The following is a 142832-nucleotide window of genomic DNA, read 5'->3' as shown; positions in this document are numbered from 1 at the left end:
GGGGGGGGGGGGGGGGGTCAGGGTTAGGGTTTATGTGTCTTGATTTTAAACAGAGAGGGACTGGGGACTAGATGATGCTGATAAAAGCATAACTCACTTGTCTCCCCCATTTCCCTTTCTGTGGCATGTAGGAGGGAAAAGCACTTAGAGCAGACGTGTGATAAACAATACAAAAGTTTTCAAACCCTAACAGAAGCCATCTGGTCGAGCTGCTGGTTACTGTGTCTTTGCTGCTCTAGGAGAGACTGGAGAGTTGTTCCATGAGAGTGGATTTGGTGGCTGTGTTCTGAAAGCGTCCTCCTGAGTGTTTCTGCTCGTTTCTGCACTGATGGTGTCTCAGTCGGCCAGTGAAGGAGCTGCTCAGCTCCTCTACAATCCAGTGCAGTGGGTCAGAGGTTATGTCCATGATGAATATGAGCTTGGCTAACATCCTCCTCTCATCCACCACCACACACAGTCAAGTGGGCCACCCAAGACAGAGTTGGGCCTCCTCACCAGCTTGTTCAGTCTCTTCTTGTCCCACTCTTTGCTGCCTGGGGCCCAGCAGACGACAGCGCAAGGGATGGCAAAGGCTACCACAGAGTCATAAAAAGTCCTGCGTAAAGGCCTTCACGCTCCAAAGGACCTCTCTTCAGAAGGTAGAGGAAACTCTGGCCCTTCTTGTACAGAGCGTTGTGTTATGGGACCAGTCCAGTTTATTATTGAAGTGAACACCCAGGTACTTAAAACTGTCAACTGTCTCAATGTCCTCCCCCTGGATGTTCACTGGTAAGTGAGGTGGTGTCCTTCTCCTGAAGTCAATGCTCAAGCACAGGTGGTTGCAGACTACCACCTCTGAGTCATAGCTGTGTGGCCTCACATGCTGCTCAGTGAGGTAATCAATGGTCCAGGCTCCACTCCCGTGTCCTCCAGCTTCCCCCGCAGCAGCACTGGTCTGATGGTGTTGAAAGCACTGGAGAAGTCAAAGAACATAACTCTCACAGCGCTCCCGGCAGTCTCTAGCAGGCACTCACCCACCTAGTTGGGCCTATATGCAACCTGCAGCGGGTCCAAGGTGGGGCTCACCACAGTGCCAAAACTCCCTCGGGAGGTAGTGAGGCCGCATACCCGGGTACAGAGCTGCTCCTTCAAGTGGACATGCGTCCCGTTACACCACCTCTCATTCAAAAACACCACCAGCCCTCTTCCTTTCTTCTTACCGCTCTCCGCCACACTCCAGTCTGCACGCACAGGTTTGAACCTGTCCAGGGAAACCACTGAGTCCAGTGAATGTCCATTCAACCATGTCCTTGTAAAACACAAGAGGCTGCAATCCTGGTACATCCTCTTGTGTCAGTACGGCCACTTCCTCTGCCTTGTTGGAGATGGAGCAGACATTACTCATAATCACGGATGGCAGACATGGTCGGTATCCTCGCTTCTTACGGCCGCCTCTGTGTTGTGAAACACAGGGCCGAGCAGCCTGAGGAGATGGTCCCGTGCAGAGATGGTCCCGTTCGTAGACAATTGGGCCACGGTTAAATCCATATGGGCTCCCCAGTGCGAACTCAAAGAGTGCAGAAAACAGGAAAAAAACAAAAACAACAATAATAAAAGTTGGCTTCCCATGTGCACAACTGCACATTTTTTCATCCAAAAGAAAAATAGAGAAACACATCTATAAACACTTAAAAATAGGAAAAGTAGGAAAGGGGCAGGCAGAGCCGATATAACTTGCAGCTGTTCACACATCGCCATCTTGGAACCAAGGTTCCAAAAATTTACATTTATACTGTATGACTGTGGAGCTATACTTGAAGTATTACAGTTATGTAATTTCAGGCGGAAATTGCTTCTAAAACCCTTAGGGCTTAATAGCTTAAATATTAAATAATTTAAGCACATTATTGCACATCATTTATTTCGAAACACAAATAATAAGTGTCTGTTATACTTTCCTATTACACTATCAGGTGTTTTTGCAATGTTAAGAATTTCCCCACAGGTGCAACATTGATAATGATCTGTCCTGTGACCTCCAGACTGCCACACTAGTACAATCTTTTGTAAACGGTGTGTAAACTTCACAAATCAGTGTCTATTTGCTAATGACCTCACTACTGGAAAGAGAAATGGTCCTTTGATGATGACGTCAGCCAGTTGATGTGGTAAGAAGCTAAATGGTTTTAAAAAAAGAGGAGGCAGATTCAGTCAGTTCCAAGAACTCACTGTGTCATGAACTGTAGTTTATTCAGGTCACACCTGTTTTGAATGCGAGGGCGGTGAGTTAATTATTGATTTCCTGTAAATTGACGTTTGATTTGTTTGCATTTCAGCTGAATATTAATGAATATTGCAGTTTAAATGTTTTAAAACCTTTTCTACAGGGACTTTAGAATATTTTTCTCTTAACATTTTCTTGCAGTAAAGGAGCATCATGATGAACTCAACACAGGTTTCGTATTTTATCCTAGGAGCATATTTTGACACCAGGCCATTTAAATACCTATTTTTCATCATTGTCCTGTGTCTGTATGTTCTGATCGTTGGTTCTAATGTTCTGCTGATCGTGGTGATCTGTGTGAACAGGAGCTTACATGAACCTATGTACATGTTTCTGTGCAGCCTGTTTGTGAATGAACTGTATGGTAGCTTAGGCTTGTTTCCCTTCCTGCTGGTTCAGATCCTCTCAGATGTTCACACAGTTTCTGTCACGTTTTGTTTCACTCAGATTTACTGTCTTCATTCTTACCTTACTATAGAGTTTTACAACCTGACTGCCATGTCTTATGATAGATATGTGTCCATCTGCCATCCTCTGCAATATCACCAACTAATGACAGCTAAGATAACTGTGTATCTGATAGCAACATTGTGGGTATTTTCTTTTTTGGGGATTTGTGTCACAACATCTTTGAGTTTCTCTTTGCAGCTCTGCAGTAACTTCATTAATAAAGTGTACTGTAACAACTACTCTATAGTTAAACTTGCCTGTTCTGACACAACAGTCAATAACATCTATGGACTTGTTGCCTCTGCTCTCACCACCTTCCTCACAGTTGTTTTAATTATCTACACCTGCTTGAAGATCCTTAAGGAGTGCTACTCTGGATCCAAACAGACCCGACAGAAAGCAATCATTACCTGCACACCCCACCTGGCCTCTCTTCTCAACTACACATTTGGAGTTTGTTTTGAAATTGTGCAGAGCAGGTTAAATATGGACCATGTTCCAAATATGATGAGAATATTTTTATCAGTGTACTTTCTGACATGTCAGCCGCTCTTTAACCCTGTGATGTACGGATTGAACCTTTCCAAAATACGTCAAATCTGGAAAAGAACGTTTTCTATCCAGAGGAGATATTCTGATCAGTTTGTTCCTGTCGATTTAAATAAACAGCAAGTTTTATAACAAAAAGACCTCATGTGTTCATTTTTTCTTCAACAGCTGTATGTATTAAAGGATTAATTATGTTGACAGCCTTTTCTATGTTATGCCGAAAACTTGAAATAGTATTAATATTTGCAGTCTGTTCCATGTATCAATTATATCGATCATAAAATTGATTTTAATTCACAACTTTTAATATACACACAGCTCAAAAAAATAAAGGGAAAACTTAAACAACACAATAAAACTCCAAGTAAATCAAACTTCTGTGAAATCAAACTGTCCACTTAGGAAGCAACAATGATTGACAATTAATTTCACATCTTGTTGTTCAAATGAAAAAGACAACAGGATGAAATCTTTGGTGATTATCAAGACACTCAATAAAGGAGTGGTTCTGCAGGTGGGGACCACAGACCACTTCTCAGTACCGATGCTTTCTGGATGATGTTTTGGTCACTTTTGAATGTTGGTGGTGCTTTCACACTCGTGGTAGCATGAGACGGACTCTACAACCCACACAAGTGGCTCAGGTAGTGCAGCTCATCCAGGATGGCACATCAATGCCAGCTGTGGCAAGAAGGTTTGCTGTGTCTGTCAGCGTAGTGTCCAGAGCCTGGAGGCGCTACCAGGAGACAGGCCAGTACACCAGGAGACGTGGAGGAGGCCGTAGGAGGGCAACATCCCAGCAGCAGGACCACTACCTCCACCTTTGTACAAGGAGGAACAGGAGGAGCACTGCCAGAGCCCTGCAAAATGACCTCCAGTAGGCCACAAATGTGCATGTGTCTGCACAAACGGTTAGAAACCGACTCCATGAGGATGGTATGAGGACCTGACGTCCACAAATGGGGGTTGTGTTCACAGCCCAACACCGTGCAGGACGCTTGGCATTAGCCAGAGAACACCAGGATTGGTAAATTCACCACTGGTGCCCTGTGGTCTTCACAGATGAAAGCAGGTTCACACTGAGCACACGTGACAGACGTGATGGAGTCTGGAGACACCGTGGAGAGAGATCTGCTGCCTGCAACATCCTTCAGCATGACTGGTTTGGCAGTGGGTCAGTAATGGTGTGAGGTGGCATTTCTTTGGAGGGCTGCATGGTCCTCCATGTGCTCACCAGAGGTAACCTGACTGACATTAGGTACCGAGATGAGATCCTCAGACCCCTTGTGAGACCATATGCTGGTGCGGTTGGCCTTGGGTTCCTCCTAATGCAGGACAATGCTAGACCTCATGTGGCTGGAGTGTGTCAGCAGTTCCTGCAAGATGAAGACATTGAAGCTATGGACTGGCCCGCCTGTTCTCCAGACCTGAATCCGGTTGAGCACATCTGGAACATCATGTCTCCATCCATCCACCAACACAGACTGTCCAGGAGTTGAAGGATGCTTTAGTCCAGGTCTGGGAGGAGATTGTAGAATATAAACTATCTATGTGTGTAACCTGTGTGCAGATAGAGGAGAGGGGAGTTAAAACATAGGGAGTGAGAAGCATAGAAAGTGCAAAGTCATAAATTGGTGAATGACAAGGGAGTAAGGGATAGAGAGAGGTCTACGTCGTAAATGGATGGAGGACAGGGAAGGCCGGAGACAGAGGAGGATGAGTTTGCTAGAAGAGAATAACCAGAAGCACTCCTTATTTGGGCCTAAGGAAATGTTATGGTATATACATGAGTGACATGATATATGTATATGTTGAACACACCCTTAAGACTGAATAAAAAGAGCTGAAAACAGAGGATAGCAGAATTGGACTCGCAGGTTTTGACTGGAGCATCTTTCTCTCACTCTGCAGAGGTGAACATAAGTAGATTGTACTTTGTGTTTATTTCACTCTTTTGAAACCTGTACCCAAATCAACGGACCTGGGGAAGCAGAGACGGCTTCGACAAGATCCCTCAGGAGTCCATCCACCGTCTCATCAGGAGCATGTCCAGGCGTTGTAGGGAGGTCATACAGGAACATGGAGGTCACACACAATACTGAGCCTCATTTTGACTTGTTTTAAGGACATTACATCAAAGTTGGATCAGCTTCTAGTGTGTTTTTCCACTTTAATTTTGTGTGTGACTCCAAATCCAGGTTTTTAACAGAAACATGGTTACATGAATTTAATGAAGCTCCCATTCTGATAGAGGCGACGCCTCCGAACTACAATTTTCTTTGTGAGAGCAGACAGCAAAGAAAAGGTGGAGGGGCCACTTTGTTTAAAGATTTATTAGAGGGTAAAAAAGTATTTCTGGGCAAATTTGACTCTTTTGAATATTGGGCTCTCCAGGTAAAGAGTCCGGTCCGAACCATGTTCTTGAATAAACTACAAAAACGTAGAAGAAATCGTACAGCAACTAAGCTCTTCTTCCTGCTGTCTCGATCTTTTACCCACAGCTTTCCTTCAGAAAGCTTTGCCTGTAATAACATCTGATTTAACTCAAATAATAAACACGTCCCTTTTGTCAGGTGTTTTCCTCCAGGCCCTGAAAACAGCAATTATCAAACCTCTATTGAAAAAGAACAACTTGGACAAGCTGCTACTACAGAACTACAGGCCTATATCAAACCTTCTCTTCATCAGTAAGATTATTGAAAAAGCTGTGTTTCAACAGTTAAACAACTTCCTAACAACGACCAACCGCTTCAATGTCTTCCAGTCAGGTTTCCTGCTCACCACAGTACAGAGACTGCTCTTGTCAAGGTGTTCAATGACATCCGTATAAATGCAGACTGTGGAAGAACCATGGTGCTGGTATTATTGGACCTTAGTGCAGCATTCGACACTGTTAATCACTCCATTTTATTAGAGCGCCTGGAAAACTGGGTCGGCCTTTCTGGTACAGCACTCAACTGGCTTAAATCTTAGTTGAAGGACAGGGACTTTTTTGTGTCAGTAGGTAACTTTACATCAGAGAGCACAAAAATCACATGTGGCGTTCCCCAAGGATCCATCTTAGGGCCCCTCCTATTCAATATCAACATGCTCCCCCTAACTCAGATTTTTAATAAACAACAACGTAAGTTATCATAACTATGCAGACGACACACAGCTGTACACTCACCGTCCATTTTATTAGGTACACCTGTCCAGAAGATTGGAAAATGTGACCTGGTCTGATGAGTTTCAATTTCTGCTGTGACATGGTAGGGTCAGAATTTGTCGTCAACAACATGAAAGCATGGATCCATCCTGCCTTGTATCAACGGTTCAGGCTGGTGGTGTAATGGTGTGAGATATTCTTGGCACACTTTGGGACCCTAAGTACCAACTGAGCACCATGTCAACGCCACAGCCTACCTGAGTATTGTTGCTGACCATGTCCATCCCTTTATGACCACAGTGTACCCATCTTCTGATGGTTACTTCCAGCAGGATAACGCGCCATGTCATAAAGCACGAATCATCTCAGACTGGTTTCTTGAACATGAGTTCACTGGACTCAAATGGACTCCACAGTCACCAGATCTCAATCCAATAGAGCATCTTTGGGATGTGGTGGAACGGGAGATTCGCATCATGGATGAGCAGCCGACAAATCTGCAGCATCTGTGTGATGCTATCATGTCAATATGGACCAAACTCTATGAGGAATGTTTCCAGTATCTAGTTGAGTCTATGTCACGAAGGATTAAGGCAGTTCTGAAGGCAAAACGGGGTCTAACCCGGTACTAGCAAGGTGTACGTAATAAATTGGCCGGTGAGTGTACATTACCTAGATCCCAGCCCACAGGTCACAACCAACCCGTCTGCGTTTCTAACAGATTTTTCCCGCTCAGCGACGCACCCGCTGAGAAGCCAACTCTGGTAATTGGCAGCTCCACAGTCAGAAACGTGGCACTAGAGACACTAGCGACCATAGTCAAATGTCTGCCAGGGGCCAGAACGGGCGACATCAAATCATACCTGAAACTGCTGGCTAAGGATCAGCGTAAATACAGTAAGATTGTTATTCACGCTGGCGGTAATGACACCCGGTTACGCCAATCAGAGGTCACCAAAGTTAGTGTTGCTTCAGTGTGTGTTTGCCAAAACAATATCGGACTCCGTCATTTTCTCTGGTCCCCTCCCTGATCTGACCAGTGACGACATGTTTAGCCGCATGCTGTCATTCAACCGCTGGCTGTCTAGGTGGTGTCCAGAAAACGATGTGGGTTACATTGATAACTGGCGAACATTTTGGAGAAAACCTGGTCTGATCCGGAGAGACGGCATCCATCCCACTTTGGATGGAGCTGCTTTTCTTTCTAGGAATCTGGCCGAATTTATTAGTTCTCCAAACCTCTGACAACCCAGGGTTCAGACCAGGAAGCAGGGTCGTAGTTTAACACTCCTCTCTGCAGCTTCTGTACTGCTACCCAACCATTACCCTATTAAGACAGTGTCTCGCCCACGGCCAAAATTCAATAGATTAAAAAATAATCTAAAAGGAGGAAATCATGAAAATCTAATAAAAATAAACACAACTCAGACTAAAAAGAAAAATAAAACAATTAAATGTGGCTTACTGAACATAAGATCTCTCTCTTCAAAGACATTGTTAGTTAGTGACCTGATTTGTGACAATCAGATTGATTTATTTTGCCTCACAGAAACCTGGCTGCAGCAAGAGGATTATGTTACTATAAATGAGTCAACTCCTACTAATTATTTAAATTTACACATTCCTCGAAATACTCGGCGAGGAGGAGGAGTAGCAATTATCAATTATTATCATCATCACAGAAAAACAGTGGAGGGCAATAATTCTGTTTCTTCCCCTTCACAAATTGATTCTCTTGTTCATAGTGTTTCTTCGTCATTGTGTGATGCATTAGACAATGCAGCCCCCTTGAAAAAGAAGGTAATTATTCATAGGAGGCTAGTTCCCTGGTTTAATTCAGAGCTGCGTACTTTAAAGCACAATGTTAGAAAATCGGAGAGAAAATGGCGCTCTATTCCTACTTAATCTGGAAAAATAGCCTACTGTTGTATAAAAAGAAACTTCTGTTGGAATAATTGAATAAAGATTTGTCTTATATTTTCTCCTATTCTTTATTTTAACCATTTGATCTTATAATCATTCAAGATGTGTGTGAGTAAATGATCTGATGAGTTGTCTGCAGGCAAAGATCATAAATGGAGCTGAGCTTGCAGGAAAGGAAGCAGTCCAGTTGAGGAGGTCATAAAGATGAAGGCTGATTGCTCTGAACAAAAAGCAACTGATCCTAGACTGGAGGAGATTGTGGAAATGTGTTATTAATGGATAAAGTTGTTTATGACCTGTTTACGATGCAGCTGTTGTTTTCCATCATTTAGAGATTAATGTTTTTGTAAACTAGGGACCCCCAAAAGACAATAAAAAGAGGATTGCGGTTGAATTGTTTTCAGAGCGGTGGAGAGTTTGTAACTGAAAGCAACTCTGACCGTTTCTCCTCGCAAGCAAGTAAAATAACTAATGCTTTGTCTATTTCTTCTTTTTGTGTTGTTATAAGTATTGTTAGGTTGTTTAAACCTGACATTAATTTGGTCCTTTCGAGCCGGCTTCCAACTACGCCTGATGGTTCTAGCGGGTCGGTAGACTCCAGGAAAAGACCGTGCGCACGGCAGTTGTTATCAGACTCACATACCGTTTCCGGGACTGGATTTCGGCCCGCCTGCTGGGATCTGACGGCTGATGGAACTCTGAGAGAGAGAGGAGAGGACAAAGTGGTGAGTTGAATCTAGATTTGAAAAAAGTGTGACGAATGACTGGGGGTCATTGCGTGAAATAAGAAACAAACCCTGTAAACGTAGGCACTAACAGGTAACAGCAGTGCACCGGAGTCCTGCTCAAAGTATTGGGGAAAATACTGAAAATGTTGTGTTCCAGGACGGCGGAGTCCTTTGAGTGTTAAGAAGTATTTTAAACAACAGAAAATACTAAGAAAAATCTGCGTTTAAATGTGTGTATGTGAGAAATAAATGGAGGATTTAAACCACTAGGTTTTACCTCATACCAAAGCAGTAGGATTGTAAGTGACTAACTTTTGTGGAAGCAAAGGCAAGATTTCTCCACTCGAAAGAGTTGAAGTGAGAATTACCACAAAAGGAGATTTTTCTGTCACCCTACTGAGCAGAATAATCCAGTATTTAGAATACCCTAGGTATTTATATGCTGGACCAAATTTTAATAAAAGAAATGGGAAAAGGGTGATTTAAATACACTAAAATGAATAATAATGTAAAGATTGGAAATTTATAGAAGCACAGGATCAAATTAAAATATTAAAATGAAAATATTTAGATAAATGGACAACCACATATCATTATGATGGTCGTTTAAACTCTAAAAAATTAGTTAATCTATAGGATGCAATAATTAAAAGTACATTAAAAGTAAACGTGATTTAAGAAAAATGGACAAAGAGGGTATGATGATGTAGATTATTGGTTAAAAATAACTAAAAAGAGAGAGATGTGATGCAGGAGATAAGAATGGATGTTTTTGTGGAAAGCAGAAAAGGTCAGAGGGCTAAGAAGTAATTTTTGATGGATTTGTAAAGTAGAACAGCAGGACAGAAGAAAGTGAGTAAAAAGAGTAGGTGGAAAGTTTTTGTTTTGTACCAAAGATCTGATGAGGTTTGACAGGATTGGATGGACTAAAATGAGTCCCTTTGGTGAATAAATCCATCCCCACCATGGTTGTACCTCATCTATGTTTTATTTGTGTTTATTTTTTATTGTTTGAGACGCTGAAGGATGTTGATACAGTTTGTCACGGAGGTTCATGGCATGACACGGTTTTTCTCTGAGTAACCTTAGAAAATATTTGACTCTTTTTAACAGCAGAACAAACAGAATGAGGGGATTAATCTATAGGCTTACAGTTAGATACAGACGCAGAGCTGACTACGCAGAAATAGCCAGAATGAAACAAGAAGAGGAAGAACCTTTTGAAGAATATAGGCATTTTATAGGGTTCCTCACAGCAAATCTAGAAGACTATGTTAATCATGCCCTCCATGCAGAAAAAGTTATGAAGGATAAAATAAATAAATAAATAAATAGGCAACACCTTTTTTCAGCAAGAAGAAGAAGAAGAAAAACAGATTTATTATCAAAACAGCAGAGTAAGAGAAGGAGAAGAGCAGAGCAAACACCTCAGGGTGTTGGTGTTGTGGGAAAGAAGGACATCTGGCCAGAGACTGTCCTGATAAGAGAAAATAATGATTTAGCATGACTAGGACAGAAAACAAGTGAAATTGTTCCTAGTTCCTCAGATACCGATAAAAACAAAAAATCAAAAACACAGGGGCAGGATATTCTCTTAAGTTTCCAGGACCTTCTCTCCCTAGATAGCATTAACTAAAGTAACCCCTGCAAAAGTTATGGTAACTTATGTTTATACAGATAGGAAGAGTACGTCAGTTGCTGAAGTAGTGTTAGAGGAAGACACCAGGAAGCTCTGCAAAATGTGGACACCTCCACAAATATCTTTATTCAAGGATAAAGAACTCAAGTAGCATGATATGGGGAGAATAGTGCAGAGGGGAAAAGATGTCAGACTGGTTTGTAACAATAATGAATACAGAAACTAGTGCATCCACAGGATTAATTAGAAAATTATTATTCTGGACAGTGACAGTGCAGGAAGGGATACATTTGCATACAAAACAATAATGATAAATATTCCTTACTGAACAGTAGGAACAGTTTTTGAATGAAGTCCCTGATAAATTATGGTCAAAAGACTCTACTGATGTGGGTTTAGTAAAGGAGCATTACCTGTTCAAATCAGAGCAAAAACAGAATACAGGCCCAGAATAAATAATACCCTTTGAAATATGATGCTGAAGGAATAAAACCAGTAATAAAGGATTTAATAACTGCAGGGGTGATAATAAAATGTGAGGATTCACCAGGTAACACCCCCATTTTTCCAGTTAAAAAACAAGCTCCATCAACAGGAAAGAGAGTCAGTTCTGGTTTGCATTCACCTTTGAGGGACAAAGATATACTTATACCAGACTACCTCAAGCCTACTGTGAAAGTCCAACTATATACTTTCAGGAAATGAGTGCAAGTATGGCCAAGTTTGACCCTCCAGGAGGTAGTCAGGGTTTATTATATGTTGATGATGTGCTATTAGCCTCTCCTGATGAGGAGACTTGTAAAAATGATACAATAGCATTATTAAAACATTTAGCAGAAGAAGGACAAAGTTAGTAAAAAGAAACTTCAATTGTGTAAAAATGAGGTTAAATACTTAGGTCATAATTTTAGCGCAGGGGGACGCACAATTGTAGAAGAAAGAAAGACTGAAATATTACAAGTTCTAAAACCAGTAACAATAAAGCAAATAATGTCCTTCCTTAGACTAACTAATTATTGTAGAAACTGGGTGCCAAATTATGCAGAAATAGTAGCTCCATTAAACAAATTAATATATGAGGAAGAGCTGAAAATGACGTCTGAACTAAAATGGAGTGTAGAAGCTGAAGAAGCATTTATCAACATAAAACAAGTTCTAGTTTCCAGTACTGCTTTAGCATTACCAGACTATAGTAAACCATTTGTTCAGATGGTAGATTGTAAGGGACATTTTATGACTTCAGTTCTGGTTCAACAACATGGAGATAAAATGAAAATAATAGCCTATTTCTTTTCAAATTTAGACAGTGTTGCGTGTGTGCAACCATATTGTGTGAGAGCTGTAATTGCAGCCTAAAATGACAGTTGCAGTGCTGCAATAGTGTTGTTTCACCTTTTAACCTTAAGAGTTTCCCATGCAGTTTCAGCATTATTACTGCAGAATTAGTAGAAAAAGAAATAAATAAATTAGAAGTGATTTGCAGGATCACGAAATAGTTTATGTGAATGATTTCTCTAAAAAGATTAGAGGGAGAAAACACAAACAGGATATGCATTGGTGACAATGAATATAGTGTTAGAAAAGATGCAACAACAAAGCTCACTACAGGAGATAGCAATGTGGAAAAAACATGGAGCTGAATTAAAATATGAAATCTATATTTGACCAGATAATAAACCTGTCCTACCAAAGAACCTATAAATGGAAGCAATATTTGAGCCATCGTGTTTCATAATGTCTCAACAGGGAGGAATAGTAGGACAGATATATTAATATTATAAAACATATGGATTTAATTCTAAAATTCTTATTAAAAAAAGTTTTGTAAAACATGTTTAACATGTGTAAAACATTATCCACAAAGGAATTTAAGACAACAAAGGGGACAATTTTCAAAACTAAGATACCCTTTTCAAACAATTCATATGGATTTTATTGAGTTAAATCACAGTGAAGGGAAAACGTTCTGTTTAGTCATTATAGATGCATTTTCTAAATGGATAGAACTATTTCCAACTAAACATTACAACTACCTCAGGGTTAACACCCTATGAAATGTTATGTGGAAGACCATACAGATTACCACAGTTCAAAAATCAGTGGGAGTTAGATGAAGAAGCTAACCTAGTTGATTATATGAGGAGTATGTTAGAAACCAACAGAAATAAATTTAAACTAATGAGGAATGTTCTATTTCCCAGCAGGAAAACTAACTAGTGAAACCAGGAGACTGGGTGTTAATAAGGAATGTAAAGAAGAAACATTGGTATTTCACCTAAGTGAGAGGATCCATATTAGGTATTATTAACGACTGCAAGGGCAGTAAAATAACTGAGAGATCAACCTGGATTCACCTTACACATTGTAAAAAGATCATTTCGGTTGAAAGCTCCATCAGGGGAAGTGATTTATAGACTGATAATAGGGTGGACCCAGACATTTAGAGGCTGGAGAGACCCGAAAGTCAGTGAAGAAAATTAAGACACTGGAACCATTTAGAGGAGTGAAAATTTCAGCCAAAAATGACTTTTAGATGGATGAACAATGCTTTCCGATGCTGTGTGTTTATATTTTTCCTCATATTGATTTTCTTATTTTTCTGGTATTTCTGGAAACCAGTCAAGATAAAACAGAATGTAACAACATCTGTTATGAGTTATATGAAACAAGTAGCGTTAAATCAAGGTAGGTAAGATAACCTAACTATGTGTACTAAACAAACTTCTTATACTTATGGTATTCAAGTGTGCGTGAAATCTAAAACCATAGCTGTGGTGCTGATCCACTCAATAGCTTGATTAAATGAGGAAGGAAAGGACAGGATTATAGAAGTTATAAATGGTACTTAACTAATGACAGAAGAGACACCTCATGGTCCATGATGGTAGCTGATGAAGGAAACAATTGGACACCAGAGTGGGGCACCACTGATTATGTTAGTTATTAAAAGAAGTTGTTTAAGTTCCATAAAGCTGATAATGCAATCCAGGTAACAAAGCGAAGAGAGTGAAAATTATGTTAGAAATGTTAACCACAGATGACTGGTTCCAGGTTATTACTGGAGTATCAGGAACAAATAATAACTGGTTATTGATGGTAGAGCAAGCGGCTAACATGACTAAAAGAGATTGTGTTGTGTGTTTGGGTCCCAGGCCTTTATTATAAATAATTCAAGCTGTGATACCACAACTCTGTGTGATGGAAATAATGAATCAAACTAATCCTAATGAAATGTGTCAACACTGGGATTCTGTTTTTCCTGTAATTATAGCAGATAAGGATAAATCAGTTTTTCATAAACGAGTCACCACTGGAAACTACACATGTATAAATATGACAGAGAGAAGCAATAAACTGGGAAATCTCACTGCAGTATGGTGTATTACAATTGTAAAAGTAAATAAGTGTTTTAAACCAGTCTCTAGAGGAGACATTTGGTGGTGGTTGTTTGATTGATTACCTTCAAACGTAACAGAACTCTGTGCTCTAATTACTTTATTGTTACCAGTTTCAGTATATTCTATGTTAGTAGATGAAGTAACAGATGGACTATCTAGTGTTAAATCCACATGATTGGTGTGACAGAAAGTGCAGAGAAGCAGCTTGGCAGACTGAGGAAGACTCTACATACATAGATGCTATAGATGAAGATAAATTAACTGATCAAGTAGTTGCAGGATTTTAATCAAGTATCTGTTGGTGGTGTACGATGAACAAAAACGTAGACAGGATCAACTATATTCACTACAATGTACAAAAACTAGGAAATTGGACACAATGCGGGTTTGAAACTGTCCATGACTAATTGGCTTCAACTTCCCTGATAGCATTCCAGAATAAAATTGCTTTGGACATGTTGTTAGCTGAAAAAGGAGAAGTTTGTGCTATTTTTGGAGAAAAATGTTGCACATTCACACCTAACAACACTGCTGCTGGCTGATGGCAGCCAAATGAAAGCCATAGAAGGTGGTTTGAGATCTCTAAATGGCAAAATGAAAGAGCATTATGGAGTAGACGCCTCGATGTGGGACTCCTGGCTGGATATGTTTGGGAAGTATAACATTTTAGTATCATGAGTAATAATTTCCTTTGCAGTGTTTGCTTGAATTTTGACATTGTGTGGATATTGTTGTATTACCTGCCTTCGTTCTCTGTTTAACCATCTTCATCACCACAGCTATTTCTCCTATGGAAGACAGAGTTACCCAACTCTATCCGTTACTTAAACATCAGGATGATGAAGATGATGAGGATGCGACTGATCACTTTTCTGACCTGTACCCAGATCCATTTCTATATGATTCTGTGACTTAAATGTCAGTAAGTACCTCTTGTCTTTGTACTCATGAAGATAAACTTACAGTTAAAAATCTGAGAGAAGTGGCTGTTTAAGTGATATGAGAATATGAGCAGATATAAGACAAACAGGGAGGAAATGTTGGAATAATTGAATAAAGATTTGTCTTATTTCGTTCCTATTCTTTATTTTAACTATTTGATCTTATAATCATTCAAGATGTGTGTGAGTAAATGATCTGATGAGTTGTCTGCAGGCAAAGATCATAAATGGAGCTGAGCTTGCAGGAAAGGAAGCAGTCCAGTTGAGGAGGTCATAAAGATGAAGGCTGATTGCTCTGAACAAAAAGCAACTGATCCTAGACTGGAGGAGATTGTGGAAATGTGTTATTAATGGATAAAGTTGTTTATGACCTGTTTACGATGCAGCTGTTGTTTTCCATCCTTTAGAGATTAATGTTTTTGTAAACTAGGGACCCCCAGAAGACAATAAAAAGAGGATTGCGGTTTAATTGTTTTCAGAGCGGTGGAGAGTTTGTAACTGAAAGCAACTCTGACCGTTTCTCCTCGCAAGCAAGTAAAATAACTAATGCTTTGTCTATCTCTTCTTTTTGTGTTGTTATAAGTATTGTTAGGTTGTTTAAACCTGACAACTTCACCAAGCTAGAACAGGTTATTTCTCATCATTAATAGAAGAGAACAAGAATAATCCAAGGTTTCTCTTTAGTACAGTTGCTAAACTTACACAGAGTCATAGCTCTGTTGAGCCATCCATTCCCTTAGCTCTTAGCAGCCATGACTTTATGGGATTCTTCTTAAATAAAATTGATTCTATCAAAAAGAAAATCTTTGACATACTCCTGAAGATGATTACTTCATCCTCAGCAAGTGAGACAACATTGGAAATAACTTCAGAACCTGATCTGTGTTTGGACTGTTTTGATCCTGTGGAGCTTCCTGAGTTATCAGAAATATTAGCTTCATCTAAACCTTCAACTTGTATATTAGACCCAATCCCAACCAAATTATTTAAGGAAGTGTTCCCTCTGATTACCAGCCCCATTTTAGATATGATTAATCTATCTTAGTAAATGGATCAGAACCACAGGCTTTTAAGGTAGCTGTAATTAAACCTTTACTTAAGAAACCTTCGCTTGATCGAGATGATTTAATAAATTACAGACCTATATCCAATCTTCCATTCTTATCTAAAATTCTTGAGAAAATAGTTGCTAATCAAATGTGTGAACATTTATACAGCAATGACCTGTTTGAAGAGTTTCAGTCAGGTTTCAGAGCTCATCATAGCACTGAAACAGCTCTGCTGAAAGTCACTAATGATATTCTTATGGCCTCAGATAATGGACTTGTGTCTGTTCTGGTTCTGTTAGATCTCAGTGCTGCATTTGATCCAGTCGACCATAATATTCTCTTAGAAAGGCTGGAATATGCTGTAGGGATCAGGGGAACAGTGCTAGGCTGGTTTAAATCTTATCTGTCTGACAGATTCCAGTTTGTTCATGTAAATGATAAATCATCTTTAAACTCCAGGGTTAATTGTGGAGTACCACAGGGTTCAGTACTTGGGCCAATTCTCTTTACTATATATATGCTTCCAATAGGTCACATTATTAGGCAGAATAGGAGAAATTTTCACTGTTACGCTGATGATACTCAGCTTTACTTATCCTACCTGTCACCACCCCCGGAGGGAAGGGGACCACCTCCTGGGTCCGGGGACTGGTTGTCCCTATGGGGTATCAGCACTTGGACCTGGGAGTATAGAGTATGTATGGGGAGTGTGAGTGAGTGTACGACGTCCATTGTTGTTTGTCTTTGCGTTGGTGCGTGGGTGTGAGTGTCTTTTATGTGTACGCATGAGTGTGGGAATGTGTGATTGTGACTGTGCGTGCCTGTTTTTTGTGTCAGGTTGGGTCTTGGGCTGCTCCATGTCCTGGATCAGTTTAGGCCCCAATTGAATTTGAGGTCTATTCCCTCTCCGCCACACTACCTGCCAGTGGTTGGTATCTCTGCCTGCCGGTGTACTTGTGGTTCTCGGTATCCAGGGCTGGGTGCTTTGGTGTGTGCTGGCTCGCTCCCGGTGGCTTCTTGCCAGGGCCTGGACCCCTTGGCTGGAGCCTCCTCTTGGGGAGTGATATGTCTCAGGGTCTTGGGTCTCTGGGTCCATAGCTGGATCTGCTCAGGCATAGACGGCTGCTGGCGGGGCCTGTGGGCTCGTCGCTGCAGCTCCCTTGGGCTTCTGCACTGTGGCTGCTGGGTGGTTCCACTGGGATTCTCCTCTGCTCCTCTCTGGGGGGGGTTGCAGTAGTCCCGGCAGTGGTTCTCCTTGGGTTCCTGTGCTCTGGGGGGCCTTTGGATGTCTGTAGCTCGGATCTCCTCCGTATCTGTTCCGGGTCCAGGGGAGCAGGTCTGTAGCTCCTCACACTCACTGTTGCATATTTTTATGGAGAAATCTTGTATACACAAGCGTGCTCACACTCAGACCCACAGGTGTTTAGATTCAGGTGTTAACAGAAACACAAATGTTGTATATTGAGCTGCATTTACCACTAAACACTAAATACATCTTGCATTCATAAGTAGCTTTTTACATTTCGATAAAAAAGCTGGTAATACGAACGTTTCTGCAGGTGTAGAAGCAAGCAGGGTGTTATCTTTTATTCTCTTCATCCTTCTTTCTCTCCTCTATTCAATTCTCCTTCTCTCCCCTTTTCCTTTTTGCCCCCCTTTCTCTCTTTCGTGTTTCATTTTTTTTCCCTTTTCATTTCTGTCTCCGTAACAATTGAAATAATCCCAAAGCAGTTTCTAATAAAGTTTCTTTTTATAAATATCAAGCAGAGCTTTAAAGCCTTAGCTGTAATGCTCCACTTGTGAAAGTAAATCTGTTGAGCTTCTTCTTGGCACTCAGACAACAATACTGAGTGCTTCTCTGCAGGACAGGACACGGTAAAATGAAAAAAAAGATTCAAAACTGATTTGTTTAGAGTGGCCTTTGACTGAGCCATCTAAACATTATTAAAGTTTTCAGTCCCACTTTCCTTTCATTTTTTATGAATAATTTTATCATTATTTTTTCATTTTTTATCTTTTTAATTATCATCTTATCATTTGAATTATTCATTATTCTCTTTAATTGTTTTTGTTCATTAATTATTGAATTACCTTTATGCCACTGCAGTGTACTTTACCTAATAAGTCTCTTTTTCTTTGTTTCATGTACAGCACTTTGAATTGTCTTGCTACTGAAATGTACTATTTACTTTCAGGAAAGACGCATATTAGGACCAGGAACAGATGTTTAGATGTTGGTGGTGATGCAGAAAACCATCTGGATCCAGGATTTTTTTTTATCATTCCCAGACCATTCCCACATGGTTCCTTGATTTTCAAACTGGATTTTCATCCAGTTTTGAACTAGTTAGTGCCCCCTACAGGCCGTAAGTCAAACAACTAATTTAGTCAGATGTAAAACTGATTAAATGAACTTGCTCTTGTTGTGAAAATAGTACAAAAACAAAATTTACAAGAATAATTTGTTTTAGCTTATCCACATCATGCTGAAAAGTATGTACTTGTTACCTTAAATATGTCTTCTTAAAAACTATGAAGCCTCCACATCTGGTAGCAGATGCTTTTGCTGAATTTTGAGATCTGTTATTTTTTTAGACCGTTATGGTGTTTTGTCTTTTATGTTTTTATGGTAAGACTGTTTGGATTACTACACATCTCATGTGGTTTCCTACTGCTGCTTGTCTTCGCCAGGACAATCTTAAAAAAGAGATCTTTAATCCCATGGAGTCCTTTCCTGGTCAAATAAAACTTTACATAGAAGTTAGGGAGCTGAATAATTTCTCCAAATGTAAAAATACACCAGATGGTGCTTATTAAATGCTCAACGGTAATTTTGACAACACTTACTTTAATTCATCTGGTGCTCCCAAGTACCTGAATTTTGGCCCTCTTGGCTTGCCATACTTTCACCTGTCTTCACTGCTGCCTTAAATGACCAGGAATCAGTTGTTTAACAGCCATGAAAACCAAGAATGACCTGTCTGTCGTACCTAACATGGCTTCTGTGACAGCTTTCATTTAATAGTTCATATTGTAATGGAAATTCTTGTATTAAGTGCTCTAAGGTGTTCCAAAGTGTATGACCTTTAGGTTACCTCTTTGTATTTATAACATCTGTGTTAGAGGAGGAAGCTGTAAAAGCCATTATCAGACATTTAATGGTTAAAACTCATGCTTTAGGGTGATGCCTCAGGAAGAGCAGATGGTTGTTTCTAGGTAACTTTGTCACCTCTGAACCCGAGAAGGGTCTGGGGTCATAAAACACAGACTCTTTAAAGTTGAGATAAAACTATCATGTTCTGGTATAAATACTGTGTGTAAATGTTGATCGGGGCTCTGTTTCACTGACTAACCTCAGTGACAGAGTCTTCAAACACTGAATGACTTTGAATAAAACTTATAAAGACAAAGTCCAGATTTTCTCTTCTTGTGAGTCAACTTCTACCCACTTTGATAAGAAAATTCCACAACAATATTCTTCATCAGCCAAGAAATATTATAGCATTTGTTGGTTGTTGTGGTGTTCATAATGTGGAAAGGTATAAAAATTAGCTGTAGCAGAGTTCATGAAGATAAGAACAACCAAAAATCCCAAATACTAGTGCTACTTGTTCTTCAACTTGAGGTGTAGAGAAAGAAGAGAACCCTGCGAAAGGTTGGAGATCATCTAGAAGATGTTTGCTAACTCTACATGGTTAATGGCCACCAAGCTGATCACAGCAAAGTCCTGACAGACAGAGACAGCAGGACAGTGTGATGATGTGAAAGACAGCAAACTGCAGGAAGATGGGGCCTACGCCCATCATTACATAACACTGGAAAAAATAAGTAAAACCTGACTCCATCTTTGCTGCTTCCAGTAGGTTTATGAGCGAAGGTAGCTGCTCATCAGTGTGCTGCACTGGAGCATATATCCATCCATCGTCTAGGCAGAAACTCAGAGAAATCACCAAAAACCCCAGAGCACCATCTCCGACTCTATAGGCCTCAGTGGACAGGTTAAAGGTCATGACAGGACAACTAGAAAAACAGTGAACCTGTGATTGGGTTTGATGATTTGGGGCTTTTTTATTGCAGCCACAGAACCTGGGAATTCTGCATTGATTGGACCACGAACTCCTTTGTATACCAAAGGTTTTTAAAGTTAATGGTGACTCTATCTATCAGGCAGCAGAAGCCCGATCCAAACTGGGTCACATGTTGTGTTTCATGTGTTTAGTGACTGATCCCAGAACATCAGCACTGTGTTGGCTTTGCCTACTGAATCCTTTGTGTTTGTGGCTCATGCAGCCAGTGTTGATCATCTGAACATGCATTCTCTAAACAGCTGTTTGGGTTTTGCTGAAGAAAGGAAGTCCTCCAAGAACACTTTGACCTAAACTGACAGAAACAAGAAACATCAAAGGAATAATTTAAAAAGAAATGCTGCATTTAATTTGCATCAATATCCTATTTTTTGGGACTGGGCTTCATTTGCAAAGAAAAGTTTTACATCCATTAACAAAGTTTGTTGTAGAGTAACATCTCCTGAGTGTCCTTGTTTTCTGAAGTTTGCTGTTGCAGACGAGTCTGCAGGGACGTTGTTAACGTCCTCGGCCTTCGGGACAAATGGACATCTGCTCCGTATTATTGGTCTCTCTGCTTCAGCTGCTTCAGAGGGAATTACAGGAACTGTTGCCATTATGAAGACTCCTCAGGGACACGGTGTTGACATGCTGAGCTGATCTTGGACATCATGAGTTCATTAATGAGCTGGAATGATGCATCTAAACAACTCTGAGAAGTTTCTGTCTTCAATGCAGAAACAAAAATCATTTTGGCAAAAGTTTTTCCTTACAACCCTGAATCATATTGGTTTTTTTTACAGTCAGATCAAACATTTACACATAAAAGAGCTTCATTTACATTGTGGTTTAAATGATTAGCTATCAGCTACTGTGACTAATGTTTGTGACCTGATGATGAAAAGTTTATAACAGAAAATCATTTCTGATTCCAGAGAAATTAAATGCTGTATTGTTAGAAAGTCAGTAATCTGCAGCAAACTCTCAGAGGTCATGAATATCCCGTCTCCAGAGACATAAGAACTGGATCTTCAAGAGTTTCTTGACAGGGGCGCCCTGGTTCTGGTACCGCTTGGTAGGTAATTTGTCCATCATGGAATGACACATGGAAACAGTCTGGGTTGTCTACAGCAGGGTGTAGGCACTGCTAGCCAACTGGAGCGAGTTCCTTTGGGGAGCATTTAAGTAGATGGGGGTCGTTCCATGAAGACCTTGGAGGCTAACATCAGTGGCTTGAAGTTGTTGGCTAAAGGTAGCCAGTGGAGCTCAGCAAAGAGGGGTGACGGTTCTGGACCATCTGCAGATGTTTCACAGCACAGGCTGGGAGACCAGTTAGGAGGACGTTGCAGTAGTCAAGGTGGGAGATGACCAGAGGCTGCATCAAGATCTGGGTGGCATGTTGGCTTAGCTACAACCTGATCTTATGATCTTGGGGTTTAGTTTTTTTCTTTGGGTTGGATTTTATACGTTTATACGTCTTCCCACCCCGTTTTAAGCATGACATTGAATCTTTGGTGCTTAGACATGTTGTTCCCACATTGGGATTCAGTTTGGATGCTGATAGTGTGGTGTATGGTCTGGTTGGCCGGAAAGATAAAGTGTCTCTACCAAAACTTTAATCTTTCCAAGGAAGGAAGGTTAATAAAGCCGTTTGTGTAAATCTCAGAGATCTTTGGATCAAATCATCAAATCCAGCAAAACAGAGCATGCATTCCTTTGGTGAAAGCTCCAGATGGAGCCTAGAACTTTGGGCCCATAAGGATACCTCTTGAAATTCCCCAACCTGTTTTCAGGATCATATCACTGAATCCTGCCTGACCTCAGTATACAGATGAATTCATGGTCCACTCCCTGACTGCAAGATGCCTAAGTCCTGTGTCTGCAAAATAGCCCAAATCATCTTCCATCCACCACCGTGCATCACCACTCCCCACCGTGGTTGACAGTATTAAGCGTTTGTGCTGATCTGCTGTGTTTGGGTTCCTCCAAGCATGGTTCTGTGCATCATGATCACACATCTCTACTTTGGCTTCTTCTGTTCAGTGAACATAGTTCCACAAGTCTTGATGTTTATTCAGATGCAGCTTTGCAAACCTGAGCCCTGCTGTCATATTGCTTATAGTTGCAAACAGCCTGGTTGAGTGTTTTTCTAACTGTCATATCATGACCTTTAACCTGCTAACTGAGACTTGTAGAGTGTGAGATGGAGCTCCCGGGTTAATTTAGGATATCTTAGAGCATTGTACTTTCTGACAATAAGGTAAAGTTTGGAACTCCTGTAGTATATTGGACTTCAGATAGGTTGGAAATGACCTGATAACCCTTAAAGATTGATGGGTAGCAAATGTTGCTTCTTTTAGGTCATTGCTGATGTCTTTCCGTTTTGGCATTGTGTTAACAGACTTCTGCATGCTCCAGAGCAGCAAACTGATGGAATTCTTACTTTTTTAAAGATGCTCAGACTGATGATTAGTTGATCATTATATCTGCTCATTATCCTTGACTCATCAAAGCTTTGAGGAATTGGTTTGAAATGATTTCTTCATTTACTGTAAAGGTCCTTTCTTTGATGGATTTACTGCCATCTTGTGTTGAGTTCAGGTAGTGCAGTTTTGTCCCACACAGAAGTCAACTAAAAGGAAGTTAATTAACTTTTTTTACTGTGAGGACTGTTTTTTTTCCTGTAGAGGGAACACCTGTATAGTAAGCTGCTGTTACATTTAATCAACAACCACACCTATCTGTAATCCCTACTTTAGATAGCAATACGACAATTTCTTCTTATATATAAATAATATTCTTACTAGTCCATCTATCCATCCATCCTCGGTCTGTGTGGGTTCTTGTAGAGCTTTCAAGTAAAATCTTCTGAACCATCACTGTGAGGACACATATGAAAGGTCAAGGTTCTCTGCTAAGTTTCTGATTTAATGAAAACTGAAGTTCTGGTCGGTTCAGAAGCACACAGATTTAAAACTCATCAGGGAAAGGGAAGCTGATGTGATGATGTCACAAACACGCAGTTGGCACCGGATGTTCACCTGTTTTGTTTTTTTTGTTTACACAGCATCAAGATGAGCTGCAATATGCTTCTGTGACCAGCAGGTGGAAATGTTTACCTTTACAAGATAAAATTCCAGGCATGAGGGTGACTTTACGCCCCTTGGTGGAAGAGAGCTGTCATTGCAGCTCCCTGCATGTCTATCTGAACGAGTTCATCCCACTTAAACATAGAAGAGTTGTTTATCTTACTGAACTATGATCTATAAACTGATGACCAATAATAAAGGATTCATCTGTGAGCTCTGAGAAGGATCAACAAACCAATGAGCTGCTGAGAAAGACTGAAACTGTTTATTTGCTTGTTTTCTTCCTTGTATTTATGGATTTTTGCAAACAGTGAAAACAGCAGATAAAGACACCGCCTGACTGGTTATTTTTCCTAAAACCCTTTTGAAGACACATGAAATAAATCATATTACATCCATCCGCCCAAGTTCAATGGCTCTCTTCTGATGGTGATATCGGGCCTAAGCAAGGTCGAGCCTGGTTGGGATTTTGAGGAAGTCATTGTTCTAAAATAATTTTATTCACTGTTGGGCTTGATGAAGTCTGCTTTCAGGTTTTCCGCATCTCCTTGTTTGTTAGATTTTTTTTTCACAAATTCAGTTTTTGATCAAAAATTATTTTAAAGAAATCTTAGGACAAATATTTAGGTCATAAATATAATTGGACAAAACCCACCTCAATTCACCTCTTTATTGAAGTTTTACTTTTATTTAAAATTAGTCTGCTCTTCTCATGGTTCCAAATTATGGCAAGCTGTTTTAACATTTAATAGCCAGGGAGGATCTTTTAACGTCTAAACTCATTGACTAACAATCACCGTCAACAAAATAATGGATGGATGGATGGATGGATGGATGGATGGATGGATGGATGGATGGATGGATGGAATTATAGATGGATGGATGGATGGATGGATGGATGGATGGATGGATGGATGGATGGATGGATGGATGGATGGATGGATGGATGGAATTATAGATGGATGGATGGATGGATGGATGGATGGATGGATGGATGGATGGATGGATGGATGGATGGATGGAATTATAGATGGATGGATGGATGGATGGATGGATGGATGGATGGATGGATGGATGGATGGATGGATGGAGTTTTGTTTCCACCGAGACTCAGTTTAGGTTTATGTGGAGATCTTATGTTCTCCCTATGAAACTGAAGAGAACAAATCAGGAAACACACTTTCAGACTGTTTACTGTAAATTCTGATCAGGATACATTCAGATTTCAACCCAAACCAGTGAAAAGGTGTTGATGTTCAGCAAAGCTTCACACCGATCAGAACATAAAGCATGAAGAGCAGAGCTTCACGATGAAGACTGAGAAGTAAACACTGAAGCCAGGACTCAGGACGTGAGACACCTTCATTTCTGAGACAGTCTTGGTTAGTCCCCACATCTCCATTCACAAATTTATCAATAATTCACTAACATCACAGAGACGTTCTTGTGGTCCTAAAAATGTCTGGATCAGAGTCTCATTTCAGAAACCCACTCAGAGAGGCTTTTATTCTGATAAGATCAGAATGTTGCACAATAAATCCTTCAGAAACCAGGAGACCAGCTCCGGTCCCTGCAAGACCTGAATCCAACCAGACGTCAGACAGACAATGTCTCCTCATCAGAGTCCAAATACAGACAGACTCTTCAGGTCCCCCTCCTGGTTCTGGTCTATCTCTCAGAGCTGATCTTGTACCGCAGGACAAAGTAGGCTATGATCCTCAGAGAGAAGAAGAAGATGGCGAGGACGATAAAGTCCAGGTAGAGTTTGGCATCCAGCATGTCGAGCTCCTTCAGGATGGCCTCGGACGTCTGAAAGTGACACGTGTCGTCTTCATCACAGTGTAGATCCTCTCGATCCAGACCATAGATGGACAAGATGGCACCCTCGAAACCATACCTAAAACACAGCCGAGGCAGCCAATGTCAGTCAGTCAGACAACAGCGCCCCCTGCTGCAAAAACAGCTACTCATCAACTTCATGATCCTGCAACTGCTTCAGCTGACATGAACTATCACCAGCTGTTCTAACCGATACAATATATTCAGTATATTTACACAACCATACTTTTAGGTTTCTGTCAAGCAACACCCCCACCTGACGTAGGAGATGTAAGACATCCACTGCAGGTACCAGGGGATGGTGTCAAAGCTGACGAAGAACCCTGAGAACAACAGGACCGGGATCGCCGTGACCGGACCAACAAATGTGGCCACCTGCAAGAAGCAAATACACCTGAGTAAGGTTTCCGTGGAAACACACTCGACAATACACAGGTGAGGACAGTGAACCGACCTGCAGCGAGGTGGAGGCAGCTCCGATCAGCAAACCCAGACTCTGAGCCACCAAAGACGTAAGGACTCCTAGGGACAGGAAGAGGAAGAAACGGCCGGCGTCCGGAGGCTGAGCCGTCATCCAGTAAACAATGCTGCAGTACACCACCGGGAAGACCATCTGAAATAAAGACCACCACCACAGTTTCTTCATCTGTCCATCAACTGATCTTTTACCTGACATTTCAGAATTTATCAGCACAGGTCGTACTACCCTGATGGGACTGGAAGGATAAAATTGTCTTATGTTGTGTTTTCAGGCTGTAGCTGTGCTGAAGACGTTTTCTTGATAAACATATTCTGCCTGTGGAACAAAGAAAACTGCAGCTGCTGCTGTGTGTCTAGACCTTACCTGGAAGGGGAGGTCAGCCATGGTCTTAGCCAGGTAGTATGCCTTCAGACTGTACCAGTAGTTCAGGTGTTCCCTCAGGAAAACTCCCAACTCCAGAGGAACTGAGCACAGACACATGGGAGGACAAAGACACTCTGCTACTACAGCTACCGAGGAACCAGAGGTTCCCTGGTCCAGATGATTATGTTTCTGAGAATGACCTGAGGACTCACATGTTAGCACTGTGGGCATGAGGGCAGCGAACATGAGGAACAGCATGGAGAAGAAGAGGAAGCCCGAGTTACTCAGAACCTTCTTGGCCTCATTCCCGATGCCCAAGTACAGTAGGCCGATCAGAACTCCGATCCCGATGTGAGAGGAGATCCTGAGGTGGGTCAGCACCTGCTCAGCCCATCGTAGCGTTACACAGATACAGGAGAAAAAATTTGGTAAATGTTCATTAGCTTGATACTAAAAATCCTCATCTGACTTCCTGTAAACCAGCTGCTGGTAAATAAAGTTTTATTGAATACAGATTCTTTCAAACGTCTAGTAAAATGTCAGATATTTGGGTAGAAAGAAATCGGAAAAAATATTTTCAACTTTTTTTCACACATATTGTTATCCTGCTTAACTGACTAATACTTTGTTGAAGCTCCTCTTGATTCAGTTTCAACAATCAGTCTTCTTGATTTCACACCTACTATCAGTTCTAATGAACCGGATCAACCTGAACAGAACTTCGGCTCTCCTGGTAGGACTTTATTTGCTCATATGCATCCTTGAGCTAAAGGATGTCATAGTTTGCAATGAGGTTAAACTGGATCAGAGGGGGATTGATACCTCATTTTACAAAGGTATCAGTCAGGACAAAGAAACAAACAAAATCCACAGCATTATTTATACACTGAGGTACAGTCACCAATACTGGACATTTCTCCAACACTGATAAACAAGATTAGACTCAAACCAGTCCAGCACTGATGGATCTACAGGAAATTCCAAGTACCGTTCGTGTTCTGCATGGAACAACAGTCTCTATATGTCTGGACTTATGAGTTTGGTTGTGAGACAGAATCATTTTTGTCAAAACAAAACATCCAAGGCTGCCTAAAGTTTCCCATAAGCTTGTGGAAGAATGTGTTCTGGCCAGTTGAAACCAAACTGGGACTGTTGGGCCGTAATTCCAGAAGCTATGGTTCATGATGCTGCTATGGTGGTGGCAGCATCTTGCTTTGGGACATCAGGCTGTGCAAACCTGTGCCACCAAGTTATTGCAGTTTTTATAATTTGAATCTAACAAGTTAATTTGTTTTTATTTGAGATAAAGGTTAAATTATACGTAGAACCGTTTGTTCAAATAATTTATTGGTCTCAGTTTTTACATCCCGTAAAACTGCATTTAAAACTGAAGTTCTAATTTTAGTTAGGATAAATGAGAAATCAGATAATCTCAGATAATCTATGTGTCGTATTGTTTTTAGACGGATGATCCCAAACCTTTGCTGTGAAATTAGCTGATTATTGATTATAATGAAATCGATCATTTAAGGGAGTTCAGAGAAGAGTTTCCACCCTCAGCTTTGTTTTACATGTGTCAGACTAAAATCTGAGCTGGTGGTGGAAAGCGTCCAGCAGCTCCTGGGGGACACCAGCATCCTCACCGAGTCTCTGAGGATGCTGAGGAAAGTCCTCCTGAACAGGATGCAGAACTGAGTCTTGCAGCTGGCTGAGAAGCTGTGACAACCTTCAGATGAAGAACTCTCCTGAACAGAGCAGAAACATTCAACTGTAAGAACTCACCCCAATGCTCTGAGTGTTTTTATTTTACTGTCTGATTATTCCAGGCCTCTGGTGACAGTCACAGATCAGTTTCATGATTTCAGTCCTGACTGAGAGCCTGGAGGTGTTTTTTTCTACCTCCTGCCACAGGAGGGGTTGGACGCTGGTGTCTCCGTTCAGCTGTGTCTGATGGTCCTCCTCAGACTTCCTGTTCTGAACTGCCTTCACCAGCCTCACCATCTGGTCACCATACTCCCCCGAGGCAACCTCCATGACTATAGAGAAGACAAACAGAACAATGAAGGAGGACAGGTGATAGCTGGTTTACATGATGGCAGGAACTGGAAACCAAGAGGACACCTGCTTCTGCAGAGTCCCGGTTCCAACATGGAGACTGAACTGCATCCCTGCAGCATTAAAGAGACTACAAAGGAATAGCCTGATGTCTTGGACTGGGCTATGTGAAGTAGCTATGAGTCGTCAGTGTCTAACTTGCTGCAGGCAGTAGTCGAAGTGATTTTGGTTTAAGATCAGGTTTGAATTTTCTAATCAGAGATCATCAGACCCGTTTCTCTTGAGCTACCTCTTACAGTACATCTGGGTGGGGCTTCTGAATCCGAGTTTCAACTCAAACAGACTCGTGTCCTTAGTAAAATGGCACTGACATTCACAGGTAGGCTGAGAATGGAGATCCCACAATGGGTAAAGACATACCATCTGATCCCCTGTTTCAAAAGAGCGAGACCACCACCTCAACCTTCCAATCCAAAGGCTAACCTCCATGCAAAAACTCAGACAGGTCAACCAAGACAACATCTATGATCCTGAGAGCGGATCATGGATGGAGATCTCACCAACCAGAGTCTTTCTACTCAGTTGTTTTAACCCCCTCAGGGACCTCAGCACCAGTGATGGGCAAGCTTTCCTCCACCCAGGCTCCTCAAATGGCTCCTCAAAAATAAAACAGTTAACTTTAGAAGAACATAAAGGTTCTCCTTCCTATACCTGCTTTAATCTCACCTGAGGTGAACACCACCTTGCCATCAAAGTAAACAAAGCACCTGATGGTATGCCAGAATCCCTCTAATGTTCTGCTCTGCCTGGCCTACAGTTGTTGATGAAGTCCTTCTTGAGCCTGATTCCTCCCCCTCAGGTCCAAACTGAGATCATTCTTCCTGCTATCTGCTACACAGAAGATACTGTCAGAACTTCTCCTTATAATCCCGGTTCCCAGGTCTGGCAATGGGTCTTGGTATGTGATTCATGCAGTGACTGTGTTGGTGTTCTTACTGAAGTCAGCCGGGTTGTGGTAGGTGGGACAGTTCAGTCCAAGGTTCTGCAGGTATGGAACCAGACTGGACACTTTTCCTCTGTAGATGCACTGACCTTGACTCAGCACATAGAGCTGAAACACACAGACACAGTCCTATTGGTCAAAAACTTTCAGCAGATTTTTGTTCTTTCTTTCTTGTTTTTGCTCATTTGAAACGCATCCAGTTTCAGTGAATAGAATAGAATAGAATGTCTTTAATGCCATTGTTCATGTACAACAAAATAATTCCAGTTTCATTAAAAAAACAACAAAAAATATTGACTGGATCACATGTTTAGTCCAATTCTGACCCGACCTCAGAAGCTGTTTCTGTGTTCATTGGTTCCTGCTCTAATTGTTCTGAAGCTGTTCAAACAGACGTCTACCAGGATGTGATGGTCTGTGCCCTCAAAAGGCAGCAGGAGTGGTTCAGGTTTTCTAGGGAGGGCAGAGGGCAAGCAAACTCTGAGAGTTTCTTTATAATTTGATGCAAAGTTTTCAGTAAATCTGATGAAGGAAGCTGATGGTACCACCTAGTGGATCAGACCTTAAAGGTGAGTTATAGAATAGTGCCCGGCTGCATCCGAAGCGCTTGGTTCTCCTAAATAAAGCGCAACTCTATCGTTAATCTATTTTCTCTCACCCCGACACTAAAATGAATCACAAGGATGAGCCATAAAATTTTACATAGTTTTTTTTGCACAAGAAATAGGGCATGTTTTTTCCTTTGTGTGGTCTAGAAATAATGTCCAGCACAAAGGCTTTCAGCTCCTGGAGCCGTACAGAGTTGCTGGATCTCAGAGCCTTGTTGGGTCTTACAGTAGTGTTGAGTGTCTGCAGCTACATGTCATTGGTGCGTTGAGTCGATGAGTTTGCTTTCCTTGCCTCACCTTATCAAAAAGCTCGAAGAGCTTGGCACTGGGTTGATGAATGGTGCAGATGACGGTCCGTCCTCCCCGAGCCAGAGCTTTGAGAAGAGAGACGACTTGGAAACAAGACGAACTGTCCAAACCACTAGAAGGCAAACAGACCCAAGAACAACGGTTGTATTTGTGTTTTCTCAGAAAGACAATGTGAGGTCCACGTGATCCAAACAGCTCAATGTGTCTTCAACTTCCATGGACTCAAAAAAAAATGTAACTGCTCAGTGATATCAGCAGAACCAGCTGGGCGCTAATCAATAATTGAACCAACCAGGAAAACCAGAAAGCAGTTTACATTTACATTACAGTTTTAAAATAGAAGAAGAATAGTTGTTATTAAAATGATCTTCGGAACCTTCAGGCTGCAAACGTTTTCTCACCTGGTGGGTTCATCGAAGAACATGACCGGAGGATTGTTGACGAGCTCCAGAGCTATGGCCAGCCTCTTTCTCTGACCCCCTGATAGGTGGAACGTTCTCGTTTTAGTACAATCCAACAGACCCAGAGCTGTCAGGATCTCCTGGACCTGATGGAGCCGAAAACAGAAACAGACCTCTGGACAGACTCTGATGTCAGAATCGGAGCAAGGAACCTGTATGAAGGCAAAACCTACCATCTCCCTTCGAGCTTCCTCCTTCTCCTGCAGCTTCAGGTTGGCTGAAACCTGCAGAAACACACCGATTTCACGTCTGCATCATCTGGACCTGAACTGCACCACAGAAAAAGGTGTAAGATCTGCCAAGAGGGGTAGGGATGGTTCTGAAGAGGGGTAGGGATTGTACTGGCATGATCACTGAGACCAGAAATGTTCTTTTGTGTTTTAACCTCTGGCTCATGTTGATACAAGTATTTATTTACAGTACAGCCTACAGTCCACTAGATGGCACACTATAGAATCATGGGCTCATAATATTTGATCAAGACAATGAAGCAGGTTAGTGTTTGGTTCATTTCCAGATCAATTTTATGATTTAGCTTTTTCACCAATTATTTTACTATGTTCTGCAGTCGTGGTGGCGCCGTACCTCACCTCCTGGGTACAACAAGTGGTAGGACATGGGTTACAGCGTGGTGAAGGAGTGGGTATCAGATGTAACCGATCTGGTTCTGTAGCTGCTATTTAAAACCTAACAATCAAAAATGTTGGACGTTTGGCCAAACACTTGGCCTAATCATCTTTATGTTGAATCTGGATGTGTTGCTCTAATGCGTGACGATTTCCAAAACAATTACAGAAAAGTTGTATTTAACCACTCTGACCTCTGACCGTAATAATAAAAGCAATATCATTATGGGTTTAAGGTGTTTTTATCTGTAATTTAACGAAACGTTGAAAAGTTAAGCCATCTGGTCCCATGGTTAATGGGTTACATTTAATTCTGCTGTGTCCCAAAATCTTGTTTTATGATGATAAAAACGTACACCAGCGTTGGTTTTGACGTTTTATGGAACCAGAAGGAACTAAACAGAGGACAACCTTTCTCTAAAAGACCAGAAGTCCTGATCTTCCTGACATTCTTCTTTGTTCCTAACAGGTTGACATTTGTGGAAATTGTTTGAAAACTGTAAAGTGTTACAGGTTTAGCATTTTATTATGTTTCTGGTTTTATTTAAACCTTTTTTACACAAATCTATTAGTTTCATCCATAACTGAACAACATGTTCTCATGAAGGACAGTAAGGAGTTCATCTGTCATTAGTCCTGCTGAGACTAATGACAGATGACAGGGACTAATTTCCTCTTTTGACGCCATTCATTATACAAATAAAACAAATCTTAAAGTAAACATAACATGACAATACCATCGGAGTGCTGTTGTTCTCCATTTCCTTTAAAACATGAATTACGTAGTCTGTTCTAAAAAACCTTCTGATTGGTCAGTTTTAGAGGTCTGTAGGAGGTCATTATCAACTGCCGCAAACACTGACAGCATGTGGTGAGGTGATAGACGGATCTCGTAAAACATCAGCCTTGATTGGGACCTTTGCCTTGAAGACCTGACTAATTTGCAGAGGAACAGAGAGTTTGGGGGCTGCATGGTGGACCAGTGATTTGTACTGGAACAAGACCTTGGATTCAAATATCAGCTGGGATCTTCTGTGTGGAGTTTGTATTTTTCTCCCTATATGGAGGGGCTTTTCAGCAACCTGCATGTTAAGATTGCTGGAGGTGTTTTGGTGAGTGTATGCATGATTGTCTGAACATTACCAAGTGATGGACTGATGACCCATTCTGGTGTCTCACCCAGTCACTGCTGGGTGAGACAGCTTTAGAGAAAACTCCTGAAGGTTTGCTGTGAAGGATTTTCAGACCATTTTTCTGTTACTCAGGACAGAAACTAAGGTTGTGGGTTCTCCTACCATCATGGCTTCCTGCACGGTGAGGTGTGGGAGCAGCATGTCATCCTGCATGATGTAGCAGGAAACCTTCCGGAAGGAGCGTAGGTCTCTGGGTAGACCGTTGATCAGGATCTCCCCCTTCATCCCCGTCTCCCTGTTTGAAGATGAACGACTCAGTGATTTATAAAGCCTGATCACTCAGACCTCCACAGAACCTGATCAGTGTGAGGATAAAAAAAGCCTCCAGCTCACCTGTATCCCGCCAGGATATTCATGAGCGTGGACTTTCCGGCTCCCGAGGGCCCCATGATGGCCACCAGGTCCCCGCTGGTGAATTTCCCAGAGATACCTTTGAGCAAAGTTTTGTAACCTGAAACAAGACAGAAACAATGAGTCTGCAGGTTCCCAGCAGCACCCAGAGCAGCTCTTTGTCCTCCAGTCCATGGCTCTGGTTTCAGACCCGTTTTCTCTCTGTCTGGTTTCACCGGCACAGATTCAGTTTAACTCAACCAGCTGATCTCTGACTTAACAGCTCAGGCTGTGGGATTTATTTTATATAAAGAGGAGGAGATGTTCTGATTCCAAACTTTCAGCAAACAAGGTTCTAACAGTTGGTTTGATTGAAGTTTTAAAATATATAGAAATAAAAATGGATTGTTTCCTTTTGACTTTTACTTCCTGTCAGAACCCAGACAGGAAAACATACTGGAGCATATTTATCTCAGGCAGGTGGATCTCAACCTGGTTTGTTCCTAAAGAAGTATCTGGGAACATCTCTGAGAATCTCCAGTTTTACACCAGATGTGAGAAAATCATTAAAAAAAACAACGTTCCTCAGAGAAAGGAGGTGAGTTGACGTTTGTATTCTTCTCTCTGCAGAGCAGAACATCATGAAACCATTCCTGAAATCTGGAGCAATTTCAGGGAGCAGCCTACGGTGGACAGCAGTGATCTCCACTCCTTCAGTCTGCTCTGCATCAAGAACCATCATTCATCAGTTGACAGAACCTCAAGGAGCAGGGATTACTTTGGAGAACCTCGGTCCAGCTCTACAACACAGAGGTGCAGAAAAGATCCCTGATGGTAACCTTGTCCTGAAGCGGCTTCAGCTTCCCTGGGCTTGGAGGCCTCTGGGGTGGACCATCACACAGCGGGAACCTGGATCAGATGGATCAGTAACCAGTGCCTGCAGCCAGTGACTGGGATAGTGTGAGGATTGTATCAGGACCCTTAGAAAAGCTCATTTCCTCTTGATGGCAGATTTAATGCAGAAATGTCTGGCAAAGATCTGCTGCATTCAGGAACACATCATTTTCACACATTTCTCACCCAGACTGTGGAAAACCACAAAAACACATTCTAAAGGCCAAGCTGAGGAAGAAGAGGGTACGGCTGCTGGAAGGACCTGTCTCCAGTAGAGAATGTTGGAGATGACAGAAAGGCTGTAGTTGTTGAGAGAAGGAATGGGAATGCTTCAGACGGGGAAAAACTGCTCTGAACAACTTCAGTGGAATGTGTTGCTGCCTGAAACACGGGATGAGTGTTTCTTAGCAGGTGGACAGATAGTCTTAAAGCTCTTCACAGGTCGATCATACCCCAGGAGTATGATCGACAACTGTAGTACAACCTGTAGTACAACCTGTAGTATACAACCTCTTTATCTATCCATCCACTAATCCAAAATTGGCTCTGTGAAGTACCAGGTCCAGGAGGGAAACGCAGAAAATATCCAACAACATTAGCAGGTGTTATGATGAAGTAATAAGTAATTGTTCATTTTCAGTCAGTGGTCATAATGTTATGCCAGATTGAGTCCGTCCAGATAGTTCTGGATTTGTCTCTGCTCCCAGAGGGAGGTGCCCAGGAAGCCTCATGACTGCAGATCAAGTTCTAAACTCCAGAACGAAGAACGGTGCTGCTCCAGCTTCTAAATACCAGAAGCTGGAGCAGCAAATCTCCACCAGACGAAGCAAACTTAGACCTTGAAACAATGAGAAATGTTTCTGCCACCTGCTGCAGATTAAATGGTTGCAGGAACAACCTTCAAAAACCTGCTTCTCATCACCTACCTTCAGCAATTTAGCCACATTGACCCGTAAAATTTAAAAAACATTTGTATTACAGCTTATTTAGCAGCTAAATTAGCATTTAACCAACTGCAGACCAGATGCAGCCAACCAACAACTGGAGCTGAACACCACCAACCTGCACAGCATGCCCAGACACGTGCACTTCTGCACACTCGCATCACACACAGGAGTGGGGAGGAAAACAGCTGTAACTTTTGTTGTTAACAGAACTTGTTCAGAACTGTTGTGGTATGGATCGTCTAAGGTGGAGGCCTTGGGGGTCCGATTCCCAAGGCCTCTGCCTTGGTGTTTAGCTAATGTCCTTTGAAATAGGGGACACTCGTACTTGTAGTCTTCCGCTTCATCCGGGTCGCGGGGGCAGCAGACTCAGCAGAGACACCCAGACGTCCCTCTCCCCAGACACCTCCTCCAGCTCCTCCGGGGGGAGCCCAAGGTGTTCCCAGGCCAGCTGAGAGACATAGTCCCTCCAGCGTCCCCTGGGCCGTCCCCTGGGCCTCCTCCTGGTGGGACGTGCCTGGAACACCTCCCAAGGAAGGCGTCCAGGAGGCATCCGGTATAGATGCCCGAGCCACCTCAACTGGCTCCTCTCGATGTGGAGGAGTAGCGGCTCTACTCCGAGCTCCTCACCCTATCTCTAAGGGAGAGCCCGGCCACCCTACGGAGGAAGCTCATTTCAGCCGCTTGTATCCGGGATCTCGTTCTTTCGGTCATGACCCAAAGTTCATGGCCATAGGTGAGGGTAGGAACGTAGACCGACCGGTAAATCGAGAGCTTAGCTTGTCAGCTCAGCTCTCTCTTCACCACAACGGACCGGCACAGCGCCCCCATTACTGTGGCAGCCGCACCGATCCGTCTGTCGATCTCCCGCTCCATTCTTCCCTCACTCGTGAACAAGACCCCGAGATACTTGAACTCCTCCACTTTAGGCAGGAACTCCCCTCCAACCTGAAGAGGACACATTTATCTAAAATATCTGACTGAACACATACAGATCCTTCTCAAAAAATTAGCATATTGTGATAAAGTTCATTATTTTCCATAATGTCATGATGAAAATTTAACATTCCTATATTTTAGATTCATTGCACACTAACTGAAATATTTCAGGTCTTTTATTGTCTTAATACGGATGATTTTGGCATACAGCTCATGAAAACCCAAAATTCCTATCTCACAAAATTAGCATATCATTAAAAGGGTCTCTAAACGAGTTATGAACCTAATCATCTGAATCAACGAGTTAACTCTAAACACCTGCAAAAGATTCCTGAGGCCTTTAAAACTCCCAGCCTGGTTCATCACTCAAAACCCCAATCATGGGTAAGACTGCCGACCTGACTGCTGTCCAGAAGGCCACTATTGACACCCTCAAGCAAGAGGGTAAGACACAGAAAGACATTTCTGAACGAATAGGCTGTTCCCAGAGTGCTGTATCAAGGCACCTCAGTGGGAAGTCTGTGGGAAGGAAAAAGTGTGGCAGAAAACGCTGCACAACGAGAAGAGGTGACCGGACCCTGAGGAAGATTGTGGAGAAGGGCCGATTCCAGACCTTGGGGGACCTGCGGAAGCAGCGGACTGAGTCTGGAGTAGAAACATCCAGAGCCACCGTGCACAGGCGTGTGCAGGAAATGGGCTACAGGTGCCGCATTCCCCAGGTCAAGCCACTTTTGAACCAGAAACAGCGGCAGAAGCGCCTGACCTGGGCTACAGAGAAGCAGCACTGGACTGTTGCTCAGTGGTCCAAAGTACTTTTTTCGGATGAAAGCAAATTCTGCATGTCATTCGGAAATCATGGTGCCAGAGTCTGGAGGAAGACTGGGGAGAAGGAAATGCCAAAATGCCAGAAGTCCAGTGTCAAGTACCCACAGTCAGTGATGGTCTGGGGTGCCGTGTCAGCTGCTGGTGTTGGTCCACTGTGTTTTATCAAGGGCAGGGTCAATGCAGCTAGCTATCAGGAGATTTTGGAGCACTTCATGCTTCCATCTGCTGAAAAGCTTTATGGAGATGAAGATTTCATTTTTCAGCACGACCTGGCACCTGCTCACAGTGCCAAAACCACTGGTAAATGGTTTACTGACCATGGTATCACTGTGCTCAATTGGCCTGCCAACTCTCCTGACCTGAACCCCATAGAGAATCTGTGGGATATTGTGAAGAGAACGTTGAGAGACTCAAGACCCAACACTCTGGATGAGCTAAAGGCCGCTATCGAAGCATCCTGGGCCTCCATAAGACCTCAGCAGTGCCACAGGCTGATTGCCTCCATGCCACGCCGCATTGAAGCAGTCATTTCTGCAAAAGGATTCCCGACCAAGTATTGAGTGCATAACTGTACATGATTATTTGAAGGTTGACGTTTTTTGTATTAAAAACACTTTTCTTTTATTGGTCGGATGAAATATGCTAATTTTGTGAGATAGGAATTTTGGGTTTTCATGAGCTGTATGCCAAAATCATCCGTATTAAGACAATAAAAGACCTGAAATATTTCAGTTAGTGTGCAATGAATCTAAAATATATGAATGTTAAATTTTCATCATGACATTATGGAAAATAATGAACTTTATCACAATATGCTAATATTTTGAGAAGGACCTGTATGTAACAGAACCTGACCAACACTATCTGTTGGAATTCAGCTTTATTCTAAGACCTGAATCTATGGAGTCCATTTAATCCATTTTGATGATCCTATGGATCCTGGATCTTCAGGTAAACCAGATGCTGGGAAGAAAATCTGAGCTGTGTGTTTGTCTCGTATAAAAACCTGATTTGTGTTTATTGTTTTGAAATGGGTAAAAGCATCATCATTCGAAACGCGACTGAAAGCAGCTGTGCTGACACTGAGCTGGTGGAAAAGCAGGTGAAACCGACGTATCGCAGCACAGATCAGAACTCTCTGTTCCTGCAGCTCCGTCTTTGTTCCAGTCTGAAAAGCTGAAACATGATCCGAACTTTTCTGTTCACATTCTGAGTCACAGCTGATCAGAAAAAGTCTCTCTTTCCGCTTATTCCTCTTTTGATGGGAAGTTTGTCAATAACCAGAAGACTAAATAAATCCAACTCAAGAGTCTCTGATTATAATCTGACAGTTTAACAAACACAATGCAAGTGTCTTCTAGGCCTCTGCAGACTCATCAAATAGTTTTTCCTTCATCACAGAGAAATTCCTCTCAGAGCTTCTTAATCTGACCTGCAGTTATTTCCAGCAGGAGACACTGGGTGAGATTAACAGATTACATCTTGTTAATCCAGCAGGAACACAGACAGAGTTAGACCATTACATGCTGCTTCCTCTCCTACAGGTTCTCCATCTTTTCTGATGTCAAATGCAGCTTTAACGTGACTCTAGAACAGATCAGACATCAGCTGATCTCTGATTCTTCTCCAACTTTACTGTTTGGGCCACTGAGAAGTTCTGCTCCTTCACTGCAGAATATCAGATGATATGTCCTGATGCTGAGAAGATACATCGCAATCAGTTCAGCAACAGAACATCCTCAGACTCTTTATGCTTCTGACACCAGTTTGAGCAACTGGGGTTGGACCTCCAAGGCCTACACCTCCGACTGTTCCCCAACCGATTTTACACTTGTCACTGATGGCACCTATCTCAGGTGGTGAATCAACAGAAACATGGTCCTGTGTAGCTCTGCCTGCCCATCCAGAACCCATGGGTGAAGGTTAAACCATCAGGTGATAACCTACAAGCCTCCCCCCATAGGCTTGGCTCTAGGGGCGTGGCCTTGATGGCGCCAGTCCAGAGAAGGTAGCCCTGATGCCTTCATCTTGGTATCATTTCAAGAGTTACTGAATCATTTTGATCTCTCACTGAAAGCCACAATGCAAATGGAGGCCCTGCCAGGAACCAAACAGCTGAGAACAATACATCTGCTGGGGTTATGAAGACACCAAACCCTTTCATCAGGGTAAGATGGTGATTTGGATCGGTCTCAGGGCATTCTCATCAGACGGGAAATGTTGGATTTTTTAATGCTCTAAGTTTAAAAATCTTTAGATAGTTGAGTTGGAGTGGAAACAGAGCAGTTTCTTCTGAACGCCTTCCAGTGGAGAAATTCTAGAAATATCTGTCAGGATTGAGGCTTTGGGATAGATGTAGAACAACTGGTTTAAAAATTGGTTGAAATCCAATGGACCTGGGACAGAACATTAGGTAGGTACAGAAAATGGATAGATGGCCTGATAAAGGACAACCAGTACTCCGACCACTCTGACCAGTGGTCCTCATCAGTAAAATCAAATCTTATCTGATTCAGTTTGCCATCCAAGTCTGTGGTTATGTCTCAGTTCTACTGCTGTAAACAAAACCGCTGAAGATTATCCAGAACTTGTCAGGATTCTGATGTGCCTCCACTCCCCATGTTCCTGCTCTGGCTCCCCATGGCTGCCTGAACCCCTAATGCTGCTCACACAGGAGTTTTGGTCCAGCAGCAGTTGCTTAAACTCAGACTTACAGGCTGGTGACCCTTCTGGATCGCTGACCTCCTCAGAGGAACGTTGTCTGGTACCACCGTCCATAAAATTGATCTCAGTCCAGGCTTTTGAGGTTCCACCAGAAAGAGTACTGTAAATTTCGGACTATAAGCCGCTACATTTTTCACACACTTTGAACACTGTGGCCTATACAACGGTGCGGCTAATGCATGTTTTTTTTTATGCCGCCAAAAACATTTTGCTTAACATCCGGTGCGGCCTGTACAAGTACAACATTGGTTTTCTTTCTAAAATTAGAGCATGCGGCTTTTAATCAGGTGCGCTCTGTAGTCGGTAATTTACGATAATCTCTTCATAGAACACCTCCTCTCCAACCCGTAACTTCACTGACTTTTGACTGCTGGGAAGATTCTACTGAGACTCTGTCATTAAAACTGGTTTATCACTTTATCAGCTTGAAGTACAATTAAATTAACACTCCTCCAAAGTGTCATAAATCACTAGTCAGTAAATCATTTAAAAAAAGTTATTTGTTTCTGCTGCAGGAAACTGACCTGAGGAGATCAGCATCAGCAGCTGAAGTTTTTTGTGTCCCTGCAGCCAGCTAAGACCCTCTCAGGTGAGCTTCCTTACCTTTTTTCCTCCACCAGGGTCCCTCTCTGATTGAGTAGGAGACATCTTTAAACTCTATGTTGACTGCTGGTCTCCGTGGTAACGAGGAGAACCTCTGGGCCTCCGTCAGGATGTTGTCCACTTTCTTCAGGGGTCCATCCATCTTCTTCGGGTGTTTCTGCAGCAGCGGTGTCTGTTGGGTTCCCGTCGGATGCTTATTGATCACCTCTTCCAAACAGATGCACACTGTCCTGGGGTCCAGCATCAGGTCCGGGGGTCCATTGGTGTTCTGGAGGTGAGATGATGTTTGTTTCTAGTTTAATTTGTTCAGTGTTTATCTGCTGACCCAGTCCTCATTTTGTCTTGCAGAGAACAGTATTATTCCAGAATAAAGTGAGGTTGGTGCAGACTTTATTTTGGGAGGACATGTTGGTGCTTCAGCTGAAGAGCAATGAGTGTTTTCAGATTAGCAGGCAGCTGCTCAGCAGAGATCCTGTTTATGTGGAACTGTTTGAGACATTAATCTGTCCCAGAGGTTACTGTCGGACAGAAGAGTTCACTCTGAGCGAGCTCATCGTTGCTGTGAAGCACCACAACCAACCACAACACGCCACACACCTGGGAGTCTGAACATCACAGGTACTCCTGGACAATATCAAACTCGCAATTCAGCCATATCTCTCTGGTATACGTACATGTCAGTACGTTTCAAAGAAAATTGCTTTAGATCATCTTGAAAAACATGATCTGAAGCCAGAAATGGACTTTACCTTCTTGGCTTTATAGACAATCCCTGCTGCCACTGACTGTTCTGAAAGGTTGCACTAGGGGACGTACTGTCCAGACGCTCTACACTTTTAAAACGCAAACATGAAGACTAAAAATGATGATCGAGTTGTTTGATGTTAATATGGAAACTAACAGCTGGTACTGTACCTATTTAGGAACTTTAACTCAAGATAATTGAAAATACAAACACATTTCTTCCACACTGCCTCTAGTGGTCAGCTTTATATTGCAAACTAAAATGACTTCTGAGGACGTGGTCCAGAAACAAACAAAAGACAGATAAATCAGAGACTTGGGAGCTGATCTGAAACTAGATATAATGGCTCAGAACCAGAACTTTCTGTGATGAAGCAACTACATACAACTGTTAATAATCCAGTGTGTTTCTTTATGCTGTGAAATATCATATTTAGGCTGTCTCCAGAGGATGCTGATGGTGTGGACCATGTAAAACTGACCTCAGGTGGTTTTACCTGGTCAAGAGACACACTGAGCACGCCCAGACTCTTAGAGGAACCCTTCTTTCCAACACTGAAGCAACTGTTCATATTTTATTCATCCATGCTACTTTAAAGTCTGATTTTAATAATTCTTTCCTCATATTTGTCTCCACCTGTCTGAGGACCTGTCCAAATAAAATCCTTCAGCATCAGAGACAGAATCTCATAAAGAACTTAAGTCGACAGCTCAGTGTCTGCAGGACTGGAGCTCTGTCTGCTTCTTCTGCAGGACATTGCATGGGTTATTTCAGTGTCCAACACGTCTGCAGGAAAAACTACATGTGTGTGTGTTTAAAACTCACCATGATGATGGAATTGGTCACAGTTGGGTTATGCACAGACCAGGCGGCCATCAGACAGGCCATGGCAGACAGACTGCAGCCCTGTGATGTTCTCACTCTGAGGACACCCTCAGCACAGCCAGCAGGGAGGAATCAAGTCCCCGCCCCCTCAGTAATAACCACTCCCCCATACATTCTAGCCACGCCCACAATGATTCTCTGCAGCACAGAAATACTGTAAAACTGGTTCTCTAGATGAAATACTGAATTAATCTGGATAATTTCTGGTTTAGGACAAAAGAACAACAAGAGCCCCACACTTTGACCAACAACCACTCCCACTCCAACTAAATACAGAATAAATTAGGAAACTAAGTTCTGCTTAAAAAAGGACAGCTGGCAGCCCTGAGTCGTGACTCCACCTCTTGGACAAGGCAACGCAACACATTTCAGTAACAAGATGATTCAGTGCTTCACATGATACAAAAAACGTACACTGCAATGACAAAAACATGAAAAACTAAAGAGCAGTGGCACAATGAAGGAAAGAAAATCTGGACAACTGACTGAAATTAATTATGTTCCAGTTGTAAGGATTATGATTATTGATTAATGAACATTTATCAAAAATTATAATTAAAAATCATAATTCAGGAAAATAGTTTTCTCAACCAAAAATCATTGCTTACAAATAGAAATCATTGATGTCCTCTGGTGTTTGGATTATGGGCTCAAACCCGTTAATAATTAGAATGAGTTAATTATCATTAATATTGATCATTAATTAACCAAAACCACTAAATGTCAATGTTTAATCAACCGCTTCACCAATCGGTGGGGGAACTTTGACCTTATTTTCACAGATTAATCATTCCTGCATGAAATAAACACAAACTCTTCTCTTAAATAAATATGTGAGAATTTATTGAAGCCAAATAGCCCTGATATAATTACTACTCTGGTCCAGAAACCTTCACCTAACTAACAAGCACTGCTCTACACAAAGGGAATAATAATGACTACCTAACTAACAATAATGAAAAAAGAAAATATATGCGCATTGAGTGTCTATGAAGATCAAACCAGCAGTTTTATGGACAAAATGTGTAATTTGCTTTAACTTGGAAAAATAAGTCCTCCTGGTGCTGATGTCTCGATGGTGGCGATCAGCTGGTAGAAGGTGGTCTGCGCCCTTAGCCACTAGCAGCTGATTGCCCCAAATCTTGAACAAAGGGTCATAAAACTCTTAGTCAGGAACTCAGTGGAAAAACTCCAGTAATAAAACTGTGACAAAGGAGTGGTCAGGAGATGCCCAAACTGCAGCTGCTTTGAATGAAAAACTTTAATTTTCTAAAGTCCAACTTCTAACTCCTGGCTGATTGGGGATCCGCCGGACTAAACACACACCTTGCTGATGGCATCCGCACTCCGCGGTTCAGCTGCACAGCAAATCATAAGCAGCTCAGCATAAAACACTTCAGTCAGTATTTCATGCAACAAGTTGATACCTTGGTTTAACTCCTGGTAACTCACCTTCACTATGTCTCATCTTGCCCAGACCTCTAAATACACCTATCCGATTTAAAATGAAAAGAACAAAATTACTTTGACGTTGATTTCTTTTAGGCAGATCTGTGAGGAACCTGCAGTGATCAATTCCACTAAAGATGAACACATGGAGGAGTTTCTCCAGATCCTGCTGGACATTAGTCCTTTAATCCTGGAAATGTTCATCAGATGATAGAAGGCTGACAGCAACTTCACGCCCTTGAAGTCCATGTCTAGTTTGGGAACGCCCATTCCCACAGGCAGAGGTGCAGAAAAACTGCTGTTTGCTCTAATTTTTATGATTAAGTATAAAATGAATCAGGATCATTTTGGTTCAGTAATAAGAGGTGGAGCCTAATGTCCATTCAACACTGTAGCACCACTGGAAGTTAAAAACGACCATTTGGGGCTTTTAGATGAAATCTGTTGCAGTACGTGGAACCTGGAGGATTATTAATGTTTAGGGAAACATGCATATTATAGTGATATTAATGCACAAACTGATGGACCACACCTGTTTTGTGTTTGTCCTGCTGACAGCAGCTACAGTTCAGCTCATAGAAGGAATCGTTTGGACATTTTTGCCTTGAACTAATAAATTGTTTTTCACCCAAACCTCAGCTGCAGGTTTGGACGTCCTCTGCAGTTGAATCTGAATCAGCAGCTGTTTTATTGTGATAGAACATATATAAAGTAACAACTCAACATGCTGACTTCATTAGTCACACTATGAACAATATAAATAAGAGTCTTTCAGGAAAGTTCAGCTTTGATTTGAGCTTAAAGATCTATTTTGGTCAGTCAGTCATTTTCTACTGCTTATTCCATAGTGGGTCGCGGGGGAGCTGGTGTCTATCTCCAGCAGTCTATGGGTGAGAGGCGGGGTACAACCTGGACAGGTTGCCAGTTCATCACAGGGCAACACACAAACAACCATGCACACACTCATTCATACACCTAAGGGCAATTTAGAGAGACCAATTAACCTAACAGGCATGTCTTTGGACTGTGGGAGGAAGCCAGAGTACCCGGTGAGAACCCATGCATGCACGGGGAGAACATGCAAACTCCATGCAGATTATATGGTTACTATGGTGACAGGTGTGTAATCATTTGAAATTAAGCAGCAGAAACACAAATTCACACTTCAGTTCAACTTTTACTGAAAACATCATAAATTCTGTTTTACTGTCTTAAAGTTTTTACTTCAGACGCCAGATTGAGTCAAACGGACATAATGCGTTTGTGTTTTAATGTTCTTGTTCTGTGGTAAAGTCTAATGTGGTCATTTTTCCCTCACCTGTTCAGTGCTCCTCCTGCTGGCTGAACTGTGGTAATACAATAAAGAGAACCAAACCCAACAGAGGAAAACGGTTCATTTTCATATTCACACATTTTGAGACCGAAGTTTTGGTAAAAACAAAGACATTTAAATGTTTGGTCAATAGTTTTGAAAACAAAGCTGTCAGTTAAAAATGTGACATCCTCCACAAGAAGCTCACCCAACTCACAGGGCCAGTGTCCACCACTTGTCTTCCTGACTGAAGGCAGCAGCAGGTTTAGCTGGGGAGCATCTTCTCTTTCTCCAGAACCATCAGCCCCGGTGCCCCCCAGGGGTGTGTTCTCTCCCCACTCCTCTTGTCCATCTACACTAATGACTGGACCTCAGCGGACCCGTCGGTGAAACTCATGAAGTTTGCAGATGACACCACTGTTCCTGTTCTGATCCAGAACAGTGATGAGTTTGCATACAGGCAGGAGGTGGAACGGCTGGTACACTGGTGTGGTCAGAACCACCGGGAACTTAACCTGCTCAAGACAGTGGAGATGACGGTGGACATCCGAAGAACTCTCCCTAGACTGCCTCCGCTCACCATCCTCAACAACACTATCTACTGTGGATCATGTCTGATTTCAAGGAACCACCCTTTCTCTGAACCCGAGCTGGTCCCAAAAGCCCAGCAGAGACTGAACTTCCTGAGGCAACTCAAAGGGTCCAACCTTCCCCAGGAGCTGCTAGTCATCTTCTCCACTGCCATCATTCAGTCTGTCCTGTCTTCATCCATCTCAGTGTGGTTTGGATCATCCACCAAACAGGACAGGTCCAGACTGCAACAAATAATCAGGACTGCAGAGAGAATAATCAGGGCTGACCTTCCCTCCATCCAGGACTTATACAGGTCAAGGGTCAGGAAAAGAGTTGCTAAAATCTCTGCAGACCCCACACACCCTGCACATAAACTGTTCAGAGCTTTACCTTCAGGTGGCGCTACAGAGCACTGTTTACTAAAACCAACAGAGACAGTTTCTTCCTCCAGGATGTTTCTCGGATGAACTCTTGACAGTCAGAGCTCCAGAACAACACCAGGCAGACTTGGACTGGTCCCACATTATATTCTATTGGAAATTCAAATGTGTTTATATGTACATTTAAAAATAGTCTTTATTATTGAGAGCAAAGTGGACCAGAGTCTAATTCTCCGTTTGTCTGAACAAACTTGGAAATAAAGCGGATTCTGATATAATTGTACAAATATTATCCATCTGGGTGCCAGAATGGGATGTGGTTTTTTGCAAACATTTCTATTGACACGCAAACACTCTCAATCACAGCTGCTGTCTTCCTTTGACTAGGCCATTCTACCACATGAATCTGCTTCGATCTAAACCACCCTATCATTTCTCTGGTTGTACTGTATGTCCAGGGTGGTTGTCCAGTTGGAAGGTGAACCTTCATCGCAGTCTCAGGACTTCTGCAGCCTCCAACAGCTTTTCTTCCAGGACTGTCCTAGATTTAGCTCCATCCATCTCATCAACTCTGACAAGCTTTCCTATCCCTGCTGAAGAACTGCATCCCCACAGCATGATGCGGCCACTACCATGTTACAACATGGAGATGCTGTGTTCAGGGTGTTAATTTTCCACCACAGAGGCTAAAAGGGTCAGTTTTGATGTCATCTGAGCAGAGCACTTTCCTCCATGTTTGCTGTAGCTTCTCGATGGCTTGTGGGAAACTGCAAACAAGATTTCTTGCGGTTTTCCATCAAAAATGGTTTTCTTTGCCATAAAAGGTCAAATTTGTGGAGTACACAACTAACAGTTGTCATTCAACCTGAGCTGTAGATCTCAGTTACTCCAGAGTTACCATGGGTCTCCTTCCAAGAAACACAACTGGACCAAACTGTTGGAACCCCTCAGTTAATGAAAGAAAAACCCACAATGGTCACAGAAATAACTTGAATCTAACAAAGGTAATAATGAATAAAAATTCTATGAAAATGAACAAATGAAAGTCAGACGTTGTTTTTCAAACATGTTTCAACAGAATTATTTAAAAAATAATCTCATGAAACAGGCCTGGACATAAATGATGCTACCTTAACTTAATATTTTGTTGCAGAACCTTTTGAGGCAATCGCTGCAATCATATGATTCCTATAACTGTCAATGAGACTTCTGGACCTCTCAGCAGGTATTCTGGCCCACTCCTCATGAGCAAACAGCTCCAGCTGTCTCAGGTTTGAAGGGAGCCTTTTCCAGATGACATGTTTCAGCTCCTTCCAAAGATGCTCAATAGGCTTTAGGTCAGGGGTCATAGAAGGTCACTTCAGAATAGTCCATTGTTTTCCTCTTAGTCATTCTTGGTGTTTTTAGCTGTGTGTTTTGGGTCATTATCCTGTTGCAAGTATCCATTAACCGAGGGGTACCAACAATTTTGTCCACGTCTGTATATTAAATAATGTTCCCAGTTAAGGTGGACATCCACGTTCAGATGATGGACTGAACAGGGCTCTGGGAGATGTTCAAATCTTAAGATGTTGTAGAACCTAACCCTGCTTTAAACTGAACCAGAATGTTCTCCTTGACCTGTCCGCTGTGGTCCTTGGTCTTCATGATGCTGGTTGTTCTCTATAACAAACCTCTGAGGCCTTCAGAGAGCAGCTGCAGTTAAATTACACACAGCTGGACTTTGTTTCTGTGCCTTATGATTGTCTCTGGTTGTCTGGTTTTGGTTCGGGGTATTCATTGTTCTCTACTTTGTGTTGCTCTGTCACATAAAATCTCAATTAAATATACTTGAGTTCGGAGGAAAACTGACTTAGCTTAGAGCGCCCCCCAGAGGTTTAGAGTCAGCAAACAAAGATTCATTTAAAACTCAGAAAGCCTTTGGATAAGTTTATTTTCCTTACAAACCTTTGACCTCTGAAGATGGAAACCAACAGAAAAACAATGAAACATAAAACATTTAAAATAAAATAAACGTTCGGTCAACGTTCAGTTCACTTCCTGCTGGAAACCATCAACATCCGAGGAGATCGATCAGGAAACATCCAGTCAGCTGAATTTCTTCTAAACACAAACCAGAAACAACTAAAATGTTCTCTCCACCTGCTCAGGTGTGTAGCTCCGCCCACTGGAGGCATGCCTCATTGTAAATGGGTCTACGGACCAGGAGATTAAACATGCCAAATTAAAGACAAATATTTTAAACTAAAATGAAACTTTTTTTATTTATTCTAACAGGAACCTACAGATGACCTGCTGATGGGACTCTTCGCCTGAAGCTGCTCCAATCATACCTCTGAAGAACCGAAGCAGGAAGTTCAGAAAGTGAGCAGGAAGATGACGTCCCAAAGGTCAGAAAAAACGTGTTTCACAGCAGATAAACTCCTCCACTACCTGCTGAATGAGTGGTTTCAGCTGGGAACTTCCTTGGTTTCAGTTTGACTCGATTCGTCAGATTCTGCCTGAACCTGCAGCAGGAGCTACAGACAGCTTCACCAGACAGTTTCCTGCTTCAGGAGGCAACCGGCTGATGAAGATGTTTCAAGATGTTCAGGAAGACGGTGTTCCTCACATCAGGAGAATGTCTCCGGCTGGAACAAAGATGCAGCATCCATAAATTAATCTGCGTGGAGGAACTCCAGAGCTGGAGGGAGAACTTTATGCTCCCACGTGGTTTTATTCTCTAAAGGTCTCTGTTTCATTGGTTAGCTGCACAGGTACGCTCATCCAATCAGTGCCGTCCTACTCTGAAAGCTCCGCCCTAAATCAAATGCATCATCACCTGTGAGCCAGATATCCTGATCAGGATGTCTTTAAACTAAGCTGAAATGTTCTGCCACTAAAGGAGCAGCAGAGAAACTGAACAAGAACCATGTAGAACACTGGATGTTCTGACCCAGAAGCTAAGGTTCAAACTGAATCTGATGTTGGAGACCAAACTGAAACCAACAAAGTGTTCTGGAGGAGGACCATCCCTGACAGAAAGTTCTCCATCTTATTTGGTTTTCTTCTCCGTGGCCAGCGTGTCGTGCAGCTTGGAGACGTACTTCTCAAACTGGTCCATCACCAGAGTTCCAGCCTCGTCGAAGAACGTAGACACAGACTTGGTGAACTCGGCATCCCGTGACTTCTTCTTCTTCTTCCCGTCGGTGAAGGAAACTCTGAGAGTGTACTGATCGTCAAACCTGGAAAAAAGTCAGGAGAAGGAGTCAACAAACTGAACTGAACGGAACCCAGGTTCTGGTCACTTCACCCCTTCGTCATGTCATGCAGTTCTGGTCATTTTGTTTTATCGGGTAGAAAAAGAAGCCGTCTGATGTTTCAATCTCATCTTCAGTCTGTAAGAAGCTTCTACGACTCCCATCAGAACTAAACTGAAGTGCACTGAAGAATCAGCACTTGACCCGGTCACAGATGTTAGCTTATCATAAGACAGAACTGTAGTGGAGTGGAGCTCAGTTAGGGCTCAAGATGCGTCCTCCTGTGAGGGCGGAAACATCTGGTTATTCCTCTGACCCGGTCTGTCTCTGTGGACCTCAGCCTGACCCACAACAAACAGTACATGATGGACCACAGCCCAACGCTCCAGTTTTTCATCTCTGGCTGGTTGCTCAGACCATCTCCCATCAGTGCATCACAAAGCTGGCTAACCTTCATCATAAGGTGGCTTTATGGCGCTGTAACTACATCACTTGCTGCCCCAGTCCTTTCAGAACACCCAGAGAACCGGGTTTCTACCAGGTACAGCGAGTTCAGTTATGATTTAACTTTAAGATTCCTGTGTTTTTACACCTGAAGTATACAGAACTCCCACACTTTCCCAAAGGTGAAGACAGATCAGGAAGGTATCTGCATGGTGGACAGCATGAGGGTTTTCCATTCTAAAACATGAATTAACGTGATTTGGGTCTGCACCGTGGAGCAGTCGGTAGCACTGCTGCCTTGCAGCAAATGTCCTGGGTTCAAATCCACCCTGGGGTCTTTCTGCATGGAGTTTACCTGTTCTCCCTGTGCATACTTTGGTTCTCTGCGGGTCCTCCGGCTTCCTCCCTCAGTCCAAAAACATGACTGTTAGGTTAACTGGTCTCTAACTTCCTCAGGTATGAGTGTCTCCCTGCATGGCTGTTTGTCCTGTGATGGACAGGAGACCTGTCCAAGATGGACTCTGCCTCTCACCCAATGACCGCTGGAGATGGGGTCCAGCCCAATCTGCTGCTGATGGATGGATGTGTTTTCCTCTTTCTAGTCTGTCTAGGTATTAGACACCATTAGTGCCAAATTATGCACTTTTCCAACCTTAAATACTTTAAAAGAAACTCCAGCTGTATGTCAGGATGCCATAAATGTCACAACAGGCAACAGCAACACCAGAAAGCAGCAATCTGAAAAACCTATATCCAATCTTCCATTCTTATCTAAAATTCTTGAGAAAATAGTTGCTAATCAAATGTGTGAACATTTATACAGCAATGACCTGTTTGAAGAGTTTCAGTCAGGTTTCAGAGCTCATTATAGCACTGAAACAGCTCTGCTGAAAGTCACTAATGATATTCTTATGGCCTCAGATAATGGACTTGTGTCTGTTCTGGTTCTGTTAGATCTCAGTGCTGCATTTGATCCAGTCGACCATAATATTCTCTTAGAAAGGCTGGAATATGCTGTAGGTATCAGGGGAACAGCGCTAGGCTGGTTTAAATCTTATCTGTCTGACAGATTCCAGTTTGTTCATGTAAATGATAAATCATCTTTAAACTCCAGGGTTAATTGTGGAGTACCACAGGGTTCAGTGTTTGGGCCAATTCTCTTTACTATATATATGCTTCCAATAGGTCAAATTATCAGGCAGCATAGGATAAATTTTCACTGTTACGCTGATGATACTCAGCTTTACTTATCCATAAATCCTGATGAACCCAACCAGTTAGATAGACTACAAGCATGTCTTGAAGATATAAAAACTTGGATGACTTTAAATTTTCTGCTTCTAAATTCATACAAGACAGAAGTTGTCGTCTTTGGACCGGAGTCTTTAAAAAAGAAACTGCTTAGTCAATCACTTAACCTGGATGGCATTAATTTGACCTCCGGTAATGAAGTAAAAAACCTTGGTGTTAACTTTGACTAGGACATGTCATTTAAATCCCATATTAAACAGGTTTCTAGGATTTCCTTCTTTCATCTCCAGAACATTGCCAAAATTAGAAATATCCTGTCCAGGAGTGACGCTGAAAAACTAGTCCATGCATTTGTCACTTCAAGGTTGGACTATTGTAATTCTTTACTATCAGGATGTCCACAAAATGCAGTTAAAAGCCTTCAGCTGATTCAAAATGCTGCAGCAAGAGTTCTGATGAAAATTAAAAAGATAGATCATATTTCTCCTATTTTAGCTTCCCTTCATTGGCTCCCTGTTAAATCCAGAATATAATTTAAAATTATCCTCCTCACATATAAAGCCCTTAATGATCTAGCTCCATCATACATCAGAGATCTGATTGGTCCATATGTTCCTAACAGGGCACTTTGTTCTCAGACTGCAGGTTTACTGGTGGTTCCTAGAGTCTCTAGAAGTAGAATGGGAGGCAGATCCTTTAGTTATCAGGCTCCTCTCCTGTGGAACCAGCTCCCAGTTTTAGTCCGTGAGGCAGACACCCTGTCTACTTTTAAGGCTAGGCTTAAAACTTTCCTTTTTGATAAAGCTTATAGTTAGAGTGACTTAGTTTATCCTGAGCTATCTGTGTAGTTATGCTGCTATAGGCTTAGGCTGCTGGAGGACATAATGACCACTTTCACCCTCTTCGCTACATTCTCATACTACTCTCCAATTTTGCATTGTTTGCTGTTATTTCAGCTTTTAACTTTGTTCTCTCTTTTCTCTTCATAGAAGCTACACCTGGCCTGACTCTGTGTCTACCTGTGACACCTTTCTGTAGAGGGGAATCGTCCAAGCTTCTGCTGGCAACAACTTAATGCTCACCTTCTACAGATGATCCACATAGCCCTGTCTTTCAGTGTTTAACCCTTTCTCTCTCCTAGACATGGCTACTGACTGAGCTTCTACTGTAACTAACTCTATGTTCTCTCTTTCAGACTCTAACCTTGAAAACTGGATCAGAGTTTATCTGTTCTTTCTTTCTAGATGAAACAACTAAAGGAGCTACATCCATTAACATTTACTTTTCCTTCCCATAGAAAGTACTCCTGGATCAGTGCTTCTTTGTTCTCTTTGTGTGTCTGCTCTGTTCTCTCAAACCTCCAGTCGGTCGTGGCAGATGGCCGCTCACACTGAGCCTGGTTCTGGTTCTGCTGGAGGTTTCTTCCTGTTAAAAGGGAGTTTTTCCTCTCCACTGTTGCTACATGCATGCTCAGTATGAGGGATTGCTGCAAAGTCAACACCAGTGACTGTCCACTGTCTCTACATGCTCATCCAGGAGGAGTGAATGCTGCAAGTCACTGACTGGATGCAATCTGCTGGGTTTCCTTAGATAGAAAAACTTTTTATCCAATTTGAATAAATAACTGAATCTGACTGAACTGTTCAATGATTAGGATTAATTGGAATGTATGAACCTGACTGTTGTGAAGAACCTTGAGACGACATGTGTTGTGAATTGGAGCTATATAAATAAACTGAATTAAATTGAAACTGAATTCTGAGCCGTTGAGAACATTATTTGACCTCCTGCAGCTGCCTAAAGGCCATCTGTGGAAGAACGGCGAGGATCCATTGCTCGTAACAGAGCTGCCTGCTGCTTGGCATCATGGGTCTTGTAGTTTTGTTAGAGGAAGAACTACATCACACTGTGCGACTGAAAGCTGGCTGGACATCACACATAAAAAGGGCGATGAACCATCCAATTTAAGACCTAGAAGAATAACACTGAACAAATGTAAGGCTTCAACATTAGGAGGTTAATATTTTAGACCTTTGAAACGTGTCAGAAACCCTGAAGAAGGCGTCAGGTCCCAGCTTTAAGAGTTTAGTGAAAGAGGCTGTGCAACAACTTATGTTTAGCAGTGTTTTGTGCAGCATGTGATGCATGTCTGGCAGCATGTTAGGGGAAATGTGAAGAATTTCTAGTGCATCGTGTACTGGAATACAGAGCGGTGTGCTGTAATGTGCTGCACGGTGGGTTTTGTTTGGTAGCTTTTTGTCTGTGGAAACATGCAACTTCTTGAATTAAATCATGTGAAGTATTTAGTGTGTTTCTGCCACGGTCCTGCCAAAAACTGAGCCATGTGGTGAGTGCTGAGCAGCACGTTGCCCGGTGCTTAGAGCAACATGTTGCTCATCAGCCGCGGCGCTCAGACCTTTTCAGGGAGGACGACAGCTGCCAGACGTGGTCCGGATCCATCCCGGCCGGATCTTTCTGCATGGCCACCAGGAAGATGTTCTTCTCCTTGTAGGACGTGTACAGAGTCAGGATGCCCATCATGATGAAGTACGTGATGAAGATGAGTTAAGGAGCACAGGGAGACCACTTCAAACACCACATAAAATAATCACCTGAGCTGATCGGACCTCACCATGGTTCCGCGCGCCGTCCCAACCCTCTCCAGCGTAATAAAATCATCATTGTGACCAGATTTGATCTTTGCATTCATAATCTGTTAATTTAATCTGTTAATCTGAGCCCTTCTCAGCAGCGGTTGTAGTAAAATCTGTGCGGGATCAGAGCGGGTGAAGGATATGAGATGACGCAGCAGGCCAGAACCGGTCTGGACTCCGGGAACGGGTACAGGTAGTCCCACACCAGCGCCAACATGGCAAACAGACAGGAAACCGTACAGATCACCAGGCGGCCGTCCACCAGCTGGAAGTTCTCCATGTAACCGTACTTCTCCAGCAGCACCTGCAGGGGGCGCAGCAGCATAGTTACAGCCACAACAAATACACAAATTAAAAGTACAGATGGCAAGAAAAGGATGTTTCTATAGAAAAATTACTTTATAAAAAATCTCATCTTTAAGCTAATTAGCAAAACTTTTGATGGCTGCCATGACAACAGAATCAAACCTTCTTTGCAGCATCATCCAGAGAGTTCTTCACTGCCGCTCCATCCCATTTGTCGATCTTCACCGGCTTCTCGTCGATCCTCCACTGAAACAACACAAACAACCTGATCAGGATCCAGATGGTCCACCCCAAACAGGTCGTTGACGCAGAACCTGCTGAGGAGGTGATCATGTGGAGCAGGTAAATATCCAAGCTTTCCTATAACAAGCTGGATCCCAACTCCTTAAATTAGACAATCCACCACCTCCACCATTAATCTCTCCTCCCCACTAGGACGTTTTTGTCAGTCTCCATCAGATCTTTAACCTTTGGTAGCTTGCAGGTCTACGTGGCATTTCAGAAACCATCGGCTTGCTTCAGTGACTTCCTGTTTCCTGAACACAGTTTCACCATCAGATCTTGTCCTTTACTGCACCACCACGCCCCATCTGCATGTGCAGCCACAGAAATCATTCTCACCGATCCTAAACAGAACCGGAGTCTAACACCGCATCATCCAATGAGCAGAACTCATCATCAGATAAATGTTAATGTTTTCACTTGTCTTCTGTCTACACCAGGATTATTCTCAAAGCTGAGCCTTTAAAATCCCAGATACGTATTGGACTCTACAGGCTGGATCTCCAGTGAATGTTCTGGTTGAAGCAGACGGGTTTGTATAAACGGTTCCAACTAGGGCTGCACCGTAACAAAAGATCATGCATAACTGCTCTAACTAACCCATATTTTCTTTCTTTTCCATCATCACAAAGTTCCTACTGTCTTCAGAGAGCTTTAGCATCTGGGCCGTCAGCTGATCAAATATATGGCTGGCTGAATGCACACATTGGTATTCTGGTGTTAATCGTGATTCATTTGATCTGGAGGAGAATGAACCATGACCTTCATCCTAAATGCAGATGGAATCTGTTAAAAATATTCCTCCAACCTGTAACTGAGGTTGATAAATGGTTTATCTGGTCTGCAGCTCACCAGAATCTTGTCACAAGGAACCAACAGAACTGGCACAAGGTATTTGATTATCTTTCCATCCATCAGTTGTCTTCTGCAGTCCGTGGTAGGGAAAGCCCAGAGGATGCCTTCATTTCTGCAGATACAGCCGGGATCATCTATCCATGCATCCCCTGCTCCTGCTGCCATCTCTGAAGAAGACTAGAGTTGCTCCAACTGAAGCAGACTTATCTTCAACACATGCAGCCAAATATTATTTAATATTCATATTTATATTCTGTATGTAGGTCCAATACAAACAGTCTGTTGGTGCAGAACCCCATTGATAACAGGACCAGTCCCAGAATTTCATTAAATAACCAACCAGCCTGTTCATAGTTTTACCTTTACTAATAATCGACTAACTTACGGCATGAGGACACGCTGAATCACCCAGAACAAAGGTTAGTAATATTTTCTCTCGTAAATTGTGTTAACTAAATGTTTTGTTGTTTCCCGTTCAATATTCATGCTAGGTGAAAATAGATTCTACTTTGGGCTTAAATAAAGACAGTTACAAGTCAGTTCCCTGGCATTCATTCTGACCCCTAAAAAGGGTAAAGATTCATCAAAAATCTTACAATGCTAAATCCAAAACTTGGTGGAAATCCAGACATTTTTTGTTTTGTGACGTTTTCACCGGCTTTAGGAGGCTGGATTTCTGCAGCTTCATTGCCTCCAATCAAAGGGAAACGTGATCTTAATAAAATGTAGATTTTATTGCTCGTTCAGATGAAACCGTTTTGAAATACAACCCTGTATATCTGATTAGGTGTTGTTATAAGCTAATTTCTTCATGCAGTCGATAAGTATCGTACTCATTTCTGCTGCAGAAGCAGAGTATTTTTTAACGGAACTCCAGATGAATTTGACCATATTGGCTTTCCATATAACGGGATAAAAACATGCTACATTGGCCGTTTTTAACATTCCGGATCTTTAACTGGAGCCGATCACTAGCACGGATCATCGCTGTAATGGCGGTTCTAGTCTGATTGCGCTTCTGGTACCCAGTCTCAGAATAAAATTCAATTTGTGGTTTTCTGAATGAAGTCTGGCGCAGCGGTTTGTAACAGCTGGAAACACAAAGAGCTGCAGTTAATCTGGAATCATCTCCGGAACAAAGAAATTTACCAGATTTAACCTAGTGTTTCATTTCAGAGAAACACAAAATAGTAAACGCATTTTAATTGAACTGAAACGTTTGAGCGTTGTCTCACCGGAAACCGCGCATAAATCTGCTGGTCTCACCAACAGATGCAGCCTGAGTGCTGGCTGGCTGACCTCTGGAGGAAAATAAACCCACCAACATTCATCTAAAGGCAAAAGAAACAGAAAAACGCCCAAACTTTAAAACCTTACTTTCTCCAATAGCCCGCTCTTCCCGTCCCGAGCCGCCATCTTTTCCTTCCAAATAAGGAAGTTGTGAGCTGGACCAACCGGATTGGCTCAGAATGCTCAACATGTGCGTCTGCGTGGGTAGCTGCGTGCTCACGTCACTAAATACGTCAGTTAGAAAACCAATCAATGGGTCAATCAGTACATAAACCAAATCCATCCATCCATTCCCGCTCATCTCCTTGTAGGGTCGCGGAGGTCTGGAGCCCATCTCTAGCGGGCGAGAGGCGAGACGCTCCCTGGGCAGGTGACCCGTCCGTCACCGGTGAATAAAAAGGTAAAACAGAAGAAAAATACCAAATCACTTCAAATACGGAATGCTTTGTAATATTCAGAAAATATATTAAACTAATTTGGTATTTTTAAAATGGCTTAGAAAACAGATGTAAAAGAAAGGATAACAAAATTACAAATTCCTCCCTATTTAATTTAGTTAAAAATAAATAAAACGTTTTTAAATTATAATTCATACAAGTATTTTTATTTAAAGCATGAAACTAAATGAAAATGATTTTTAATATTTAAAACAAACTGAACTTCATTAGCAATAGAAAAAAAAACACATTTACTGAAATTAAGGTAAAAACAACAAATATGTAAAAATGTAAAGAAATAAACCGGGATTGAGAAACCTAAGTTAAAAAAAGGACATTTCAATAAGTGATCCAGATTTTTTTAAATAAAAATGAAGTTTATTATATGCATTAATTTGTATTTTTGCTGACCCATCAAAAGCAGTATGCAGGTGACACATTCCTGTTTTATGACATTTATTCCTGCTGTTTTACATGATGTACAGAAAGGAGCATTCTGACCAGGATGCTGAGCAGCTAATTCATTAAATGCAGTTTTTTCATTTCTTTCAGTTAATCATGAATTTTATCAAGTGTTAGAGATGCACCGATTCACCAGCTGCAGCCTGACAGAAACTTCAGCGGTGGCAGGCATGCAGCAGACTGCACCGTGTTCATCACAGCATCGGAACCAGGTTTGGGTTCGTACCAAGGCTATGACCCCGTCACGCCCACACCGAACAGGCAGCAGTCTCAGCTGCGTTCTGATTGGTTGTAGATGGGTAAACTTAAAATAATGACTCATCAATACCTTCACAGATAAACATGGAGGCGGGTCATATGATACTGCAAGCCAACAGAAACTGTCACCTGCTTTCAGGTGTAACAATGAAACGGAGGTCAGTATTTTATTGGCCTGCTGTACCTTCACTCATGAATCGGTGCATCTCCAGAACTGATCGGCTGATTATCGGTAATCAATGGTGGCAGGTTGATTGGATAAAAACAGCTTATTGATCATCAGAGCCGTTCTGTTTCTGTGGAATCAAGAACCTAAACTTATTGATCCCCAAGTCCAATCAGGAGGTTCTGTCCAGGATCTGCTCGCAGCTCCATTAATTTTTGGTGCTCTGCTGGTGTTTGGAAGAAACATTTAACTTGTAAAAACTTTCCCTTGGTCTCTTTGCATATCGGAGTTACTGGAATCTGAGCCCGACTCCATTTCAGACCTTCTTGCTGATTCGTCTGGATGTCCTCAGGCCCCGCCTCCTGCGGTTCTGGGTGGACTTCCAGGACCGCAGGAAATACCTGTTGGGGCTGGTCCTGCAGATCTCTAGGTTGAACTGTTTCTGCAGTTTGAGGGCAAATGCTCTGTCCTGTCGCTCCTGTTGGATCGCCTCCTGCTGGAGGCCTGGCCGCCTCCTCTTCAGGTCCAGATCCAGAGCTGGATCCAGGTGTTTGGTCTTCTGGTTTCTCTTCTTGCCCCTCCTTGAGGTAGACTGGTCGTGGATGGTGCTGTCCCACTCCTTCCTGGGACTTGAAGTGTCCTTTGGCACAAATTTTCCAGGCTGGAATCTGGAGCTATTGCATGGTGAGAATGAGTGTTTCCGGCTGAACGGCGCCGGCCCGCCGCAGGGCTCAGGCATACCGCCTCCTGGCTCAAAGTCCGAACATCCTCTCAGGGTGGTGCCACAGCTGTAGCGGACAGCAGGGACCCGGATCTTCATGGATTGTTTCTGGAAGTTGTCCATGTCTGGAGGCTCGAACAGCAGCCTCCTCCTGTTTGACAACTCTACGCCGGCTCGATGCTGACGCGTCTTTGAGGCTCCGCCCCCTCCGTTTGTCTTGCCGAGCTCAGAGACAGGACTGGTGAGAGTGGCCCTGGAATTGACTTTTAGGCCCTGTCGGTCCAGTTCGATCTGCCTCCACTTCTGCAGGACGGCCGGACTTGCCTCATAACTGGTGGCCTTTTGCAGGCTGCGGCTCAGGTTCCGAGGCGTCGCCTTGACGATGGTGGGCTCCACCAGGCGGCCGTCCGGCAGCCGTTTGGGCGGGGTGCATGGTGAGCAGACGATGGGCTTGAAGTGGTTGAGCTCCTCAGAGATGCTGTCGTTGCTCTCTGGACTGATGGAGCGCTCGGCTCTGGGCGGCGGCAGACTCAGAGGAGCCGAGGATGTCAGCACCGCCCTCCAGGTGAACCTCCGGTCGGGAGCGGTGATGGGAGCGGAGATGGAGCGGCTATTCTCAGATGACAGCAGGATTCCAGCTGCCGAGCTGTGGCTGATTCCCACCTGAAGGACAGAGAAACGGGTCAGGACAGCAATGTTTAGAATCTATTTATCTCCATAAAAGAAAAGATCAGGTTGTTCTGGTCCAATGTACCCGCTCCATTATGGCCACAGGCGGGACAATGACCTTCATCTTTTGTCCTCTGTCCTCCATTGAATCGGTGCAGCTACGACTCCTCTGAGAACCACTGAGGAACAAACATACGGAGGTCAGAGGCCAAACATCAAGAAAACTCAGGGTTTGATCCGCTCTGCTCACCTGCTGACAGCAGATGAGTTTTTGGTTTTCCTGATGAATGCAGAGATGTTCCTGATCCTCCTGCTGATTGGCTCCTCGTTCTCCGAGTCCGACAGAACTCCCTGAGTACAAAAGTGGATTCAGGAAAACCGCAGGAGGAACAGGCAGATGCTATAGAAGCTGTGGATCCATCAGACTCACCGGCTCGACAACACGTCGGACTGATCCGGGTTCGTCTTTGCCCATCAGAGAGTTCCACCTCCTCATCTCATCCCTGTCGTCAGACACCAGGAGCTGGAACAGGAAGTGACAGAACAAAAAGTTAAGAGGATTCTTGAGGCCATGCTGACTTCAGAACAAAATGTTCCCATGTCCTCCCAGCACTACGACTCACCTTGTGTTTCCCTGTTGGACCTGAAGTACCGTCTGCAGACTTCGGGAGGAGGGTTGGACAGATGAAGACCTCTAAGAAAAAGAAATCAGCAGAAGGAACATGAACAGAGATGCTTTTCCTGAATGTTACAATCAGGCTTCCGTAGAAGCTCTCCTGTCTCGTCTGTCATCAGATCTGAGACCAGATTAACAGTTGAGCCGTAGGAGCTACAACCCAGGAACACAAGAAGATCCAGGAGGATCCAGCAGGATTCAGTCCGCTTTGTTGTCTCACAACCCAAAATTAACGACCTACTGCCAGTGGTCGGCACGTTTCCGCTAATAGCGAACTAATTTTCCCTTTAGCAGATTAGCGTTTTTGCTAAATTTGGAAACTGTTAGCGGACCGTTTAGCTTCTCCTCAATTATATTTTGCCAACTTTAAGTCTGCTAACAAAATTCATGTTTGTTCCTTTCTGTTGTGGACAAGTTTGGAAGAGTCCATTAGGCCCGTCATTAGCTTTCTACATGCACACGTGACGTCGTCGTGCAACGCAGCAGCAGCTAGCTGAAGGCCGTTTCCAATTGCAGTTCCAAAGCATTCAGTTATTCTTCAAGTTATGGAAGGTGACTGATGGACAGCCGTCTTAGCGGTTAGCAGTTAGCTTTCGCTAATAAAGCAAAATTTTTGGTTAGCTGTGCTCACCACTGCCTGAAACAGAAATGAGACAAGAAAAAAACCCAAAAATAAAAACAAAAAGCTATAGTGCCACCTTCAGCCCCATTCCAGCAGGTGTCTTCAGATAAATCTACGTGATTTGCTCCAGCTCCTTCAGATTAGATGGGAGGTGCTCATGTACAGAAACCTGAGCTTTGACAAGACCATCCCTGGACCTCCAACTGTTTCAAGTCCTGGACGTTTCTTTAGGCATTTTGTATTGCCTGAAGGTGAGCCTCCATCCCTGTCACAAGGCTCCAAAATGATTTATCTTCTTTCACAGTCCACCCTTTAGTTCTGACCATTTTCTCATTCTCTACAGACAGAAAACATCCCCACAGCATCATGCTGCTACTACTGAGCTGCGATGTGTTAAGACCTTGACGTTCAGCTGTAGTCTGGTCCGACCACAGGACCTTTGTCCACATGTTTGGGGAGCAGTCCAGCTTATTTTTCTGTCTTTAAGAAAATGATTCTTCCAGGTTGGTCCTCCATCAAGCCCAGCTCGGTGTCATGTGGAGCTTATAGCAGGCCTAGCTCTGCATAGAGCAGCCCAGCTCCTCCAAGGTAACCTCGGCCATCTTTCCCTGTTAGGTGGGTTAAGGTAGAGGTTCCTGAGTGTTTGTGTTCAGCCTTTAAATGGATTGAACCGATTCAGATCAGGTGTGTATAAACTGAGATCAGGTGACTGCCTACAGATGGACAACAGTTGAAGTACAAATACCTTTCAGTTTTATTTGAAAGCCCACCCACCGCCATTTTACTTAATCAATTTGGAAGAGATATTTATAAGTAAAATTATAATCCATATACAGTCCAGGTTGTGAACTAATAAAACGGAGAGAACACCTAAGAGGGAGGAGACTTTCTTACAGGTGAGGGTTGCTCTTCTGGTGAAACATTTGAGTCTAAAGTCTCTGAATGCTCTGCAGTGGTGAAAAGTTTTACTACTATACACGCATTTCTACGTCTTACTCTGGTTTAAATTCTGCTCCTAAGGATAAAACTACGCCACCTGCTGACATGTAGTGGTTCCTGCATGGTAACGTCTGCAGTGACACAAATCGAAGCTTCAGTTTCTGTTTCGACTGTTGACTTTGCCTTCAGATGATTGTGCAGAGTGATCAGGCTCAGATTCATTCATTACAATAAGCTTCAAAGGCTTATTTCTCACTACAACTTATTTTCACTGGATGTTACCCAAAACTGATGAGCTAACTGCAAGCTGAGAGCTGCACCTGCAGTGAAGAAGCTAAAGGATGGCGAAGAGGGTCTGGAAAGATCCAGAACCAGTCTTGTCAACCAGTTGTGCATAGCTTGCTCAGGCAGCAGGTGGTGTTAGTGGCTATGTGTTCACAGTGAAGTCCAAGAAAACCTGTCAAAGGGATGAATAGTAGACTGTTTTTCAGGTAAATCTTCCTTCTGGACATCTGGAGAGGAAAAAGCTGACAACAACTATGAGTCCTACGTGGAGCCAAAAGTGAAGCACCAGATCCAACCCATGTATGTGTTCTTCTCCTCTGGACCACTGTTTGTCCTGCTAATTTTGCCCAAGAACAGTGAGATTCAAACATCTTGCAAGACCAACTATCCAGGAACAGATTGGTGATGGGTTGCCTCTCTTACAGATTTATTTCTTACAGAATAAATCTGTATAGGAGGTGTCCTGAAAGAACCTGTTTTTTTACTGGGAGGACTGGAGGTCAGGATTTCAAACAAGAGTCTTGCTGAGAGACAGAACATGTTGGCAATGGTTTGATTCCCACCAGTTCATGATGTCCCACCTAAGATTAAATGTTTTGTCACATTCAGATCTTCCTGATGATTTTCAGCTGGACTTTCCAACCTGACCATGTGTAAAACCAACACAGTGATTCCAGTTTCATTTACATCTAACGATAATTTAATCTCAGTTGCTTCACTCATCAAGCACAATAAAACTGAACAGAACAAAAACATTGAATCTTCTGAGTCTCCATCACAATGACAACATCTGTAAATTTGTTTTAAAACTAAAAAACAAACTTATTTGTTCTTTAAATCAGATTCTTGCTCAATGGACCTACATTTTCCTGAGACTGAGATATTTACACCCCTGTTTACAGGTCTTACCTCCTACAAAATGACCAGTACTCCCAGTACCTTCCAGCACAGCACTGGAATGAAATCCAAAGCTTTAAATCCAGACAAACACTTAATTACAACAGAGTTCTGTCAAATGAAATGAGAGGTACACACAGTACTGTAGTACTGCCAAGACTGTATGAACTGAGCTCCTCCTGCAGCTGCATGTCTGGACAAGTCCTATATGATGCAAACTGAACAGACTGACCAGAAACTGGTGAATAAACCAGAAAATCTGACCAAACACAGTAAAACTATCTGTCAAACCTGAGCAGAAAGTGATGAATAAACCTCTAAACATTAATAAAATAATAAAACTGAGCAGAAAGTGATGAATAAACCTCTAAACATGAATAAAAATCATAAAACTGAGCAGAAAGTGATGAATAAACCTCTAAACATTAATAAAATAATAAAACTGAGCAGAAAGTGATGAATAAACCTCTAAACATGAATAAAATTATAAAACTGAGCAGAAAGTGATGAATAAACCTCTAAACATGAATAAAAATCATAAAACTGAGCAGAAAGTGATGAATAAACCTCTAAACATGAATAAAAATCATAAAACTGAGCAGAAAGTGATGAATAAACCTCTAAACATGAATAAAAATCATAAAACTGAGCAGAAAGTGATGAATAAACCTCTAAACATGAATAAAAATCATAAAACTGAGCAGAAAGTGATGAATAAACCTCTAAACATGAATAAAAATCATACAACTGAGCAGAAAGTGATGAATAAACCTCTAAACATGAATAAAAATCATACAACTGAGCAGAAAGTGATGAATAAACCTCTAAAGATGAATAAAAATCATAAAACTGAGCAGAAAGTGATGAATAAACCTCTAAACATGAATAAAAATCATACAACTGAGCAGAAAGTGATGAATAAACCTCTAAACATGAATAAAAATCATAAAACTGAGCAGAAAGTGATAAATAAACCTCTAAACATGAATAAAAATCATACAACTGAGCAGAAAGTGATGAATAAACCTCTAAACATGAATAAAAATCATACAACTGAGCAGAAAGTGATGAATAAACCTCTAAACATGAATAGAAATCATAAAACTGAGCAGAAAGTGATAAATAAACCTCTAAACATGAATAAAAATCATACAACTGAGCAGAAAGTGATGAATAAACCTCTAAACATGAATAAAAATCATAAAACTGAGCAGAAAGTGATGAATAAACCTCTAAACATGAATAAAAATCATAAAACTGAGCAGAAAGTGATGAATAAACCTCTAAACATGAATAAAAATCATAAAACTGAGCAGAAAGTGATGAATAAACCTCTAAACATGAATAAAAATCATAAAACTGAGCAGAAAGTGATGAATAAACCTCTAAACATGAATAAAAATCATACAACTGAGCAGAAAGTGATGAATAAACCTCTAAAGATGAATAAAAATCATAAAACTGAGCAGAAAGTGATGAATAAACTTCTAAACATGAATAAAAATAATAAAACTGAGCAGAAAGTGATGAATAAACCTCTAAAGATGAATAAAAATCATAAAACTGAGCAGAAAGTGATGAATAAACCTCTAAACATGAATAAAAATCATACAACTGAGCAGAAAGTGATGAATAAACCTCTAAAGATGAATAAAAATCATAAAACTGAGCAGAAAGTGATGAATAAACCTCTAAACATGAATAAAAATCATAAAACTGAGCAGAAAGTGATGAATAAACCTCTAAACATGAATAAAAATCATAAAACTGAGCAGAAAGTGATGAATAAACCTCTAAACATGAATAAAAACCATACAACTGAGCAGAAAGTGATGAATAAACCTCTAAAGATGAATAAAAATCATAAAACTGAGCAGAAAGTGATGAATAAACCTCTAAACATGAATAAAAATCATAAAACTGAGCAGAAAGTGATGAATAAACCTCTAAACATGAATAAAAATCATAAAACTGAGCAGAAAGTGATGAATAAACCTCTAAACATGAATAAAAATCATAAAACTGAGCAGAAAGTGATGAATAAACCTCTAAACATGAATAAAAATCATAAAACTGAGCAGAAAGTGATGAATAAACCTCTAAACATGAATAAAAATCATACAACTGAGCAGAAAGTGATGAATAAACCTCTAAACATGAATAAAAATCATACAACTGAGCAGAAAGTGATGAATAAACCTCTAAACATGAATAAAAATCATAAAACTGAGCAGAAAGTGGATAAAAATCGAGCAGCAGCTTCTCATGTGTTCACCTGATGTTTTCATTGATTTATCTTGGACTGATTGGTGACTATCTGCTTCACCCCAAACTGTTCTGACCGCATCATGTCCACAGTCAGAACCGACCCGGTCCACAGTGGGACAGAAAACACGCCACATGAAGAACCCGGTGCACACCTACAGTCATCATTGTACATTCCTGCTGTTTTTTTAAACATAACTTTATTAAACTTCCTCCTAAATCTGGTTGAACCCATTTGGTTCTTTTTCCAGCAGGTATTTAAAGGACCAAACCCTGTTGGAACCGGTTCAGCGCCCCGTGTGCTGCTCTCTTCCCAATAAACACACTGACCTCTCCGGCTCTCGCTGTCCCTCTTTCCCGCTCTACTGCTGCCTCTCTCGGGGTCACTTCTTCTCCGGATTCTCTCCTCTCTGCCCGGGACTCTCCGGGCCAGGCACCGGGAACAGGCCGAGCCGGACCCAGACCGGTTCTCTGAGCAAGCTAAGCACTTCTCCGGCGGGCCGGAACCTGAGCGATACCGGGCGGCCCTGGCGGTGCCGGGCCCTGACCGGGACGTGTTTACGACGGTGCCGGCCGGACTGGCTCGACGTTCGGCAAACCCTGCGGTCGCCATCTTGTCTCTCAGGTCCGCTCTAAAAACAAACCCCGCCCCCTGCCGAAAACAGCGCGAGCGAAAGCTGGACGTACAGCCCGCCAACCGCGGGGCCGGGACACAGCGGCGCGAGGCTGCTGTGGCGGGAGTCAGAATTTTCAAAATAAAAGCACGCACATCACCCATCAACCGCTTGATAAGGTAATCAGTGGCCAGGCTAATTGCTATTAGAGGCAGAGGCTGGCAGCAACGTCATTCTGTGTTTTATCTGCTAGACGCTGAAGCAACATAATCACTTTTAGAGGATGTACAGTGCAGCACATTTAACTCAGTCAGTCATTTTCTACCGCTTATTCCATAGTGGGTCGCCTATCTCCAGCAGTCTATGGGCGAGAGGCGGGGTACATCCTGGGCAGGTCGCCAGTCCATCTCAGGGCAACACACAAACAACTATGCACACACTCATTCATATACCTAAGGGAAATTTAGAGTGACCAATTAACCTAACAGGCATGACTTTGGACTACCCACGCGTGCACAGGGAGAACATGCAAACTCCATGCAGAAAGACCACTGGCCGGGAATCAAACCCAGGACCTTCTTGCTGCAAGGCAACAGTGCTACCAACTGTGCCACCGTGCAGCCCACATTTAACTCATTCACCAACAGGTTATTTCTAAAACATTTATTACACTATAGCTAAACGTTTACTCTTGTTTTCTTTGGGGGCCTCCAAATTCACTGCTCCTACTTGGACTTCTAAAATTTAAAATAAATCTAAATGTACCACAATACCACCATCATTCCCTGTAACATTTTTATTTTAGAGGTTGAGGCATCAAGAACTTGTTAAGTGACTCAGCTGAAGGAAGAAGAGCTCATGATGTTCAAGAGCATCCAACGTGCTGCATAACCTTTTCCTCTGTAGGAGGATGCACTAGAATCATGTGGCCACCAGTGCAGAGCTTGCTCAGCAGCTGGTGGGTGGGTGTGTTTCTGGATGCGCAGTGAGGAGAAGAGTTTTGGACAGCATCCCTATTCCTGTTGACACGTATAATTTTTAGTTATATGTTACTGTTTTTGTCATTGATTTGTTCATTTATGTTCTTGTGTAATATGAGACCAACATGTAAGCTTTCCTTACTTTTCTAACTAAAACATAGATTTGAACTGCTTTATTTTGAAAGGTTCTATGTTTTTCCGGTTGAAAGTGCGGCACTAAACCGGAAACCCACGCGAATTCCACAACTGACAGGTAGAGGAATTATGTAAGCGCGCGCTGACGTTGACAGGTGAGCCCCGGGATTAGAGCTGAGCTTCAGGCTCTTATCTTAAACTGCAGCTTAGAGAATCTGAGCCTTTCCTGAAGCTGCTGTTTTCTAGCTGCAGTCAGTAAAACCAAGTAGCCCAATTCAGCGTGAGGCTCTGCAGGTTGCATTGGACCTGTCTGTCCACATGTACTGGACCACCGCGGTACGGAAGAAAGTTTAAAAACAAGGAGAATGACGAGGAGATTCAGTATGTGTCCTTCTCTGTGGAACTCATGGGGGGTTTCTCTCTGAACATGTACCTCCACTTCAATGAATGAGCTCCATCTGAAGCTGCAGGAAGCTGATCATCTGAAGCTGCAGGAAGCTGACCATCTGAAGCTGCAGGAAGCTGACCATCTGAAGCTGCAGGAAGCTGACCATCTGAAGCTGCAGGAAGCTGACCGTCTGAAGCTGCAGGAAGCTGACCATCTGAAGCTGCAGGAAGCTGACCATCTGAAGCTGCAGGAAGCTGACCATCTGAAGCTGCAGGAAGCTGACCGTCTGAAGCTGCAGGAAGCTGACCATCTGAAGCTGCAGGAAGCTGACCATCTGAAGCTGCAGGAAGCTGACCATTTGAAGCTGCAGGAAGCTGATCGTCTGAAGCTGCAGGAAGCTGACCGTCTGAAGCTGCAGGAAGCTGACCATCTGAAGCTGCAGGAAGCTGACCATCTGAAGCTGCAGGAAGCTGATCGTCTGAAGCTGCAGGAAGCTGACCGTCTGAAGCTGCAGGAAGCTGACCGTCTGAAGCTGCAGGAAGCTGACCGTCTGAAGCTGCAGGAAGCTGACCGTCTGAAGCTGTAGGAAGCTGACCATCTGAAGCTGCAGGAAGCTGATCATCTGAAGCTGCAGGAAGCTGATCATCTGAAGCTGCAGGAAGCTGATCATCTGAAGCTGCAGGAAGCTGATCATCTGAAGCTGCAGGAAGCTGATCATCTGAAGCTGCAGGAAGCTGATCATCTGAAGCTGCAGGAAGCTGATCATCTGAAGCTGCAGGAAGCTGACCGTCTGAAGCTGCAGGAAGCTGATCGTCTGAAGCTGCAGGAAGCTGATTGTCTGAAGCTGCAGGAAGCTGACCGTCTGAAGCTGCAGGAAGCTGACCATCTGAAGCTGCAGGAAGCTGACCTTCTGAAGCTGCAGGAAGCTGATTGTCTGAAGCTGCAGGAAGCTGACCGTCTGAAGCTGCAGGAAGCTGATCGTCTGAAGCTGCAGGAAGCTGATCGTCTGAAGCTGCAGGAAGCTGATTGTCTGAAGCTGCAGGAAGCTGACCGTCTGAAGCTGCAGGAAGCTGACCGTCTGAAGCTGCAGGAAGCTGACCATCTGAAGCTGCAGGAAGCTGACCTTCTGAAGCTGCAGGAAGCTGACCATCTGAAGCTGCAGGAAGCTGACCGTCTGAAGCTGCAGGAAGCTGATCATCTGAAGCTGCAGGAAGCTGATCATCTGAAGCTGCAGGAAGCTGATCATCTGAAGCTGCAGGAAGCTGATCATCTGAAGCTGCAGGAAGCTGATCATCTGAAGCTGCAGGAAGCTGATCGTCTGAAGCTGCAGGAAGCTGATCATCTGAAGCTGCAGGAAGCTGATCATCTGAAGCTGCAGGAAGCTGATCATCTGAAGCTGCAGGAAGCTGATCATCTGAAGCTGCAGGAAGCTGATCATCTGAAGCTGCAGGAAGCTGATCATCTGAAGCTGCAGGAAGCTGATCCTCTGAAGCTGCAGGAAGCTGATCGTCTGAAGCTGCAGGAAGCTGACCCGGCAGGGTTCTTACGGCTTCCTGATAAAACATGTAAGAATATTTGGAAGCATCTTAAAATAACCTCTGAACCTGAACGTGTTTGTATCGGCTGGATTTTCTCTCCTAGTTCTGTTGCAGTTCTGGATGACTGTCAAGCCTCTGGTGGAGGTGGTCCGTCTGGGCCTGGTCCCCTATAAGGAGGGTCTGAGGCTGCAGCAGGTCTATGTGAACCGGCACCGGTCCGCTCCAGCCCATGCACTGCTGCTCTGTCAGCACTCGCCAGTCTACACCACTGGGATCCGGCACAAACCATACCCTGGTCCCCTTCTGGACCAGCTTCGCCAGCTGGGATCCGACGTCCACCGCGCAAACAGAGGAGGACTTATCACCTTCCATGGACCGGGGCAGCTGGTCTGTTACCCGGTTCTGAACCTGGGGAGCTTCAAGAAGGTCAGACCTGAGCAGACTGAGATCGGTGAAGTTTGTGGTTTTGGGTGTAAAGTATGTTTTGTTCCTTCAGAGTGTTCGTTGGTACGTCAGCCAGCTGGAGAAGACCATCATCACCCTCTGCGGCAGGTTCGGTGTAGAAGCAGCATCATCACCTCACACCGGAGTTTGGGTCGGAGACAACAAGATCTGTGCCATTGGTACGACGCATCACCTTCACTCCACTAACCTTTGGAAAATAAGATTCATTCAACTACTTGAATCTTGTTTTCAGCTGACTTTAACTCCTGGCGGATGTGCTTGGTTGCAGACTCCTACTACTCCTCCTGGTTGATTTGCATCTTCTTAATGGTGGTTTTTGGGTCTCTTCATGATGATCATGCCTTTCTTGGAGTACGACAGAATTATTGGGGCCATTGTAGATCAAAGAAAAAAATAATGTGGCCCCAGAGGTGAAAACTTCTGCCAAAAAGATTAATTTTCACATATTTACAAGAAAAAACATGGAATATTCTCCAGTATTGAAAGGTCATAAATGTGCAAGAAATATACTGAATATTTTCAATGATTAAAGGCATACATTTTTGATTTTAAAACTAAGATAACTGACATTGTAAAGTCAGAAATTTCCATGAAAAAGCTTTACATTAAAGTTTTCTTCGCCATTATGGTCATTTTGTGCCTGTTAGAGAGGTTGTCTGGTTCTTTCCAGCAGTTTTCCAGTGGTTTTGTGCCTCTTCATGGTGGTTTGAGTTTATGTAGATTGTCTGTTTAATAATGATAATATTAATAATAATACATTTTATTCATAATGCACTTTTCATTCCAAGGAATCGCAGGGTGCTACAATTAAAACACAAGAATAAAACGACACTAGAGTAAAATAGTTGGGGGGGTTTCTGCATGACCTGAAGGTCCACTAGGCCCATCATCCTGGTGGATGGGCTTGTGTGACGTGAAAGAACCAAGTGATCCATAATGAGGGGGTTTGCGGTTGCATGTTTATTGTTGAACTAGGATCTGAAAGGAGCTTATGGTGGGACACTTCCATACCATATTTCCTCGTTTGACTGAGTGTTTCTGTGTTTTTAGGAATCCACTGTGGGCATTACGTCACGTCTCATGGTTTGGCTCTGAACTGTAACACAGACCTGTCGTGGTTCGGCCACATCGTGCCGTGTGGGATTGAAGGCAAAGGCGTGACTTCGCTGAGCAGAGAGCTGCAGAGAGACGTCGGCGTGCAGGAAGCCATCCCTCACCTGCTTGATGCCTTCAAAGAGCAGTTCAACTGTCAGCTGACTGAAGGAGAAACCCCAGAACCTGAACAGAACTTTGGCGTGTCGTCTGCATAGAAAAAGTTAGACATAGAGCTCAAATGGCCTCATGATGGAGTTTTTATTTGAGTATCAGGAACACTAAAGCTGCTGTTTGCTAATCTAAAATATGAAATATGAATGAGACGATGAGCTTATTGTTCTCCTGTTTGGTGCTTGTCTGATTCAGAACAAAAGATTAAACCAAATGGTTGGAAATTCCTTTAAAATGAAATTCATTTTAAGTGATTTTAATATTTTAACTGTTATCAGAATTTGGCCCAGTCACCACTAGGAAGAGACGGTTGCACCCAGTCTTTCCAACGGGAGAAAGATGGAAGGATCCCACCAGGTCAAAACCAAGTCTCCGTCTCAAACAAGCGAGTTCCAGGATTCTGAGTGATGGCAGTATGGAGCAGGAGATGGAGCTTCATCATGCTGGCACTTTGTCCAAACTGAACTACCTTTCAATTCACCAGAACCAGTCCTATTAGAATTTAGTACCACCTTTTCTTTAGTGATGATCCTGCTTGTTGCATCCCCATAATTGATCTGTTGTATTAAAAACCTGGAAACATGTCAGAGGGTTTAGCTTTCAGAGCGTACAGCTGCTGCAGCATAATAACGCACATCTGACTGTTTTGTTTTGAAAATCTATTTTATTTCGAAAGGATCCATCAGACTGTTTTTAGAATGGTCCATTAGTGAGTTTTATTTTTAAAACTCCAGCGCACAATTCTGTTTTTGAATAATCAATTGGGGTCTTTTATTTTGAAAGTATAGTTGCATTTGGACAGTATTACGCCAGGAGTAAAGATCTTGATCCTCTGATTATTGTTTTAAAGTATATTTACATTTATTTATGGTCAGTTTATAAAAAGAAGTCTATGAGGGTTACGGGGTTCCGTGGGTCAGCACAGCAGCGGTCCGTTTCCTCCACAGAAGTTAGTATTTGATTCTAGCCTCAGTAAATGTAAAGGGCTATGCAACTGTTTTCAGAACCTGAACCACATATGATCAGCCTGAATTCAGAATTTTAAATATTTAAACTGGTCAAAATTAGACTGGATCTTTCTACACTGATGAAATATTCTGGAAAACATAGTTTCAGATCTGTGGTACCTTTATTCTACGTTTGAAACATTTTTTCTTGCGCCGGTATTTTGACCAAACTATCTATAATCCGTGTAGAATAATCCAGGTTTGACCAGTCCAAGTATTTTACATGTGATCCTCCAGATGATCTGGTCCAGATTATTTAAACAAACTGAAATTGAGCTACAAATCGGAAGCCAACTTCATCTCTGGTGCTAACAGCGGCTAGCTGCGGCTAACGGCAGCGAGGCTCCTGTCCGGAAGAGGAGGGCGACTCAGTGCAGCTGCAACAACCCGGCGGTGACTGCGTGCTGCTCGGGGAAGGTAGAGAGCAGACAACCGGCAAACACAGCAGCTGCTCCGTCCTGTCTGATGGCCAAGCGTTAGTCTGACAGCATGGAGGAAACCGGAGTTACCGGGGACCTAAACGTGAACCTGCGGTGGCCGAGTACCGGAGACCTGCAGCTGGACAAGGCGGTGCAGCAGTGGGTGGACTGGGACAGGGTGAGTGTCTGTTAACGCGGGTCATGGTGACTCTGACTCCAGGCTCGGTTTTTGTAGCCTCCTGGCAGCAGAACATAACCGTTATCCCGGACTTTCTTGAAAGACGCAAACATTACACCTCACCTAAACGAGCACAAAAACACAAAGGGGATCAAAATAATCTGGCTTTATAATATCTGATACCTCCTGGAAAAATCGGTGCCCATATTTTTGAACAAAGAAACACCTTCTGCCATGAAATCAAAACTTTATCGGGGGTTTGTTTGACGCGTTTAGATCAGATGTTGATGAAAAGATGGGATCATTGTTTAAAGGTAACACCTGAGCTGAATCACCGTATGCCGAATTTATCCTTACATCAGGTTAATACAGAAAATCAGCAGACAGACTTCCTGTTTCTGATTATTTTAGTCTGTGGTGTAAAAGAATAAAACCTCCGGGGTGGAACATGGGAGTTCTGAGTCAGGATTCAGCAGGGTTGGTGGGCTGCAGATTGAACAATGTGGGTTATCAGGTGATTTTATAGCAGCATGACTCAGCTGTTCCAGTCATGAAAGGATCGGTTGGTGGGTTTATTCCCAAACTCTCCTGCAATCAGCAGGAAGAACCTGCATGAAAAGCCTGGACCCAGCCCCATCAGAGGATGTTGGTTCCGAGGGGAAGGTGGGTTTAATGTGATAAGTTGTGGCTAGATGGGAGCAGGTTCACCAGACGGTCATGTTCTCATTGCATCAGTGGATAGGAAGTCTGCAGGGAGTCCACTCAATGATGAGGATGATGACAGTGAATCAGCCTCTTTCAGAGTCAGGCATCCATCGGTTTATGACCCAATGTTCTGTAGGTCCATCAACACAGGACACATTACAACTTGTCTGTGTTTTAAATGAAAGAGAAGCAGAAAGTTTGCTGCTGCCTCATGTTGTTGCATTTAACCCAGATTATGTAATGAGACCATATTCCCTGATGTCCAGCCCGGATCTCCTCCTGCACTCAGAGCTGTGTGGGTTTAAAGGTTACAGTGACCTCCTCTGTAAATGTCAGCAGCTGGGAAAAGATTCCCTCATGTTAGGATTTCTATCTTTATCCTTGGAGCTAAAACATGTCAATGAAAACGATTCAGACATCTGATGTGAAGGGAAGCTGTCTGAAACCAGAACTAGATTAGAATCACTTCTTTTTGTTCTGAACCTGCTGGTACATCTGAAGTGGTGTACCTCCACACATCTCATTCCAGTAACAGAACCTGGTTGTGACGTTTTCTGGGTTCCTGTGGAGGATCTCAGGGCAGAACACAGACTAGGAGCCAGTTCACCCAACCAGATCGGAACATTATTCTGAACTGAACGTCGTTAGTCTGTGTTCAATTCAATTCAGTTTATTTATATAGCACCAATTCACAACACATGTTGTCTCAAGGTTCTTCACAACAGTCAGGTTCATACATTCTAATTAATCGTAACCATTGAACAGTTCAGTCAGATTCAGTTATTTATTCAAATTTAATAAAAAGTTTTTCTATCTAAGGAAACCCAGCAGATTGCATCCAGTCAGTGACTTGCAGCATTCACTCCTCCTGGATGAGCATGTAGAGACAGTGGACAGTCACTGGTGTTGATTTTGCAGCAATCCCTCATACTGAGCATGCATGTAGCGACAGTGGAGAGGAAAAACTCCCTTTTAACAGGAAGAAACCTCCAGCAGAACCAGAACCAGGCTCAGTGTGAGCGGCCATCTGCCACGACCGACTGGGGGTTTGAGAGAACAGAGCAGAGACACAAAGAGAACAAAGAAGCACTGATCCAGGAGTACTTTCTATGGGAAGGAAAAGTAAATGTTAATGGATGTAGCTCCTTTAGTCGTTTCATCTAGAAAGAAAGAACAGATAAACTCTGATCCAGTTTTCAAGGTTAGAGTCTGAAAGAGAGCACGTAGAGTTAGTCACAGTAGAAGCTCAGTCAGTAGCCATGTCTAGGAGAGAGAAAGGGTTAAACACTAAAAGACAGGGCCATGTGGATCATCGGTAGAGGGTGAGCATTAAGTTGTCGCCAGGAGAAGCTTGGACGATGCCCCTCTCCAGAAAGGTGTCATAGGTAGACACAGAGCCAGGCCAGGTGTAGCTTCTAGGAAGAGAAAAGAGAGAGAACATAAAGTTAAAAGCTGAAATAACAGCAAATAATGCAGAATTGGAGAGTAGTGGGAGAATGTAGCGAATAGAGTGAAAGTGGTCATTATGTCCTCCAGCAGCCTAAGCCTATAGCAGCATAACTACACAGATAGCTCAGGATAACCTAAGCCACTCTAACTATAAGCTTTATCAAAAAGGAAAGTTTTAAGCCTAGCCTTAAAAGTAGACAGGGTGTCTGCCTCACAGACTAAAGCAGTTATTAGAAACAGCAGTTAGTGTTCACGTTAAACTTTCTCTGGATTTCTGTAGAACCCCTGGACTCGGGCTCAGTTGGACTCTCTGGTGGAAGCGTGTCATCTGGATGATCTGAGATCCAGACTCTGCAGCAGAATGAGCTTCGGTACAGCTGGACTCCGAGCACCAATGGGAGCTGGGTTCAACCGGATCAACGACCTTACCATCATCCAGTCAACACAGGTTACAGTCCAGTTATTACACCAGTGACACCAGTCAGGTTACAGTCCAGTTATTACACCAGTGACACAGGTCCAGTCAGGTTATAGACCAGTTATTACACCAGTGACACCAGTCAAGTTATAGACCAGTTATTACACCAGTGACACAGGTCCAGTCAGGTTACAGTCCAGTTATTACACCAGTGACACAGGTCCAGTCAGGTTATAGACCAGTTATTACACCAGTGACACAGGTCCTGTCAGGTTACAGTCCAGTTATTACACCAGTGACACCAGTCAGGTTATAGACCAGTTATTACACCTGTGACACCAGTCAGGTTACAGTCCAGTTATTACACCAGTGATACCAGTCAGGTTACAGTCCAGTTATTACACCAGTGACACCAGTCAGGTTACAGTCCAGTTATTACACCAGTGACACCAGTCAGGTTACAGTCCAGTTATTACACCAGTGACACCAGTCAGGTTACAGTCCAGTTATTTTACCAGTGACACCAGTCAGGTTACAGTCCAGTTATTACACCAGTGACACCAGTCAGGTTACAGACCAGTTATCACACCAGTGACACAGGTCCAGTCAGGTTATAGACCAGTTATTACACCAGTGACACCAGTCAGGTTACACTCCAGTTATTACACCAGTGACACCAGTCAGGTTACAGTCCAGTTATTACACCAGTGACACAGGTCCAGTCAAGTTATAGACCAGTTATTACACCAGTGACACCAGTCAGGTTACAGTCCAGTTATTACACCAGTGACACCAGTCAGGTTACAGTCCAGTTATTACACCAGAGACACCAGTCAGGTTATAGACCAGTTATTACACCAGTGACACAGGTCCAGTCAGGTTATAGACCAGTTATTACACCAGTGACACCAGTCAGGTTATAGACCAGTTATTACACCAGTGACACCAGTCAGGTTACAGTCCAGTTATTACACCAGTGACACCAGTCAGGTTACAGACCAGTTATTACACCAGTGACACCAGTCAGGTTATAGACCAGTTATTACACCAGTGACACCTGTCAGGTTATAGACCAGTTATTACACCAGTGACACCAGTCAGGTTACAGTCCAGTTATTACACCAGTGACACCAGTCAGGTTACAGTCCAGTTATTACACCAGTGACACAGGTCCAGTCAGGTTATAGACCAGTTATTACACCAGTGACACCAGTCAGGTTATAGACCAGTTATTACACCAGTGACACAGGTCCAGTCAGGTTACAGTCCAGTTATTACACCAGAGACACAGGTCCAGTCAGGTTATAGACCAGTTATTACACCAGAGACACAGGTCCAGTCAGGTTATAGACCAGTTATTACACCAGTGACACAGGTCCTGTCAGGTTACAGTCCAGTTATTACACCAGTGATACCAGTCAGGTTACAGTCCAGTTATTACACCAGTGACACCAGTCAGGTTACAGTCCAGTTATTACACCAGTGACACCAGTCAGGTTACAGTCCAGTTATTTTACCAGTGACACCAGTCAGGTTACAGTCCAGTTATTACACCAGTGACACCAGTCAGGTTACAGACCAGTTATTACACCAGTGACACAGGTCCAGTCAGGTTATAGACCAGTTATTACACCAGTGACACCAGTCAGGTTACAGTCCAGTTATTACACCAGTGACACCAGTCAGGTTACAGTCCAGTTATTACACCAGTGACACAGGTCCAGTCAGGTTATAGACCAGTTATTACACCAGTGACACCAGTCAGGTTATAGACCAGTTATTACACCAGTGACACAGGTCCAGTCAGGTTACAGTCCAGTTATTACACCAGAGACACAGGTCCAGTCAGGTTATAGACCAGTTATTACACCAGAGACACAGGTCCAGTCAGGTTATAGACCAGTTATTACACTAATGACACAGGTCCTGTCAGGTTACAGTCCAGTTATTACACCAGTGATACCAGTCAGGTTACAGTCCAGTTATTACACCAGTGACACCAGTCAGGTTACAGTCCAGTTATTACACCAGTGACACCAGTCAGGTTACAGTCCAGTTATTTTACCAGTGACACCAGTCAGGTTACAGTCCAGTTATTACACCAGTGACACCAGTCAGGTTACAGACCAGTTATTACACCAGTGACACAGGTCCAGTCAGGTTATAGACCAGTTATTACACCAGTGACACCAGTCAGGTTACAGTCCAGTTATTACACCAGTGACACAGGTCCAGTCAGGTTATAGACCAGTTATTACACCAGTGACACCAGTCAGGTTACAGTCCAGTTATTACACCAGTGACACCAGTCAGGTTACAGTCCAGTTATTACACCAGAGACACCAGTCAGGTTATAGACCAGTTATTACACCAGTGACACAGGTCCAGTCAGGTTACAGACCAGTTATTACACCAGTGACACCAGTCAGGTTACAGTCCAGTTATTACACCAGTGACACAGGTCCAGTCAGGTTATAGACCAGTTATTACACCAGTGACACCAGTCAGGTTACAGTCCAGTTATTACACCAGTGACACCAGTCAGGTTACAGTCCAGTTATTACACCAGTGACACAGGTCCAGTCAGGTTATAGACCAGTTATTACACCAGTGACACCAGTCAGGTTATAGACCAGTTATTACACCAGTGACACCAGTCAGGTTACAGTCCAGTTATTACACCAGTGACACCAGTCAGGTTACAGACCAGTTATTACACCAGTGACACCAGTCAGGTTATAGACCAGTTATTACACCAGTGACACCAGTCAGGTTATAGACCAGTTATTACACCAGTGACACCAGTCAGGTTATAGACCAGTTATTACACCAGTGACACCTGTCAGGTTATAGACCAGTTATTACACCAGTGACACCAGTCAGGTTACAGTCCAGTTATTACACCAGTGACACAGGTCCAGTCAGGTTATAGACCAGTTATTACACCAGTGACACCAGTCAGGTTATAGACCAGTTATTACACCAGTGACACAGGTCCAGTCAGGTTACAGTCCAGTTATTACACCAGAGACACAGGTCCAGTCAGGTTATAGACCAGTTATTACACCAGAGACACAGGTCCAGTCAGGTTATAGACCAGTTATTACACCAGTGACACAGGTCCTGTCAGGTTACAGTCCAGTTATTACACCAGTGATACCAGTCAGGTTACAGTCCAGTTATTACACCAGTGACACCAGTCAGGTTACAGTCCAGTTATTACACCAGTGACACCAGTCAGGTTACAGTCCAGTTATTTTACCAGTGACACCAGTCAGGTTACAGTCCAGTTATTACACCAGTGACACCAGTCAGGTTACAGACCAGTTATTACACCAGTGACACAGGTCCAGTCAGGTTATAGACCAGTTATTACACCAGTGACACCAGTCAGGTTACAGTCCAGTTATTACACCAGTGACACCAGTCAGGTTACAGTCCAGTTATTACACCAGTGACACAGGTCCAGTCAGGTTATAGACCAGTTATTACACCAGTGACACCAGTCAGGTTATAGACCAGTTATTACACCAGTGACACAGGTCCAGTCAGGTTACAGTCCAGTTATTACACCAGAGACACAGGTCCAGTCAGGTTATAGACCAGTTATTACACCAGAGACACAGGTCCAGTCAGGTTATAGACCAGTTATTACACTAATGACACAGGTCCTGTCAGGTTACAGTCCAGTTATTACACCAGTGATACCAGTCAGGTTACAGTCCAGTTATTACACCAGTGACACCAGTCAGGTTACAGTCCAGTTATTACACCAGTGACACCAGTCAGGTTACAGTCCAGTTATTACACCAGTGACACCAGTCAGGTTACAGTCCAGTTATTACACCAGTGACACCAGTCAGGTTACAGACCAGTTATTACACCAGTGACACAGGTCCAGTCAGGTTATAGACCAGTTATTACACCAGTGACACCAGTCAGGTTACACTCAAGTTATTACACCAGTGACACCAGTCAGGTTACAGACCAGTTATTACACCAGTGACACCAGTCAGGTTACAGTCCAGTTATTACACCAGTGACACAGGTCCAGTCAGGTTACAGTCCAGTTATTTTACCAGTGACACCAGTCAGGTTACAGTCCAGTTATTACACCAGTGACACCAGTCAGGTTACAGACCAGTTATTACACCAGTGACACAGGTCCAGTCAGGTTATAGACCAGTTATTACACCAGTGACACCAGTCAGGTTACACTCAAGTTATTACACCAGTGACACCAGTCAGGTTACAGTCCAGTTATTACACCAGTGACACAGGTCCAGTCAGGTTATAGACCAGTTATTACACCAGTGACACCAGTCAGGTTACAGTCCAGTTATTACACCAGTGACACCAGTCAGGTTACAGTCCAGTTATTACACCAGAGACACCAGTCAGGTTATAGACCAGTTATTACACCAGTGACACAGGTCCAGTCAGGTTACAGACCAGTTATTACACCAGTGACACCAGTCAGGTTACAGTCCAGTTATTACACCAGTGACACAGGTCCAGTCAGGTTATAGACCAGTTATTACACCAGTGACACCAGTCAGGTTACAGTCCAGTTATTACACCAGTGACACCAGTCAGGTTACAGTCCAGTTATTACACCAGTGACACAGGTCCAGTCAGGTTATAGACCAGTTATTACACCAGTGACACCAGTCAGGTTATAGACCAGTTATTACACCAGTGACACCAGTCAGGTTACAGTCCAGTTATTACACCAGTGACACCAGTCAGGTTACAGACCAGTTATTACACCAGTGACACCAGTCAGGTTATAGACCAGTTATTACACCAGTGACACCAGTCAGGTTATAGACCAGTTATTACACCAGTGACACCAGTCAGGTTATAGACCAGTTATTACACCAGTGACACCAGTCAGGTTACAGTCCAGTTATTACACCAGTGACACAGGTCCAGTCAGGTTATAGACCAGTTATTACACCAGTGACACCAGTCAGGTTATAGACCAGTTATTACACCAGTGACACCAGTCAGGTTACAGTCCAGTTATTACACCAGTGACACCAGTCAGGTTACAGACCAGTTATTACACCAGTGACACCAGTCAGGTTATAGACCAGTTATTACACCAGTGACACCAGTCAGGTTATAGACCAGTTATTACACCAGTGACACCAGTCAGGTTACAGTCCAGTTATTACACCAGTGACACCAGTCAGGTTACAGTCCAGTTATTACACCAGTGACACAGGTCCAGTCAGGTTATAGACCAGTTATTACACCAGTGACACCAGTCAGGTTACAGTCCAGTTATTACACGAGTGACACCAGTCAGGTTACAGTCCAGTTATTACACCAGAGACACCAGTCAGGTTACAGTCCAGTTATTACACCAGTGACACCAGTCAGGTTACAGTCCAGTTATTACACCAGTGACACCAGTCAGGTTACAGTCCAGTTATTACACCAGTGACACAGGTCCAGTCAGGTTATAGACCAGTTATTACACCAGAGACACAGGTTCAGTCAGGTTATAGACCAGTTATTACACCAGTGACACAGGTCCAGTCAGGTTATAGACCAGGTATTACACCAGTGACACCAGTCAGGTTACAGTCCAGTTATTACACCAGTGACACCAGTCAGGTTACAGTCCAGTTATTACACCAGTAACACCAGTCAGGTTACAGTCCAGTTATTACACCAGTGACACAGGTCCAGTCAGGTTATAGACCAGTTATTACACCAGTGACACCAGTCAGGTTACAGTCCAGTTATTACACGAGTGACACCAGTCAGGTTACAGTCCAGTTATTACACCAGAGACACCAGTCAGGTTACAGTCCAGTTATTACACCAGTGACACCAGTCAGGTTACAGTCCAGTTATTACACCAGTGACACAAGTCAGGTTACAGTCCAGTTATTACACCAGTGACACCAGTCAGGTTACAGTCAAGTTATTACACCAGTGACACCAGTCAGTTTACAGTCCAGTTATTACACCAGTGACACCAGTCAGGTTACAGTCCAGTTATTACACCAGTGACACCAGTCAGGTTACAGTCCAGTTATTACACCAGTAACACCAGTCAGGTTACAGTCCAGTTATTACACCAGTGACACAGGTCCAGTCAGGTTATAGACCAGTTATTACACCAGTGACACCAGTCAGGTTACAGTCCAGTTATTACACGAGTGACACCAGTCAGGTTACAATCCAGTTATTACACCAGAGACACCAGTCAGGTTACAGTCCAGTTATTACACCAGTGACACCAGTCAGGTTACAGTCCAGTTATTACACCAGTGACACCAGTCAGGTTACAGTCCAGTTATTACACCAGTGACACAGGTCCAGTCAGGTTATAGACCAGTTATTACACCAGAGACACAGGTTCAGTCAGGTTATAGACCAGTTATTACACCAGTGACACAGGTCCAGTCAGGTTATAGACCAGGTATTACACCAGTGACACCAGTCAGGTTACAGTCCAGTTATTACACCAGTGACACAGGTCCAGTCAGGTTATATACCAGTTATTACACCAGTGACACCAGTCAGGTTACAGTCCAGTTATTACACCAGTGACACCAGTCAGGTTACAGTCCAGTTATTACACCAGTGACACCAGTCAGGTTACAGTCCAGTTATTACACCAGTTACACCAGTCAGGTTACAGTCCAGTTATTACACCAGTGACACAGGTCCAGTCAGGTTATAGACCAGTTATTACACCAGTGACACCAGTCAGGTTATAGACCAGTTATTACACCAGTGACACCAGTCAGGTTACAGTCCAGTTATTACACCAGTGACACAGGTCCAGTCAGGTTATAGACCAGTTATTTCACCAGTGACACCAGTGAGGTTATAGACCAGTTATTACACCAGTAACACCAGTCAGGTTATAGACCAGTTATTACACCAGTGACACCAGTCAGGTTATAGACCAGTTATTACACCAGTGACACCAGTCAGGTTACAGTCCAGTTATTACACCAGTGACACCAGTCAGGTTACGGTCCAGTTATTACACCAGTGACACCAGTCAGGTTATAGACCAGTTATTACACCAGTGACACCAGTCAGGTTATAGACCAGTTATTACACCAGTGACACAGGTCCAGTCAGGTTACACACCAGTTATTACACCAGTGACACCAGTCGGGTTATAGACAAGTTATCACACCAGTGACACCAGTCAGGTTATAGACCAGTTATTACACCAGTGACACCAGTCAGGTTATAGACCAGTTATTACACCAGTGACACCAGTCAGGTTACAGTCCAGTTATTACACCAGTGACACCAGTCAGGTTATAGACCAGTTATTACACCAGTGACACCAGTCAGGTTATAGACCAGTTATTACACCAGTGACACCAGTCAGGTTATAGACCAGTTATTACACCAGTGACACCAGTCAGGTTATAGACCAGTTATTACACCAGTGACACCAGTCAGGTTACAGACCAGTTATTACACCAGTGACACAGGTCCAGTCAGGTTATAGACCAGTTATTACACCAGAGACACAGGTCCAGTCAGGTTATAGACCAGTTATTACACCAGTGACACAGGTCCAGTCAGGTTATAGACCAGTTATTACACCAGAGACACAGGTCCAGTCAGGTTATAGACCAGGTATTACACCAGTGACAACAGTCAGGTTACAGTCCAGTTATTACACCAGTGACACCAGTCAGGTTACAGTCCAGTTATTACACCAGTGACACCAGTCAGGTTATAGACCAGTTATTACACCAGAGACACAGGTCCAGTCAGGTTATAAACCAGTTATTACACCAGAGACACAGGTCCAGTCAGGTTATAGACCAGTTATTACACCAGTGACACCAGTCAGGTTACAGTCCAGTTATTACACCAGTGACACCAGTCAGGTTATAGACCAGTTATTACACCAGTGACACCAGTCAGGTTACAGACCAGTTATTACACCAGTGACACCAGTCAGGTTACAGTCCAGTTATTACACCAGTGACACAGGTCCAGTCAGGTTATAGACCAGTTATTACACCAGTGACAACAGTCAGGTTACAGTCCAGTTATTACACCGGTGACACAGGTCCAGTCAGGTTATAGACCAGTTATTACACCAGTAACACCAGTCAGGTTACAGTCCAGTTATTACACCAGTGACACCAGTCAGGTTACAGTCCAGTTATTACACCAGTGACACCAGTCAGGTTACAGTCCAGTTATTACACCAGTGACACAGGTCCAGTCAGGTTATAGACCAGTTATTACACCAGAGACACAGGTCCAGTCAGGTTATAGACCAGTTATTACACCAGTGACACCAGTCAGGTTATAGACCAGTTATTACACCAGTGACACCAGTCAGGTTACAGACCAGTTATTACACCAGTGACACCAGTCAGGTTACAGTCCAGTTATTACACCAGTGACACCAGTCAGGTTACAGACCAGTTATTACACCAGTGACACCAGTCAGGTTACAGACCAGTTATTACACCAGTGACACCAGTCAGGTTACAGACCAGTTATTACACCAGTGACACCAGTCAGGTTACAGTCCAGTTATTACACCAGTGACACCAGTCAGGTTACAGTCCAGTTATTACACCAGTGACACCAGTCAGGTTACAGTCCAGTTATTACACCAGTGACACAGGTCCAGTCAGGTTATAGACCAGTTATTTCACCAGTGACACCAGTCAGGTTACAGTCCAGTTATTACACCAGTGACACAGGTCCAGTCAGGTTATAGACCAGTTATTTCACCAGTGACACCAATCAGGTTATAGACAAGTTATTACACCAGTGACACCAGTCAGGTTATAGACCAGTTATTACACCAGTGACACCAGTCAGGTTATAGACCAGTTATTACACCAGTGACACCAGTCAGGTTATAGACCAGTTATTACACCAGTGACACCAGTCAGGTTATAGACCAGTTATTACACCAGTGACACCAGTCAGGTTACAGTCCAGTTATTACACCAGTGACACCAGTCAGGTTATAGACCAGTTATTACACCAGTGACACTGGTCCAATTGGGTTACAGACCAGTGGAAATGGTCCTTTCTCTTCAGTAATGTCCATCTGACCCGTTGTTCTTCTCCTTTAAGGGTTTATATGCGTACCTGTGCAGGTGTTTCGCAGACCTCAGCAGCAGGGGCGTCGTGGTTGGTTATGACACCAGAGGTCAGGAGGAGAGCGGCTGCAGCAGTCAGAGGTGAACACCAGGAACATCTAGATCTTTTTTTTTTATTTCCGAACCTTATGAACAAAGATGAAATCCACATTTTAACGGGATATAATTCCCAGTCTGGCGGTGTGTATCAGGATATTTGTCCACCTGAAACCACCGCTGGCTGTCAGAGAGATCATATCAACATGAGGAGGTAAAACTAACGCAGAGCAGATGAAGAAGGAGTTCTGATGGGGTGTTTGACCCACAGAAAAAAGCGTGTATCCTGACAGGAAGTCTGTCTCTGGGCAGGTGTCTTGTTTTCCAGCAGGAATCTTGTGTCCTGATCCCAGCCTAATGAGGTCTCTGTGTGTCCGTCTTTCCCAGGCTGGCCAAGTTGACGGCTGCTGTGATGCTCAGCAGAGACGTTCCAGTCCATCTTTTCTCCACGTTCGTCCCGACTCCTTACGTGGTGAGGAAGCTTGATGGCATCTCCACCTGCAGACATGTTTGTGGTGTCAGCTCTGTCACATCAGCTGCAATGTTATCCCTGTTAAGGGAACATTCCACTTTTTTAAAGTGTCTGAGACTGATGCTCCATAAACAGTCTCCTACCTGTAGTGCAGAGCAGTCAGAACGTGCTCAGTTTTAAGAATCAGTAGCGACTTCCTGCTGTCATTAAAAGTGTTGGTTTGTTTAAATTAGCTTTTTAATCTTACTTTACTGTTTTTAAATGATGCTGAATGAGATCAGTTGCTGAGGAATTAGATCCTCCTTGTCGATTCTCCAGAAGGACCCCTGCAGTTAAAACAGAGAATGTTCTGTAAGCTGTTTAAACCATCTGACCCCAGTTCAGGTGTTCTTTATTAAACAGCTGTTTCATTTTCACGTTTTGTTTTCCAGCCTTACGCTGTGAAGAAGCTCGGAGCAGCATCTGGAGTGATGATCACTGCGTCACACAATCCGAAAGAGGACAACGGTTACAAGGTCAGGCTGTGGGATCACAGAAACCAAACACAACTTCTTGTGGTGCTCGTCCAGTCTGTACGGTTATTACAAAGACTTTGTCAGAAAGTCCAAAAAATGTCTGATTTAATCTGTCTGATCTTGTGTCAGGACTTCAGCTGCAGATGTTAATCTCAGTCTCTAGAAATCTGAACCATCTCAGGTTCTAGCCTATCTTTCTGTCTCCTCCCCTGCAGGTGTACTGGTGTAATGGAGCCCAAATCGCCTCTCCTCATGATAAGGAGGTGTTGCGCTGTATAGAGGAGCAGCTGGAGCCCTGGAACGCCTCCTGCTGGGATGAGAAGCTGGTGGATCACAGTTCGCTCAGGACCGATCCCCTGACCCAGATCAACAGCTGCTACATGGATGACCTCACTTCTCTCTGCTTCCACAGGTAGCTTCCTGTTCCCTCCCTGTGACTCAGGCTGAAGCAGGAATCCCTGTGGATCTTCCTCTGATGGTCTCCAGATCTGTACAGTTTTCCCGGACTTGTTTCTGTTTCATTCTGAACAGAATCAGAATTTTGGACCTGTTCTTTGTCTTCCAGGGATCTGAACAGCGGCTGCACGTTAAAGTTCATCCACTCGTCCTTCCACGGAGTCGGACATGACTTTGTCCAGCAGGCCTTCCGGGTGTTTGGCTTTGCCCCTCCTATTCCAGTACCTGAACAAAAAGACCCCGACCCAAACTTCTCTACTGTTCGCTGCCCAAACCCTGAAGAGGGCGAGTCTGTCCTGGTAAATGGGATCTGTGTGAACTTAGAACATCTTGGGTTTTTTCTTTTGCTGTAAGATGTTCTAAATGTATTGTCCTCCTCTGTTCTGCAGGAGCTGTCTCTCCTCTTGGCTGATCGGGAAAACGCTCAGATCGTTCTAGCCACAGATCCTGACGCCGACCGCCTGGCCGTGGCCGAGCAGTCCAATGGGTACGTGATACTCACTGCAGTTAGATACCCATCCAGCAGGGGGAGTGTCGGTGGATTTACCCAGGTTCTCCTAGTGGACAGGTGTGGTTCTGAGGCCCAGCTGAGCTTGTCTGCATGTGTTCCAGGTGTGGCTGGAAGGTGTTCTCAGGAAATGAGCTGGCTGCCCTGTTAGGATGGTGGATGTTCTTCAACTGGAAGGAGAACCATCCAGATCCAGTGGACACCGAGAGCATCTACATGTTGGCCACCACTGTGTCGTCCAAAATCCTGCAGGCGTTCGCCCGCACGGAGGGCTTCCTGTTCGAGGTCAGACAAAAGAACAGGGTGTTATTACTGCTCCTCATTTAGCTCAGTTTATTTCTTCTATGGTTTTAATTCTTGCTTAATGGATAAATTCATTATTTATACCTTTATAGAAACACTTTTAACAGAAAAGCCCAAACAGAGATTGGGTCTGTAAATTAGCTGGTAGCTGGATGGCCTGAGTACGAGGCAACAGTTTCTTAGTAACACTGACCATGTGATGTTCCTGAATGAATGAATGACCAGCTGAAGGTCAATGGTTCTTCTAAAAGATGTCTGTAAAACTACTGCAAAAACAAAGCTTTGACATGACACACAGCATCCTGCTTAAATTTCTTCACCTGCTGACTGATGAGGGTTCTCCGTCTCTGTGCTCCAACAGGAAACTCTTCCTGGCTTCAAATGGATCGGAAACAGAATCCATGAGCTCTCCAAAACCGGAAACAGGGTCATATTTGCCTTTGAGGAGTCCATAGGTTAGAACTTTGATGGTCTGCTGCCCTTTTAAGTCTTTCTCAGTGTTTAGTGACACCCAGTGTCCCTGTGGGTCACTTTGTGGGTCAGGAAAAGGGCCAAAAGAGGAGAACAGAGCAGAACCCGAGCACTGATGATCAGTGGTGGAGACAGCTCATTAACAACCAGTAACTAAACACAGCTAACATTTAACTGCTGACTCAGCTGGTTTTCTGTGCAGCAGCAGATTGTTTTTGGTTCACTACTGCCACCAGTTGATGCGTGGCTGTTACTGCATTCTGTTGGATTACAAGACTGTAATGTAACAGAAATATTTAGTTTCAGCGCCACCTTAAAGTCCAACTAAAGGGATTTGTAGTTGTACTGATCCGTCAGTAGGTGTCGCCATAAATACTGTCAAACATTCAAACCTTCGTAAGGACTGTTAAAGTGGGGTTCTGTTGAGAAGTTATTTGCTGTAGAAATCTTCCCTGCAGAAGAGAACTCTGACTGTCTTCCCTTTAATAAAAGAGAGTTTAGTTTAGGCTGGGTCCAAGACTAAATCCAGTCCAGTCTAAAATATGTCATGTTAACGCAGCATGATTGTGTTTGGATTAGATGCTTTCAGAACTCTATAGTTATGTACAATAAGACCCTGATTGGTCGAACGGTGCTGCCAGTAACCTTTTATTCAAGAAATATGCTGCGAAACTGAACACTTATATTAAATATTAAAGGTGACCTATTATACTTTGTGTTACACATTTGGAATAGGTCTATGGGCTATACATGTTAATGCGAGTAACATTTTCTGCAGAAAATCATTCTCAGATAATGAGATTTCACCTCCTCAGCAAGGTTATTATCGTTAACGAAAACGAAATAACGAAAACTAGAAGTGAAAAAACATTTTGTTAACTGAAATAAAAATAAAAACGAGACTTTGCAAGAAAAATTAAATTAACTGAATTTATAGAGATAATGTGCTTAGTTGTCGTTTGTGTCTCATGCAGTATAAAGTCCAGTCTCGGGTTGTTGTTGTTTTTTTTCTTGCTGTGCCGCATCACGCCAGCAGAGGGCAGGTACATCAGTCAAGTCATCTGAGCGGTCCGTCCACACCTGGCGTCATGTCAGCAAAACTTGGGAAAAAGCTCCAGAGTCCAAAATGGGATTTGTTTAAATATCCCTGAGTTTTAGATAAAACCAAGTGTCTTGTAGTGTAGGGTGACCAGACGTCCCCGATTCAGACGACCTTTCTCATGGCTAAAGTTGTCCCTGGAAATGTCCCAGATTTTAGCGTTTTGTGAATGAGAAATGTTGTGTGTAGATTTACTACGGTAACCGGGGGTAGAAAGCACGAGTGAGAATGTTGCGTGCAACAACTCCTGCCATGGTAGCTGGTCGCGCTGCTGTTAATGTTACAGACAGAGTAGAAGAAGAAGAGCTGAGTGAACCACTTTGGACTGGGCTGATCCTGGCCGTGATGAAGGTTTGTTTGGCGGTATGAAACGTTACTAGTGTTGTCAACATTCAAAAAAATGGTAAAACAAACAAACAAACAAATGGCTTGGATGTGTTTTGTTTTACTAAAGGTGAGGACACAAATGCTAATAAACCAACTTTTTATGAACGAACAGAACAGCTAATAGGAAGACAAGAGCACAATTCCCTGATTTGGGAATATGGAGCTACAGTGTCAACAAGGATTAGTCCAAAGTAAGATGTTTTAGAATTGTTGGGTGACCTTTAGTTTGTATTTCCTGAGTTACTTATTAGTTGTTTTGCTAATTTATTATAGTGATTTGTGAACTCAGGCTGAAGGGTGTTTTCCAATCAGTTGGACATACAGGTCCTTCTCAAAATATTAGCATATTGTGATAAAGTTCATTATTTTCCATAATGTCATGATGAAAATTTAACATTCATATATTTTAGATTCATTGCACACTAACTGAAATATTTCAGGTCTTTTATTGTCTTAATACAGATGATTGTGGCATACAGCTCATGAAAACCCAAAATTCCTATCTCACAAAATTAGCATATTTCATCCGACCAATAAAAGAAAAGTGTTTTTAATACAAAAAACGTCAACCTTCAAATAATCATGTACAGTTATGCACTCAATACTTGGTCGGGAATCCTTTTGCAGAAATGACTGCTTCAATGCGGCGTGGCATGGAGGCAATCAGCCTGTGGCACTGCTGAGGTCTTATGGAGGCCCAGGATGCTTCGATAGCGGTCTTTAGCTCATCCAGAGTGTTGGGTCTTGAGTCTCTCAACGTTCTCTTCACAATATCCCACAGATTCTCTATGGGGTTCAGGTCAGGAGAGTTGGCAGGCCAATTGAGCACAGTGATACCATGGTCAGTAAACCATTTACCAGTGGTTTTGGCACTGTGAGCAGGTGCCAGGTCGTGCTGAAAAATGAAATCTTCATCTCCATAAAGCTTTTCAGCAGATGGAAGCATGAAGTGCTCCAAAATCTCCTGATAGCTAGCTGCATTGACCCTGCCCTTGATAAAACACAGTGGACCAACACCAGCAGCTGACACGGCACCCCAGACCATCACTGACTGTGGGTACTTGACACTGGACTTCTGGCATTTTGGCATTTCCTTCTCCCCAGTCTTCCTCCAGACTCTGGCACCTTGATTTCCAAATGACATGCAGAATTTGCTTTCATCCGAAAAAAGTACTTTGGACCACTGAGCAACAGTCCAGTGCTGCTTCTCTGTAGCCCAGGTCAGGCGCTTCTGCCGCTGTTTCTGGTTCAAAAGTGGCTTGACCTGGGGAATGCGGCACCTGTAGCCCATTTCCTGCACACGCCTGTGCACGGTGGCTCTGGATGTTTCTACTCCAGACTCAGTCCACACCTTCCGCAGGTCCCCCAAGGTCTGGAATCGGCCCTTCTCCACAATCTTCCTCAGGGTCCGGTCACCTCTTCTCGTTGTGCAGCGTTTTCTGCCACACTTTTTCCTTCCCACAGACTTCCCACTGAGGTGCCTTGATACAGCACTCTGGGAACAGCCTATTCGTTCAGAAATTTCTTTCTGTGTCTTACCCTCTTGCTTGAGGGTGTCAATAGTGGCCTTCTGGACAGCAGTCAGGTCGGCAGTCTTACCCATGATTGGGGTTTTGAGTGAATGAACCAGGTTGGGAGTTTTAAAGGCCTCAGGAATCTTTTGCAGGTGTTTAGAGTTAACTCGTTGATTCAGATGATTAGGTTCATAGCTCGTTTAGAGACCCTTTTAATGATATGCTAATTTTGTGAGATAGGAATTTTGGGTTTTCATGAGCTGTATGCCAAAATCATCCGTATTAAGACAATAAAAGACCTGAAATATTTCAGTTAGTGTGCAATGAATCTAAAATATATGAATGTTAAATTTTCATCATTACATTATGGAAAATAATGAACTTTATCACAATATGCTAATATTTTGAGAAGGACCTGTATGAAAGTTACTGAAAGGAGTCAGTAACAAGGAAAGTGAATGAAGCACAAACTGCATGAACTGAGAATGATGAGAAGGGAGAGAGAATCACTTGGTTAAATGTGCATTTGTTCTGTTGTATGAGCCTCTAGCTCCAAGTAAAAATCATTGTTTTTTTCTGTTTGACAATATGACAATTTTGGTATTTCATCAACTGAGGAAAATAGTTAAATAATTAAAGAAAAGTGAATATTTAAAAGATTATCCTAGTTTCTAAAAATATCCAACTACTAAAGGGTATCTGAAACAAAAATCGTATTTTATTTGTTAAATTGTAACTTTTCTGTATGTTAAACACTAATTTTTGGAGAGGATTGTGCTTATATTATGTCTCTTTTAGAATAGTGATTGTCTGATAGAAGAGGACAGAGGAGGAAAATAGAAAGACTGATAGAAAGACGAGTAAAGCTAAGAGCAGAAGAGTGTTAGAAAAAGGAGGAGAGTAAAGAAGACAGACATTACTACTGCTATTTATTTGTTTTATTACTCTGCTAACAACAGTGTGGATACACTTTCCTACTATTACACTTGATTTTTATAGTTTAATTATGAATAAATACTTTAGAATAAATGAAACTGTACCAATGTTTTCATTATATCTTGATAACATTTATTTATTTATTTTGATCTCTGAGCTGGAAATGTCCCCGGTTTTAATTTCAGAAAAAAGACTAAAACTAAAACTGAAACTCATAAAAACTAAACTGAAACTAAGCATTTTCAATAAATAACTAAACAAAAATAGCAAACAAATGCTAAAGACTAATTAAAACTAAAATAGAATTGAAAATGTGTAGTCAAAACTAAGAAAAAAAAAACGAATGAAAATTGCAAAACTATTAAAACCTTGCTCCCTCTTTTTCTGAGCTCCTTTCAGAATGAGCTGTTTTAGGGCTCTGTCACCTTTATGCAAATTAGCTGTGTCTAGCCACGCCCCCAACCAGCATTTCGTACGTGAAAACGAAACTTATACGTCAGTAACAAGTACTTGCATTTCAACAGCAGGGACTGAATTTTTCTTCAGTCTTTCTGTAAATCCTGACAGATCCCAAAGCAGTCGGTGGTGAAGTGATTCACGCAGACTAGATACGTTTTCACCAAAGTGGCTGGAACATTTCCCTCAAAAATAAAATGAAGCCTTGAATCTCTGTGCCTGGACACATGTGGGTCTTTGCAACCAACAGAACATCTGCCTCTGGGGGCAGCCATTGTCAAGAGCTGTGGTGGGACTGGATCCTCTACTGGAAATCAAGTGGGTGGAGCTCCGCTTCAGTTGCTAGTCAGGGCGGGACTCAGGTAACGTTGCTAGGTGCCAGTGTAACTGTGACGTCACAACTACACAGTTTTTGATACCGTGCGCTTTCTAGAAAAAATAAAACATTCATATATAGCCAGAAAACGGCTGAATCTTTCTCTTGTGTTTGGACTGTTTGTAGAAGCATTAGAGACCCAAATGGAAGAATAAAAATGATAAAAAGTGAATTTTCCATAATAGGTCCCTCTTCAGTATAACCTGCAGCTGTCTGTGTTGAAAATAACCACAAACCATCCAGCTGTCCGCTGTTCACCTTCACTAAATCTGGGCTTTTTATTATAATGGTTTTCTTTCACATGGTAACCAAGCATCTTTTCAAGTGATTTTGAACTGAGGCCATTTACCAACGAGTCATCTCCGATAGATGTGAGAAAAAAATTAACTTTCAATTAGTTTAATTAAATAAAAAGAATTTTAAAGTTCCATTCTAGATTTAATTTGGACTTCCTCACACACTCCACAAATTCGGCCTTGTTCTGATTTTCATTAAACTAGAACATTTGCCAAGTAGGAAACTTTAGGCCTAACCGGCTTTATGGTGACACCTACTGACAAATCAGCAGAACTGCATCCTATAAATGACGTAAGTCTCTGCTGACAGCTCATTATTGTGAATTTTGTCCCTTTTCCTGCGCTGTACGGGTAAATGTTGTGATTTTATTGTTGAAAGGAAGCTGATTTAACTGTTAAGTGATCTCACTCATTTAAAGTCGTGGATCTGCAGGTTTCCTGTGCGGCAGCATGGTCCCTGAGAAAGATGGCGTCAGTGCCGCCGTGGTCGTGGCAGAAATGGCGGTGTACCTGCAGACCAAGAAACTAAGTCTGAACCAGCAGCTGCACAACATCTACAGGACGTAAGATGCTGCAGGACAAAGCAAGATGGGGGTGAAAGTGTAAAAACATGAGGAAAAAACATGAAATAATTGAATTTCTTTATCAGAATCTGGAAAAGATTTCAGGAAATCTTTTAATCAAGAAATATTCTGTTTCCTGTGATGATTCGAGATGGTAGAAAGCTTTACAATTCCTGTATCCTTAGCACACAGTGGACGTCTACATCAATTTCACCACAAGAAGGCAACATACAGCGACATCTTCCACCTCAGTGTTTCAATGTCGTGAGAAAAGTAGCTGAAAAAATTACAAATACTTAAAAAATTGAACTTCACTAAATTGGAAAATGTCTCATCAGGGACTTCAATCAAAAAACAATTAAAATTCTGTGTAAATTAATGTTTGTCGTGCAGGAAGCTTTCTACTTGAGGACACCTGCTGACTAGTTTCCTAGAGGTGACAGATGTACTGGGTGTTAAACTGGATTATTTCTCAGAGGTTTGAGGAACTCTTCAGGTGTTTAGTCTCTGCAGCAGGCTGTTTGGTTTCATCGCTGATTCGAGACGTCAGTGTTTGATGTGCACTTTATTGCAGTCGTTGATGTGATGTTTCATCAGCTCTGGTTCTGCAGACGGTGTTCAGTCCACAGTCTGAGTGTTCTTAGTCTCTTATTTTGACGGTCTAGTCTTTTGTTACTTCCTCTCTGCAGGTACGGCTATCATGTATCCAAGACCTCCTACATCACCTGTAACGACCCCCCCACCATCCAGAGGATCTTCAGTCGGATCAGGAACTTCGACAGAGACGCCTCGTATCCGAAGGAGTGCGGCGGCGTGCGGATCGTCCACGTCAGGGACGTTACCACGGGATACGACAGCAGCCGGCCCGACCTAAGATCAGTGAGGGCAGCTCTTCTTCTTCTGCAGTTATTTCAGGCCTGACTCCACAGGACTGCATCAGATCCCAGTTCCAGGAGTCAGATTCTTCATTTCAACAGTTTCATATTTTAAACATCAGGACAGATTGAACTCTGTTGATCAGCAGGTTGTAGAATCAGCTCAGTTCAAACATGGTCTGTTATAATGTCACATTAATTTAACAAGTACAGGACCAGATAGGGTTCTGTGTGAGTGTGCATCGTTTGGACCCCATATTCTTTGTCCCTCCTCCCTGGTCCCTTAATCCTACTTTCTAAAAACCATATGGCTGCTTTAGGTCTGCAAAGGTCCATCTGAATGAAGCACAGGAGTTCTGGAACAATGTTTGGTGAGAACACCTGATATCAATTATGAAGCACGGTAGTAAAGAGATAATGATGTGGGCTTGTTTTTGAGCCATAGGACAGGTCATTGGGTCGAGCTTTAACTCCTCTGTACAGCAAAGTCTTTTAGAGTCAAACATGAGCCCATTTGTCCAACAGCTTGATGTTGGTCCAAACTGGGTCATCCACAGGACAATGGATCCAAACACAGTAGCATATCCAGAACAGACTGTCTGAAAATAAATTAACCAAGATGTTGAAATGGCTCAGTTAAAGTCCAGACCTCATTATGATTAAAATTCTGTGGTTGGACCTTCAGAAACCGCTGCAGAAACCTTAATTCACTGAAGCTCTCCAGTCCTCCAGGGCCGGTGTCCTTCAGTCCCATAATTAGGTCAGCAGCCTTCTGGATACAGTCATTTGATTCAGAACCCAGGGACCCATTGGACCAGAAGCAATTGGGACCAAAGAGTTTGATGATCCTGAACTGACGCAACATTTGATAGATAAATGGACCAAAGTTCTTCCATTTTTATGTAAGAGACTGAAGCCCGTAGGTTACTGGTGCTGAATAAGTTTCTATTGGATCATGGGGTGTACTTAGGTTTTAACTCACAGCAGAATCTATGGGTTGTTCTTGTTCACTTGAAGTAAGACTGAAACAATTTCAGAACCTTGTAAAGACCAGATCCGTTTAGTGTGCTCTTATATGTTCAAACCTGGAAGTGAAAGCGGTTCTTCTGGTGGATGTTGTTGTCCCCGACAGGTACTTCCTGTGTCCAGGAGCAGCCAGATGATCACCTTCACTCTGCAGAACGGCGTCGTGGCAACGCTGCGGACAAGCGGTACCGAACCAAAGATCAAGTATTACAGCGAGTTCTGTGCTGCACCGGGAGAAAGGTCAGCTGATAAAGTATATGACATCACAGGTGTGGGTGGGGCCTCGGTGACATCACTGCTGTCTCTCTGTCCTGCAGCGACGTGTCCCAGCTGGAGGAGGAGCTCCGGAAGGTGACGGACGCTCTGGTGGACGAGTTCCTCGAACCGGACAAGAACCACCTGATCCGCCGCTTCGTCTAGCTCCGCTTCCTAGTTCCTATGGTGACATCACTTCCTGCAGGGTTACAGCTGCTCTACTGAACTCATCCATTCAAAGAGGACCTGTAGAGTCTGATCTGAAGCGTTCCCCCATGAGTGCTTTCTGTCTTCTCATTGGCCAACAGGTGATCACCTGTCAGACTGCAGGAACAGCCGATCATTGGGTTCAGATACGGAGATTTATTTAAGCGTAAAAAAACGTTTCTTTATTTAAATTATCTGTTTTTATTTTATTTATTTTTGACATTTTTAAAAAACAAACAATGGAAAAAATCAGCAGTACGATCAGTTTATCAGTGAAAGATTACACCAAATTATTATTGGGGTTTCATTTGAGAGATGTTTGGTTTCTCCCCGTCGTCGAAGTTTTCTGTAAGTTTCTCTTACTTTTAGACGTCACCTCAGACTTCTGATCTTCAGGCTGAGCTGCAAACCAAAAACTGAGGAAAGAAACTTCCAACTGCAGAATGTTTTAGTGATGAGGAGAAAAATAAATTTATTTTGCAGTGAAGCTCGACCTTCATGGCAAAAAAAGCTTATTGGTTATCCAAAACGGGCAGTTTGTGCTTAAAAATCGAATTTGAGTTAAAAACTTTCCGGGGACTTGTCAGAAATCATCTCAGTTTTCAGGAATCGGTGTAAATGTTTCTTTTCTCAGATTCACTGAAACTATAAGAACTAAAAAACAAAAGTCCAAACAAATTTAACTGAACACATCTGATCTCATTGGTTGACTCTCACACCAGTCCATTGTGGGATTTGTAGTCCTGATCACTCTAGAGCTGTAAAGAATAGAATAAATGTTTCCTGCGTTTCGCTGCTGAAGTAAGAGTGTAACTTTATGTAGATGTTGACAGGTTATGTATTTTTCTACTGGCAGACATGCAGATATATTCATGAGAGCAGGGGCTTCATGCTGTTGAAGACTTTTATTTTGGTAAAGATTCAGTTTCTTGTCACAGCTTTACTCCATTTGTTTCAATGAAAGCTGAAGTTCTTGTGTTTCTCTGAGCTACAATAAAATATAAAGGTTCAGCTTTTGGTCTTTTCTTGTTTTTATTAAAGCAGGATGTCCCCCATCTGTCCCTCGTCGTGGTTCGGGCCTGATATCTGATTTGTTGTCCCTCCGGTGAGACCTGAACATGGGAGTGGGGCAAAGAGCTGCGGTCCTGAACTGATTTGGACCACATTCCCTGGGTCATTAGGCTGAAAACTAATGTTTTATAAGATTAGTTCCTGAAATTCAGTGCTTTACTTGGAACCATTGATCCAGTTCAGATGACATGACAAACCAATTCATCACTGACTGTAGTAACGTCACACTGGTCCTCAAGCAATGTGGAGCCTCTCTACTCTTCCTCCAGACTCTGGGATCTTGATTTGAAATGCCTTTCTTTTATCTGAAAATAGGACTTTGGACCACTGAGCAACAGTCCGGTTCTGTTTCTCTTCAGCCCGGGTAAGCAGCCCATGTGTAGGACCTATTTGTGCCTGGTGGATCTCGATGCTCAGACTCCAACCTCAGTCCACTCCCTGTGAAGCTCCTCTTGAATTGATTTTGCTTGACAATCTTCTGAAGGCTGCAGTTATCCCTGTTGCTGGTGCAACTTGTGCCACCACACTTTTCCTTCCACTCAACTTTCTATGAATGTGCTTGGATGCAGCACTCTCAGAACAACCAACTTCTTTAGCAGTCACCTTTTGCAGGTGTTCGGAGTTAATTAGCTGATGAGGATGTGACACGAGTTTTTATCTTTCACAATATGCTGTTTTTCTGAGACCCTGAATTTTTGGTTTTCATTATCTTTTAGTCATAATGGTTAACATTCCAAGAAATAAAGGCTTGACACACTTCACTCTATGTGATGAATCTAAATAATTAGAGCTTCACTTTCTGAAATGAGATAAAAAATATTGAACTTTTAACAACATTTCTTGTGATGTACCTGCATAATGTGACATTTATCCTGTAAATTTCAACAGAAACACATAATAAAAGCCTGGTAACAGAAGTGTCTGCTGCTGCAGCCTTAACCTGTCAAGCCTAAGGGTTTTCAAAGCAAATTCCACCTGAAATTACATATCTGAAATAAATCAATTATAGCTCCACAGTTATAAGGTCTACATGCAAACCTATGGTACCTGTGTAAAGGTAAGACATAAAAGAATAGTTTTCAAGTGGAAGCACAATCGCAACTGTTACTATGTCTGATTTATCTGTGATTAAACAGAAAAATCTAACCACACACAGCTTCGTCGGGCTTAATAAACATTTTGTTTAAGCGTCTCTGCATTTAATTTCATTATCTGGTCTTCAGTAGGAATCGGTATCCCATGTCTCACTTTGGTAAATTGCCTGAACTTGTATATCGCTTAATCGTGTCTGAGGTCTCCAATACGCTTTACACTACAATCAGCCATTCACACACTGACAGTGGAAAGCTACATTGTAGCCACAGCTGCTCTGGGTACAGATTAACAGAAGTGAAGCTGCCATACAATTGGTGCCACCGGACCCTCTGACCACCATCAGCAGTCAAGGAGGGTGAAGTGTCTTGCTCAAGGACACAACGACTGGGACAGACAGAGCGGGGCTTTGAACCCACTCTGCATCTCTTAGGTTCTTCAGATGGTGAAGACATCTGGAGGTTCTGAGCTAAAACAGACTGATATTTGGAAATAAATATTTCGCCCTCGATGAAAACTTCTGTTTGTTCTGAAGAAAAATGACCCTAGATCATAATGCTGCCGACAATATGTTTTACTGGGAACTATGGTGGCTTTTATGCTGAACAAATGTGTACTAAATGAAATGTTTCATTTGGAAATCTAAGGAAATTAACTAAAATTTATTTCTTTTTTAAGATTTTAATTTGAAATTCTTTTTCAGAGGAATCTGGGCCCAGTTAGTTTGTGTGAACTGGTCAAGAACCCAACTGCAAATGCATCAGCTGCAAGCCAACTTAAAAATAACTTTAATTGTAGTTAAATGACTAACAACTAACTGATTACAGTCACTAAGTTTAAAAAAAACAACAAGATATGCTAGCAACAAATAATCAGGTTTGCAGAGAGAAAAATCAGGGTTGACCTTCCCTACATCCAGGACTTATACAGGTCTAGGGTCAAGAAAAGAGCTGCCAAAATCTCTGCCGACCCCACACACCCTGCACATAAACTGTTCATAGTTTTACCTTCAGGTGGCGCTACAGAGCACTGTTCACTAAAACCAGCTGCCACAGAGACAGTTTCTTCTCCCAGACTGTTTCTCTGTACAAAACAACCTCATACTGAAGTCGCAAATGCACCTTTGCATATGTGTATATTTAAGGACATATGATATATATGCATAAATATATTTAAAATATATTTAAAAACCCAGAGAGCAAAGTGTACCGGAGTCAAATTCCTTGTTTGTATGTACGAACTTGGCAATAAAGCTGATTCTGATTTATTTCAGACTAAAACAAAGTAAGTAATGAAAGACTTATTGAAATAAACTGTTGGGACCCACAGCCATGGATTTCAACATTAAACTCCGGTACGGACCTTTCTGAACTTTCAAAATAAAGTGCATTAACCTTCTTCCGGCACAGCCAGGAAACGGGATAACTGCGGACTTCCTGTGATGCCACTTCCTGAATAAAAACACAGCTGTTGCTACATCCGCCCTCTTTCCACACGGCCTTCGAGAAGTACTGGTCAGGGGAGGCCCAGCGCGCTGATGTCTTTTGCTGGAAAAAAGACATAAACTCTTCATCGGATCCAAGGAAGCCATAAGATCATCGATCATATGCAAAGATAAGTACGGATGTAATACTGTCCGTGTATCCGGTATTTTCATTCATGAACGGGGGTAATTAAGGTACAAGCATTACTGACTGTCTCTCCGAGGCCCCGCAGACGCAAACGGTGTTCGAGAGAAACCTCTACAAAGACGCGGTCTCCCAGCCTGGAAGGAAGACAGCAGAGACCGCAGCGGACAGGACGAGCCGCCCAGCTACAGCTCCGGAGCTAACCCTTTGTTCACACAACGAACGCACCTTCTGATTGTGAGAAGCTTAGGAGGTTAGCGGGAAGCTAACCCTTTGTTCACAGAACGAACGCACCTTCTGATCATGAGAAGCTTAGGAGGTTAGCGGGAAGCTAACCCTTTGTTCACAGAACGAACGCACCTTCTGATCGTGAGAAGCTTAGGAGGTTAGCGGGAAGCTAACCCTTTGTTCACACAACGAATGCACCTTCTGATCGTGAGAAGCTTAGGAGGTTAGCGGGAAGCTAACCCTTTGTTCACACAACGAACGCACCTTCTGATCGTGAGAAGCTTAGGAGGTTAGCGGGAAGCTAACCCTTTGTTCACAGAACGAACGCACCTTCTGATCATGAGAAGCTTAGGAGGTTAGCGGGAAGCTAACCTTTTGTTCACAGAACGAACGCACCTTCTGATCATGAGAAGCTTAGGAGGTTAGCGGGAAGCTAACCCTTTGTTCACACAACGAACGCACCTTCTGATCGTGAGAAGCTTAGGAGGTTAGCGGGAAGCTAACCCTTTGTTCACAGAACGAACGCACCTTCTGATCGTGAGAAGCTTAGGAGGTTAGCGGGAAGCTAACCCTTTGTTCACACAACGAACGCACCTTCTGATCGTGAGAAGCTTAGGAGGTTAGCGGGAAGCTAACCCTTTGTTCACAGAACGAACGCACCTTCTGATCGTGAGAAGCTTAGGAGGTTAGCGGGAAGCTAACCCTTTGTTCACAGAACGAACGCACCTTCTGATCGTGAGAAGCTTAGGAGGTTAGCGGGAAGCTAACCCTTTGTTCACTGTGGATACCTTCTTCAAACTTCATCGCCCCTTGGACAACATTTCCTCATCATGGTCAGAGGTTAGGTTTGGGCAGATTAACAGTTAGGATGAAATAATCTGAACGTTTTCAATTATGAAGTTTAGTTTTGTTTTTGTGAAACTCGGCTACCTTGGTGCTAGCAGGCTATCTGCAGCACAGGTGCCCTGTTTGTGTTCTTTGTGTGTTTTAAAGTTAAGTCAAACTTTACTTAAAGGGTGATTTTAAACAGAACATTGATCATAACGTGTCGTCCGCGCTTATGCATTTTAACCCTTTTATTACCCTGGTATTTTAAATGTATGTGTTGATTCTGGTGCTAAGCTATTAGCTTCTTTGTTAGCTCAACGCTAACCAGTAAGAACACGTGGTTGCTGCTAAAGAGTATTTAACAGAAAGGTTGTTGATTTTCAATCTAGTAAATAATGTGTCCCTAACATTATTTTACTAGATTTGATAACTAAGTAAACACCATTAAGACCCATTTCTCCAGAAAGATTTGGCTCTTTTCCAAAACATTTCCTTAATAATATTTCTTCAAATATTATTTTAATAAATAAAGGCAGCTAATGAGACACCATTGAGAATTAGTCATCTAGAAGGTTGGTTTTATTCAGCAGATCATTATTTAAAACATTATTTTATTAAAATAATATTTTATCTGATCTTGCATTGTGAATGGTTGTCTAAACGTTTGCTGATTATTGTCTAACTTGGTTCCAAGACTAATTTAACTTCATTTCCAGATTCTTCAAGATAATCCTTGGTTCTCAAACATAAACATTGCATGGTAATGTTGCATCACTCTTTTGGTCATAATTATCAATCATCTTTAATCAACTTGTTTATATTGTACATAGTCCATTAGTCTTCTTTATTCTTTAATTCTGCTTGGTAGTTTAGTTGGATTGTTTTAGCAAAGTAAAGAGTTTGTTGATTGAAATATGTTTGACTTTGAGTTGACTTATTTTTGTTAATAAATTCTTGTATTTTAATAAATTGTGTGAATTCATTCCATATATGTGCAGAGTTTATGCTGTTCAATAATGTCAGAGCTCGTCTCACACCTTTCTATTTTGTCCTAAAACCATCACCTTACTGGGCTGGTATTCACAGGACAATCCTTAACAGACCCAAATATTATTTGATAAAATATTAAATTATTAATATTAAATAATATTTTCAGATTCATAGTCACAACAGGTTCACAAAGAGGCTTTCTCAAGGCAATGAGATCCAGTTTATTAAAGAAATATAGTCATGTCAATCAAAATCATATAAACTGGTTTTCATTACAGACATTTTTGTTATAAAACAATGCAGTCAAGCTCAGTTTAATTTGCCAAGTAAATCCAGCTGATTGCAACAAGTCAAGTTAACTTAGCAGCAATCCCTCATACTGAGCAAGCAAGTGGTGAAAGTGTGAAGTAAACCTCCCATTCAAAGTTTAACCCAAACCATAGAAAAGCTGAGTGCTGTTGTAAAGGTACATTTTAGAGTTATTGTGTGTTTTAGGCCTTAACCATTTTATTTGTATGAAGTACTGTTGGTACAGTTATTTTCTACCAGTGCAGGTACTATATGTGTAACAGATTTTTCATAGAAGGCTTAATTAAACATCATATAGAAGCACCAACAGAAACTGTATTTTTATGACTCTGTGGCACATTTTAAACAATTCAATATACAGTGAATGTTTTCTTACAGACTGTAATTGATATGCTCACATTTTTGCTGTTATTTTATTTTAAGAACGTTTGAAGGTGAACTGGAGTCGGATCCGGGTTCTGATCTGTTGCAGGTTCATGCCGTAGATGATGGGGTTGACGATGGGCGGCACCACGAGGAACTCTGCAGCCAGTCCGTTCTGCAATGGTGGCATGGAGCCTCTGCCGTAACGGGAATATAGCATCTCAAACAGTAGCGAGGCGGAGAAGACTAACAGCGAGACGAGGTGAGGTAAGCATGTCTGAGCAAACTTCCTGCGGTCGGTCTGAGAGCGGGCGGCTGTTCGGATCAGGTGCACGTATGAGACCAGGATGACTACAATCTGCACCAGGTGCAGGAACATGATCATGACCCCATACAGGTTGTTGGCGATGGTGTCAGAGCAGGACAGCTTCACCACCTCCCAGCTGGTGCAGAAGATCCTGGTCATGTGGTGGCTGCAGATGGGCAGCCTGGCGATCAGGACAAGGCCCACAGCTGTTTCCAGCAGCGACAAACACCAGGTGAGTAGCAACAGCAGCGCCACCTTCTGGACCGTCATCAGAGCCCAGTAATGCAGCGGCTGGCAGATGGCCAGGTAGCGGTCGTACGCCATGACAGTTAGACTGGTTAACTGGCAGAAGACATACGCATAAATGAAAAACATCTGCATCAAGCAGCCTGGGTAAGTGATGACGTGAGCGTCGGCCAGAAGGTCCAGAAGCAGCTTCAGGTAGAAGCTGGAGGCTCCACAGATTCCAGTGAAGCAGAGGTTGCACATGAAGATGTACATTGGCTGGTGGAGGGCTTTATCCACACATACAGTGAGAATGAGGGTCAGGTTCACAGAGATGGTGAAGAGGTACGACATCAGGGTGAGGGCGAAGAATATCTGACGGTTTGCCAGTGAGTCGTTCAGACCTTGGAGCACAAACACGATCTCAACGTTTTCATTCATGTCAAAGAGATGCTGAAGATTTCAGAGCCATAGAACAAAGAAGCAGACCCAACATAAGTCTACGTGGTCCAAACCAGTCCAGCTGACAGCCTGCAGACATACAGATTCGGATCAGGTGCACGTATGAGAGAACATAAATGAGTCGTCTTTTTGCTGAAATTATCATTAAAATAAATCCAAACTCTTCCTTAAAAATCTTCTTTTAGATCAGCTTCAGACATTTCAGACCGGAAGGACTGTCCAACAAACATGCAAGATGACCTGAGTCATTCATGATGGAAATATCTGGTTCGGCATCAACTAACAAAGAAAACAGATTTGACCTTTTTTAGAATCTGCTTTTACAGGGATGGAAAAACAGACCCTTTGCTTTTTAATCCTCATCAAACAAGATCTCTATTCATCAGTTGGAAACCAACTAAAGAAAAATCAGTTTCATTTGTTCAAACAGAAACTCTTCACATCAGAACATTCAGTTCAGACCTTGACAAAACAATTCAAACACAGGTAGACCCTTTGAGTCTCTTCTCAGTTTGTGGAGAATTTTTCCTGAGGAGAAAACCCATTCTAGATCAAAACATTGGTCAAAAACAACATTAATGCAAAGCTGTGAGAACCTGGAAGAAAAAGCTGCAAATGTTTGAGAGGAGAGACAGAACAACAACTTCAGTTACATTACATCAGTCATTGACAGCTGAGTTTGGACTTAAGCAAGATCAACCACACCAGCACTGAACATACTAAAGGAGAGCTCCAGCTCTTATTCACCTGAAGACGACAGGAAGAGATACATATCTGAGGCAGAGGTCATGCCCACCTCATTAACATCACACTTTACTCCAATGAACAGTTTCAAAAAGCTGAGAAGATGTGAAAGGTAAACTTATTACCAACTTTGGCTCGTTGCTACCGCAGAGCAGATGTGATGGTTTCCCCAGACATCAGAGAAAGTTTCAATCTGAAGAAAATCTGAAGAAAACATCAATTAAACCTGTTTCCCCTTAATGTCTTACTGCATCACTTTATATATAATTATATAAAAAAATAATTACCTGTGTTTTTCGCTGGTTCTAAAACAAAATTGATTGTTAATCTGAATATAACACATACTATAGATATAAAGTTTGGTAGTTACAATGCAAATGATCTAAATTAGACATAACTGGTCAAAATTCCAACAGCTAGATGGCGCCAAACTATGATTCCACTAGGATTCTGTGTGAAATATGCATCTACAGGCATTGGCGGCATACAAACACTTGCATGGTGGGTTGTTAATTTGCAGCAAAGGTACACACGGACTTCAGTTCAGTGTCTGAGCTGGTTGGTGGTGCCTATCTCTAACAGTCAGTGGATCAGAGGTGGGGTTCACCCTGGATGGGTCACCAGTTCGTCACTGGAGCAACACAGAGACACACAGTCATTCACAGCTAAGGGACATGTGCTGCTGCCTCATGTTCCGGACCCAGACCTCAAAACTCGTGCCAAAACATTGCATGCACTCTCACCCAGACCACTGGTAACACGTCATGAGGTACTTCTATTAGAGAGGAATCTAATTCTTTAATTTAGAGTTATTTATATTTGTTCTAACTCTGAACCAGATCAGACCCAAACAGCACACAAGCCACAAGAGGCAGATTTGAAAAGTTTATTAACAAAATTTGAAAATGCAGGAAGGTTCTACCAGCCCCCTCCTTGAACCGCCACCTTAACGTGGTGGAGGGGTTTGAGTGCTCGAATGATCCTAGAGGCTATGTTATCTGGGGCTTAAATGCCCCTGGTAGGGTCTCCCATGGCAAACAGGCTCTAGGTGACGGGTCAGACAAAGAGCGGTTCAATACACCTTCATGAGGACTATTAAAGTGAGGCACGTGACGTCGCCCGGCATGGTGGAGCTGGGGTCCCACCCTGGAGCCAGGCCTGGGGTCGGGACTCGTCGGAGAGCGCCTGGTGGCTGGGTTGCTCCTCACGGGACCCGGCTGGGCCAAGCCCGAATGAGAGACGCGAGGCCATCCCCCAGTGGGGCCACCACCCGCAGGGGGAACCATAAGGGACCGGTGCAAAGAGGAGTGGGCAGCAGACAAAGATGGAGACCTCGGCGGCCGATTCCCGGATGCTTAGGCTGGCTCTAGGGACGTGGAATGTCACCTCGCTGGGAGGGAAGGAGCCTGAGCTTGTGCGGGAGGTCGAGAGATATCGACTAGAAATAGTCAGGCTCTGGAACCAATCTCCTTGAGAAGGGCTGGGCACTCTTCTACTCTGGAGTCTCAAGGATTGTCCGTAATGAACACCATGTTCAAGCATAAGGGTGTCCATCAGTGCACTTGGCACCAGGACACCCTAAGCTGGAGGTCGATGATCGACTTTGTTGTCATATCATCAGACCTTCGGCTGCATGTTTTGGACACTCGGGTGAAGAAAGGGGCTGAGCTGTACAGTGATCACAACCTGGTGGTGAGTTGGATCCACTGTAAGAGGAGAAAGCCGGACAGACTTGGCAGGCCCAAGTGCATAGTCAGGGTCTGCTGGGAACATCTGGCAGAGCCCTTGGCCAGGGATGTATTCAACTCCCACCTCCAGGAGAGCTTTGGCCAGATTCCGGGGGATGTTGGAGACATACAGTCCGAGTGGACCATGTTCTCCACATTCATTGTCGATGCTGCTGCCCGTAGCTGCAGCCGTAAGGTCTGCGGTGCCTGATGCGGCGGCAATCACCGAACCCGGCGGTGGACACCGGCAGTAAGGGACGCTGTCAAGCTGAAGAAGGAGTCCTATCGGCTGTGGTTGGCTTGTGGAACTCCTGAGGCGGCTGACGGGTATCGTGAGGCCAAGCGTGCCGCTGCCCGGGCTGTGGCAGAGGCAAAAACTCGGACCTGGGAGGAGTTCGGTGAAGCCATGGAGAAGGACTACCGGTTGGCCTCGAAGCGATTCTGCCAAACCGTCCGGCGCCTCAGGAGGGGGAAGCGGTGCTTCATCAACACTGTTTACTGTGGGGGTGTGAGACTGCTGACCTCGACTGAGGAAATTCAGTTCAATTCAAAAATACTTTATTAATCCCAAAGGGAAATTAAATGTTGTTGTAGCTCATATTATGAAGGTTTCTTCAAAGAGCCGTTGTAGATGCTGATGGCTGTGGGCAGGAAGGATGTCCTGTAGCGCTCCGTCTTACAGCAGATCTGAAGAATCCTCTGACTGAAGACACTCTGTTGTTGTAGGACAGTCTCATGAAGAGGATGCCCTAGAGTCCCTAGAACACAGCCAGCCTTCTTTATCAGCTTGTTGAGCTTTTTTAAGTCCCTGGATCTGATGCTGCTTCCCCAGAAGATGATGGCAGAAGAGATCACACTCTCCACAACAGACTTATAGAAGATATGCAGCATCTTGCTGCAAACACCAAAGGACCTAAGCTTCCTCAAGAAGTACAGTCTGGCGGTGTACAGTATTATCAGGCGGTGGAAGGAGTACTTTGATTACCTCCTCAATCCTGCCATCACGCATTCCCTGTTGGAAACAGAGGCTGGGGACTCGGGGTTGGGCTCTTTCATCACACGGGCTGAAGTCACTGAGGTGGTTAAAAAGCTCCGCGGTGGCAAGGCTTCGGCGGTGGATGAGATCCGCCCTGAGTACCTCAAGTCTCTGGATGTTGTGGGGCTGTCATGGTTGACACGCCTCTTCAACATTATGTGGCGGTCGGGGACAGTGCCTCTGGACTGGCAGACTGTGGTGGTGGTCCCCCTTCATAAGAAGGGGGACCGGAGAGTGTGTTCCAACTACAGGGGGATCACACTCCTCAGCCTCCCTGGTAAGGCCTACGCCAGGGTATTGGAGAGGAGAGTCCGGCCGATAATCGAACCTCGGCTTCAGGAGGAGCAGTGTGGTTTTCGTCCCGGCCGTGGAACACTGGACCAGCTCTATACCCTCTACAGGGTACTCGAGGGTTCATGGGAGTTTGCCCAACCGGTCCACATGTACTTTGTGGACCTGGAGAAAGCATTCGACTGTGTCCCTTGTGGTGCCCTGTGGGGGGTGCTCCAGGAGTATGGAATCGGGGGCCCTTTATTAGGGGCCATCCGGTCTCTGTACAAGCGGAGCAGGAGTTTGGTCCGCATTGCCGGCACTAAGTCGGACTCGTTCCCGGTGCATGTTGGACTCCGGCAGGGCTGCCCTTTGTCACCGGTCCTGTTCATAACTTTTATGGACAGGATTTCTAGACGCAGCCAAGGGCCGGAAGGGGTCTGGTTTGGGGACCAGAGGATTTCGTCTCTTCTTTTTGCAGATGACGTGGTCCTGCTGGCCCCCTCTAGCCAAGACCTACAGCATGCACTGGGGCGGTTCGCAGCCAAGTGTGAAACAGCTGGGATGAAGATCAGCTCCTCCAAGTCCGAGGCCATGGTTCTCGACTGGAAAAGGGTGGCTTGTCCTCTTCAGGTTGGAGGGAGTTCCTGCCTCAAGTGGAGGAGTTTAAGTATCTCGGGGTCTTGTTCATGAGTGAGGGGAGAATGGAGCGGGAGATCGACAGACGGATCAGTGCAACTGCCGCAGTAATAGGGGCGCTGTGCCGGTCTGTTGTGGTGAAGAGAGAGCTGAGCCGAAAAGCGAAGCTCTCGATTTACCGGTCGGTCTACGTTCCTACCCTCACCTACCGCCATGAACTTTGGGTCATGACCGAAAGAACGAGATCCCGGATACAAGCGGCTGAAATGAGCTTCCTCCGTAGGGTGGCCGGGCACTCCCTTAGAGATAGGGTGTGGAGCTCGGCCATCCAGGAGGAGCTCGGAGTAGAGCCGCTGCTCCTCCACATCGAGAGGAGCCAGTTGAGGTTGCTCGGGCATCTATACTGGATGCCTCCTGGACGCCTTCCCTGGGAGGTGTTCCAGGAAGGTCCCACCGGGAGGAGGCCCAGGGGACGACCCAGGACACGCTGGAGGGACTATGTCTCTCGGCTGGCCTGGGAACGTCTTGGGCTCCCCCCAGAGGAGCTGGAGGAGGTGTCTGAGGAGAGGGACGTCTGTGTGTCTCTGCTGAGTCTGCTGCCCCCGCAACCCGGTCCCGGATAAAGTGGAAGACGACAAGTACGACGAGTTCTACCAGCATTGTGTTTCAACTCCTCAGCAAGATAAACAGAAGCATGAGTGGTCAGCCATGATATCCTCCTATCACAGCTGAATTATGCCTTGGCCTTAAAAGATCTGTTCTTTAGTGGTCCTCTGAAAGGACTTTTTATGCGAATACGGGCACATTTAGCTTAAAAATAACCCCTCTTAGTTATTAGTTGAGGCTCCGTTTTGGGTTCAGTCTTGTTTGCACTAAATATGCTGCCCCTTGGGTAACTTTGTTGTGGTATAACATTTCATTTTACTGCTTTGCCGATGACTTGCAGATTTCTTTGCCTTAAAAGCAGGCACATTTGATCTGTTTATGCTATCCCTTGAAGACGTTAAACAGTGGACATCCTTAAATTTTTTTAAATAAAATTAAAGCAAAACGGAAATAGCCTTTTTTGGAAACGTTGTTAGTCCATATATTGACAATGCTCTGGGCCCTTCAGCCCTTCACTCTAAGACAATCGTTAAAAAAACCTTAAACTGAGTAATCAAGCCATCAAAGGTAAAGCCATAGCTTCCAGCCAAAGTCTTTGAATGTGTTATTCATCTGTTTGTTACTTTGGGCTATGTAACTCTCTGTACTCTGGCTTGGACCAGTCTTCTGCTCATCATCTCCAGTTGGTCCAAAAAGCAACTGCTTGTCTGCTGACTGGTACAATACAGTAGGAACATTTAACTCCAGTTTTGGCCTCTTTCTAAACGGCCAAGCCCCGTCTTACCTATCTGAGATCCTGTTTATTCATGCTCCGGGAAGAACCATGAGGTCCAGTTGACAACTGATGCCATCCATGCCAAAGTCTAAACTTAAATCTGGAGCTGACAGAGCCTTCACTCTAAATGGGATGGTCTGCCTCTAAATATTAGATCTGCACAAAAACTGGAACATTTTAAATCTCTCCTGAAATTTTATGGACTGGCCTTTAGCTTCCGGTCCCCAAATGTGATTTCAAACTGGTGATGCATGTTTCCATCAACGAACAGAGGTTCCTGGGTGCGAACTCTGGCACAGCATACTACTTGGTTCTGTTGAGGCTTAAAGCTTAAAGTGTTATTATTGTTTTTACCATTATAAGATGAATTCTGTGAAGAAGAGTAAACATGAAAGCCTTCTGATAATAGATTACTTCAGGGAAAAGTTATTGGCGTGAGAAATGATTAATGGGCCTGTTAGTGCAGTTCAGCCAGGTCACTGTGACATTGGAATTCAGCATCCAGATAAATGATGTCCAGGAAACATTCTTCAGAAGGCCAGTAAGGTCAGGAAATGGTTTTTGGATTAGATCCCAGAACAGAGACAGAGATAAAAACACATAAAGAACAAGGTTTTGACTTAGAAAAGTTGCTAAGAAGTAAAGCATCACCAGGAGAACATAAAACAATATTCAGAGGTGAGACTCCTACGAAATAAACATTAATAGTGGATTTAACTGCGTTGAATGTACTTTAAATGTCAAACACTTGAATTAGCAGAAAATTAGAACAGGAATAGGACGGAAGTGCTTGGAGAATTTAAAACAGGAACTTGAATAAATTTACAATCTGAAAGGTTTTTACAGTTTAGGATACTGGATTCTAAGTCTTCGCAAGTAAGTCTTTCACAGATAAATTAGTGTTTGCGATGCACTATGGCAGTCTATGTGTACAAAATAAAATAGGCTTGTTCTCTTTAAACAATGAATTTTAATAAATGTTCGTCACTGAAAGGAAGAAAAAGCAATGTTCTCTTTAAGGCAAAATATAGCTTTGACATCTTTCGCAAATAGAGAAACTACAATGTGATCTGGATGTCTTTCAATAATTATATGGGGAACTGTTTGATTGTGTGTACAGACAATAATCAATTAACATAATCTTTGTTAGTGGAAAACAGCAGCGGTGTTTGATGTGGCTATAAACAAAGTCTCAGACTATCAGCAAACTAAGAGGTTTATATCTTAGGAGGGAGGAATGAACTGCCTCCTATGGCCCTCGTTATCTTCTTTACGAAAAGTCCCAGACGTTGGAGAGACAACGCCAAACATCACATTCCTTGCACAAAGCACAAAATTGCAGACTCCATTAAGTATTCGCACCCCGAATACAGACGAATAAGGGCTAAACACTTGGCATAGAAGTTAAAACTTATCTTTTAGATAAGAATGTGAAGGAACCAACCCTAACGGAGCTGTGATCTCTGGTACTGGATGCTACCTTTTAACTGAAAGGAAACTGACAATACTTGCAGGAGAGACAAAGTATCATAAAATGTGTTTATTAGTAAATAATTAGTGTTTAAGTTAAGTTTGTATCATGAAGATACAACATTATTCACACATACAAGGACACAGAATGTAAATAAACAAGAAAACTTTGAATGTTGAAAACTGACTTCTTCATCTGAAAGCTTGCAGTAACAGGATGAAGTTGACTATAGAATATCAGCTGAAATCTGATAAATTAACAAAATAGCAGAAACATTAGCAAAGTTAAATTGTCATCTGATCTGTTTAAAAAGGAAGACTATCAGTGGAGAATATGTATCTCTCTGATCAAAGGCGGGTTAAGTCAAGTTTATGAGATCGATTTAAGAATAAAATAACACGAGGTGAGGTCACACACGGTTTTATAAAATGACTAATTTCTGAATGATAATAAAATGCGCACCAGACAAACTATTTTTAGGCACTGGATCAGATTGAAGACTGTTTAACTTATTTTGAGTTAGTGTACAAAAACACAGTAGTGTGCAATGTTAATCTATCTCTTTTCGGGATAATGTTTGAGAAATACATACAGGTCCTTCTCAAAATATTAGCATATTGTGATAAAGTTCATTATTTTCCATAATGTCATGATGAAAATTTAACATTCATATATTTTAGATTCATTACACACTAACTGAAATATTTCAGGTCTTTTATTGTCTTAATACGGATGATTTTGGCATACAGCTCATGAAAACCCAAAATTCCTATCTCCCAAAATTAGCATATCATTAAAAGGGTCTCTAAACGAGCTATGAACCTAATCATCTGAATCAACGAGTTAACTCTAAACACCTGCAAAAGATTCCTGAGGCCTTTAAAACTCCCAGCCTGGTTCATCACTCAAAACCCCAATCATGGGTAAGACTGCCGACCTGACTGCTGTCCAGAAGGCCACTATTGACACCCTCAAGCAAGAGGGTAAGACACAGAAAGACATTTCTGAACGAATAGGCTGTTCCCAGAGTGCTGTATCAAGGCACCTCAGTGGGAAGTCTGTGGGAAGGAAAAAGTGGCAGAAAACGCTGCACAACGAGAAGAGGTGACCGGACCCTGAGGAAGATTGTGGAGAAGGTCTGATTCCATAAGGACCTGTAGTTTAGAACAATATCTGTGCTGATAGGATGAGGTAGAATGGCACTTCATGCTTCCAGGGGAAAAGGTGTTTACTTAAACTATCCTTGTTAACTTCTGTTTCTTTCTTTTGCATGAAAACCCTGAGCGAATATAATTGATTATCACTGCTAAAAGGAGCAGTTCAGATCTCTCTATCAATAGCTTTTTACAGGTGATGAGAGGGAACCAAATTGACCTACAGAACGTTTCCCTTCGTTGATGTGGAGGCTGGACCTGGGTTGTTGTTCAGAGAGCTTTTAGAAGAAAGTTCTTTCTGAATGGAAAATGGTTTGACCATTTATTTTATTTCTTAAGAACTTTATGTATTTTATATTTGCTGCAGCACAATTCTAATCTAAAAGTTTAACTTGTTAAATTTGGTTTCAAAGTTTCATTTCTGCTCATAATTATTTTGTTTTCTGAGATTCCTATGTACCCGGGGCTGGAGTTTGAGCACTGCTGTGAAAGTTATCACACCCTTGTTCATATCATCATCGCACTGGACTATGATAAAGGAGGACGTTGAGGAAATACAGAAAAGGTGATACAACGATACCCAATTTACATGTGATACTTCTGTTACAACTATGATCTGAACGAGTTCCCTGACATCTGATGCTTGGATAACATGCATGATGTAATAACTAAGAGGAGATTAGTAAGGGTTTAACTGCCTTTTTTGTTGAACGTTTTCTCCTGTTTCTGTTAATTTAGGAAGGTAAGATAAATGTCTTTGGTTTCAATTTCTTTTATTAGGTAAGTTTTATCCATAAAAGGCAGATCTGTTATTTTGGCCTGGGTTGACCCTGAAGTTACAACAATCTCCTTTTTGCACAACTTAAGTTTTGATACTAGATACATTAGTTGGTTTCATATTCTTTAATTATTTAGAGCTTTGAATGGTTTAGAGGGGAATATTTAGAGCAGTTAAATGGACACAAACAGTAATCGGACTGTGGAGACATCAAGAATACAATTATATACGGACGAAGGATGTTTAATTAGACATGTGGTACTTTAATGTCATGGCTTAGCAAGATACTGGTCAGTATTCTCTGTCTTCTCAGAATGACACCAATCCAGAGACTGGTCGTACAAGTAACCTTTTTGGGACTCAGAGACCGATGGACACATGAAGACTTTGTTGGACCCTGAACCAGGATAAATGTGATGCAGAACAATAAAGGTGTAAAGAACCAATCTAAGAGACTAAAGAAGGTTCAAGGAAGACCAAAGACAGTGACTGAACTACACTGTGTTGCTGCTGAGAATTTACCTGATGTTTTTCTATTTTCTGTTATAACTTCAAGCTGGTCTTTATGTCGTTTTAATGTTCTGAATTGATTCAAGCTGTTTATGCACTCTGATAGAAAGGGAGCATCCATTCTAGTGATATTCAGCTCCAGAGGTTCAACAGGTCAATGTTTTCTGTTACATATATTGTGGTGAATAGGAATGATGAACCAGGACCTGATTGGCATGAAAGATCCTTAAAATAGATGATAATGATACATATTAGATTCAAAATCTCTTGTTCAGATTGGCCAAGAACGAGATTTCTCTGAGGCCTCCAGACGTTTTTTCCTGCCTTTTAGGACGGGTGGGTTTTTCGACTGGAGGTCCTAAGCTGACCTGAAGGTTCCCTTCATCGACACGCAGCTTGTGAATTTGACAGACATGGATGTTTTCCATGGGTGAGTTGATGAGATGTGTTCCTGAACGAGACTTTTGGGAAGAACTACAGAGTAGCCGGATTTGGTCTAATTAGTGAATAATTTCAGTTTATCATAGTCTAACACAGATAAAATAATGTGCGCATAGGAGCTCTAAATAGGATCCAGTTATCCAGTTAATCCTTTCTGCAATATACATTTCTAAAGAAATAGCGCCCTCTAGAGTTTAACATTTGTAAGATGTAAAACATAAATTCAGTATTTATGTTTTTAGCTAGGTACCAATGTGTCCTCTGACAGCTTGCTCATCAAGGTCTTTTGGGTCGGTCGGCAGATGGAACATGAAACACTTTTTACTGTCTAAGCTCAAACTGCTTGAAATGATACAGGGGTGAGTTTAGGATGTCTTGTATTGCTTCACGTCTAATATTGTCCTTTGTATGCAAATTTATTTACCAACATTTGTGAAATTCATTCACAACATTGGCTATATTCACAGCAAAACGGGTACAAAGCTAATTAGCATCACTTTTCCATAAGGGATTAACATTGACACTTAATTAAAGACATAAAATACCAACATGCACCAGTTATGCTTTCTGCAAGACACATACCTTAAAAGAATAAGATACAGCCTGTCATGTATGCTGCCTTGCAAAAGTATCCCCTCCTTGGCTTCTGACCTATCTTGTTACATTCTAACATGCAATTGAAATGTTTTTATTGCATAAAAAACAACTGAAAATTGTCATGTGCATATCTATCCAGCATCTGGAGCTCCATCAAATCCATTATCTTTAAATCAAAAGCACATGATACCAACAAGAAACCTGCCAGGAGAGTCGCCCACCAGAACTCACAGACCGAAAAAGGAGGGCAATAAACGTAGAGGCAGCACAGAGACCAAAGGTAACCCTGGAGGAGCTGCAGAGTTCCACAGCGGAGACTGAAATATCTGTCCATAGGACCACAACAAGCCTCCATAGAGCTGGGCTTCATGGAAGAGTGGCCGGAAAAAAGTCCAAAATATCAGTGAGTTGATGGGTCAGAACATCTTCCAACTTAAAGCAGAAATGACACAAGTTGGTATTTTTGGTCTAAAAAATGCAAGGTTATGAATCAGAACTCAACTAAACTCCATGGTGTTAAAGACCACAGTGCATGCAGAAAAAACCACCAGATGCTTGTATTTTCAGTAGGTTAGATTATTTATTGGTGTCTTCACTGATTCTCCGTAAAAAATCAGCCAGGCAGCTACAGCTAATCCAAAATGCTGCTGCTACGGTCCTGGCCAACACCAGGAAAATGGATCACATTACACCCTGCCTTAAATCACTGCATTGGCTCTGTGCTTGTCAGAGGAATTTAAATCTTGCTGATGGTCTAAAAAACACTAAATGGTTTTGGACCTAAATACATTTCAGAGTTGCTGCATTCAGGTATGAACTATGCATACCCCTCAAGTTAACACAGACCAGCTCACTCTGCATTTCCAGGACCAAAACTGAACAAGGTGAAACAGCATTTCTATGCTCCTCAGCTCTGGATTAAACTGCCTAAAAACCTGAGATGTGCAGAAACTGTTGGTTCCTTTAAATCAGGACAGAAAACCTTACTGTTTACTACAGCTTACACATGGATGTGTGGTGTTGATTTATGATTCAGTTTCTTTTTTTGATTCCTCGTTAAACCAAACATGTTGAACTCCACTTCTTCCCCTCTGACCTATTTCATTCTTGGAGCTTATATGGATGTTGGAAGATTGCGGTACTTGTACTTCTTGATAACTGCAGTATTATACATTATAATTCTGATTATCAACACCTTGATGATCGTGGTGATCTGTGTGAACAGGAGCTTACATGAACCCATGTAGATGTTTCTGTGCAGCCTGTTTGTGAATGAACTGTACGGCAGCTCAGGCTTGTTTCCCTTCTTGCTGGTTCAGATCCTCTCTGATGTTCACAGAGTTGCTGCTCTTCTCTGCTTCCTGCAGATCTTCTGCCTCTACTCCTATGTAAATATTGAGTTTTGTAATTTAGCTATCATGTCTTATGACAGATACCTCGCTATCTGTTATCCTCTCCAGTATCACATAATGTTGACTCATTACAAGGTTATTCTTTTGATTATTATGATCTGGCTGTACTCTTTTGTAAAATGTCTGATTACATTATTATTAACTGTCCGTCTAACCCTGTGTGGAAATGTTTTAAACAGCACATTTTGCCGTAACTACCTTGTTGTTAACTTAGCATGTTCTGACACCAGATTGAACAACATTTATGGACTGTTTGGAACTGTCCTCACAGTCTTGGTCCCCCTGCTGCCCATCTTTTATTCTTACATCCTCATGGTTGTTTTCTCTGGGTCTAAACAGACGAGACAGAAAACCATCAACACCTGGCTTCACTCTTCAACTTCTGCTCCGGCTGTTTATTTGAAAGTCTTCATAGTAGGTTCGATATAATTACATTACCGAGTGGGTTGCAGATTATTTTGTCGCTGTATTTTGTGATATTTCAATCTCTTCTGAATCCCATCATGCATGGGATGAAGCTGACAAAAATAAGAAATGCATGTAAGCAGTTGTTCTGGAATAAGTTAATTAATGATCAACTACTTACATGAATACAGATAACTGTAAATGTTCTACTTCTCTAGTCTTCAGTAAAAAAAAGTACATGATTTTATCTTAATATATTATACCATTGGATTGGAAATTCTCTATAGAACAAACCCTGCTTAGTAGTGTTTTGGCATTCCAGTTTAATTTCAAAGTAGCCAGTTTTGAAAAGCCATCAGGATTTATCTAGTTTTGTTGCTAGGTGGACAAATGGCCTGGATCAGTTTTAAATTGTAATTTGTAATTTTTATAAATACCTATTATTATTATTATTATTATAAGGCCAGGTTTTACCTCTCCTTTGTTCCAGTGGCTGCTGGAGAAAGGCTTCTTATATTGTTCAGTGTAATGAGTGTAATCACTGGGATAACCCAAATAAATGCAAGCTGGGATTACCCTTATTGTTGCATCACTGGTTTGATTTAAACAGAGCATTTCAGGTTATAAAAATGTTTAAGATGCAACAGGAGGTTCCACAATAATCTAAAGAAATCTTTTGAAAAAAAATGCAGTACAAGCACACTGAAGAGATGGAGCTGAAGTTTTAGATGTAGTTAAAGAGGTGACGTCTGAGCAACAGAGATGTAAGGACAATTTTCAAGATTTCTAAATTTAATAAGGCCATAGCAATCTGGTTCACCAGGAGATAGCTGCGCTGCCAGCTGCTCAGTCAACTCTGGTCATAAAGTCCCTTATGTATCTAGCATTAACACCTTCTTAATCGCACCTGGTCTGTCTCCAAAAACAATCGTAGCTGTACAGGGGTTGGACAATGAAAGTGAAACACCTGTCATTTTAGTGTGGGAGGTTTCATGGCTAAATTGGACCAGCCTGGTAGCCAGTCTTCATTGATTGCACATTCCACCAGTAAGAGCAGAGTGTGAAGGTTCAATTACCAGGGTAAGAGCACAGTTTTGCTCAAAATATTGAAATGCACACAACATTATGGGTGACATACCAGAGTTCAAAAGAGGACAAATTGTTGGTGCACGTCTTGCTGGCGCATCTGTGACCAAGACAGCAAGTCTTTGTGATGTATCAAGAGCAACGGTATCCAGGGTAATGTCAGCATACCACCAAGAAGGACGAACCACATCCAACAGGATTAACTGTGGATGCAAGAGGAAGCTGTCTGAAAGGGATGTTCGGGTGCTAACCCGGATTGTATCCAAAAAACATAAAACCACGGCTGCCCAAATCACGGCAGAATTAAATGTGCACCTCAACTCTCCTGTTTCCACCAGAACTGTCCGTCAGGAGCTCCACAGGGTCAATATACACGGCCGGGCTGCTATAGCCAAACCTTTGGTCACTCATGCCAATGCCAAACGTTGGTTTCAATGGTGCAAGGAGCGCAAATCTTGGGCTGTGGACAATGTGAAACATGTATTGTTTTCTGATGAGTCCACCTTTACTGTTTTCCCCACATCCAGGAGAGTTACGGTGTGGAGAAGCCCCAAAGAAGCGTACCGCCCAGACTGTTGCATGCCCAGAGTGAAACATGGGGGTGGATCAGTGATGGTTTGGGCTGCCATATCATGGCATTCCCTTGGCCCAATACTTGTGCTAGATGGGCGCGTCACTGCCAAGGACTACCGAACCATTCTTGAGGACCATGTGCATCCAATGGTTCAAACATTGTATCCTGAAGGCGGTGCCGTGTATCAGGATGACAATGCACCAATACACACAGCAACACTGGTGAAAGATTGGTTTGATGAACATGAAAGTGAAGTTGAACATCTCCCATGGCCTGCACAGTCACCAGATCTAAATATTATTGAGCCACTTTGGGGTGTTTTGGAGGAGCGAGTCAGGAAACGTTTTCCTCCACCAGTATCACGTAGTGACCTGGCCACTATCCTGCAAGACGAATGGCTTAAAATCCCTCTGATCACTGTGCAGGACTTGTATATGTCATTCCCAAGATGAATTGATGCTGTATTGGCTGCAAAAGGAGGCCCTACACCATACTAATAAATTATTGTGGTCTAAAACCAGGTGTTTCAGTTTCATTGTCCAACCCCTGTAGGTTTGTCTCATTGCCCACAGCCAGTAAGCTGTCACAAGTAAAGCTATCTGCCTCCCTTTACACTGCCCCCCAGTGGTGACCTTAGGTAGGTTTTTGTTGTAGATGTGTTATTTTTTCTTTAAAACCAGTGCACTCACCAGTTAAAGAGTTCAGCTAAAGAGAATTCTTTAGCTGGTGGCAAAAACCTATTCTTTGGTACAAAATACATGAAATATTAAAAGATGTTCATAGTGGTGAGACAAGGCCTTTATATACTCATTACATCAGTAAAATTCACTGTTGAAGCTCAGCCAAACTCTAAGGGGAAGAAAAGAACTGAGCAGCAATGCGACAATGTTTTATATTTTTTTATTTTTAATCTGCAATGAACAAGTTTAATAGTAAGTTTACTAGTTTCTGCTTTTTTCCTGTTTGGAGGTGGACGTTAATTCCCTAATAGTAGGAAACAACCTAGACTTAATGTGCTCAGTGTGTCAGCGTCTTCAGCATGTGCTGTCTGATCTCAGTGGTTCTGATGCCGTAGATGATCGGGTTGAAGCAGCTTGGAAACAACAGGTACATGGTGCTGAAGAAAACCCGGATGGCTTCAGGCAGCTCGCTTTTAACTCGATATGAAAGGAAAGCAATTAGAGCTAAAGTCAGACTGAAGGTGAGGACAATGATGTGTGTGATGCAGGTGTGTAGTGCTTTTACACCAGAACTGCTGGATCTCAACACAGAACTGAATATCAGAGTGTAAGAGGCAGTGATGACAAAGAAGTCAAAAACAGGAATGAAGAAAATAGCCATCAGTCCAGCCAGACTGTTGATGGCGATGCTTCCACAGGCCAGCTCCACCAAGGCCATGTGCTCACAGAAACAATGGTTCATCACATTTCTGCAAAATGAGAGCTTTCCTGCAAAACTCACAAACAGAGTGATGAGGAGCATGTTTCTGACAGCAAGTGGGATGATGAACTTCAGGAATCTCTGCAGTGCCATCAGTTCATGGTAGGAGAGCGGTGTGCAAATGGCAAAGTATCGATCCAGAGCCATCCATACCAGGAAGGTGGTCTGAAAAGCTCCAAAAAAGTGAATAAAGTGCATCTGAACCAGACAGCCAATCAGAGAGATCCCTTTCCAGTCAAACAGTAGGTTCAGCAGCATGTTGGGAACAAAGAATACTGGGAGGCAGAGTTCAACACAAGCCATGCCAGCGATGAGGATGCTCATTGGCTGATGAAGGCTTCTCTGAGAAACGATGACATATATCAGCAAGGAGTTGGCCAGCAGAGCAACAATGAACATGAGGAAGTAAGGGATGAAGAGGACCGGCCTCAGTTCTCCAAGTTCTTCAAAACCACTGAGGATAAAGTGCTTGTGTGAAGAGATGTTCTGCATCTTCTCTTCAATCGAAAACATGCCAGTTCGAAGCTTTATTTCAGCCAACCTGCAACAAAAGGTCAAATAATATGAGCTGAAGATTCAAAATTACAAGAGAAAACAGCATGCAGAGCAGAATGGATGTGCAGGAAAGCCAACTTGAATTTGATTTTGTCAGGCTGGAATACCTTCTGTATTTGGCCATTGCTTTGAAGCAGTAAATGACAAAGATCAGAGTATGTCCAGCTTAAAGAAAATGTCTGACGTAGCTAATGATAGTTTAGTGAGACCAACCAAGTGTCTGGTGTTGCAACAACCTCAGCAGATGTTGGTCTGCATTATTCTTTGAGTTATTGGCTACTTCAAGGGATATTAGCATCAAAAGGGTAAAGATTAGGCTCAACTTAATGTTAGCATGCTGAGGCTGAATAAATGTCCACTGCATTGGAGACTATCTTTGCAGAACTAGCTGCAGATTTTCAACCTTGTGGCAGATAGTTTCATTAAACTGTAGTTCTTACTGCAGCATCTTCCCATGCATTTTCCATTGTTTAACCAAGACCACATTTCAGGGTGACCAGTTTAAACAAAGATTCACAGACATCCCTCTTTCCACACTTAACCTTCTGCTCATCTCAAATCTTCACTGAACCAGGCATCCTCCCAGTAAGATATGTCCAAAACCTCTGCATAGGAAGGTGTCCTGTAGGTATCCTTACCAGATGTTTAAACTCCCTTAACTAGCCTCTTTCGATCCTTTTGATCTTATTTGTTGAGGCCTTAGGTTAGGCTTGGAGCACATTTCTAAGCCAAAGAGGGACTGAGGGGGACCAAAAAAGCAAGGTGTGGATGCCTGAACATGCCTAAAGATCGTAGAAGGTCCTGGCTGAAGGATGTCAAATATAGAAAGTATGTGACTATAGCTAAAGTTAGAGCTGAAAGTTGGGGAATGCCAAATATGGTACTCTATGTGAGTCATCTGGAAGTCTACAAAGGAGGCTGTATCTAAAGTTCATAAGGGATTCTCCAACATTCAGCATGAGATTCCTCCAGAAAAGAAGATCGATCGGTCATTTTGATGCGGGTCTGGTTGGAATAAAGTCCTCTTTTTGTTCAACTGAAGTCTGTGTCAAACCGAGCCCTGAGACATGATGGTGATCATAACCCCCTCAAAATATACAACAACAGCTCATGGCCCAGGTGAGGGTTGGAACCAGCTTTACCTTTCAACTCAGTTCTGTCTTCACCACGACAGATCCACACAGCGTCGGCATCATGTAAAAACTTTCCTAAACTGTAAGTGGTCCCACTGTGCTTCAACTCGGGTACAAGACTCAAGCATACTTTAGATCTTCCATTTAGTCCCTGTAGTAAGTCCCTGGGTCTGTCCCTGGTCTCCTCTCAGTAGGATGTGTGGTGGAAACCTCCAACAGGAGATTACAAGAAGCTTCCTGATTAGATTAACCATCTTCGCTGAGTCTTTTCAATGTGGAGCAGCTTCCCCTGAATGATAGCGGTCCTCTCACAGGGGAGGCTCATTTCAGCTTCTTGTATCGAGGATCTCTCATGACCACAGGAGAGGGTTGGAGCATAGATAGATTACTAAATCCAGAGTTTCACCTTTTATCCCAGGTCTTTTTTTACTGCCACAGATCGTAGTACCCCCCTCCCCCCAATTGCTGTAAATAAAGCTCTGATCTATCCATCCATCTCCTTCTCCGATCAACCAGGAAAGATACTGGAACCCCTCTGCCTGAAACAGAATCTTTCCTAACTGAGGTCAAAGTCTGCCCTTTTACTGGTTTAGAAAATGTCCTCAGACTTAGAAGAGCTGACTCCTGGTTGCTTTACACTTGGCTATGAACCGCTCCAGCAGTTTCAGGTCATGTAATGATAAATGGCTTGTACTTGTATATCACTTGCTTTATCAAGTCCCCAGAGACCCCAAACGCTTCACCCTACATTCAGTCATCCACCCATTCATCCTCACATTCACTCACTGACATGTCTTTACGATGCCAACAGAACCACATAATTTGCTAAGTGCAAAGTCAAGGCTCTGAGGTTCTGGAAATAGATGCCCTCTTTTCTTTGGTTTCACATTGAGATCTGTTCAGTTCATTTTTTTGTACGTAGCAATAATTCAAAAACAAATATCATCTCAATGCACTTTAAAAGAAAAACAGACTTTATAAATGTACAGAGGTAAATAATGAATGCAGCTCACACGGATCCAAGTTCATACCCAGCTGATTGTTTTAAGACACTGACTAGTGGCAATATCTTCTGAGCAAGAATATGGCGACAGTAGAAAGAATGTCTCCCTTTTAACGCGATGAAACCTCCAGCAGAACCATCTGTCCTGTCATTGAGCAACACAAACAGGATAGGAAACTAGGAGCAGGCCTGGAGGGGTCCTACCTGACTCATTACATTATTCTTCTTCTTCTGTCAGAGGACCAAAGATCATGGTCTCAGACTTACAAATCATCTACTAATGGGAGCTTCAAAATACTTCAAAAACAGTTTGTTTTTTTGCAAAGTCTTCTGTGTTTTCTCTTGGATGTCCATATAAAATTAATACACAAAAAGAATTTAGGTTTCATGTGATAACAGCTCAGGATTTTGTACCGCGCATAAACTTTTATTTATTATATATATTTTTAGCCCTGTCCAAAAACAAAAGAAAACCTTACAGAAGAATTGGTTAAATGTTTACCTAAATGAGGGACTGATGTGATTTTTTGACATAAACCATAACAGAATCCTCATAAACCATCAACATTACAGTGTGCAGCTTCTCTGTCTGACCAGGCCTTAAAAACTGAACAGAAACAGCAGAGCTTTCTGTTTCTCTGCATGATATGTGTGAGAGAACAAGCAGAACATCAGAAAAACCCCAAACTCTGTTTTACAGAGATAATAAAAGTGATTCTGAAAGAGCAATGAGAAGAAACAGCTGTGGCACCTTCTCAAAGTGTCTGAAATTTTAAGAGTAAATTAACTTGTGTGTTTTTAACTGCAATAAGTTTCAAACCACTCCAAGCTGATGTAATATGAGAAAATCACCTGTATTCCCTGTTCAGTACTCAGTGCAGTTCTCATTATTAGTAGCAGATGCTGCTGCAGAAAAAAATCTACCTCTTTTCAACAATTTGTAGCAGATAAAGAACAGTAGGGAAAATAAGTTTCCACAGATACAAAAAATCAGCACAAATTAGTCCCGAAATTAAGTTATCTATAAATAAGTGGATGAACAAGTGGAATAAGTAGTAATAACATAAAGAAAGGTAGCAGCAAAAAGGTCACACTGCCATTTCACACACTGACGGCTTCGGTTCCAGACATAATTCTAAACTTCTGAATGATCTGGAAATGGGAGAGCTTCAGAAAGACCTGGAAAAGACCAGGTTTTATTTCATGAAAACAATAAGTAATGCACTCAGCCACAATGTCCTCTATGCACAATTACTGCACAAGACTCCACCGCTGAAGAAAACGCATGTTCAAGGAGATATAGTTGCTCAGATGAGACCAAAAGTGAACTATTTGGATGTCAGTAAATAAAACATGTTTCAAGGAGGAATGGCACCACAAAAACCCCAGACCAACAATGAAGTTAGCAGGTGAGAACATGATGGTGTGGGGTTGCTTTTCAGCACATGGTTCTGGCAGACTTTATATGAATGAAGAATGGATGAAGACAGAAATATTATGAATAAACAGATTTTTCAGCTAGACAATGAATCCAAACTCACACCTACTGAGACTTTCAGCTCGTTTTACAAAAATAAATTATCCTGCTGGTATGAAGCAGCCAATCACCTGCCTGGAATTTAATTGAAAATCTGTGGAAACAATTGAAGATCAGAATGGTTAGAGGAAGCCTCAAGAACCTTCAAGATGTGAAGACAGTGTGTGTAGAAGAATCTGCATACAGGAGAGATCTCCAAGCAATCATTCAGTAAGCATGTTCTCTGTTTAATTCCACTTCATTGAAAATAACTTATTTTATGGACTAAATGGTGTGGATTCCTCTTTGTGTGGATTACTTGGTTTGTTACCAACGATTAGGGTGAATTTCATGCCAATCGCCATGTGAGAAAAATATTTACGTAGAAAAACTTATTTCCCCACATTATCTACAGAATGCACCTTTCTTATGACGCAATCACAATATTGTGTTTTAAACTTTGTTTTCAATGGCCAAGAAGACATTACGCAATGAGAAAATAAACCTGCTACATTTAATCTGTAGCATACACAGGTTGATCACCAGATAAACCTGCCTGCTACTGATGTTTTCAACAAGGTTTACATGACGTGTGTGTGCGTCACACCCACACACGTCATGTAAACCCTACATAAAGTCGCCAACCGAAACCTTGTGTCTCCAGAAATAAACTTTTCGTTTTTGTAGGAATTTTATAAATAAACCACAGATGCAGAGGATGATCAATAGAGGATTGAAAATGACATCATACACCACTGCTACAGAATCAACACAACTGCAACACAAACATCGTGAACCAATAATGACATCACTTCTCTCACATCACGCTGTGAAGATGCTTTATTTATCTGTGATGGTTGAAACTAAAAGTGAAACTTAACCATCACTTGCTGTCCATTTTAATAATTATTTGACAACTTTGGGGCAGTAACGGAGCATTTCAATTTTATTTCCAGAGGGTGAGTTGATCCATTATTATGAAAAAAACAGGGACATCATAAAAAAGTCACATACCCAGTCATAACCCAGCCGGACACTGTGAATTCCACCCCGTTGCTCTCCAGTATACTTTTGAATGCATGACAAGACTTGATGTTCCACTAAATCTCCTCCAGTTTGTCACATTTAAAATGATTTAACAGGTGTTTTTCAAAACACCAGCATTCATGGCAGGATAGGAAACTCCAGCTACCTTTGACATTTATTAAACGTTTGGTAATACATATCGCTTACGGTATATTCAGGCATAAGAATTCAGATGTCTTTATGTTAAAACTTTCATAGTGAGTTTGAACCAAGTCTGTTGTCATTGAGTGTGATGCCTCACCAATGTCCTTATTTATCCCTGATGACCTACAGACCTACAACCAAATCTCATGCAGTGTCAGAGGTTTTCCTGAAAAATCATGCAGTGTTACTGCTACTGCAACCATAGTCTGATCCATGAGCACTCCTACAGCTGTCTCCTCACCCTCGTCGCCCTGTGTCAGTCAGAATCTGATAATCAGAGCATTGAGGCCTTCAAAATATTTTTAATTATGTAGAAGTAAAAAGTACAGTGCAGTAAAACTACTCCTAGAAGTAATCTTTTTCCAAAAAGTTACTTAAAGCTGCAGTAAGGAATTTTGAGAAAACATGGACTTGGCCTTTGTACCTGTCTTTGTTTTTCATGAGCAGGCGCCGCTCGAGAAATTGGCAATTTTCCTGTAACGTTCAGTTGTTTCTCCACCATTAGCACACCTGCAACACATTGACAGTCTTTAGCTTGAACAGCAGTACGCGCTATGGGAGGGGGTGCAGCGTGTACCCGAGCATGATTGACATCGCTAAGACATTCCTCCTGGGTCTGATTGGTTGGTACTGACCAGGAGCAGTATATTTCTGCAAATTCAATTCAGTTTATTTATATAGCGCCAATTCACAACACATGTCGTCTCAAGGCACTTCACAAAAGTCAGGGACATACATTCTGTCATTTTCAGTATAGATCTGACCCACATACAAAGAACACTCAGAAGAGAAAGTTTTATGGATTTTATTGTCAGCAAAGTAATCCGGGATGAGGACTGGAAAGCACGTTAAAACACATACTTTCTGTTGCTGTATTTAACATTTGGGGACTCTCCGTGTCTTACACGGATTTTCTAGTAGTGGAAAGGGATCGCTAGCTTAGCATTAGCTTTAGCTCCACCATGGATACCCATTCTGCTGTTTCTCTCTCTGAGTCTCCTCCTCTCTCCTCCTCTCTGTGTCAGATGTTCAGTTACTTCTCTGCCACTCAGCATTTGATCCAGTCGACCATAATATTCTCTTAAAAAGGCTGGAATATGCTGTAGGGATCAGGGGAACAGCGCTAGGCTGGTTTAAATCTTATCTGTCTGACAGATTCCAGTTTGTTCATGTAAATGACAAATCATCTTCAAACTCCAGGGTTAATTGTGGAGTACCACAGGGTTCAGTACTTGGGCCAATTCTCTTTACTATATATATGCTTCCAATAGGTCAAATTATCAAGCAGCATAGGATAAATTTCACTGTTACGCTGATGATACTCAGCTTTACTTATCCATAAATCCTGATGAACCCAACCAGTTAGATAGACTACAAGCATGTCTTGAAGATATAAAAACTTGGATGACTTTAAATTTTTTGCTTCTAAATTCAGACAAGACAGAAGTTGTCGTCTTTGGACCGGAGTCTTTAAAAAAGAAACTGCTTAGTCAATCACTTAACCTGGATGGCACCTCTGATAATAAAGTGAAAAACCTTGGTGTTACTTTTGACCAGGACATGTCAGCTAAATCCTATATTAAACAGGTTTCTAGGATTTCCTTCTTTCACCTCCAGAACATTGCCAAAATTAGAAATATCCTGTCCAGGAGTGACGCTGAAAAACTAGTCCAAGCATTTGCTACTTCAAGGCTGGACTATTGTAATTCTTTACTATCAGGATGTTCACAAAATGCAGTTAAAAGCCTTCAGCTGATTCAAAATGCTGCAGCAAGAGTTCTGATAAAAATTAAAAAGAGAGATCATATTTCTCCTATTTTAGCTTCCCTTCATTGGCTCCCTGTTAAATCCAGAATAGAATTTAAAATTCTCCTCCTCACATATAAAGCCCTTAATGATCTAGCTCCATCATACATCAGAGATCTGATTGGTCCATATGTTCCTAACAGAGCACTTTGTTCTCAGACTGCAGGTTTACTGGTGGTTCCTAGAGTCTCTAGAAGTGGAATGGGAGGCAGATCCTTTAGTTATCAGGCTCTTCTCCTGTGGAACCAGCTCCCAGTTTTAGTCTGTGAGGCAGACACCCTGTCTACTTTTAAGGCTAGGCTTAAAACGTTCCTTTTTGATAAAGCTTATAGTTAGAGTAGCTTAGTTTATCCTGAGCTATCTTCCTTATTTTTTACCTCCGTCTTCTTCCCTCCCTGTTGGTTGGAGTAAGGGGGAGTCAGGTTTAGCCTAAACCGGCTCAGTTATGGTTGAGGTGCAAACACACCCTCCATTTCTGCTACCTGTACGACCCCTTCTCTTTTCCAGTGGTTATAATCAGTCTGACAGAGAGAGGTATCCCAATCCTTGTGGTTTTTAGTATAACAATGACCATCAGTGGGACCCTTTGTGGGGTTCCTTGAGACGACATTATTGTAAATAAGCACCATTTAACTAAATAATCTCAACTGAAACTATCTGTGTAGTTATGCTGCTATAGGCTTAGGCTGCTGGAGGACATAATGACCACTTTCTCCCTCTTCGCTACATTCTCACACTACTCTCCAATTTTGCATTATTTGCTGTTATTTCAGTTTTTAACTTTGTTCTCTCTATTCTCTTCCTAGAAGCTACACCTGGCCTGACTCTGTGTCTACCTGTGACACCTTTCTGGAGAGGGGCATCGTCTGAGCTTCTGCTGGCAACAACTTAATGCTCACCTTCTACAGATGATCCACATGGCCCTGTCTTTTAGTGTTTAACCCTTTCTCTCTCCTAGACATGGCAATTGACTGAGCTTCTACTGTGACTAACTCTATGTGCTCTCTTTCAAACTCTAACCTTGAAAACTGGCTCAGAGTTTATCTGTTCTTTCTTTCTAGGTGAAACAACTAAAGGAGCTACATCCATTAACATTTACTTTTCCTTCCCATAGAAAGCGCCATTTTCTCTCCAATTTTCTAACACTGTGCTTTAAAGTATGTAGCTCTGAATTAAAAGAGGGAGCTAACCTCCTATGAATGATTACCTTCTATTTCAAGGGTGCTGCATTGTCTAATGCATCATGCAGTGATGAGGTAACACTATAAACAAGAGAATCAATTTGTGAAGGGGAAGTAACAGAATTATTGCCCTCCACTGTGTTTTTCTGTGATAATGAGGAAATTAAAAGTGGAACAGATTCTTTAAAAGGTTGTTACAGCATTGTCTGATAATGATTTACTATAATGAAATTTTCTTTCAGGTGTGGAGTACTCGGTTAAATTAAACTCAAAGGTTATTAAGAAATGGTCAGACAGGACAGGGTTATGAGGAAATATTGTTGTGTCTTTACACTCAATGCCATATATCAGCACAAGGTCCAGTGAATGAAGACAAAGGTGGGTAGGTTTGTTGATGTTTTGTGCAAAGCCAATTGAGTCTAAGATAGCATTAAAGGCTATATTTAGGCTATCACTTTCAGTGTCAACATGAATGTTAAAATCCCCCACTATAATAACCTTATCTGTATTTAACACTAAATCAGATAAAAGGTCTGAAAACTGATCTAAAAATTTAGAGTAAGCACCTGGAGGACGGTACAAAACAACAAACAGAAGTGGTTTTAGTGCTTTGCAATTTGGATGAGGAAAACTAAGGATTAAATATTCAAAAGAGTTGTAGCTATTGATTGGTCTGGGACTAATCAATAAATCAGACTGAAAGATGGTTGCTACTCCTCGCCCAGTATTTCGAGGAATGTGTAAATTTAAATAATTAGTAGGAGTTGACTCATTTATAGTAACATAATCCTCTTGCTGCAGCCAGGTTTCTATGAGGCAAAATAAATCAATCTGATTGTCACAAATCAGGTCACTAACTAGCAAAGTCTTTGAAGAGAGAGATCTTATGTTCAGTAAGCCACATTTAATTGTTTTATTTTACTTTTCAGTCTGAATTGTGTTTATTTTTATTAGATTTTCCTGATTTCCTCCTTTTACATTATTTTTTAATCCATTCAATTTTGGCCGTGGGCGAGACAGTCTTAATAGGGTAATGGCTGGGTAGCAGTACAGAAGCTGCAGAGAGGAGTGTTAAACTACGACCCTGCTTCCTGGTCTGAACCCTGGGTCATCAGAGTTCTGGAGAACTAATAAATTCAGCCAGATTCCTAGAAAGAAGAGCTGCTCCATCCAAAGGGGGATGGATGCCGTCTCTCCGGATCAGACCAGGTTTTCCCCAAAATGTTCGGCAATTATCAATGTAGCCCACATTGTTTTCTGGACACCATCTAGACAGCCAGCGGTTGAATGACAGCATGCGGCTAAACATGTTGTCACTGGTCAGATCAGGAAGGGGACCAGAGAAAATGAGTCCGACATTGTTTTGGCAAACTTACACACCGAAGCAACACTAACTTTGGTGACCTCCGATTGACGTAACCGGGTGTCATCACCGCCAGCGTGAATAACAATCTTACTGTATTTACGCTTATCCTTAGCCAGCAGTTTCAGGTAGGATTTGATGTCGCCCGTTCTGGCCCCTGACAGACATTTGACTATGGTCGCTGGTGTCTCTAGTGCCACATTTCTGACTATGGAGCTGCCAATTACCAGAGTTGGCTTCTCAGCGGGTGTGTCACTGAGCGGGTAAAATCTGTTAGAAACGCAGACGGGTTGGTGGTGACCTGTGGGCTGGGATCTAGGACTATGCTTTCTACGTACCGTCACCCAGCCGGCCTGAGGCCCCGGCTGCGCGGGCTCTGCTGGAGGACTGGAGGACGAGCTACCCTCGGTGGCTCCGCGCTGGCTAAGGGGCCTCAGCTATCTGCTGGTTTTTCAACAGCGCGGAGCCGGACCTCCAATTCCGACACCCTTGCCTCCAAAGCTACAAAAATGCTACATTTATTACACGTACCATTATCATTAAAGGAGGCAGAGGAGTAACTGAACATCTGACACAGAGAGCAGGAGAGTGGAGAAGACTCAGAGAGAGAAACAGCAGAACGGGTAGCCATGGTGGAGCTAAAGCTAACGCTAAGCTAACAACCCTTTACTACTACTAGAAAAACCATGTAAGACACGGAGAGTCCCCAAACTTTAAATGCAACAACAGAAAGTATGTGTTTTAACGTGCTTATGTATTAGAACAAGTAAGAGGTATCATAGTAGAGAGAAATCAGATCAAACGAGAGAGCTTCACACACCAAACATTCCACCGAGTGCAACAACGAAAACAGGAAGTGACGAATATGGTAAATGATAAATGGACTTAACTTATATAGAGCTTTTCCAGTCATACAGACCGCTCAAAGCGCTTTACACTAGAGCCACATTCACCCAATTGCACTCACTAATGCTCACACATTCATACACCGATAAGCAGATTGGTAGGCAACTTGAGGTTAAGTGCCTTGCCCAGGGGCACATTGACCTATGGCAAGAGGAAGCTGGAATCGAACCCACAACCTTCTGATTGCAAGACAACTACTCTTCCTACTGAGCCACATATGCCTTACCACACCTTCCCAGGACCACCAGGAGGAACCAGAGGAGCTTGATTTTTTCACAGATCATCCGTCTGATATTATAGTGTAAGGGCATAGTGAGAGTTTGAAGAAATAATACATCTTTACAAAAGTTACCTACTGCAGCTTTAAGTCAATGTAACTAGTAACTACCCACCAGTGATGGTGTGTCAGGATTTTATCACACTGATCTCCCACAGTGTACAAATCCTGTATGATTTCTGATGTGTGTCAGGCATCAAATGATCCATTAATGATCCATTAGTTAATCTAACATCCATGTTTTTGGTCTCTAGGAGGAAGGTAGAGAACCTGGGACAAACCCGCACATGCACAGAGAGAACATGCAAACAAAGAAAAGAACCCAGTGTTAGGGCTTGCGAGATAGAGGACCCCGGAATGCAGACTAGCAGGCAGCATGATGGTAAGTGCAAAACGATTTAATAAAAATAAAAAAAAACTCACTCTCAGAAGAGGCAGGAACAAAACAAATAAACGGACAGGCAGGACAGGCTTGGCATGATCCACAAAACAAGAAATGAGCATGATTTGAAAATGATTCCACGAGGAATCAACAGGACAGGTGTGTATTTATGGAGTGTGACCAGGTGAAACAAGAAGACAGATTAACTAGGTGCAGGTGAACAAAACTAAAGCATGACCCGAAAAACAAACAGAAACATGATTCAAAACTCTAACAAGAATAATAATAATAATAATAAACAGAAGAACAATTCAAAACCTTAACTGTGAAAAACATAAAGAAAAAACCCGAAATCAAAAAACCAAACAAACCCAAATCATAACACCTAGAACCTTTCTGCTGTGAGGTAAACTGGGCTATCCACCAGAACACCATACGACTCTATCTGCACCAAGCCCACAGTTAAAAGGCTCAGAAACATCTGACCCAAATTAAAGAGAGAAGCAGTTTTCATGAATCTTCTGTTTGATTTGGACTAAGCATCATGATGACCCAGTTGTTGTAGTTGGTTAAAGTCCAAAGTGGTCAGTAATTGAATGAAACCAGGTATCAGCAGAGTTTATCCCATTTAAGTATGAACATTATTAGGGTTACTGATTGCTGCTGAGGTTTTAATTTCTATAAACATGTCAGATGTCAAGGTCTCAGTTAGAGATCACTGGTGTGATTGAATCATGTTTACTGTGTCATCTCCCCCTAATGAGCCCCGGCAGAGCTCCCTGCTGTGTGAAATACCTTACAGACCCCAAAGGACGTAGTTTGTGTGGAGGTTTGGACACTAACAGGACAATTAGCAGCACAGGAGACCAGGAGAGGACATTTTGTTGTCCCCATGCTTCCTACAGTGCAGCTTCAGGACATCCAGGATGGGTTTGTTCTCCTGGGTCCTGATTAGACCCAGTGTTCAGAGCAGCACTTTGACTACAGCAACAAAACACACAGATTTATATCAGAGCAATTATATTAAAAAGGTTTTTAAGGATGTTTTATTTCTTTTATGTTCATCAGTCATCAGGAAGTCTTCATCTAAAATCACTTTCTGTAAAAATCATCTTACTGTGTAGATGTTTTCCTAATAAATATTCTGTGATGGAGTCTCGTCCTCAGCTTTTCTTCACCAGAAAGGACCATGTTGAAAGTAACTGCAGAACAATCATTATGAACCTCCTTTATTTTGGCTCCTTCTGGCTACTAAAATATCACAACACCTAAAACAATGAAAGCTGGCATTTATTTGCATGAACCTTAGTATGAACAGCTTCCAGGGTCATGTTCAACTATACCATGTTGTCAGTGCTGGAGATTCATTTATCAAAAAAATTACATTCACGATCCACAGGTGTTAGGTTTTGGTTTTCATTTGGTTTATGTTCTTTTCATCAAGTCTTGCCACGCCCTATTTTTTGGTGTTTATTAGCATCACTTAGTCCTTGTCTTATTAATTAATTTCTTTTATCTTTAGTTTTCTAGTTTATTCTTGTGTTCTGTTCTTGCAGCCCCGCTGGACCCATTGTAGAGAGTGAGCAAGAACCTGGATGTCTTGTTCACACTGCAGGCAAATGTCATGCCGTCTGTGTCTGTGTTTATTTCCTGGTCTGGTCTCTGTTTTTCCCCCGTTTATCACACCTGTTCCTAGTCTTCCCTGATTGTCTGGTCTCGTCTCTCATTAGTTCCCCCTGCTGTTCTGTTTTGTATGTATCCCTTTTTGTTTTCATTGTTCCCTGCTAGACCCTCGTCATAGATGTCCTCGTCTTACCCTTGTCATTGTCCTTGTTCCTGTCTACTCTGGTGGCTCTCGGTTCTGGTCTGGTTTAGTCTTGTAAGTTCATGGTTTCCCTGCTTGGCTCAGTGAGTAAGAAAAATATTAAAATCTAAATTTACCTTCATTCGTTGTCTCCTGGCATTCTTCTCTGCACTTTGGTCCAGTCACAAACCCAACTTCATGATAAATGTGGCCCAAACCTGATTTTTTGGGGGTCAAGTGACCAGGTCAGACTTTTTAGAACAAGTGTGAACGTCTGGTCCATATCTGACGTTTTCAAGTCACATTTGAGCCACATCCATATGTGGTCCTGAATCCAACTCCAGTGGGAGCGACCAAGGCAGATTAGATGTGACTTTCACGTAACTTTCTGTCGCATTCGTCACAATTTTGCGCCGCCCAGCAGGAAAAGGTAGCAGTTAGTAAAACAGACGGTGGGCTAGAAGAACTGCACAGAGGAGAGACAGCGAGACGTTAGAGTTTGTTAAAAAACAGAGAAAACTTTATTCAAGCCTAATTAAAAGGCTCATAGGAACTGCCTGGATGTGGGACGTAGTTTGCATTGTAAAATGCATATACAACCGTTCAAACAGAGGACTTTAAAATGCTATCGAGGTTATCGAGCATGTGATGATCTGCTCCTGCTGCAGTCCAATACGCTGGATTACATCAAGTCTTCCGCCTGAGGAGTTTGAGAGGAGAGGTGCTGGCATATATGATTAAAAGTTGCCCTTGACATGATAAAGTTCTGAATATATTGCTCTCTGTAAAGCTGTTAACATCCCTGTCCCACCATTGCTGGCTGTGTCTCCACATCCAAACAGTCCCTAAAACGGAACAATAAAGAGTTTTACTCTTGTTTTCTTCACGTGTTTCCCACAGAGCGCCCGCTAACAGTAAATGGCTTCTGTTGCGCTCTAAAACCATAACATCTACTTCACCGTGTTTACTGCTGTGTTGCGCTTGATGACGCTCGTATTGTTCTTATGCGCATGCGGGTCAGTTTGGAGCCGCAACATTTTCAAAGTAATATGGACGACCACACAAAGAAATCGGATTCCTGGAAAAATTGGATTTGAGCATTAAGAGCTGCAGTGGGAACGTAGCCTTTGAAACTCGCTGGCAAGTAATAGCTGGCTAAGATCTGATGTTAGCGTATATGTTGATTCAATTCAATTAAATTTTATTTATATAACACCAATTCATAACACATGTCGTCTCAAGGCACTTCACAAAAGTCAGGTTCATACATTCCAATTAATCGTAACCATTGAACAGTTCAGTCAGATTCAGTTATTTATTCAAATTGGATAAAAAGTTTTTCTATCTAAGGAAACCCAGCAGATTGCATCCAGTCAGTGACTTGCAGCATTCACTCCTCCTGGATGAACATGTAGAGACAGTGAACAGTCACTGGTGTTGACTTTGCAGCAATCCCTCATACTGAGCATGCATGTAGCGACAGTGGAGAGGAAAAACTCCCTTTTAACAGGAAGAAACCTCCAGCAGAACCAGAACCAGGCTCAGTGTGAGCGGCCATCTGCCACAACCGACTGGAGGTTAGAGAGAACAGAGCAGAGACACAAAGAGAACAAAGAAGCACTGATCCAGGAGTACTTTCTATGGGAAGGAAAAGTAAATGTTAATGGATGTAGCTCCTTTAGTCGTTTCATGTTGAAAGAAAGAACAGATAAACTCTGATCCAGTTTTCAAGGTTAGAGTCTGAAAGAGAGAACATAGAGTTAGTCACAGTAGAAGCTCAGTCAGTAGCCATGTCTAGGAGAGAGAAAGGGTTAAACTACTGAAAGACAGGGCTATGTGGATCATCTGTAGAAGGTGAGCATTAAGTTGTTGCCAGCAGAAGCTCGGACGATTCCCCTCTCCAGAAAGGTGTCACAGGTAGACACAGAGTCAGGCCAGGTGTAGCTTCTAGGAAGAGAAAAGAGAGAACAAAGTTAAAAGCTGAAATAACAGCAAATAATGCATAATTGGAGAGTAGTGTGAGAATGTAACGAAGAGGAGGAAAGTGGTCATTATGTCCTCCAGCAGCCTAAGCCTATAGCAGCATAACTACAGAGATAGCTCAGGATAAACTAAGCCACTCTAACTATAAGCTTTATCAAAAAGGAAAGTTTTAAGCCTAGCCTTAAAAGTAGACAGGGTGTCTGCCTCACGGACTAAAACTGGGAGCTGTTTCCACAGGAGAGGAGCCTGATAACTAAAGGATCTGCCTCCCATTCTACTTCTAGAGACTCTAGGAACCACCAGTAAACCTGCAGTCTGAGAACAAAGTGCTCTGTTAGGAACATATGGACCAATCAGATCTCTGATGTATGATGGAGCTAGATCATTAAGGGCTTTATATGTGAGGAGGAGAATTTTAAATTCTATTCTGGATTTAACAGGGAGCCAATGAAGGGAAGCTAAAATAGGAGAAATATGATCTCTCTTTTTAATTTTCATTAGAACTCTTGCTGCAGCATTTTGAATCAGCTGAAGGCTTTTAACTGCATTTTGTGGACATCCTGATAGTAAAGAATTACAATAGTCCAGCCTTGAAGTAACAAATGCATGGACTAGTTTTTCAGCTTCACTCCTAGACAGGATATTTCTAATTTTGGTAATGTTCTGGAGATGAAAGAAGGAAATCCTAGAAACCTGTTTAATATGGGATTTAAATTACATGTCCTGGTCAAAGTTAACACCAATTCCGACACCCTTACCTCCAAAGCTACAAAAATGCTACATTTATTACACGTCCCATTATCACTAAAGGAGGCAGAGGAGTAACTGAACATCTGACACAGAGAGCAGGAGAGAGGAGGAGACTCAGAGAGAGAAACAGCAGAACGGGTAGCCATGGTGGAGCTAAAGCTAACGCTAAGCTAGCGACCCTTTACTACTACTAGAAAAACCGTGTAAGACACGGAGAGTCCCCAAACTTTAAATGCAACAACAGAAAGTATGTGTTTTAACGTGCTTATGTATTAGAACAAGTAAGAGGTATCACAGTAGAGAGAAATCAGATCAAACGAGAGAGCTTCACACACCAAACAATCCACCGAGTGCAACAACGAAAACAGGAAGTGACGAATATGCCTTACCTTAGGGTTTGTTGACTTGCAGTAATTGACCCATCCATGTACATGTTGAGATTATGAATCTGAGGATATTTAATATTAATATTTTAATATTTTATCAATTAATATTTGGGTCTGTTAAGGGTTGTCCTGTGAATACCAGCCCAGTAAGGCGATGGTATTAGGACAAAATAGAAAGGTGTGAGACGAGCTCTGACATTATTGAACAGCATAAACTCTGCACATATATGGAATGAATTCACACAATTTCTTAAAATACAAGAAATTATTAACAAAAATAAGTCGATGCAAAGTCAAACATATTTCCATCAACAAACTCTTTACTATGCTAAACTCACGATGTGTTTACAGTTAATAGAACAGACAATAGGACCAGTGCTAGGTTCGGCTACGGGAGTAGAGAAATGCGTAAGTGTATTAATGACCACAGACCCAAAAAATAAGTTTAAACTGCCAGCTTCTTATTTGTTGAGGAAAAAAAACAACAATATTACAACAGTGGACGTACAATGACACAAAATTCAATCCAAAATAGTTTCCCCATTTCTTTTGGAATATTTTATTTAATCCCTGTCGAAATTTAAACCTAATGTCAGGTATTAAAAGGATCCTATTTATTTAAACCTAGGTTATAGCTCTATTTAAGTTCAAGTTGATACTGTTAATCTATTTCATTCTCAGTTTGTGTGTTTTTTAATCTGTTCAAATCTATTTTAGTTTAGTGTTCTTTTTAAGAAGTTAAGTTTTTTTTAATTTCCTGTTTTATCCATTTCTTGTCTCTATTATACCCCAAATAGACCATTTTACATTCCACACACTAGCAATAGATATTGGATGTTGTTCAAGAAGAGGAAAAAAAACAATACAACACAACAGAAACAATCCAGCAGAAAAAAACCCGAATAACTTGTGCTTCAAATCAATGTCTTTCCTCTCTGATGCTTCTGAGGGGTTAATCCCGTTTCTCTGAATCCAATGCTCTTTCTTTAGGAAAGCATGAGCAGGTCATACCAGTTTGGATGACTCGCTATGTCCAGCAGATGTGTAGCTCCTGCTAGACGTTGGTTACAGGGTTCCTGGGTTATGGCTCGCCATCTTGTTTCTCACTAGCGAATCCAACTCGGTCCAATTTCCTTAAAGGCCTGGTTTAATAACCAACCAAGCATAACAAAAGCTCTTTTAACTTTACTTTGTACTGAATAAAATAATATTCTGGTCGATATGGCGGCTGAACATTGTGTGTGTGTGTGGGGGGGGGAAACATGCTTCACCCACATCAGCTCATCCGTTACTTCCACAGTTTTATTTTTTTTATAACATAAACATAAATGTCCTACTTTAGCTTTCCGTTTCAAAAATAAAACTATCTTACAGATAACATCCTTCATAGTAAATAAAATACACTTTTTAATTCACCAAGTCCAGTTCTGTAACATATAACACTCCAAACGAAGTCAGTAAAAAAAAAAATATGGAAAGCTCCTCCTCCAGAAAATGGAAAAAATTTCCAGACAGCAGGTAGACTTTTAATCATCAATTTTCTCTTATCTCATATCTTTCACAGCACAACTCTTTTAGCTTCTTCTCCCTGCTTCTTCTTCTAGCGCCAGAGAACATAGCAACCCAGTTGGCTGGAGTTAGTCACATGGTTACAAATCAATGTGACCCTTCAGAATAAGAGATTTTTTCTCACACTTGACTGTTCTAGCTGCTGACAAAATAAAACTCTGTTTTATACAGATTGCTTTTTTAACCAAATAAAATATCATAACATGAAATACAGCATTTTTAATGTTTGTAATTATTACTTTTTATATCATTATTTTTAACTACTTTGAGACTTATTTATTATCCTATTTATTTATTTCCTATTTATCCATTTTATAGCTATTTTTATGAAAAGGCTTATATTTAGTGAAGGCTATTTAAACCTGGGTTACACAAAAACAATCCAACTAAACTACCAAGCAGAATGAAAGAATAATGAAGACTAATGGACTATGTACAATATAAACAAGTTGATTAAAGATGATTAGAAATTATGACCAAAAGAGTGATGCAACATTACCATGCAATGTTTATGTTTGAGAACCAAGGATTATCTTGAAGAATCTGGAAATGAAGTTAAATTAGTCTTGGAACCAACTTAGGAAATAATCAGCAAACATTTAGACAACCATTCACAATGCAAGGTCAGATAAAATATTATTTTAATAAAATAATGTTTTAAAGAATGATCTGCTGAATAAAACCAACCTTCTGGATGACCATTTATCAACGGGGTTTAATTAGCTGCCTTTATTTATTGAAATAATATTTAAAGAAACATTATTAAGGGAATATTTTGGAAAAGAGCCAAATCTTTCTGGAGAAATGGGGCTTAATGGTGTTTACTTAGTTATCAAATTTAGTAAAATGATGACACATTATTTACTGGATTGAAAACTAAACCTTTCTGGGTAAATATTATTTAGCAGCAAGCACGTGTCCTTAGCTGTTAGCCATTGAAGCTAACAAAGAAGCTGATAGCTTAGCACCAGAATCAAACACACGCCTTTAAAATTACCGTTGATAAAAGGGTTAAAATGAATAAGCGCGGACGGCGCGTTATGATCAATCTTCTGTTTAAAAATCACCCTTTAAGAAAGTTTGTCTTAACTTTAAAAACACACAAAGAACACAACCTGAACACGTGTGCTGCAGATATTCTGCTAGCACCAAGATAGCTGAGTTCAACACAAACAAAAACGTTTAGATCAGTTCAATCTAAATCTTTCTATATTATTCTGCCCAAACACTTAACCTCATGAACTGTGGTGAGGAACGTTGTCCAAGGTGGAGAAGTTTGAAGAAACGTCCACAGTCTTTAAACGGTTAGCTACAGCTAACCTCCTTAGCTGTGGGGAGTGGCGGCTGTTCTGTCGGCTGGTCTGTGAACAAACGTTTAGCTTCCAGCTAACCTCCGTGGCTGTGGATGAAAGACGGCCCGTTCGGTCCGCTAACCACACTGCATGTTACCGTAACCATGGTGATGCGGTCTCTGCTGTCTTCCTTCCAGACTGGGAGACCGCTCCGCTCGGCTTCATAGAGACCGCTTCTCTGCAGGAACTTCTGTGGGACAGTTTGCTTCTGCAGGCCTCAGAGAGAAAGTAAGCAATTCTTACACCTTAATTTCCCCGTTCATGAATGAAAATGCCGGATACACAAATAGTATTTCATTCGTACTTATCTTTGCATATGATTGATGATCGTATGACATCTTTGGATCCAGTTGAAGAGTTTATGTCTGTTTGCCAGCAAAGAGACATCAGCGCGCTGCCTCTCCGATCCTGGTCCCGCAAAGAGGAACAGTGGAAGAGGTCAGCTTGTTGGAGAGGGGCTGCTCTTATTCAGACAGTGGCATCATGGGAAGTCTGCTGCTAACCCCCTTTCCTCAGTTGCTGGACGTCAGTTAAATGCGATCTATTTTGAAAGTTCCAGAAAAGTCTGTACCGGAGTTTTAATGTTGTTTCCATGGCTGGGTCCCAACATACATTTCAATAGTTGTTGTTTTGCTATGATCAGGGCAGGTGTGTAGCAGAGTGTGTCTCTTGCAAAACCTCAATGTGGGACTGAAGATCTTAAAAGCAGCAGAGCAGCATGGGGAGTCACAGTTTGGAGGCTGCTACAAGATATCAGCGGTGTAGTTTAACCGGATATTGATTCTGAGCTATAGGATATAACCTTCACTGGAATGGAAGGGTTTTAAAATGCCTCTCTGCATATACAACACAATCTGTTCTTACGGTTCCTAATAATTTCCTTCACCAGACGTTAACTGGAATGAATGTTTCACAGGTGTCATATTTCACTCTCAGTGCCTACTTTTACATCGGTCTCTTTAAGTACGTTGTTTTCCTTTTCCTCATGTGTGTTTACTTCTTCATCATATCGTCTAATGTGTTGCTAATTACGGTGATCTGTGTGAACAGGAGCTTACACAAACCTATGTACATGTTTCTGTGCAGCCTGTTTGTGAATGAACTGTATGGTAGCTTAGGCTTGTTTCCCTTCCTGCTGGTTCAGATCCTCTCAGATGTTCACACAGTTTCTGTTCCTCTCTGTTTTCTGCAGATCTTCTGCCTCTACATGTATGTAAACGTAGAGTTTTATAACTTAGCCATCATGTCTTATGACAGATATCTGGCCATCTGTTACCCTCTGCATTACAACAAGCAGATGCAGAGGAATACAGTTATCAAACTGGCTGTTTTGACATGGTTTCTCCCTCTGCTTAACATAATTGTAATGATTTCACTGAATGCCTCCTCTCGGCTGTGTGGAAACATAATTGACAGAGTTTTCTGCATCAATTATTATGTTACAAAGTTAGTGTGCAGCAGTGCAACAGCCAGTAACATCTATGGGCTGGTCTACACTTTCACTGTTCCCTTTAGTCTCACTGCGCTGATCGTCTACACATACGTGAGGATCCTGAAAGTGTGTTTTTCTGGATCCAAACAGACCCGACAGAAAGCCGTCAGCACCTGCACACCTCACCTGGCTTCTGTGCTCAACTTCTCCTTTGGCTGTTTTTTTGAGATACTGCAGAGCAGGTTTGACATGAGCAGAGTTCCCAATGTCCTGCGTATAATTTTATCTTTATACTTTGTCACCAGTCAGCCACTTTTTAACCCAGTTATGTATGGGCTTAAACTGAGAAAAATATGTTTGGCATGTAAAGCACTCCTCTTTAGTCAAAAATAACTAGTTTCAAATTTGAAGTATTCAGCCTTGTGAACCAGAATGTAAAAGGAAAATTTATCTGTTGTACTCATAGAGAATTTTAGTTATTTCTGAATAAATGTCTCAGCAACCTGTGCTTGAATTTTATGAATCATTGAGAAAAATTCTTTATAAAATGCTGATGATCTGAAAATAAATACATTGTGTTTATTTCTTAAACTCTTGATCATTACATTTACAGACATGATAACTAATTTAAATGCAACAATGCAGTGTTAACCATTTTTTTTTGTGTGTTTCTGCTCCATCACAACTGATTAAAATAATTGCATGAACTCCTCAGCATCCATCAAGTACTGCAGAAGCCTGGCGATCATTTATTCATTTAGGTCAGGTGTGTGTCAGCGGGAAAACACCTAAAACATGCAGGATAGCAGGTCCTGAAGATCAGGGTTAAGAATCCCAGGAAGAACAGAACAGTTGAAAGCAAACAAAGAAAACTGATAAAAACTCTTCTGACTGGAAGTTAAATGAATGTTTTAGATCAGCTCAACCAGACTTCAGACATGAGCATGATATTGAGTCTGTGGAGGGAGCTAAAGATTAGGGTGATGGAAGGGAGGCTGTCCAAACTCAAATACAGTGGCATGTGAAAGTATTCATACCCCTTGCACTTTTCCACATATTGTCACATTACAACCACAAACATGAATATATTTTATTGGAATTTTATGTGCAAGACTAACACAAAGTGGTTTAACTGGTTTACCCGGTTATTTTTCAACAGAAGCAGATGGAGTTTGGCTTTTAAAACCAGGCTGTTGTTTTTGTTTAAAATAAATGACTATCAGAATATTCAAAGTGACAAATTTTTATATGGTTCAGTTTTATTAAGTGCTCAGTTTGACATTTTTACAATGTGGTTCACAAACTGAACACTTAGGGTATACTTAACTTTAATATTGCTTAACTGAGCAGATTATGTTACTATAAATGAGTCAACTCCTTCTAATTATTATTTAAATTTCCACGTACCTCGAAATACTGGGCGAGGAGGAGGAGTAGCAACCATCTTTCAGTCCGATTTATTGATTAGTCCCAGATCAATCAATAGCTACAACTCTTTTGAATATTTAATCCTTAGTTTTCCTCATCCAAATTGCAAAGCACTAAAACCACTTCTGTTTGTTGTTTTGTACCGTCCACCAGGTGCTTACTCTAAATTTTTAGATCAGTTTTCAGACCTTTTATCTGATTTAGTGTTAAATACAGATAAGGTTATTATAGTGGAGGATTTTAACATTCATGTTGACACTGAAAGTGATAGCCTAAATATAGCCTTTAATGCTATCTTAGACTCAATTGGCTTTGCTCAAAACATTAACAAACCTACCCACCTTTGTCTTCATTCTCTGGACCTTGTGTTGACATATGGCATTGAGAGTAAAGACATAACAATATTTTCTCATAACCCTGTCCTGTCTGACCATTTTTTAATAACTTTTGAGTTTAATTTAAATGAGCACTCAACATCTGAAAGAAAATTCAATCCTGTAAGACTCACAATGAGAAGACACATATGTGGCAATTAGAGAAGTTTATTTACAAGTATATATTTCTTTGGCGCTCGGACCCCAGAGGAAGACACGAATGCTGAGAATGACACGAGCTTGAATGAACAACTTATGAATAGAATTAGAAATGTCTTCCCCCTGTGATCGGACTGGTGGTCGAGTGGAGGCCTGAGGAGGTATGTAAATCAGGAGGAAATAGGAAGCCAGATGGTGGAGATGGGGAGGAGGAGCGTCGTAGCTCAGCTTGAAGAGCGAGGAAATCTGTGACCGAAGACCTTTAAAGCAGAGCCTTGGACGGTGATTGGCTGAAGAGAAAATGCGGACTCGATGCTGATTGGCTGGAGCGGGGACACATGGTGGAGTCATTGGACGGAGCAGAGGAGGGGTTCAGGCCTGGAAGGGGAGATTCAGACCTGGAAGCTTCTCAACTCAACTGGTTGAGCTACTGCCTCACCACGGATCTTCCCCCTCTCCACCTCCTCAACCCCCCACCTCCTCCTCTGGGAAACGCCTCAAGAAATCAGCTTATCCTCCAGCCAAATGCCGTTGAGGTCACCCTGCTTCAACACCAGTTTCTGACCCCTCTCCACCTGGCCCGGCTTCTGCTCCTGTCTCTCCTCCCATGGATCCTTCTACAGCCCAGGCTTCTTCTGTCAGGTTTAACCAACCTAACAATATTTATAACAACACAAAAAGAAAAGAGAGACAAAGTATTAGTTCCTTTTACTCGCTTTGCGAGGAGAGACAGTCAAGATTTGCTCAGTTACAGATCTCGCACCGCTCTGAAGCCTATCCGACCGCTTCCTCTTTTTATTGTCTTTCGGGGGTCCCTAGTTTACAAAAACATTGTTCTCTAAAGGATGGGGGAAAACAACAGCTGCATCGTAAACAGGTCATTAACAGCTTTATACATTAACAACACATTTCCACAGTCTCCTACAACTTGTAGGGTCAGTTGTGACTTTTTGTTGAGTGTAATCAGCCTTCATCTTTATGACCTCCTCAACTGGACTGCTTCCTTCTCTGCTAGTTCAGCTCCATTTATTATCTTTGCCTGCAGACAAACTCACACATCCTTTCTCACACATACATCATGAAAGGTTATAAGATCAAATAGTCAAGTTAAAGAATAGGAGAAAATATAAGATAAATCTATATTCAATTATTCCAACATTTCCCCCCTGTATATCTTATATCTGCTCATATTCTCATATCACTTAACAGCCACTTCTGTCAAATTTTTTTAACTGTAAGATTATCTTCATGAGTACAAAGACAAGAGGTACTTACTGACATTTAAATCACAGAATCATATAGAAATGGATCTGCATACAGGTCAGAAAAGTGATCAGTCGCATCCTCATCATCTTCATCATCCTGATGTTTAAATAACGGATAGAGTTGTGTAACTCTGCTTTCCATAGGAGAAATAGCTGTGGTGATAAGACGGTTAAACAGAGTACAAAAGCAGGGCATTCAACAATATCCACACAATGTCAAAATTGCAGCAAACACTGCAAAGGAAATTATTACTCATGATACTAAAATTTTATACTTCCCAAACATATCCAGCCAGGAGTCCCACATCGAGGCGTCTACTCCATAATGCTCTTTCATTTTGCCATTTAAAGATCTCAAACCTTCTATGGCTTTAGTGAGGCTGCCATCAGCCAGCAGCAGTGTTGTTAGGTGTGAATGTGCAACATTTTTCTCCGAAAATAGCACAAACTTCTCCTTTTTCAGCTAACAAAATGTCCAAAGCAATTCTATTCTGGAATGCTATCAGGGAAGTTGAAGCCAATCAGTCATGGACAGTTTCAAACCCGCTTTGTGTCCAATTTCCTAGTTTTTGTACATTGTAGTGAATATAGTTGATCCTGTCTATGTTTCTGTTCATTGTACACCACCAACAGATGCTTGATTAAAATCCTGCAGCTACTTGATCAGCTAATTTATATTCATCTATAGCATCTATGTATGTAGAGTCTCCCTCAGTCTGCCAAGCTGCTTCTCTGCACTTTCTATCACACCAATCATGTGGATTTACACTAGATAGTCCATCTGTTACTTCATCTACTAACATAGGATATAACCATAAAGTAATTAAGCACAGAGTCCTGTTACTTTTGAAGGTGATCAATCAAACAACCACCACCAAATATCTCCTCTAGAGACTAGTTTAAAACACTTATTTACTTTTACAATTGTAGTACACCATACTGCAATGAGATTTCCCAATTTATTACCTCTCTCTGTCATATTTATACATGTATAGTTTCCAGTGGTGACTCGCTTATGGAAAACTGATTTATCCTTGAATAAAGATATGTGTGGAGGTGACCACATGTTGCAGAGCTTCCTAGTGTCTTCCTCTAACACTACTTCAGCAACTGAGGTACTCTTCCTTTCTGTATAAACATAAGTTACCATGACTTTTATAGGGGTTACTTTATTTAATACTTCTTCATAAATTTTATCTTGTCCAGGAGTATTTTTATACCACATGGTAATATGTAGATCATCTGGTGTCATCTGATCTTGTAGTTGAGTAATGACATTTCTTCCTTCTGTTAGTAAAGCTGTCCCTACGTCTAGGGGTGGCTTATTCAGAACATCCAGTTAATAGTAGTAATAAGGTGGTCCTACTCCTTTTTTAACATCAACACCCTGATGTGTATTTGTCTGTAATCTCCTCTGCTCACTCCTCTCTGACCCCTGCGGTTTTTGTCCTCTGCCTCTAAATTTTTTCTCTACCTCTGTTGTTTTAATAAATCTGCTCTTCTTCTTCTTCTTGCTGAAAAAAATGTTGCCTATTTATTTATTTATTTATTTATGTATTTTTTTTTTTTATCTCCTTCATAACTTTTTCTGCATGGAGGGCATGATTAACATAGTCTTCTAGATTTGCTGTGGGGAACCCTATAAAATATCTCCTTACCCAGGTATTAATTGCATCCCTGGAACCAGCATGTAGTGCATTTTTTAACTGCTGTCAATAAGCTCCTTGCTTATTGTAGACCACTATGTATTTTAAACACTTTTGTCAGTCTAATCCTATATTCTTCAAAAGGTCATTCCTCTTTTTGTTTCACTCTGGCTATTAAAAAGAGTAAAATATTTTCTAAGGTTACTCAGAAAAAAACCGTGTCATGCCATGAACCTCCGTGACAAACTGTATCAACATCCTTCAGCATCTCAAAACAATAATAAAAAAAAAAAAACACAAATAAAACATACATGAGGTACAGCCATGGTGGGGATGGATTTCTTCACCAAAGGGACTCATTTTAGCCCATCTTATCCTTTCAAACCTCATCAGATCTTTGGTACAAAACAAAAACTTTCCACCTACTCTTTTTACTCCCTTTCTTCTGTCCTGCTGTTCTACTTTGCCAGTCTATCAAAAATTACTTCTTAGCCCTCTGACCTTTTCTGCTTTCCACAAAAACGTCCATTCTTATCTCCTGCTTCACATTTCTCTCTTTTTAGTTACTTTTAAGCAATAATTTACATCCTCATCTACATTACTGCTTTGTCCATTTTTCTTAAATCACGTTTACTTTAATGTACTTTTAATTATTGCATCCTATAGATTAACTAATTTTTTAGAGTTTAAACGACCATCATAATGATATGTGGTTATCCATGTATCTAAATATTTTCATTTTAATATTTTAATTTGATCCTGTGCTTCCATAAATTTCCAATCTTTACATTATTATTCATTTTAGTGTATTTAAATCACCCTTTTCCCATTTCTTTTATTTAAATTTGGTCCAGCATATAAATACCTAGGGTATTCTAAATACTGGATTATTCTGCTCAGTAGGGTGACAGAAAAATCTCCTTTTGTGGTAATTCTCACTTCAACTCTTTCGAGTGGAGAAATCTTGCCTTTGCTTCCACAAAAGTTAGTCACTTTCAATCCTACTGCTTTGGTATGATGTAAAACCTAGTGGTTTAAATCCTCCATTTATTTCTCACATGCACACATTTAAACGCAGATTTTACTTAATATTTTTTGTTGTTTAAAATACTTAAACGCAGATTTTACTTAGTATTTTTTGTTGTTTAAAATACTTAAACGCAGACTCCGCCGTTCTGGAAACACGGAATTTTAGTATTACTTTCTTAATACTTAAGAGGACTCTG

The 142832-nt window shown here is 42.2% G+C and overlaps 9 protein-coding genes and 1 pseudogene across 14 annotated transcripts; 5 read left to right on the top strand and 5 right to left on the bottom strand.

Moving 5' to 3' along the window:
• The first annotated feature begins 2416 nt into the window (after window positions 1-2416).
• Window positions 2417-3394, top strand: LOC124884733 (olfactory receptor 10J4-like). The gene has a single exon (XM_047392780.1). The coding sequence runs from the start codon at window positions 2417-2419 to the stop codon at window positions 3392-3394; it is 978 nt and encodes a 325-aa protein (XP_047248736.1).
• Window positions 3395-24416: 21022 nt separating this feature from the next.
• Window positions 24417-41125, bottom strand: abcg1 (ATP-binding cassette, sub-family G (WHITE), member 1). 2 transcript variants are annotated; one of them, XM_047390955.1, is made up of 15 exons: window positions 41009-41125; window positions 39439-39706; window positions 32513-32630; window positions 32282-32414; window positions 30534-30584; window positions 30301-30446; window positions 29888-30011; window positions 28976-29090; window positions 27824-27960; window positions 27568-27669; window positions 26137-26305; window positions 25925-26025; window positions 25535-25693; window positions 25337-25455; window positions 24417-25138 (listed from the first exon to the last, which is right to left on the bottom strand). In XM_047390955.1, the coding sequence occupies exons 1-15, from the start codon at window positions 41069-41071 to the stop codon at window positions 24910-24912; spliced, it is 2034 nt and encodes a 677-aa protein (XP_047246911.1). In that variant the 5' UTR covers window positions 41072-41125; the 3' UTR covers window positions 24417-24909. The 2 variants fall into 2 exon arrangements, with proteins under 2 accessions (XP_047246911.1, XP_047246910.1); XM_047390954.1 differs by having other exon boundaries at window positions 30301-30584.
• Window positions 41126-46698: 5573 nt separating this feature from the next.
• spcs2 (signal peptidase complex subunit 2) lies at window positions 46699-55266 on the bottom strand. 2 transcript variants are annotated; one of them, XM_047392812.1, is made up of 5 exons: window positions 55191-55266; window positions 52839-52922; window positions 52514-52674; window positions 52133-52267; window positions 46699-48006 (listed from the first exon to the last, which is right to left on the bottom strand). In XM_047392812.1, the coding sequence occupies exons 1-5, from the start codon at window positions 55227-55229 to the stop codon at window positions 47817-47819; spliced, it is 609 nt and encodes a 202-aa protein (XP_047248768.1). In that variant the 5' UTR covers window positions 55230-55266; the 3' UTR covers window positions 46699-47816. The 2 variants fall into 2 exon arrangements, with proteins under 2 accessions (XP_047248768.1, XP_047248767.1); XM_047392811.1 differs by lacking the exon at window positions 55191-55266 and adding an exon at window positions 53811-53993.
• Window positions 55267-55896: 630 nt separating this feature from the next.
• Window positions 55897-64426, bottom strand: rnf169 (ring finger protein 169). Of its 3 annotated transcripts, XM_047392541.1 has the most exons (7): window positions 61374-61589; window positions 61248-61291; window positions 58440-58510; window positions 58247-58339; window positions 58067-58167; window positions 57902-57995; window positions 55897-57810 (listed from the first exon to the last, which is right to left on the bottom strand). In XM_047392541.1, the coding sequence occupies exons 1-7, from the start codon at window positions 61424-61426 to the stop codon at window positions 56743-56745; spliced, it is 1524 nt and encodes a 507-aa protein (XP_047248497.1). In that variant the 5' UTR covers window positions 61427-61589; the 3' UTR covers window positions 55897-56742. The 3 variants fall into 3 exon arrangements, with proteins under 3 accessions (XP_047248497.1, XP_047248496.1, XP_047248495.1); XM_047392540.1 differs by lacking the exons at window positions 61248-61291; window positions 61374-61589 and adding an exon at window positions 63831-64426 and having other exon boundaries at window positions 57935-57995; XM_047392539.1 differs by lacking the exons at window positions 61248-61291; window positions 61374-61589 and adding an exon at window positions 63831-64409.
• Window positions 64427-67019: 2593 nt separating this feature from the next.
• On the top strand, window positions 67020-69113 carry lipt2 (lipoyl(octanoyl) transferase 2). 2 transcript variants are annotated; one of them, XM_047391871.1, is made up of 4 exons: window positions 67020-67182; window positions 67270-67581; window positions 67652-67778; window positions 68671-69113. In XM_047391871.1, exons 2-4 carry the CDS (start codon window positions 67276-67278, stop codon window positions 68928-68930), a joined length of 693 nt encoding a protein of 230 aa, XP_047247827.1. In that variant the 5' UTR covers window positions 67020-67182; window positions 67270-67275; the 3' UTR covers window positions 68931-69113. The 2 variants fall into 2 exon arrangements, with proteins under 2 accessions (XP_047247827.1, XP_047247826.1); XM_047391870.1 differs by having other exon boundaries at window positions 67259-67581.
• A 612-nt stretch (window positions 69114-69725) lies between these two features.
• pgm2l1 (phosphoglucomutase 2-like 1) lies at window positions 69726-93949 on the top strand. The gene is made up of 14 exons (XM_047391869.1): window positions 69726-70490; window positions 72925-73092; window positions 82162-82268; window positions 82611-82695; window positions 83127-83210; window positions 83426-83622; window positions 83776-83965; window positions 84056-84153; window positions 84279-84459; window positions 84839-84932; window positions 90446-90575; window positions 91265-91454; window positions 92583-92716; window positions 92794-93949. Exons 1-14 carry the CDS (start codon window positions 70383-70385, stop codon window positions 92894-92896), a joined length of 1869 nt encoding a protein of 622 aa, XP_047247825.1. The 5' UTR covers window positions 69726-70382; the 3' UTR covers window positions 92897-93949.
• Window positions 93950-99502: 5553 nt separating this feature from the next.
• Window positions 99503-100420, bottom strand: LOC124884732 (putative gustatory receptor clone PTE03). The gene has a single exon (XM_047392779.1). The coding sequence runs from the start codon at window positions 100418-100420 to the stop codon at window positions 99503-99505; it is 918 nt and encodes a 305-aa protein (XP_047248735.1).
• Window positions 100421-112256: 11836 nt separating this feature from the next.
• On the top strand, window positions 112257-113191 carry LOC124884731 (annotated as a pseudogene).
• Window positions 113192-115683: 2492 nt separating this feature from the next.
• On the bottom strand, window positions 115684-116598 carry LOC124884636 (olfactory receptor 52E4-like). Its single transcript, XM_047392666.1, has one exon. The coding sequence runs from the start codon at window positions 116596-116598 to the stop codon at window positions 115684-115686; it is 915 nt and encodes a 304-aa protein (XP_047248622.1).
• Window positions 116599-136200: 19602 nt separating this feature from the next.
• Window positions 136201-137127, top strand: LOC124884620 (olfactory receptor 11A1-like). Its single transcript, XM_047392640.1, has one exon. The coding sequence runs from the start codon at window positions 136204-136206 to the stop codon at window positions 137125-137127; it is 924 nt and encodes a 307-aa protein (XP_047248596.1). The 5' UTR covers window positions 136201-136203.
• The last annotated feature ends 5705 nt before the right edge of the window (window positions 137128-142832 follow it).

Source organism: Girardinichthys multiradiatus, chromosome 18 (assembly GCF_021462225.1).
Source record: "Girardinichthys multiradiatus isolate DD_20200921_A chromosome 18, DD_fGirMul_XY1, whole genome shotgun sequence".
NCBI classification, from domain to species: domain Eukaryota; kingdom Metazoa; phylum Chordata; class Actinopteri; order Cyprinodontiformes; family Goodeidae; genus Girardinichthys; species Girardinichthys multiradiatus.
Note: the sequence above shows the minus strand (reverse complement) of the source record. Positions and strands in the feature narration are given on the sequence as shown.

Bases quoted from the DNA above. Each gene is read 5' to 3' on its own strand.
- LOC124884733 (XM_047392780.1), top strand. From the start codon at position 2,417: ATGATGAACTCAACACAGGTTTCGTATTTTATCCTAGGAGCATATTTT.
- abcg1 (XM_047390954.1), bottom strand. From the start codon at position 41,071: ATGGCCTGTCTGATGGCCGCCTGGTCTGTGCATAACCCAACTGTGACC. The intron at 32,415-32,512 runs GTGAGCTGGAGG...ATCTTCAAACAG, and splicing joins AATATCCTGGCGGGATACAG to GGAGACGGGGATGAAGGGGG. The intron at 27,670-27,823 runs GTAGAAAAAAAC...TGCTCTGTTCAG, and splicing joins AACCCCTCCTGTGGCAGGAG to GAGAGTTCTTCATCTGAAGG.
- spcs2 (XM_047392811.1), bottom strand. From the start codon at position 53,978: ATGGCAGCAGGAGCAGGGGATGCATGGATAGATGATCCCGGCTGTATC. The intron at 52,268-52,513 runs ATATCCTTCACC...CATCTTCATCAC, and splicing joins CTGGCCTGCTGCGTCATCTC to GTACTTCATCATGATGGGCA. The intron at 48,007-52,132 runs GTCTGAGCGCCG...ACTTTTTTCCAG, and splicing joins CTGTCGTCCTCCCTGAAAAG to GTTTGACGATCAGTACACTC.
- rnf169 (XM_047392539.1), bottom strand. From the start codon at position 64,278: ATGGGTGATGTGCGTGCTTTTATTTTGAAAATTCTGACTCCCGCCACA. The intron at 58,340-58,439 runs GTGAGTCGTAGT...TTCCTGTTCCAG, and splicing joins GTCCAACAGGGAAACACAAG to CTCCTGGTGTCTGACGACAG. The intron at 57,996-58,066 runs GTGAGCAGAGCG...TTTGTTCCTCAG, and splicing joins AACTCATCTGCTGTCAGCAG to TGGTTCTCAGAGGAGTCGTA.
- lipt2 (XM_047391871.1), top strand. From the start codon at position 67,276: ATGACTGTCAAGCCTCTGGTGGAGGTGGTCCGTCTGGGCCTGGTCCCC. The intron at 67,582-67,651 runs GTCAGACCTGAG...TTGTTCCTTCAG, and splicing joins ACCTGGGGAGCTTCAAGAAG to AGTGTTCGTTGGTACGTCAG. The intron at 67,779-68,670 runs GTACGACGCATC...CTGTGTTTTTAG, and splicing joins CAACAAGATCTGTGCCATTG to GAATCCACTGTGGGCATTAC.
- pgm2l1 (XM_047391869.1), top strand. From the start codon at position 70,383: ATGGAGGAAACCGGAGTTACCGGGGACCTAAACGTGAACCTGCGGTGG. The intron at 73,093-82,161 runs GTTACAGTCCAG...TTCTCCTTTAAG, and splicing joins CCATCATCCAGTCAACACAG to GGTTTATATGCGTACCTGTG. The intron at 84,933-90,445 runs GTTAGAACTTTG...GTGGATCTGCAG, and splicing joins TGCCTTTGAGGAGTCCATAG to GTTTCCTGTGCGGCAGCATG.
- LOC124884732 (XM_047392779.1), bottom strand. From the start codon at position 100,420: ATGAATGAAAACGTTGAGATCGTGTTTGTGCTCCAAGGTCTGAACGAC.
- LOC124884636 (XM_047392666.1), bottom strand. From the start codon at position 116,598: ATGCAGAACATCTCTTCACACAAGCACTTTATCCTCAGTGGTTTTGAA.
- LOC124884620 (XM_047392640.1), top strand. From the start codon at position 136,204: ATGAATGTTTCACAGGTGTCATATTTCACTCTCAGTGCCTACTTTTAC.